The sequence below is a fragment of the Podarcis filfolensis genome (genome assembly GCF_964270895.1).
Source record: "Podarcis filfolensis genome assembly, chromosome: 13".
In the NCBI taxonomy this organism is placed as follows: domain Eukaryota; kingdom Metazoa; phylum Chordata; class Lepidosauria; order Squamata; family Lacertidae; genus Podarcis; species Podarcis filfolensis.
Window position 1 is genome coordinate 45,904,680 of NC_139615.1, and position 134,866 is coordinate 46,039,545.

General features: G+C 44.6%; 5 protein-coding genes across 15 annotated transcripts in view; 4 read left to right on the forward strand and 1 right to left on the reverse strand.

Moving 5' to 3' along the window:
- The window catches only part of LOC310747661 (uncharacterized protein), an 18,226-nt gene extending 14,491 nt beyond the window's left edge, over window positions 1-3,735 (forward strand). For 2 of the 3 annotated variants that reach the window (XM_083582324.1, XM_083582326.1), the window contains one exon: window positions 3,596-3,735. In XM_083582324.1, coding sequence (XP_083438450.1) covers window positions 3,596-3,689 — 94 coding nt within the window. In that variant the 3' untranslated portion in view covers window positions 3,690-3,735. Of the gene's footprint in view, window positions 1-1,351; window positions 1,409-3,595 lie in introns of all 3 variants that reach the window. The other variant, XM_083582325.1, reaches the window with a different exon arrangement.
- Window positions 3,736-11,328: 7,593 nt separating this feature from the next.
- On the forward strand, window positions 11,329-25,167 carry LOC310748147 (UDP-glucuronosyltransferase 2A2-like; the record flags this gene model as incomplete). Its single annotated transcript, XM_083583752.1, has 6 exons — window positions 11,329-12,088; window positions 13,504-13,652; window positions 16,601-16,732; window positions 18,666-18,753; window positions 21,286-21,505; window positions 24,722-25,167. The coding sequence occupies 6 exons, from the start codon at window positions 11,329-11,331 to the stop codon at window positions 24,999-25,001; spliced, it is 1,629 nt and encodes a 542-aa protein (XP_083439878.1). The 3' UTR covers window positions 25,002-25,167.
- Window positions 25,168-35,708: 10,541 nt separating this feature from the next.
- On the forward strand, window positions 35,709-51,094 carry LOC310747838 (UDP-glucuronosyltransferase 2A2-like). The gene is made up of 6 exons (XM_083583125.1): window positions 35,709-36,524; window positions 38,448-38,596; window positions 39,448-39,579; window positions 39,939-40,026; window positions 41,346-41,565; window positions 50,375-51,094. The coding sequence occupies exons 1-6, from the start codon at window positions 35,789-35,791 to the stop codon at window positions 50,661-50,663; spliced, it is 1,614 nt and encodes a 537-aa protein (XP_083439251.1). The 5' UTR covers window positions 35,709-35,788; the 3' UTR covers window positions 50,664-51,094.
- A 13,940-nt stretch (window positions 51,095-65,034) lies between these two features.
- Window positions 65,035-97,256, forward strand: LOC310747837 (UDP-glucuronosyltransferase 2A2-like). Of its 6 annotated transcripts, none has more exons than XM_083583124.1 (6): window positions 65,035-65,809; window positions 84,101-84,249; window positions 88,056-88,187; window positions 91,071-91,158; window positions 93,869-94,088; window positions 95,073-97,256. In XM_083583124.1, the coding sequence occupies exons 1-6, from the start codon at window positions 65,050-65,052 to the stop codon at window positions 95,350-95,352; spliced, it is 1,629 nt and encodes a 542-aa protein (XP_083439250.1). In that variant the 5' UTR covers window positions 65,035-65,049; the 3' UTR covers window positions 95,353-97,256. The 6 variants fall into 6 exon arrangements, with proteins under 6 accessions (XP_083439250.1, XP_083439247.1, XP_083439248.1 ...); XM_083583121.1 differs by lacking the exon at window positions 65,035-65,809 and adding an exon at window positions 71,292-72,246; XM_083583122.1 differs by lacking the exon at window positions 65,035-65,809 and adding an exon at window positions 71,812-75,943.
- On the reverse strand, window positions 96,958-121,443 carry YTHDC1 (YTH N6-methyladenosine RNA binding protein C1). Of its 4 annotated transcripts, none has more exons than XM_083582875.1 (17): window positions 121,024-121,443; window positions 115,100-115,201; window positions 113,817-114,148; window positions 113,333-113,705; window positions 109,217-109,306; window positions 108,691-108,744; window positions 107,953-108,047; window positions 107,281-107,389; window positions 107,077-107,194; window positions 105,534-105,618; window positions 104,495-104,661; window positions 102,193-102,275; window positions 101,559-101,595; window positions 101,436-101,475; window positions 101,284-101,346; window positions 99,023-99,157; window positions 96,958-97,970 (listed from the first exon to the last, which is right to left on the reverse strand). In XM_083582875.1, exons 1-17 carry the CDS (start codon window positions 121,049-121,051, stop codon window positions 97,752-97,754), a joined length of 2,130 nt encoding a protein of 709 aa, XP_083439001.1. In that variant the 5' UTR covers window positions 121,052-121,443; the 3' UTR covers window positions 96,958-97,751. The 4 variants fall into 4 exon arrangements, with proteins under 4 accessions (XP_083439001.1, XP_083439002.1, XP_083439003.1 ...); XM_083582876.1 differs by having other exon boundaries at window positions 115,112-115,201; window positions 121,024-121,427; XM_083582877.1 differs by lacking the exon at window positions 108,691-108,744 and having other exon boundaries at window positions 121,024-121,439.
- Window positions 121,444-134,866: the final 13,423 nt, after the last annotated feature.

Genomic DNA, 134,866 nt, shown 5'->3' on the forward strand with positions numbered 1-134,866 from the left:
TGCTCTGCTGTAGCTTTACTGTGCTGTGATGGTTTTCATTCCCATTCTGCGGTCTACCTCTGCTTCAGAGGTTGACAGCTAAAGCACATGAGTAGAAACCTGGAAGGTGGGCTCTCCGCGTTAATTGCTCCCTGTACAGTGGTACCTCGGGTTACATACGCTTCAGGTTACATACACTTCAGGTTACAGACTCCGCTAACCCAGAAATAGTACCGCAGGTTAAGAACTTTGCTTCAGGATGAGAACAGAAATCGTGCTCCGGTGGCGCGGCAGCAGCAGGAGGCCCCATTAGCTAAAGTGGTGCTTCGGGTTAAGAACAGTTTCAGGTTAAGAACGGACCTCCGGAACGAATTAAGTACTTAACCCGAGGTACCACTGTACATACAAAGCTGGAGCATTGGGGAGAGGTTTTAAAGCAAGCTTCAGTGGTGTAGCCAGAGGGGCTGTGGCCCCGGGCACAAATTCTGAGAGGGTGCAACCAGGTGTCCCCACGTAGGCGCCGGCTTCCATGGGGATCCCTGTCCCGGCAAAAGTGGCAGAGCAACCTAGCTCCACAGCAAGCAGGCACTGACAGGGAGGCAGGCAAGGCATAGCTCCTCTCCGTGGGCGCTGGAAGGATTTGCCCGCCAGCACATGGTTGCCTTCTTGCCTTATTAATTGCTGAGGGGGACTTGTGCACACAGGCAGGTCTGTCCCATATCACCGCCTGAGGCAAAACAGGGACGCGCCGCACTGTGCACATGTTGTGCGCCACTGCCCCCTTCCCTCCTTCCCCCTTTCTGGGGTCGCACATCAGCGGCTTCCAGGATCCGGCGAGATCTTGCAAGAGCCCTGCGAGATCGTGCAAGGCCTCTGTGTAATTTTGCGGGGCTCTCATGGGGATCCCGCCGAAAGCGTGGCCTTGCTCCTCTGGCCGTGGGGGCAATAGAGCACCCCGCCAAGAAATGTCAAAACTGACTCCAAAAACTTAAGAGTTCTGCTTTGAAATAGCAAAGTTTTCGCATCTCTGCTGGCTCTAGCAGGTCTGACCTGATCTTTTTTAAAAAATAAATAAATGCATTAACGGTGGATGAAAATTGGGAGTTGTACAACAGAAAGTTGTACAGATGCCCCAACAAAAATATGTGCCTGGGATACTGCAAATATGCTAACAGCTGGTGTGGAAGTGCCGCCCCCCCACTTTAGATAGGTTGTCCTGTGAGTAAACAGAAAGCAATGAAATCTGAACAGGAAACTTAAAGGCAAAGAGACCTGGGAAAGCTCAGGAGGACTTAGTAGGAATGCAATGAGTTGACAATGACACTGTCTGGATTCCCCATAAAAACTGAGTGTTTTATTATGTTCATTCCAGACTAAACTGCTAGTGTGGAAGTTTCCCTTGTAAGGCAATTGGATGGATCCAGATTAAGTGAGTCGCATTTAGTTCCCACTGAAATCAACAGGTTCTTAACTTCAGTTGGTGCAAAATTCAGCAGCTAGGTTGCTCACCGGGACAAGATGGTTTGGTCATATTACACAGGTCCTGGTCTGACCGCACTGGCTGCCAATTAGTTTCCAGGCCCAGTGCTGGTTCTGACCAACAAACCCTTAAATGGTTCAGGACCACAGTACCTCAAGGACCGCCTTTCCCCGTAGGAACCAAACTGGACCCTGAAATAATAATCGGAGGCCTTTCTTTGTGAGCCTCCTACATGAGAGGTCCAGAGGGTGGCAACATGAGAATGGGCCTTTTCTGTGGTGGCTCCCCATTTGTGGGATGCTCTCCCCAGGAAGACTCGCCTGTTGCCTTCATTACATATCTTTAAGTCCCAAGCAAAAGCATTCCCCCTTCTCCCAGGCCTTTGGCTTATTAAACAATCTACAGCCTTTTGAACTGTGTGCGGGTGGAGTAGGGGGTTGTTACTGTTTTGTTTGTTTGTATGCAATGCAGTTTTGTTTTTTGGTATAATAATAAATAAATCTTTATTGCAGTCCAAAGACCCATAGAACAATTTCAGAACAAAATACAGTTAAGACAGCCAACCACAAAAGAGAGAGAAACTGAGGCGGTCATTTTGTTTTGCTTCAAGCTCGATGGTCTTTGTTTCTTTTGACTTCCGAAAGAAACTTTGCCACAGCCAGTGTAATATCATTAGACCTGTCAGCCAAAAGATATTTAATAGGGGAGGCTTCAGATTTTCCCGGCAGATTTGCCAGTAGGGTTTGATCCCTTGCTTGCCCATAAAAGGTAAAGGTAAAGGGACCCCTGACCATAAGGTCCAGTCATGGCCGACTCTGGGGGTGCGGCGCTCATCTTGCTTTATTGGCCGAGGGAGCCGGCATACAGCTTCTGGGTCATGTGGCCAGCATGACTAAGCCGCTTCTGGCAAACCAGAGCTGCGCATGGAAACGCCGTTTACCTTCCCGCCGGAGCGGTACCTATTTATCTACTTGCACTTTGATGTGCTTTCGAACTGCTAGGTGGGCAGGAGCAGGGACCGAGCAACGGGAGTTCACTCCGTCGTGGGGATTCGAACTGCCGACCTTCTGATCGGCAAGTCCTAGGTTCTGTGGTTTAACCCACAGCGCCACCCATGCCCCTGCTTACCCATACTGCCCACAATTGCAGTAAGATATGCTTCATGCAATCGACGTCCTGAGAACATAAACAAAGCCTGTTCGGATAAGGGTTGCCTCTCAGCCTACCATTTAGCACTTCCAGAGGAAATACATTTAGCCTGGCTTTGGTAAATAAATGCTGATAGGTTGGTACAGAATTGTTTTTACCGTATTTTTCGCTCAATAAGACGCACCAGACCACAAGACGCACCTAGTTTTTGGAGGAGGAAAACAAGAAAAAAAAAAATCTGAATCTCAGAAGCCAGAACAGCAAGAGGGATCGCTGTGCAGCGAAAGCAGCAATCCCTCTTGCTCTTCTGGCTTCTGGGATAGCTGCGCAGCCTTCATTCGCTCCACATTTCCCCTTACTTTTTAGTAGGAAAAAAGTGAGTCTTATAGAGCAAAAAATACGGTATATTGTAAACTGCCCTGTGATCTTTGGATGACAGTATAGAAATGTAATAAATAAATAAAATCATTTCATTGGGACCAAAGTGTAGCTTCATGCGGATCCATCCCATTAGTCTCTCCCCAACCCCCACAACCACCAGAGAATTGAAGGTGAGAATTGAAAGAGAGATCACCGTTTATGCTGTGTTCATGTGTTCCATTCTTGTCTCTGAGAAATGAGCCTGGATAGCTCAGTTGGTTAGAACATGGTGCCGATAACGCCAAGGTTGCAGGTTCAATCCCTGTATGGGACAGCTGCATCTTCCTGCTTTGCAGTCGATTGGACCAGATGAGCCTCAGAGTCTCTTTCAACTCTACAGTTCTATGATTCTTTCCCCGACTATTTCAATACTCCATCCTGACATTCTGGTGCTAAATAGGTTTGGAGGGTCTTCATATTCTTTCAAAAACAAGCAAAGCCTGTTTGGGCCAGAAAGCAACAGTGGGCTGAATGAATTGTGACTGTTCACCACGCAAACGGGCTGCCCTCAAAATGGTTACCCGCATCCGAAAACCCTTCCTAATGTTCCCTTTCCTTGTGTTTCAGGGTACCAAGGGGACCAAAGCGAGCAGCACCAGTGTCCGTGCACTTACACGTAAAGATGTCTCCAAAGCGTCAAACTAGCAATGAAAAGAAATAGTGAATTCTTGAATTTAAAGAAATAAAAGATTGCAAAATACCAGAAACGTAACCAACGGCTATTTCTGTAGGTGGGTGAGCAAACACAGAAGGAGGCAGAGGCGTGCGAAGGGGCGTGAGCAAGGACAGGTGCAGCAAAGCCGTCATTAGGGGAAAATACAGGAACAACTGGTGCACATTTTAGTTGCAGAAAGGCTGTGGGATGGCACACTGTCCATGCGTGTGTGTGTTTTGTCTGTAATGCTACTGCACACAGTCAACACCCCTGTAATCCCACTTCAAATATTTTAGTCATGGATTCAACAGCATGGGGAAAGGCTAGTTAGTGACGGCAGATGTAGACTCTCAGGATGTACCCAGCGGTTTAGACCACAGCACCACCCGTGTCACTGCACATAGCATACTAGAGTGACTATAGTAAGCTGGGACCTATACAGGATTTGTTAATATGTGTGGTTTAGTGGTTCAGAGCGGTGGACTCATAATCTGGTGAACTGGGTTTGATTCCCCGCTCCTCCACATGCAGCTGTTAGGTGACCTTGGGCTTGTCACACTTCTCTGAAGTCTCTCAGCCTCACTCACCTCACAGAGTGTTTGTTGTGGGGGAGGAAGGGAAAGGAGATTGTTTGCCGCTTTGAGACACCTTTGGGTAGTGATAAAGCGGGATATCAAATCCAAACTCTTCTTCTTTTTTTTCTTCTTACTGAGCCAATGCATACGGACAATGCCTGTTTGAGAAAATGTGTGCAGGAAAATGAGGATTTGTTTGATTGACGGAGGGGAGGTCAGGCCTCTCTGAACAGCATATAATGCCACAATGGGAAACACATTTTACAATCTCACAACAGGAAATACCACATAGGAAACACAGGGTAAAAGGTAAAGGTAAAGGATTCCTGGACGGTTAAGTCCAGTCAAAGGCGACTATGGGGTTGCGACACTCATCTCGCTTTCAGGACGAGGGAGCTGGCATTTGTCCACAGACAGCTTTCCAGGTCATGTGGCCAGCAGGACTAAACCGCTTCTGGCACAACGGGACACTGTGACAGAAGCCAGAGCGCACGGAAACACTGTTTACCTCCCCACCTCAGTGGTACTTATTTATCTACTTGCACTGGCATGCTTTCAAACTGCTAGGTTGGCAGAAGCTGGGACAGAGCAACGGGAGCTCACCCCGTGGTGGGGATTCAAACCGCTGACCTTCCGATCGGCAAGCCCAAGAGGCTCAGTGGTTTAGACCACAACACCACCCGCTGTATGACCTACTAACTCTGGTGTATTATTCAGCATGAGATGTACTGGGATGAACTGGGTCATGGTATCTCTCACAGTATGTCATGATTGTAACCACTTGGGTCAAAATCGTATCTGAACATCCAACATATCTGATAGATCCCCTGAGAGAACTGGACTATGAAATAAGGCGATCTAAGGCTGCAATCCTCACCCCACTCACCTGGGAGTATGACCCATTGAATTCTGAGTAGGCATGGTTTGGATTACAGAGTAAGTAAGTATCACAGTGAAGAGATTCAGGGATGGCTACATGAATGCTTTGAACATGGTCGGGAAGACATCTAGAGTGGAAAGCAGAGAAGAAGGCTCTGCGAGAATAGCTGTCCAAAGTGTACAACTATTAGAGAGCTGGTCAAAATGGTTACTAATGACAGCCAGAGGAATGCTATTGATAATAATAGAAGGGACCAGGCAGATGTTGCCATCTAGATCAGCCATTAAATTGATGAACAAGAACAAAACTAGAAGTCTGTCAACCGCAGAGCACTAAGGGTACTGCTCTGATCTTTTCCTTTTGAAAATTTTTATTTTCAGAAAGAATTAACTCAGTATAATAAAACAACGGAGGAAAACAATGGAGAGGTAAAAGCTGATTGTAGAGAATTCTTTGATGGTGCTAATGGATTTTATGTGGTGGCTTGTGGAAGACTCACCTAGCACCTTTGTTACATTATCTTCAGGTGCCAGGAGAAAATATTCCTCTTCTCCCAAGCCTTTGGCTGATTAAACAATATATGGGCTTTTAAACTGTGTGGGTGGGCGGCCTTTTGCTTTTGTTTGTTATTTTTGTTTGTATTATTGTGTTTTTATATTGTAAACCACCCTTTGATCTTCAGATGAAGGGTGGTATAGAAAATTATTATTATTATTATTATTATTATTAGTAGTAGTAGTAGTAGTAGTAGTAATAATAATAATAATAATAATAATAATAATAATAATACAGTGGTACCTCGGGTTACATACGCTTTAGGTTACATACGCTTCAGGTTACAGACTCCGCTAACCCAGAAATAGTACCTCGGGTTAAGAACTTTCCTTCAGGGTGAGAACAGAAATCATGCAGCAGCAGCAGGAGGCCCCATTAGCTAAAGTGATGCTTTAGGTTAAGAACAGTTTCAGGTTAAGAACGGACCTCCGGAACGAATTAAGTACTTAACCCGAGGTACCACTGTAATAGTAATAATCATGTACCCAGGAAAAGGTTTGAAAGGTGCAAACAAATCCACAGAGAAGCTAAAAGGAAGTTCTGCTTCCTAATTTGTAGTGAAAACAAAACAAAAAAAAAAAAAAAAATTAGCTACCTTTCCAGTAACAAAAAGCATCATTCCCAAAACAGAAACCTATCAGAGGTCACTTCCAGATGACTGGCTTAATGTTTAATGAGCATTCAGCCAGAATTTTTTGCAGAGTGATTAGACAATGGCAGCTATTTAGTGAGCTTTCATTCTGATTTGTTTGCATGTATGGAGAGAGCAAAAAAGCAGAGACATCACCTTGCCAACAAAGGTCTGTATAGTTAAAGCTATGGTTTTCCGAGTAGTGATGTATGGAAGTGAGAGCTGAACCATAAAGAAGGCTGATCGCCGAAGAATTGATGCTTTTGAATTATGGTGCTGGAGGAGACTCTTGAGAGTCCCATGGACTGCAAGAAGATCAAACGTATCCATTCTGAAGGAAATCAGCCCTGAGTGCTCACTGGAAGGACAGATCCTGAAGCTGAGGCTCCCATACTTTGGCCACCTCATGAGAAGAGAAGACTCCCTGGAAAAGACCCTGATGTTGGGAAAGATGGAGGGCACAAGGAGAAGGGAACAACAGAGGATGAGATGGTTGGACAGTGTTCTCTAAGCTACCAACATGAGTTTGACCAAACTGCGGGAGGCAGTGGAAGACAGGAGTGCCTGGCGTGCTCTGGTCCAGGGGGTCACGAAGAGGCGGACACGACTAAACGACTAAACGACTAAACAACTAAACAACTAAACAACAACAACATGGAGAGAGTAGATGATATTGCATCAAGCAAGTGCCACACCATCCTTTTGAGTACACCTCCCCGTTGGGAGGATAATCATTGGGAAAGATGGACTTATTTTGCAAGAGCTCCAGATCAGCTTTAATTGTGCAACCTGAATATGCTGGGATGTGGACGAATTCCACCCAAAATAGTGACCATTTGGAAGTGTCCAGTTTCAGAGATTAGTACATTTTGTCAAGCAAGCTTCCTTCCTTGCTTGCTTGTTTGCAGTATCCACACAAACTCATTGACATCAAAAGGCCAACCCCCTCCCCACCTTATTTAACCCAAATTTACTCTTTCTCAGGAATATATAAGTCCTTGGTCCATGTCAAGTGACCCAGCGAATGGAAGGCTGGATTGCATGGCTGCCAGCTAATTGGCCAATGCCAGCAGAGTTTGGATGGGAGTTCCTTTGGTGGCCGGCCCAACCGAGAAAACACCTCTTGCCAATGTCCAATTAAGCGCCTGTCTGGAAGTGTCCTCAATCACAGTACAAAATGACCCAGCCAGCATACAGCTGATTCTGCAGGGGCAAAGTTGTTCATTAAGCAGAAACCTGCTAATCTTGTCAGGTCTTCCATTTAACAGAGCAAAGGTCCAAACATTCACAAGCGTAGCTGCTCTCCTGTATTTGCAAATAAAAAATGTCTCCAAGTATGATTTGATTTTTATTTGTTGTTTAAAAATAGTGGGCACTAATAGAGGGCTGGAAGTGAATGGGAAAAGGCGTTCCAGTTCAGTTCTAGCATGGTAAGGTCTATCAGAAGGCAGAAGGCCATCATCCCTGACCACAGGTCCTGTTAGCTAGGGATGATGGGAGTTGTAGTCCCAAAACATCTGGAGGGCTGAGTTTGCCTATGCCTGGTTTAGGTGAATGGATTCCATCCAAAGTACTCCAGAAATTAGGGCCAGTTTCATATCTTGTGGAAGGCAAGGATGGATTGGGTACTACCTTTAATGCACTCGGAGATTACGCTGAACTATATTGCCAGCACAGCCGCCACATGGCAAAGTTGAAATTCGCTTTGAGTGAAGTGCACCAGGACCTGAAATTTGCACAAACCATGACCAGTTCTACATTGGTCTATTACAGGGGTGTTCAAACTTTTTTCAAAGAGGGCCAGATTTGACGAAGTGAACATGCATGAGGACCGACCAAGGGGCTGACCAAAGATGTTGACCTTGTTTTAGGCTTGAAGTTGTTGAACTTTTTTTACGGTTTTATCCCAGAGTTGTTGAGCTTCTTTTAGGATTAAACTTGTTGGCCTTTTTGAGTGTTCAGACCCAGAGACCTCCCCCCCCCCCCCCGCAATTAAGCACACATTTGACTCAAATTTTAGTTTTGGTTTTTGGCAGAATTTAGGCCACAACTTTATTGATTACAGAAAGTGAGTGGTTGCTTAGGCTCTAGTTCGACTAGCCCCCTGCACCCTTGCAGGTAGTATTGACCCAGAGCTCTATCATAGGTCAGCCAAGGGTGAACACCTGAGGTAGGCGGAAAGACCGGGAACGGACTATGTCCACTCCCCAGATGCTCCCCTGGACTCAGGCATGGCCACAACCTCCTCTCGGGGGTTGACCAAACCAAGTTGAGTCCCTGGATTCCTTTAACGGAATACCCTTCACATACGGATGGCGAGACTGTTCTCCCATCCTTATCACATGAACGAGTGCCTATCCGCAACCTTACAAGTTGTGACAATTTGCTACGTGGCAGGCAAAACCCAAATGGCAACAGCCAATCAGTCAAGTGTGGAAAATTCCTGACATGCCCCTGTCCCAACGACAGATGACACACGGCGGCATAGCAAGGTCAAGCGCAAAATGCCTTAAATATAGGGAGAGGTGGGCGGGTGTTCCGATGCACGAGGTCTGGGTCACGTGCATATAGGTCCCTCGGCCCATTTAGACAGCTCCCCATTGGCCAGATTAAACCCAGTAACGAGGGACCTACCAATCGGGTGTTGTGGCTATCCAATAGACCCACCCACAACCAAGAGGTCAGTCTCCAGGTCTCACCGCAACACATGCCATCTTTTAGGGAGGACACACTTTTTAGGATTGAAGTTGTTGAGCTTTTTTTGGGGATTTTATCCCAGGAAATTTCCACAGGGACTGGATTAAACCGGATTAGGCCCCCAAAATGGACTTTGGACATGCCTGGTCCAAAGCAGAGAGGGGCCTCTGGACTTGAATTGTTTGAGATGAGTTAATAAATTGTTGGGAAGGAATGTGATAGAGTGTATTCAATGGTAATGAGAGAATGACAAGTTATTAATTGTAGGAGGGACCTTGTAGATGCCGCATGGTGATAAGAACCCCTGGTTCTTTCTTGCGTTATTGGTAGGCTGACTGGATGTAGTTAAAGGCTCTGGGCCTCACTTGTACCTTGGTCAAAAATAAACAGCCAAGTTCCCTTAGTGAGTAGCAGTGTTTGTTCTCCGTATAAGCCTGAGGACACGCCTGTTTCTCTACTACCAGTGACAGGAAGTGGAGGTCTCAGTGAACCCAGGTAAGTCAGGAGACTCTGAATATATTTTGTTTGGGAAGGCAAAGTGAATTTTTGGCCAGCATGACAGGGAAGGGAACAATATGGCCCGGGACTTGGTCAGAAGGTATGTGATGTCACAGTCTTCTGGATGCTAAAGAGGTCTGGACCTGGTCAGTTCCGGGATGGAATTTGACTGGGAACCCTGTGTACCCTGTCCTGAGTTCCATGAAAAAAAAAAAAAAAGAAAGTTGAGATATAAATGAAATGAATACCAAATTTAGCAAAAGAGGAACCACAAATATACACCAAAATACACCCAATATACCTGCCCTTACGACTCCATATTGAAGAGGAAGAACAAACGCTGTATGCAAATATCAGATATATTTGCCCACTTCTGATTTTCTCATTGAGGAACTACTGATAAGCTTCCATAAAATCTGGGTTTCCCACTTGGAAGCCCAGCTGTGTATGTGAACCATTTCACCCAGTATTTTGACAATGCATAGATAGAAATAGCCTCCACTTTTCAAACTTTGGTGCTTAATCGTTTAGACCAAGGGTTTGTTGCTGTATAGTCGTTTAGTTGTGTCCGACTCTTCGTGACCCCATGGACCAGAGCACGCCAGGCACTCCTGTCTTCCACTGCCTCCCGCAGTTTAGTCAAACTGATGCTGGTAGCTTCAAGCACACTGTCCAACCATCTCGTCCTCTGTCGTCCCCTTCTCCTTGTGCCCTCCATCTTTCCCAACATCAGGGTCTTTTCCATGGAGTCTTCTCTTCTCATGAGGTGGCCAAAGTACTGGAGTCTCAGCTTCAGGATCTGTCCTTCCAGTGAGCACTCAGGGCTGGTTTCCTTCAGAATGGATGCGTTTGATCTTCTTGCAGTCCATGGGACTCTCAAGAGTCTCCTCCAGCACCATAATTCAAAAGCACCAATTCTTTGGCGATCAGCCTTCTTTATGGTGCAGCTCTCACTTCCATACATCACTACTGGGAAAACCATGGCTTTAACGATACGGACCTTTGTCGGCAAGGTGATGTCTCTGCTTTTTAAGATGCTGTCTAGGTTTGTCATTGCTTTTCTCCCAAGAAGCAGGCGTCTTTTAATTTTGCGACTGCTGTCACCATCTGCAGTGATCATGGAGCCCAAGAAAGTAAAGTCTCTCACTGCCTCCATTTCTTCCCCTTCTATTTGCCAGGAGGTGATGGGACCAGTGGCCATGATCTTTGTTTTTTTTATGTTGAGCTGCTTCAGTGATGTGAGGCTTTTCACCGGTCTGTTTGATGTTCTTCTCTGTGCCTGGATTCCCCCACCTCAGCCTTTTTTTTCTTGCGGCGAGGGGTGCTGGGACTCCAAAAAGACACTGCTGAAGTTCCTTTGGCTTGAGCTTTCTTCCAAGCCCCTCACAGTACCGGTGTACGTCCCGACTTGCTTACTGCAATCGGAGCTCACACTGTTGCAGCTGTGGTAAAAGCGGAAGTCTTTCTTCAATAAGAAACTGAAGAAGAAATATAGTTAACCACATATTAACACAATGAGAAGGTTTGGGTGGGTTTGTAAGAAGAGCTAACCTTGTCTGGATCCGAAATGGTATGGGCAGGTTATGATTTTTGTCGGAAATAGTGACGGAGGAAAGCTGTGCCATTTGTCTTTTCATTTCAGAAATATTCAGTGACAGCGTTCTGCTTGCTTGGAGAGTTTATAAAAAACCTGACTCAACACACTTGGTAAAAAGTCTTCTGTGAAAGGAAAACTTGGGACGGGAGGTTTCTCACACAAACAAAACGCTGAATAATTTTCCTCTGTTGTGGAGTGATAGAAGAAGAAATATGGCTGCCTCAGAAAAGCGTCTTGCGTCCTCTCCCTCAGCAGCAGTGGTTGTGATTCAGCTGCTAATACTTCAGGTTGCCTTAATAGGAAACATTTCCTGTGGGAACGTGCTTATTTGGCCAGCAGAAGCCAGTCACTGGCTAAATGTTAAGGTCATCATTCAAGAACTGCTACACAGAGGTCACAACGTCAGCATTCTAGTTCCAACATCAGCACTCTTAATCAAACCCAGTGATGATATATCAGCGGCTAAGTTTGAGGTATTTCCAGTGTCCTATGGAAAGGATGAGGTCGATTCCATTTTCTCGAACGCCATATGGGCATGGGTGAACAACAAGCCAACCACCCTGACCTTCTACAGGTTTTACAAAGAGCTGGGGAAAGAGGTGGGGAAATTGGTTGACTTACAGATGGACATATCCGAAGCGGTTCTGGCCAATAAGGAACTCATGGCTCGCCTGGCAAAGAGCAAATATGATGTGCTTCTTTCAGACCCTCTGGTGTTCGGTGGCGACCTGATTGCCTTGAAATTGGGCATCCCATTTATGTACACCTTGAGGTATATGCCAGCCTCAACCATAGAAAGACACTGTGCGAAGATGCCTTCCCCTCCTTCATATGTTCCGGCTGTTTTGTCTGAGCTCACAGACAGAATGTCATTTGGAGAAAGGGTGAAAAACGTAATATCTTACCATCTGCAAGACCATGTTTTCCAGACTTGGTTTGGAGCGTGGGATTCTTATTACAGTCAGGTTTTAGGTAAGCTTGTTTTTGTTTCTTCTTCCCAAAGTATTATTATTTTGGTAGAGTAGATGCTGTAAAGAGGCCAAGGATTCCAACTTCAGTCCTTGGCATGACCAGTTAGAAAGGACCTCCTAGTAGCAGGATTGGAAAGGCCTCATCTTGAGGCTGTGTAGAGCCATGCTCAGGTGGAAATAGATACTACCAAACTTGACCACCTGTAAGGGGAGGAGCAGATCTCACCTGCCTTGCTCCCTTCTTGCTCCACCAAATTGCTCTCCCTTCTGGGCAACTCTCCTTGAATTGATCTTGAAGAACTTCTCTCTTTTTTAAACTCTTTTTATTAAGGATTTGCTATAAGCAACTAACTAGAAAATAACCCATACAAAAGAAATTAAAGGTAAAGGTAAAGAGACCCCTGACCATTTGGTCCAGTCGTGACTGACTCTGGGGTTGCGGCGCTCATCTCTCTTTATTGGCCAAGGGAGCCGGCGTACAGCTTCCGGGTCATGTGGCCAGCATGATTAAGCCACTTCTGGCGAACCAGAGCAGTGCACGGAAACGCCGTTTACCTTACCGCCGGGGCGGTACCTATTTATCTACTTGCACTTTGACGTGCTTTTGAACTGCTAGGTTGGCAGGAGCAGGGACCAAGCAATGGGAGCTCACCCCATCGCGGGGATTCGAACCGCCGACCTTCTGATCGGCAAGTCCTAGGCTCTGTGGTTTAACCCACAGCGCCACCCGCATCCCATAAGCAACTAACTAGAAAATAACCAATACAAAAGAAAGTATGAGACATTAAATGAAGCAGGCATGAGAATGCATACATCAGTGAAGAGACCTTATGAAAATGTATTATAATAGAGGAAGTTGCAAAACAACAACAACACGCAATAGGGAAGCTGCCACACAAAAATGTGTGTGTTAGAATAAAATATGCACTGAAATGCTGGTAATTTCTTTGCAGTAACTTTTAAAAATAAATCGCAAATTGAAAAATTCAGTCTAATGGAGCGTTTCAGCCTAAAACCTCCATACGCCCCAGCCAGCACCTGAAGGACATCAGATTGGGGAGACCGAGACTGGTACTGATGCACATTCAGCTACCAATTCTGACTTCAGAGGAAAGGATTATACTAAATACTGTAGAAGAGAAAATATGGATTTGGCACTGAAAGAATATCTCTGAAGGAGCCATAGCCAGTTCTGGCTTCCTAACAAATGTGTAGCATAACACATATTTCTGCATACTCAGTCCCCAGTTGCTGTTCATATTTCTTTTCTTCTTTTTTCAGGTGTACAGTATATAGTTAAAATGTAATGTGGAATCCAGCTTCCTGTATTTTGGCAAACAAGGTTGCTAAAGCCCTCATATCTGTAAAGAAAATACAAGCTGCATTTAAACTCATTCCCTTTCCCTCGTTCAACAGGGAGACCCACAACATTATGTGAAGCGATGGGGAAAGCAGAGATCTGGTTGGTCCGCACCTACTGGGACTTCGAATTTCCGCGGCCTTTCCTACCAAATTTTCAATTTGTGGGGGGTCTGCACTGCCAGCCAGCCAAGCCTTTGCCAGAGGTAATTCTCTCCTTTGCCCTTTGCCTGCTTGGTAACTATGCCTGGATCTTCTTCAAAGCACCTCCGGGAAAGGGGAGGGCGTGTGGTGGCACGGTAAAGAAGTGGCAAGGACAACTTGTTGTTGTTGTTTAGTCGTTTAGTCGTGTCCGACTCTTCATGACCCCATGGACCAGAGCACGCCAGGCACCTCACTGCCTCCTGCAGTTTGGTCAAACTCAGGTTGGTAGCTTTGAGAACACTGTCCAACCATCTCATCCTTCTCTTTGTGCCCTCCATCTTTCCCAACATCAGGGTCTTTTCCAGGGAGTCTTCTCTTCTCATGAGGTGGCCAAAGTATTGGAGCCTCAGCTTCAGGATCTGTCCTTTCAGTGAGCACTCAGGGCTGATTTCCTTCAGAATGGATACGTTTGATCTTCTTGCAGTCCACGGGGCTCTCAAGAGTCTCCTCCAGCACCATAATTCAAAAGCATCCATTCTTCGGCGATCAGCTTTCTTTATGGTCCAGCTCTCACTTCCATACATCACTACTGGGAAAACCATAGCTTAACAATATGGACCTTTGTCGACAAGGTGATGTCTCTGCTTTTTAAGATGCTGTCTTCGGAACTTTTAATTATACGTGGAGGAGGTATGGATTGATTTCCTAATCTTGCTCTAAATAAAGAGCAACCCTGACTCTAAGATGATTGGCAGCATCGTAGCATTCAAATCTGAAGACGCAGGCAGTCTTATCAAGGGGTGACGTCTGGTATGACATTCTGAGTGGCAGAATGAGGGAGGGATAGATCAAGGGGAGTTCGTCTGGCATCTTCATTATACACGTTTAGGTGCCAGGCAAAAAAATCCTCTTCAACCAGGCCTTTGATTGATTTGTTGGTATGTTAAACCGCACTGGGTTTCTTGAATCAACTTGGAAAATGCCAGGCAGCTGCGTTCTCCCCCACAAGCAACCCTCGGGATGATTCATCACTCTTCTTTCTGAAGTGCTTCTGTGACACATATCCGAAGATATATGCACACAATCCGATAGCAGCGTCCAAGCAGAAGCTAGGCATTTGAGGTGTGGAATCGAAGCTAATTTATTATATACAAGTGTTACAGAACAAAGAAAACATGGCTCCTCTCTCCTTCTTCTCCGAGAGAGAACAGACTAAAAGCAATAGTACGACATACATAACAAAACAGTGTAACTGAACTTCCGTTCTCATGTCTCCAATAGTATGGAATGTCAACACAGACATGTGGTGAAAACAATCACACATCCAGCAACGGAGGAATGAAATCCCAACATGATTAACATCCAATACTCTTTAAAATGTGTTTGTGGGAGCAGGGCGGTTATTGGGTTTTTTTGTTCTTGTTTCCATTATGTATTTTGTGTTGTTTTTTTATGATGCGAACCAACCTGAGATCTATGGATAAAGGGCGGTAATCAAATTTAATTAATGGGGGGGGGGGGGGGGAGATATTATTGTCTGCATGTCAACCCAGGAACACCGTTTCAGATTTCTCTAGAAGGGACATACATTCCTGAAACATTTCCCGGAGCACAGCTCTGCTTTTTCTGATAGCACAGAGACACCGGACTGATTGAGCACACAACATGTGACTCCTCAGTCCTAAAGGGCACTGAAACCTCCTTCTAAGATTCTGGAAACACAGTTTGGAAACTGGACCTTAAATACCACCTTCTCACTCAGAGGCCAGCACAACTTGAGGTGTTAAGATTAACATTTCTATTTTTTTAAAAAAATATTTTTTATTAACTGGCCAATCACATCAAATTAAATCACATCACATAAATTCCAAATTACAAAGCCAAATTTTTAAATTTTGTTGGGGGAACCCATACTTCAAGATCCAAAGGGGGATTCAGATCATCTTCTTATTACTGCGTTAATGTCCAAATCAGTCCCAATCAGTCCAAACAAAATTCATAATTCTATCCAGTCTTATCTTGGTGTTTCCACATCATATCTTGTTCATATAATTTCTATTTTTCCTTTACGATCTCTTCTGTTAGTCTCCTTAAGCCGATAAGCAAAATAATAATCCTGTGTGGATTTCCCGTTCCTCCACTAAGTCCAGATGGTTTCCATATATCTCCTTCGTAGATAACATCGCTCTTTCCATCATAAATTTGGCATTTGTCGCTCTTAAGTCCCACCGAGAAGTTGATCCACGATATGTAAACAACTCTATTTCTCTCTTTCTCCTCCCAGACCCAAGAGCTCCAACAATGCCTCCCAAAATAGCGATGGCATTTTTAACTGCGTCATTCCAAAACTCTTAGCTTTCCAGCTTCATCTTGAAACATTGCTTTGGTTCGAAAGTTTATCTCCACACAGCCTTAAATCCACAGCTTAAGTCCTTAGTTTCTGACTCATTAGGGGAGGGGATTCTTGTTAAATCACATAAGAAAAAGGAAGGCAGTTTTTTCCCCCCCTCCCCCCTCAGTCATACCGTATCTTGACGTATCTTCTCATATTTTATTCTTGTCTTGTTATCAGAGATCTCTTCTGTCAGCAGTCTTTACTCCCCTTTTTCCTTGAAGCATGTGCAATTTATCTCGTCCAAATTATTTCTTTTGAAGATGCTTGCAACTAGTGGCGCGAATCAGGAACGGCGTCCAGGAGTGCCGAAATCCCACAGGAGGGCTTTGTGCCTAGTGCCCCCACCCCCACAAATTCGGGGGTGGTATAGGGCACAGCAGGCAAGGGCCGCCCCCCCCCACAATCCTGGGGGGGTTAAGGAGGCTAATTACCCCCATCATAGCCTCCAAATTACCTCGTGTGGGTTGGAGAGATGTTATTGTCAGCCATCTTCCGATGCGCCACCTAGTGGCCCCTAAGATTAACATTTCTAATTCACGCAGCAGGTTCACATGGCAAAGACATGGAGGAAGGTGGTTTGTTGGTTTATAAAGAATGCTTTTAATCTTTTGACAGGAAATGGAAGAATTTGTCCAGAGTTCAGGGGAACACGGCATTGTGGTGTTTTCTCTGGGAACTTTTTTCCCAAACTTAACAGATGAAAAGAGTAACATGGTTGCATCGGCACTCGGCCAACTTCCACAGAAGGTCAGTGTTCATGTCATTTGGTTAAAAAATAATACACTTGTATAGTGGACTTGTGAAAATGCTTCCCTGATTTCCTTACCCTGGCTGTGAAATTGCATGCTTTTACAACAGACGTTTTAAAGACTTGCTTTTCTTTAAATCTACTCCTACTTAAATAAATGAGAGCAGGCTTAGATGATGAGGCTACTCCTAGCCTAATACTTGTTATGAGATGTAGAATAATGCAAAATAATTCAGAGAGGAGAAAATAGGCTCCCTAAGGTCTGCTTTGAGGAGCAGATGGAATTAGCTCTGGATAACTTTTAGTTTGAATCTTTTTTTCAGATTTACTCATACATTATGAATTCTCAGTGCTGGGGGAATATGGAGTCAGAACAGTCCAACATAGCCTGAAGTCAACATACTTGATTGTTTAAATGTAGCTTATATATTTTCTTAATATATAAATGCTTGTCTTCTGAATGTGTTTCTTAAGAAAGGGAATAAAATGTAAAACTGCTGTTGATGTAAAACAGAAGTCGGGTCTCCAAAAAGGTAGCACTCTAACATTTCTTCCTTTTAACAACAACAACAATCTTTATTACGGTCCAGAGACCCAACAAAACATTACAAATCAATACAGAGTTCATACAGCCTACCTCCAGGTTAATCAAGCACTTTGTTTGGCATATAGTGCTCGTTTGTTCTTGCAACCACCGATAAAAACTTTGCCACTGCCAACGTTCTAGCTTTTGTCCGGTCTTCCAGTAGGAACCTGGAATGATACTTACGTCATAGCTGCTGCCATTTGATTACAGAATACAGAGACATGACAACATTTCCAGTGGGGTTCCTTATGTTACCCTACTAGCAAAGTGATTGTTAGCATTTTGTAAGCGCAGCTATGACATAAGTATCATTATCACACAGCCAAACAAAATTAAGGGTTAGCACATGCACACCCTTCCAATGACAGGCTCTTTTGCAGTTAGCAGCTGCAAGATCAACAAAGATTCAGCAGATTTCTTTTTTCCAGCAAAAGGAATGTCTTCACTTTACTCTGCACACATTTAAAGGTGGAAAGCTGGCAAGCCTAATCTTTGCCAGGCTCAGATATATTTTAATTCATATAAATAAATATCCTCACTCTCTTTGTCGCTGAATAAACTGATGTCATATGAGAATGTGACTCCAATGTGAGACTCCCCCCCTCCCCGCTTGCGCCTTTCCTCCCTTCAACCCAGAAACTCTTTGAGTCTTTCCATGAAGCACATTTAATTGTGGAGATACTGTATATTCATTTATTTTATTCGTGTTGCAACTGAACCAAGTTATATTATTTATACTATATATTGTATGTGTGTCTACACGTATACAGCTGCACCCATATCTGTGTTAGTGACTGGATGTAACTTACAAATATATAAATGCTGTATTGCTCAGTTATCTACTAGGCAACTATATATCAGGAACACAGATGTGGTACAGAAATATGGTACATTACAGTGGTACCTTGGGTTAAGTACTTAATTCATTCCAGAGGTCCGTTCTTAAGCTGAAACTGTTCTTAACCTGAAGCACCACTTTAGCTAATGGGGCCTCCTGCTGCCACCGCACCGCCAGAGCACGGTTTCTGTTCTCATCCTGAAGCAAAGTTCTTAACCTGAAGCACTATTTCTGGGTTAGCGGAGTCTGTAACCTGAAGCATATGTAACCCGAGGTACCACTGTATTATTATACTGTCACTAAAGAAAGTGGCTAAGCAGCCAGTGTTGATGATTCATATTAGAAACCAGAAGGACAGCTCAAGTTGTTGGAGAAGCCTACAGATCAACGTGGTGCTGATTGAAAGCCAAGCAAGATGAGCAGCATGCCTGGGGGGGGGGGGTCATCCCAGTTTTCCTTGCAACCTGAGCTACAGAGAACAGTCTTTCCATTTCCCCTCCAAATCCAGGTTCTTTGGCGCCACAAAGGGAAACGACCAGAAACCTTAGGAGAAAACACCAGGATTTATGACTGGATCCCACAAAATGATCTTCTCGGTGAGAGAGACCTCATGCTTGTTGCAGTTATGGCTTCATTGCAGAGTTCTGCCAATTCCTAGGAAATATCTCTCCTCCATCCTCACTTTCCTCACTCACGTCATGACAGCCCTAGATAGTAGCAATGAACATCTTCCCCTTCGTTTATTCCATTCCTAATCAGTAGCTTCACCCTGCCCCTTAGAATCATAGAATCATAGAGTTGGAAGAGACCACAAGGGCCATCGAGTCCAACCCCCTGCCAAGCAGGAAACACCATCAGAGCACTCCTGGCATATGGATGTCAAGCCTCTGCTTAAACACCTCCAAAGAAGGAGACTCCACCACACTCCTTGGCAGCAAATTCCACTGTCAAACAGCTCTTACTGTCAGGAAGTTCTTCCTAATGTTTAGGTGGAATCTTCTTTCTTGTAGTTTGGATCCATTGCTCCGTGTCCGCTTCTCTGGAGCAGCAGAAAACAACCTTTCTCCCTCCTCTATGTGACATCCTTTTATATATTTGAACATGGCTATCATATCACCCCTTAACCTCCTCTTCTCCAGGCTAAACATGCCCAGCTCCCTTAGCCGTTCCTCATAAGGCATCGTTTCCAGGCCTTTGACCATTTTGGTTGCCCTCCTCTGGACACGTTCCAGTTTGTCAGTGTCCTTCTTGAACTGTGGTGCCCAGAACTGGACACAGTACTCCAGGTGAGGTCTGACCAGAGCAGAATACAGTGGCACTATTACTTCCCTTGATCTAGATGCTATACTCCTATTGATGCAGCCCAGAATTGCATTGGCTTTTTTAGCTGCCGTGTCACACTGTTGGCTCATGTCAAGTTTGTGGTCAACCAAGACTCCTAGATCCTTTTCACATGTACTGCTCTCAAGCCAGGTGTCACCCATCTTGTAATTGTGCCTCTCATTTTTTTTGCCCAAGTGCAATACTTTACATTTCTCCCTGTTAAAATTCATCTTGTTTGTTTTGGCCCTTGTATTCTGTTCTGCCTGTTTTATTGCTGAGCTTGGATCATTTAAAAAAATAATCTCAGAATTGGCAATGTGTATGTTGGGCAGGGAAGAGGGGAAGATGCAAACTGGAAAATGGTGAGCGCACACATGCTGTAGCCCAGGGGTTGGCAACCTAAGGCCTATGGGGGTCGTTTAACTGGCCCACAAGCCGCCCCTGAACCAAGCTGCCCACTCAGTGAGTCCCCATGCGCTAAACCTGCACAGCGCTGCGCGGGGACTCGCTTTCGCGGTGCCGGAAACTGCATCTGCACAGACATAGATTCCGGAAATCATGTCTGTGCAGACGCGGGCGCCGGAAATCGGGGCCCACAAAGGGATCTCCGCTGGAGTGAACTGGCCCAGGTAAGGTAAATCTTGCCGACCCCTGCTGTACTTGGAAACACTTGGATGGGGAGAATCCCGACTGAAGGCTTGTTTGTTTTTGTTTTTTTAAAGTGGGCAAGGATGCAATTTCTAGGCCTTTTCACATCCCCTGCTTGCTGGTGTGACCCCACTCCTTGTCTGGTGCAAGCAATTGGCACAAGCTCTTTGACTGAGCTTCCCCCATCCAAGAGTCGAATCAGACCATTGTCCACAAAGGGGCACGCCCCCCACCCCCTGCCTCCACACAAGGTGAGATGCAGGCTGTCCCTGCTATTATTAATTAATTAATTAATTTATTATTTATACCCCGCCCATCTGGCTGAGTTTCCCCAGCCACTCTGGGCAGCTCCCAATCAAGTGTTAAAAACAGTACAGTGTTAAATATTAAAAACTTCCCTGAACAGGGCCGCCTTCAGATGTCTTTTAAAGATAGGATAGCTGCTTATTTCCTTCACATCTGAAGGGAGGGTGTTCCACAGGGCGGGTGCCACTACCGAGAAGGCCCTCTGCCTGGTTCCCTGTAACCTCACTTCTCACAATGAGGGAACCGCCAGAAGGCCCTCCGCGCTGGATCTCAGTGTCCGGGCTGAACAATGGGGGTGGAGACGCTTCTTCAGGTATACTGGACCAAGGCCATTTAGGGCTTTAAAGGTCAGCACCAACACTTTGAATTGTGCTCAGAAATGTACTGGGAGCCAATGCAGATCTCTCAGAACCGGTGTTATGTGGTCCCGGCGGCCAGTCCCAGTCACCAGTCTAGCTGCCGCATTCTGGATTAATTGCAGTTTCCGGGCCACCTTCAAAGGTAGCCCCTGGTTATCATATTTCTTCACGCCTGTTTCTCACAGGTGTAACTTCTTGGGATCCTTGGCGGAAAGGGGAAAGAGGCAGGGAAAATACCTGGGTCCATCCCAAGGAAAACCAAGCCCTCAGACAGTGCTGTTTTTAAAATCTTGGCCCAAACCTGAGCAAGCTAGCCGAGCTCAAATATTTGGTGCTTTGTGTTTTCAGCTATTCAGGAGATCTGGAACTACAAATTCTCTCTGTTTTACGAAGCTGTTATGTGCTTGGACAGGGTCAGTTTTGAATTCTAGCAACTTTAATAACCTGCCTTTACCACCCCATAGTCAACAGATTCTCATCTTCCTCCTCCAGGACACCCCAAGACCAAAGCCTTCATAGCACATGGTGGGATCAATGGGATTTATGAAGCCATTTACCATGGCATCCCCATAGTGGGGATTCCCTTTTTTTCTGACCAGCACGACAATATTGTACACATGAAGGCAAAGGGGATGGCTGTGGAACTGGACCTTCAAACAATGAAAGCAGAAGATTTGTTGCAAGCTGTGAAGGCTGTGATTCACAATCCCACGTGAGTGGTTAACCCTCCTGTCAGAGCTACCCTAGGTCCCAGCTCACAAAGGACCAACGCTGCTTCGTTGTTAAGTATAAAAGTCTTTATTGAAGTTCAGTTTCATTTCCAGAGCCGCAGCGCGCAGCCCCACGTCTAAAGTGTCAGACCACTGATGCTCCGTCTGAGTCTCCTCCCCCTTGACACCAATTTAAGATTCTAGCCTTGCTCCACCTTCTCCGCTGCTCCTTCCTCCTCTGGGTCCGCCTGCCCGCTGGGGTTCCGCCCTTTCTAGCCTCTTCTCCCGCTGATTCCCCTGAGCCTTCTCCCTCCCTCCGGCGGGCTTTAGGAGCTGGTTCCCCATCCGGGTCTCCTGCTGTTCCGCGCGCCTGCACATTTGAACTTGGCGCGCGCGCCCAGCCAGCAGCTTTCCTCCTGACCGTTCCACTGCTGCTGTCACTGCTTCCCCCATCGGGGGGGGGGGCTAGCTGCAACTGACCTCCCCTCCGTTGGAGGCGTGGTCAGCCCTGACTCCCTCTCTGGAGGAGACACTGCTCCTGACACATGTGACTCCTCCCCCCCACTACGCTCTGGTGGGGAAACTGGTCCCGATCCTCCACTGCTGCTTTGGGGTTCCCCTCTGGCTCCTTGTTTCTGGTGCGTCCCCCCTGGGACCCCCCTTGCCCTGACCATCGGCGCCCCCTTCTGGGAATCTTCTGATTCGCTGGAGAAGCTCATGGAATCTCTCGGGCCACTGTCATACTCCCCTACGCTGCCCTCGGATTCTTCCCCTTCGCTCTCCCAATCCTCTCTCCCTAGTGCTCCTGCTCCTGATTCCCTGACACCTCCCATTTAAAATGTCAAGCAATTTTTAAAAGAAAACCTCTCTCCCAAATCTCAAAGCCCATTTGCACTAAGTCACTTTGGATTTTGAGTGAATGATGTCATACTCGTTTTTTAAATTGTTACTCCGCCCATCTGACTGGGTTACCCCAGCCACGCTAGGCAGCTTCCAACATATAAAAAAACATAATAAAACATTGAACATTTAAAAACTTCCCTAAACAGGGCTGCTTTCAGATGTCTTCTAAAGGTTGTATAGTTACTTATCTCCTTGGCTCGGGGGGTCACATAACTCCATACCCTCCAACAATTCTCCAATGAAAATAGGGACCTCCTAAGGTCTAAACCGGAGGGACACGGGGGGCGCTGTGGGTTAAACCACAGAGCATAGGACTTGCCGATCAGAAGGTCGGTGGATCGAAACCCCGCGACGGGGTGAGCTCCCATTGCTTGGTCCCTGCTCCTGCCAACCTAGCAGTTCGAAAGCACGTCAAAGTGCAAGTAGATAAATAGGTACCACTCTGGCGGGAAGGTAAACGGCGTTTCCGTGCGCTGTTCTGGTTCACCAGAAGCGGCTAAGTCATGCTGGCCACATGACCCGGAAGCTGTATGCCAGCTCCCTCAGCCAATAAAGCGAGATGAGCACCGCAACCCCAGAGTCGGTCACAACTGGATCTAATGGTCAGGGGTCCCTTTAACTTTACCTTTAAGGTCTAAACCACTGAGCCTAGGGCTTCCAAGTTGGAAGGTCAGTGGTTCGAATCCCTGTGACGGGGTGAGCTCCCATTGCTCGGACCCAGCTCCTGTCAACCTAGCAGTTCGAAAGCACGTCAAAGTGCAAGTAGATCAATAGGTCTACTTCCGGTGGGAAGGTAAACAGAGTTTCCATGTGCTGCTCTGGTTTCGCCAGAAGCGGCTTAGTCATGCTGGCCACATGACCTGGAAAAACTGTCTGCGGACAAATGTCGGCTCTCTCGGCCAGTAAAGCGAGATGAGCGCCACAATTCCAGAGTCATTCACGACTGGACTTAACTCTCTGGGGCCTTTACCTTTTTAAAGGAAAAGTGGGACATTCCAGGATCAAATCAGAAACTGGGAAGGCTTCTGCAAATCTGGCGCTGTCTCAGGAAAATAGGGACACTTGGAGGGTCTGCCTTCACTGTCGGATGAAGAACTCCAATGTGCAAAGGCTTTAATGCTCAAATCAGATTGGTACATAAGGTAAACTACAGATTCCAAGGTACATCAGAGGGAGGAGACACAAGCCTAAGACATTGACCCAAGAAGCAACACACCTCCTGCACCTTCCTTTTGAAGAGGGGGAGGCAAGTGGCTGGAGTCTCAAGGCACTCTGTCGAATGGGCTGACTCTGTAGAATTTTTGTACTGGTGCTGGCATCTCTGTGTCCATAAAAACGGAGGCAAAGTCAAGGGTGGCTCAGCATCATCTTTGCTTTCAGCTGCCTCTCCAGGTGAGGGACGCCCTTCACTGATAGGAAGACATGCCAGAGGCTGCTCACCATTGGGAGGTGTTGGGCTAGGGGGGTCCAATACCACGGAGGTGGGTGCTCCTCTGCAAACCCACTCAGCCTCTCTTTGCAAACCAGATCTAACCGCAGACCACTGAACCTCTTCCCAGGTTCAGACATTTCTTTCTTTCCCTTTGTTGTTCATTTCTATTGTTTTTATTATCAATCTTTATTGCATTTTTAAAATTTATAAAAAAAGAAAATAAATTAATCCTTACACCCACATATACCGAAAAGAAAAGAAAAGAAAATATGAAAATAAAAATAAAAATTAAGGAAAAGATATTTGTCAAATACACCAAATTATTTAAGGAGTAGAAACCATAGTTTGAATATTCTACATCCAAAATTCCTAGAAAGACATTACCTTCATATTCCATCTTTTCTTTTTCTTTCTTTACCGTCACATTCTTTCTATTCCACTCAACTGGATCGAGTCCCTTATATGTTAATTGACTTCCCTCTATCTCTTTGCGGTTTCCATATTTCTCTTACATTTAAGTAATCCGTATTCCATTATTAAAAAAGAAAATTCCCTTATATCTGTGAAGTTAGTCCAGGCACAGCCCAGTGTTGTTATTGGAACCATATTTTGTCAGATAATTTTTAAAGCAATCCCATTCAGGACCAGACATTTCATGGGGTGTCAATTCCACTTTCCCTGTCTCATGAGGACTCTACTGGTGTCCTTCAACACTCTTAAGTTCCTTTCCTTCTTCCTTGGGCTCCGAGCTCCACATCCATGACACCACAAACGGGACTTGTAACACCTGCTAAACTGCAATGGAAACGTGAGTTTGGGCCCTATTCCAATTTGTCCTTCCTTTTCTCTCTTTCCCCCTCCCCTTCTCGATCCAATCCTCCAGGTATAAGGAAAATGCAATGAGACTGTCGCAGATCTACCACGACCAACCGATAAAGCCGCTGGACCGGGCTGTCTTTTGGATTGAGTTTGTCATGCGCCACAAAGGCGCCAAGCACTTGAGAGTAGCTGCGCATCACTTGACCTGGTACCAGTATCATTCCCTGGACGTCTTCGTCTTCTTGATAAGTTGCATGGCAGTCTTCACATTTATTGCTGTTAAATGCTGTTTATTTTGTTGTCGGAAATGTGGCAGGGTCCTTAGGAAAACCAAAACAGAGTAGCTTCTCCTGGGACTCAGCCATCATTGTTTCACTTGCGTTATTTGGTACGCTCAGACTTTGTGTGCTGAAATGAAATCTACTTCCAAAAGCTGTAATCATTTGCAACAACTTTAAACTGAATTGAATGTACAATGAACCAACCTTTGCGTGTCAAGGCCCCCAGGACACCCCCAAATAAAGACACAGCTCACACAACATTGTTGTTTTGGTTTTTGGCATAATTTTGGCTACGACTTTATTGAATTACAGTATGTGAGTGGTTGCTTAGGCATTGGTTAGCGACTATCTGTTCCCACATAGAGGTAGGAACAGAACTGACAACCACAGCCTGCGGAAGTCAGTAAGGGTAAACATTTTTGGGGAGAGAATAGAGCTGGGTGCCAGACCCTCACCTCTCCCCAAATGCTCCCAGGGGCTCTTGCATGGCCCTAGCCCCTTGCCAGGGGTTCGGACAAAAGCATGGCAAGCCGCTGGATTCCTTTACCAGAATACACTTGCAGCAGCAGCATTGGAGGGGCATGCACAGCCAACCACATCCCCTCCACCAACCCAAATTAACCAATGCCTAACTGCAACCTTACAAGTTGTGACGATTTGCTACGCGGGTGGCCCTGCGGGTTAAACCACAGAGCCTAGGACTTGCCGATCAGAAGGTTGGCGGTTGGAATCCCCGTGACGGGGTGAGCTCCTGTTGCTCGGTCCCTGCTTCTGCCAACCTAGCAGTTCGAAAGCACGTCAAAGTGCAAGTAAATAAGTACCGCTCCGGCGGGAAGGTAAAGGGCATTTCCCTGCACTGCTCTGGTTCGCCAGAAGCAGCTTAGTCGTGCTGGCCACATGACCCAGAAGCTGTACGCCGGCTCCCTCGGCCAATAAAGCGAGATGAGCGCCGCAACCCCAGAGTCGGTCATGACTGGACCTAATGGTCAGGGGTCCCTTTACCTTTAACTTTAGGCAAAAAACCAAATGGCACCAGCTAATCAGCCAAATGGTAAAAATTCCTATCAGGCCCCTGCTCCAAAGCAGACAACCCCGTGACAGGCGTAGCAAGGTCAGCACGAACAAACCCTAAATAAAGAGGGTGGGCAGGTAATCTGATGTGTGCAGCGAAAAGAGGAAACTCAACGCTGCTCACAGGGAATAAATACCACCCCCATCAATCAAAACAGCAACAATTGGAGATGCCCAATCAAATTTGTGGCCATCCATACTAAGCTGCCCAGCATCAGGGGATGTGATGGTTGCCCCCACCGCAACATGTGCTCTCCATGAATGAGAACCTTCTTAAACACACTCCAGTCAGCAGCTAAGAGAGAGTTGTAGATATCAGTGATAGTTCATTGTAGGTATGAGCTTTCGTGTGCACGCACACTTCTTCAGATATCTGAAGAAGTGTGCATGCACACGAAAGCTCATACCAAGAACTAACTTAGTTGGTCTTTAAGGTGCTACTGGAAGGAAAAAAAATTTTTTGTTTTGACTATGGCAGACCAACACGGCTACCTATCTGTAACTAGTTCATTGTAGGGTTGCTTTCCCCTCTTTAAATGAGATTATTCTGTAATCCCCAAGGTTGGCTTTGTGGCTCAGTACCTGCTTATTTGGAAATGGTGCCCCCCCATACATTTCTTAAAATTGTGTATCATTGCCAGTGCCGGATTTACATACATATAAGCTAAATAAGCTATAGCTTAGGGCTCCACTCTCTTGAGGGCCCCCAAATTTTTTTAATGAAAAAAAGAACTGGATGTACATTTCCAAAATATAAGATAAAAAACAAATAAAATGAAACCTAAAATGTGTTTCCAAAGGAACTTTTGTTATTGCCAAATGCCAATGTGTTTGTTATGAATAAAAAATCATTTTAAGTTAGAGCTTACTAATTATTTCACTATTAATATACTTCTTCTTAATTGTATTTCACTATTAATATAAAGGTAAAGGGACCCCTGACCATTAGGTCCAGTCGTGACCGACTCTGGGGTTACGGTGCTCATCTCGCTTTACTGGCCGAGGGAGCCGGCGTACAGCTTCCGGGTCATGTGGCCAGCATGACTAAGCCGCTTCTGGCGAACCAGAGCAGCGAACGGAAACACCCTTTACCTTCCCGCTGGAGCGGTACCTATTTATCTACTGGCACTTTGACGTGCTTTCGAACTGCTAGGTTGGCAGGAGCAGGGACCGAGCAACGGGAGATCACCCCGTCGTGGGGATTCGAACCACCGACCTTCTGATCGGCAAGTCCTAGGCTCTGTGGTTTAACCCACAGCGCCACCCGTGCCCCTTTTCACTGTTGATATACTTTTTCTTAATTGTATTTCAGTTCAACGATTACTTTGAAAAAATACACATTTTGTTATGTCCAAATGGCTTTAGATACCTATTAGGTCCATAAATTACCATATACATTCAACACAAAAAACAGTGACAATTTGTTGTTGACAAAGGACAGCTGGACATATAAAGGGCCTCATTACCTTCAGTAGCTGAGGGCCTCATCAAACCTAAATCCGGCCCTGATCATTGCCCTAAAACAGTTACTTACTTGAAAATTATGTCACATAGTCCTTTGTGAAAGGAAGAACAAGTTTCTGAAAAACAGCAGTTAAGGTCGTTTGTGGAAATTTGTCACTTGGTGCTGTTGTAATACATACACAATGGATATGATCCATGAGACATCAGGCACACCAGAGTCTGCTTGTAGTAAATAATAATAATAATAATAATAATAATAATAATAATAATAATAATACTTGTACCTCACCCTTCTGACTCAGTTGTACCAGCCACTCTGTGCAGCTTCCATCAAATATAAAAGCATAATAAAACATTACACATTAATGGAATAAAAAAATGCAAAACTAAAGGCTTAAGTTCCACGTGCATGATCGTCTTCAGTACAGCTACTGCCTTCCAAAGTGATTCAAAAAAGGAGGAGCCAATGGCTGCCTCAGAGTCCAATTCTGCATCTGCTGAAGGTATAAACATTGTGTGGCGAGTTCCCACCTCCCACCATTGGCAATAAAGACACAAGACACCATAATTAAGGTTAATGGGCTAAAATTGGCCACAACTTTATTGTTTGCAGGTGATGAGCGGTATTGGCTTAGGCATTGGTCCTAATCGACTATCCGGCTTCAGTCTGTCTGCCTGAAGGCCGGGAAGGGTTAACACCAGCAGGGGGAGCCCTGATGATGCACATCAACTAGGGACTCCCCCGGGGTCACCGCTCGGGGGCGTGCCTTGGGCCCTGACCTCCATAGGCTTCGGACAGGGCCACGCCCCCCGGAATCCTTTACCGGACTACCCTTCAGTAAACCGGGGGAGGTGATGGTGCTCCTCCCCCCATTCATCTACATAACAATACCCCGACCAATGCCTAACTGCCAAACCGAGGAAGTTGTGATGATTTGCTACGAGGTAGGCGAAGAAACCAAATGGCTGGTGCCAATTTGCCAAGTGGAAAAATTCCTACCAGGCCCCTTAACGGTGACCAACCGAAGTCCATAGCAAGGTCAAAGGAGAAACCTTGAAGGGTGGGTGGGTGGGAAATTCCCCAGCTGATCGGCGGCAAAGAGGACGCTCCTCTGCCACACTTGCCTTAAATGCGGCAAGCCACACCCCCTGAGCCAGCCGATTGGCTGGCCAGGGGGATGACGCGGCAGAGGATTCCCCTGAATCCTCTGTGAGTCCACAACACCACCTCCTCCCGAGATCGGAAGTGACTTTGCAATTCTTAAGATGACTTACATTTTGCATTTTCATTTCTTGACAAGGCTGCATATATGCTTCAGTTCTCCAGGATGGGAATAAATGGTCCTGGGTCCAGGGTTCGGTTTCCTCGGAATACTTGCTCCCTCTTTTTAAAAGCAAGTGTGTCTCCAAGGGAAGCGTAGAAAATCACCTACCCTCATCTTACAGCCATGCTATGTGGAGACAGATCTGCTTAGCTCCTACCTCTTTTTTTTTTTTTTTTTTAAAAATCTTTATTAATATAAATTACACACTTATTCAAAGAATTTACAATCTCATATTACAAAAAGAAAATTAAAGAAAAAACAATTAAGAAAAAAGAAGAGAAGAAAATGCAGCAAAAAGAAAGAAGAAAAAGCAAATTTCCGTCCATAAAAAACCCCTTAATCTTCCTAATTAATGCTTAATTAAACACTTAAATAAAAAAGACTTCTGACAAAACGAGTCTTCCAATCATTCTCATTGTACTGTTTATATTGTCGTTGTTTTTTCCACATAGTTTTATATTCTTTCATATTGTTCCCGTCTACTCCACAAACTCTATTTGTTGTATTTACAAGGATCACTCAAGTTCTGCTAATATGATGTGATTGGTACAATATGATCTTATATAATCCTTAAATATTCTCCATTCTCCGAATATTTTCAGGTTCAATACTCCTCTAACTCTTCCCGTCAGTTTTGCTAGTTGTACATCTTCTAACATCAGTATGTGCCAGTCTGTAATTGTTGGTATTGTTTTGTTCTTCCATTTCCTAGCCGCAAGAATTCTTGGCAGAGGCGGAGCTAGCTGCTCCCGCACCCGGATTGGTGCACAGAAGGGGCGGGGCCATGGGGGCGGGGCGAGCGTCCCAGGGGGCGAGACAGCCAGGGGGGTGGAGTGAGCCGCCTATGGCGGGCCACTTCCTGGACGGGGGTGGGTGGGTGGGAGCCATGATGCTTTGCCTTCCTCCCTTCCCTCTTCCTTTCGGCAGCTCGGGGGAGGCTTGCCCCCCCCAGGAAGCAGCCCGGGAGTGGGGGGCAATGGCGTGCCACCCGCCCGCCACTCCCAAGCCTCTCCTGAGCTGTCAAAGCGAAGACGGGAGGGGGGAAGGCTGCCAGCAAGGCGACGCAGCTCTGCCCCTTCACCTGACGGCCAAATGTCACCCCCCCCCCCAGTGATGACACCTGGGGCGGATCGCCACCACCGCCCCCCTTCTTCCACCCCTGCCTCTTGGACAACAATTCACTTTGCCTCCCAATCTAAAGGAAAAATAGAAAAAAGAGTCCCCAGGCTTACCTGTTCAGGGAAGTTTTTTTTTTAAATTTTCAAAGTTCTTTATTGAAACTTTATTGAAACATTTATACATAATAAACAAAATTCCCAATGATTCCCTCACATAAAATATAATACCTAAATTACAACAGTTGCATAATTATACACTTAAGTATAAAAACCACCACCCACCCTCTACTTCCCTCCACAGCAATTTGACTTCTGTATATTTCTTTCTACCTTTCCCCCCTTGCATTCTATAATAAATTATTTTTGTTAAATTCTGATCTTTCTTTCTTTCTTTCTTTGTTTTGTTATTGCTTACATTTTTTATTCTAAGCCTATTAACATGTCATTTTTAGAACAATATTTTGACATATAGTCTTCGAAATACTTCCACTCCTTTCTTAACTTTTGATTTGATTGATATCTTATAACTGAAGTTAATTTTGCCAATTCTATATACTCACTTAATTTACAAATCCACTCTTCCTTTTTGGTATGGCCTGAGATTTCAGGGAAGTTTTTAATGTGTTGTCCTTTGGAAGCTGGTGACCCTTACACTTACTAACTTTTGACTCCCCAGCTACCGTTGCACACATTTGAGCACATTCGATCCCTCAGAGTTTATTTTGAACTTTCCCCCTGGGTGTGGCGCAAGCAACAAGCACCCTGTTCCCTCTGAAACTTCTCGTAACTGAATTGAAGAACGGGAAAGAGGAAACAGAAAATAAGAATTAGCAGAGAAAGGTATGGGAAGGAGGGCGGGGGGAAACACACATAAGAAAGGAGGGGGAGAAAGGATGGGGAATTTGGAGAAACGTAAAAGGCAGAGAGGAAGCAAAAAGAACAGAGGTGCCTTGAGAAGAATGGGGGAGTGCCCACAGTTATTTGGGGGAAAGAGATGATAAAAAGGTAAAGGGAACCCTGACCATTAGGTCCAGTCGTAAACACACCTTTTATTAATTCACTTAAACAAACAAACAAACAAAATCTGATAAAAGGTGTATGAGGAAGAGTGTGAACTGTAGATCTGAGAAATGCAGGATTCTTGTTCTATTCAGTATCTAGCAAAGGTAAAGGGACCCCTGACCATTAGGTCCAGTCGTGACTGACTCTGGGGTTGCGGTGCTCATCTCGCTTTAATGGCCGAGGGAGCCGGCGTACAGCTTCCAGGTCATGTGGCCAGCATGACTGAGGTGCTTCAGGCGAACCAGAGCAGCGCACGGAAACGCCGTTTACCTTCCCGCCGGAGCGGTACCTATTTATCTACTTTCACTTTGACGTGCTTTCGAACTGCTAGGTTGGCAGGAGCAGGGACCAAGCAATGGGAGCTCACCCCGTCGCGGGGATTCAAACCGCCGACCTTCTGATCAGCAAGTCCTAGGCTCTGTGGTTTAACCCACAGCGCCACCCATGTCCCAAGGCAAAATTCTTCCTGGCCCCCAAATATGGCGTCTGATTATCTCACATCAAGGTGCTCAGTATACACTGCCCACTTACTTTGAGGGCAATTCCAATTTGTAAGGTGGGCGGGTGGGCTTCTGACTGCGCTACAGACTCCCAATAACACAGCGATGGACTGGCGTCAAGCCCATTATTATCCACTCTGGGCAGCTGGGTTCCTTCCGTCTGCCACTGAAACCCTACAACACACCCAAGCTACCATTGGCTAATTTATATTTAGAATTTAGCGGGCTATCTTGTCCTCCCACGTGACTGGCTGAACCCAAGGCAAATGGCCAGGCATGAAAGACGAAGAGGCCGCCCCCTGTCCACCGAGGAGCTGTGATGGGCCACAACTGCCGCCTTCCTGGAAGGGAAGCAGTCCTTATAAACAGAATCTTCAACACATTTTACAGCGATAATAGCCATTTTGTGACAAATCCACATCACATGTTATAATTTTGGGTGGAGGCTCAGAGAAGGTTATAAGCACCCAACTATAGCTTAAGGAATGTAGATAACCTATTTTCCCCAAAATAATTGGGGGCATTCCCTTAACCCCCCATTTTTTTTATTGTGTATACAGTGGTACCTCGGGTTAAGTACTTAATTCGTTCTGGAGGTCCATTCTTAACCTGAAACTGTTCTTAACCTGAAGCACCACTTTAGCTAATGGGGCCTCCTGCTGCTGCCGTGCCGCCGGAGCACAATTTCTGTTCTCATCCTGAAGCAAAGTTCTTAACCTGAAGCACTATTTCTGGGTTAGCGGAGTCTGTAACCTGAAGCGTATGTAACCTGAAGCATATGTAACCCGAGGTACCACTGTATTGTGTTTTTATCTTGTAGTTCTTTTTTTAAAAAAGGTTGTTAATGTTACCGTTTTTTTTAAAGTTTTTCATTAGGAATTTCAACATAACATTTTATCAAAAGACATATCATCCTTAATCCCCCCCTATTTTTCCCCTCCCCAGAAAAAAACCCACCCTCCCCTCCCTGACTTCCCTCAGCTCCTCTCTCTGGTTTTTCAATACATATACTTCTCTGCATATTATAAAGTTATAAAGATCCTTAATTTATCTATGTGTTATTAATGAAGGGACGCGGGTGATGCTGTGGGTTAAACCACAGAGCCTAGGACTTGCTGATCAGAAGGTTGGCGGTTTGAATCCCCATGACGGAGTGAGCTCCCGTTGCTCGGTCCCTGCTCCTGCCAACCTAGTAGTTTGAAAGCATGCCAAAGTGCAAGTAGATAAATAGGTACCGCTCTAGCGGGAAGGTAAATGGCGTTTCCGTGTGCTGCTCTGGTTCACCAGAAGCGGCTTAGTTAATGCTGGCCACATGACCCAGAAGCTGTACACCAGCTCCCTCGGCCAGTAAAGCGAGATGAGCGCTGCAACCCCAGAGTCGGTCACGACTGGACCTAATGGTCAGGGGTTCCTTTACCTTTACTATGTGTTATTAATAATAAATTTGTGTATGTTTATTCAAAACCTGCCAAGGAGTTCCAATTCATTTTGTTGTTTCTTGAAATACTTTGTAAAAGGTTCCCATTCTTCTTTAAAGTCACAGTTGTCCTTGTCACGCAGTTTGCGTGTCAATTTCGCCAATTCCGCATAGTCCATCAGTTTCTCTTGCCACAGTCCTTTAGTCGGGGTTTCTTCATTCTTCCCTCCTTGTGCTATTAAGACTCTTGCCGCCGTTGTCGCATACATGAAAATGTTCTTAAATTTCCTTGTAGTTCTGAAGGGAAATATAAAATTTAATAAACAACAACAAAATTAATGCACCTGTTTTTTTTCTTGCTTCCTCTCGCCTTTTTCATTTCCCCAAATTTCCTGCCTTTCCACATTTCTCTGTTCTTTTTTTCTTCCTTCCCGTCTCTTTCTCTGATTTTTTGGAAGTGAACGGTGTGCTTTCTGCTTGTGCCATAGCAGGAAATGCTTTTAATACAACCTGAGGGAAGGAATGTTAAAATTTAGTAATTTTGGTGATCACCAGCTTTGCAAAAATATTACAGGAAAACCTTTAGGCTTTTTGTTTGTTACTGGTAAGGGTGTGGACTGTAATTGTTAGAGTTCATGGGGCTCAGTTGTGTTTTATGCTTAAATAGTCAATTTCCACCAGCAGTGTGCAGTCTTCCTGTGAGACTGAGGAAACCTCTGTTTCTCTACTACTGCACCAGGGAGTGGGGATCTCAGCAAATCCAGGTAAGTCAGGAGACACCTAAATTTTTTTGTATTGGTGGAAGGCAAAGTGAATTGTTGGCCAAGCTGAGGGTGAAGGGAATCATGTGACCCAAGGTACCGTATTTTTTCGTGTATAATATGCCCCCATGTATAAGATGCCCCGTATTTTGGGGGACTCAAAATTAGGAAAATGGGTGATGATTGCCCAGAGTTGTTGAGCTCTTTTGGGGGGAAGGATTGGTTATTGAGCTTTTTAAAGGGGGGATTGACGAAAATCGCTCACCCACCTGACCTACGCTGCCATTCACACACATCCCAAAAGCTGCCTTTTCATATGTCCCATCGCCGCCAGAAACTGCCAATTGCCCGCCCAATTGTCGCAGCGACAGCAAATCCACACCAGCCCTTGCCGCAGCCACCAATAACACCAAAAATCTTGTATTATACATGGAAAAGTACGGTTTATGATGCAGTCACCATGATGATGGTCAGTTCCTTCGTAATGATGAAGGGTCCCCAAATGTTGGAACTTTGAGGGGCCGAGGGCTGGGCTGGATGTGGAACTTTTATTTTCTGTTTCCTCTTTTTGTTTTCTTTCTTTTTCCTTCAATGCTCAATTTTACTGTAAAATAAAATAATGAAAGAGAAACAGTAATTACAGCGGTGTAGCCCTGCAAAGGAACTGGCCCCTAAGGCAGCTAAGGCTGCAATTCTGGGACACTTTCTTCTCTAAAACACTTAATCTGGCACTGCAAACACAGAACGCTGGCACTGTACCACTTCAGTCTGCATGTGGAAGTCGATTCTTCTTATTATCATTTTAATATATTTGCATCCTGCTTTCCTCCCAGATTGGGACTCATGTCCACATACAAGATAGCATGTCTATGCACTCCCTGCAGATGGTAAGGGAAAATGCCTGAGCCTGCTTTCTCCCCACTGACATGCGAGCTTTCAGTGTGCAGGGAGGAAATAGACAGGTAATCTCCCCCCTGTTCCCAGTGGAACATTCCCAGGAAGGTTGCTTCACATGTCTGCTCTGCTCTGCAAATATAATGGGCACGATGTCTGCATGTTTGAATGCCATGAACACAGTTAGTAGGAGGATCATCCAAGCTGGGGAAATAAAAGGTTAAGTTGTGCTTGGTAAAAGTAGTAGAACAATCCTATTTGCTGTTTAGTCGTTTAGTCGTGTCCGACTCTTTGTGACCCCATGGACCAGAGCACACCAGGCACTCCTGTCTTTCACTGCCTCCCGCAGTTTGGTCAAACTCATGTTCTTAGCTTCGAGAACACAGTCCAACCATCTCGTCCTCTGTCGTCCCCTTCTACTTGTGCCCTCCATCTTTCCCAACATCAGGGTCTTTTCCAGGCGGTCTTCTCTTCTCATGAGGTGGCCAAAGTCTTGGAGCCTCAGCTTCAGGATCTGTCCTTCCAGTGAGCACTCAGGGCTGATTTCCTTCAGAATGGATAGGTTTGATCTTCTTGCAGTCCATGGGACTCTCAAGAGTCTCCTCCAGCACCATAATTCAAAAGCATCAATTCTTCGGCGATCAGCCTTCTTTATGGTCCAGCTCTCACTTCCATACATCACTACTGGGAAAACCATGGCTTTAACTATACGGACCTTTGTCAGCAAGGTGATGTCTCTGATTTTTAAGATGCTGTCTAGGTTTGTCACCTGGAGCAGGAACCTGCAATCCACTCCAGTATCCCTGCCATGAAAACTCCATGAACAATCCTATACCCCCATATATATCGAGGCAGCTATGCCACTGGAACAGCTGCCATTAGCCTATACCCCAAGGACCTGATCGATATAGCCCAGGAGAAGATAGGTGTATCATCTATTTGAATAAAATGATATTCGAGTAATTTTATTGGTGTGGGTAGTAGATTTGTATTGGTTATGGTTATGTAAAAATATCATTCAGTTGAAATAGTGATGGAGATGGCTTGTGCCATTTGTCTTCTCATTCCAGAAATCTTCAAACAGTGTTCCACCTGGACAGTTAAAAATCAAGACTCAACACACTTGGTAAAAAGTCTTCTCTGGAGTAGGGTGTGGAATAGGAGTGCTATGCACTGAATGACATCTTTGTTGACAAGTGACAGAAGAAGAAACTTTGGCTTTCCCAGAAAAGCACATCATGGTCCCCACCTCAGCAAGAGCGGTTGCAATTCAATTGTTAATACTTCAGCTTGCCTTAGTAGGCAACATTTTCTGTGGGAATGTGCTTATCTGGCCAGAGGATGCCAGCCACTGGCTAAATATCAAGGTCATTATCCAGGAACTGCTGCATAGAGGTCACAAGGTCAGCATCCTAGCCCCGTCAGCGTCCATCTTAATCGAACCCAGTGATGATATATCAGCTGCCAAGTTTGAGGTGTTCCCTGTGCCCTATGGAAAGGCTGAGGCCCAGTCATTCTTTGAGGAATTCGTCACGTTGTTGCTGGACCACAAGCCAACTGCTCTGACCTTCTACAGGTTCTACCAAGAGATGCGAAAGATGATGAGGAAAGTACATGAGTTCCATAAGTTCAAGTGTGAAAATGTGCTGGCCGACCCGGAACTCATGGCCCGCCTGAAAAAGAGCAACTACGACGTGCTCCTTGCAGACCCTGCGACACCCTGTGGCGACCTGATTGCTGTGAAAATGGACATCCCGTTTGTGTACACCCTGCAGTTCACTCCAGGCTTAACGGTGGAGAGACACTGTGGCAAGATACCCGCCCCTCCTTCCTATGCCCCTGCTGTCTTGTCTGGGCTCACGGACAGAATGTCATTTGGAGAAAGGGTGAGGAATATAATATCTTACCTCGTGCAAGACCACGTTTTCCAGACCTGGTATGGCGATTGGGACTCTTATTACACTCAGGTTTTAGGTAAGCCTGCTTTTGTTTCTTCTTCCCAAAGTATTGTTATTATTTGGTAGAGTAGATGCTCTAAAGAGGTCAAGAATTCCAACTTCAATCCTTGGCATGGCCAGTTAGAAAGGACCTCCAAGTAGCAGGACTCTACTAAGCTTTAGAGCCTGATCATCTGTAATATAATAATAATAATAATAATAATAATAATAATAATAATAATAATAATACATTTTTATTTATACCCCGCCCTCCCCAGCCAAGACAGGGCGGCTAACAACCAATAATAAAAACAAGTTGATTAAAATACAATTTTAAAAAGATTAAGATACAGCATTAAAACAATTAGGGAGCAATCTCTTCATAGGAGGAGAAAGGAAAAAGAAAGAGGGGGAGGGAATCAAACTGATTCAGAGCCAAAGGCCAGGTGGAACAACTCTGTCTTACAGAGAGTAAGGGAGTGAGGAGTGAATCTTATCTGCTTTGTTCTTTTATGGCTTCACCCAGTTGCTCCGCCTTCTGTACAACTCCCCCTGAGCTCAAATTGAACTAGAATCATATCTAAAATTAGCTTTGGAGTTGAAGCACAGACATTATTCTGGGATTTTCTGCTCTTTTCCACCACTCAACAAATGATAAGCAAGCAACTTTTATGTAGTTCTATCTATTATTTCATCAGGATCCTTCTGTGTGGTATTTTACTGATGTGTTTTATTGCAATAGATGGTGGAGAAACTTGATCTGATATTGTAAAGCTATGTAAATTCCACTTCCCGGAGTGACAGACACACAACTATGCTTTGAAACTGGAGTTACCTGAATTTTGCAATGCAGTTCAATCGACCAAAAAAACTGTACAAAAATGTGTAAGTTTGTGAAGCATGCAGGGAAATGCATACATTTGTGAGAATAGCTTAGTATATTCGGGAAAACTGCTTGCAAAGATGTGTATAATATACAAAAGTGCATACAAAAATATGTCTGTTAGGAGTGACACTTTTTTGTGAAAACCTTTTAAATGAATGGCATTTTAATGCACTAATGTGGACAATTGAAATTGATTGGGGAAGAAAGAAACTGAGAGCAGCCACAATTGACCTTTCCTTAGCTCCTGCACATTGGGAAGATACCACATGAAGATAATCTTCATACAACTATATGTGTGATCACCACCACACTGTTGTTGCTGTTTTGAGGGGAAGATGTGTTATCAATGCATCGGTAATGTTGAGGGGGAAATAAAGTCAAGGAAGCTGAAGGAACCAAAAGCTGCAACAGATAGTATCTGCACATGGTTCTATGCAGAATTCAGTACAGTGGTACCTCGGGTTACATACGCTTCAGGTTACATACGCTTCAGGTTACATACGCTTCAGGTTACAGACTCCGCTAACCAGAAATAGTGCTTCAGGTTAAGAACTTTGCTTCAGGATGAGAACAGAAATCGTGCTCCGGCGGTGTGGCAGCAACAGGAGGCCCCATTAGCTAAAGTGGTGCTTCAGGTTAAGAACAGTTTCAGGTTAAGTACGGACCTCCGGAACAAATTAAGTACTTAACCCGAGGTACCACTGTAACAAGAACTGAACCAACGGCCTGGTGGCCTGGTGGTCAATAGATTGTCACTAGTTCTGGTGCACATTCAGCTACCAACGCTGACTTCAGGCCAATTGGTTCTTTCTAGCATTATGTAAGAGAAAACCTGGACTTCCCCCGAAAGAATATCCATCAAGGAGCCATAGCCAGTCCAGGCTTGCTAATGAATGAGTGCTCATAATACATGTATTTCTTTCTGTCCCCTGTTCCTGTTCACATCTCTTACTTTTTTTTAGGTGTCCAGTTGAAATGTAATGTGTGAACCAGCTTTCACTATTTGTGGAAATGTTGAAAACATGAAGGAGAGACAAGCTGAATGTAACCTCATTCCTCTTTCTCATTTGACAGGAAGACCCACAACTCAGTGTGAAGTGATGGGGAAAGCCGAAATCTGGTTGATCCGTACCTACTGGGACCTTGAATTCCCACGGCCTCTCCTACCAAATTTTGAGTTTGTAGGGGGTCTGCAGTGTCAGCCAGCCAAGCCTTTGCCAGAGGTAATTCTGAAACCAAATTTCAGTTAGGCGTGCTTCCTTGAGAGAGGGTCCCCTTGCTGGGTGAATTATACATTTTGAGAAGTGTAGCAAATGTAGTGAATGAGCAGGATGGAAGCTTATCATCACTGATATAGCTGTGTCAGGAAGAACTTGGCCTGCTTGATTTCTGCTTTTCAGGCTGATGTGAAAAACACAGGTAAAAAAGTGGAGAAAAGGTGTCTGCAGCTGGAGTGACCAGTGACTTTGTCTGTTGTCTACTCTGCTCTCTGGGTGGCGCTGTGGTCTAAACCACTGAGTCTCTTGGGCTTGCCGTTTGGAAGGTTGGCGGTTCGAATCCCCGCGGTGGAGTGAGCTCCCATTGCTCTGTCGCAGCTCCTGCCAACCTAGTAGTTTGAAAGCACAACGGTGCAAGTAGATAAATAGGTACCAATGTGGCAGGAAGGTAACCGGCATTTCTGTGCACTCTGGCACCTGTCACTTTGTTACGTTGTGCCAGAAGCGGTTTAGTCCTGCTGGCCACATGACCTGGAAAGCTCTCTGTGGACAAACACTGGCTCCCCTGGCCTGAAAGAGAGATGAGTGCCGCACCCCATAGTCGCCTTTGACTGGCCTTAACCATCCAGGGGTCCTTTACCTTTTACCTTTAGAACTCTAATAGGCTTCCATGGAGCCTAAAGCACAGTTTGGAAGCTGGAACTTAAAGATCATTTCCCAAACACTCCCTCACAACTTTAAATATCAAGTAAAATATTCACATTGCTACTCATGCATCAGGTTCAAACGGAAAAGACATGGAGGAATGTGACTTGTCAATATAGTTATTTTTAAAATGTGCTTTGAACTTTTGACAGGAAATGGAAGAATTTGTCCAGAGTTCAGGGGAACATGGCATTGTGGTGTTTTCTCTGGGCTCTCTTGTTGCAAACTTAACGGATGAAAAGAGCAACATCGTTGCTTCGGCACTTAGCCAGCTTCCACAGAAGGTCAGTATCCATGTTGTTTGGTAAAGAAAACAAAAACAAAAAGTTGTATAGTGGACTTGTGAAAATGCTGCGTCAATTCCCTTAACTGACCTGTGAAATTGCATCCCTTTACATCCCTTTACTTAAATGCATTAGAGTTGTGTTAGACGTTGAAGCTATCCTTGTCTAATACGTGTTATGAGAGTTAATTATTGGTGCAGAATAATTCATGGAGAAGAAGGTAGACTCCCCAAGGTCTGCTTTGAGAAGCAGATGGAATTTGCTCTGGATAACTTTTAGTTTGTTTGTTTTCTTAAATTTTACACCTACGTTATGGATGTAGGAGTCATGGAAGATTTCCTCTTTTTTTTCTAAACCAGGTTCTTTGGCGCCACAAAGGGAAAAGACCAGAAACTTTAGGCTCCAACACCAGGATTTATGACTGGATACCACAAAATGATCTTCTTGGTGAGAGAAGCCTCACGCTTGTTCTAGTTATGGCTTCATTGCTGTGTTCTGCCAGTCCCTTGGAAATATCTTTCCTCCATCCCCATATTCTTCACTCATGACAGCAATGAGCCTTCTCCCCTTGTTCTATTCTGCTCCATTCCTGATCACAGAATGGTAGTTGTTATGTATCCAGTGGTCTGTGTTTGCCTGAGCTTGAGTCCGGACTAGGGATTCTGAGCCCCTGTGTCCTGATTCGATACATGATAATCCAACCACAGAACATTTCAGGATTTGGGCCACTGCCATTGGCCCTGAAACTCTGAGTTATGATTCACAGCTTAGAGGTTTAGACAGCCAATCACGTTGGGCATGGCCCAGACATTCAGAAATGTACAGCGGTACCTCGGGTTAAGTACTTAATTTGTTCCAGAGGTCCGTTCTTAACCTGAAACTGTTCTTAACCTGAAGCACCAATTTAGCCAATGATGCCTCCTGCTGCTGCCGCGCTGCCGGAGCACAATTTCTGTTCTCATCCTGAAGCAAAGTTCTTAACCTGAGGTACTATTTCTGGGTTAGTGGAGTCTGTAACCTGATGCATATGTAACCCGAAGTACCACTGTATATAAGCAGTTGCTCTGCCCCTGTTGTCCAGTTCTGTTAGTTCAATAAAGGTTCCTGCAGTTATCACTTTGCCTTGCTTCATGGGAACCCTTCTATACTTCAGTAGTATCATAAAACTGTAGTGTTTTCTAGTCCAACAAGCAGGTTTACTTTGCTCCTGTGTTCTGTGCTGCCTGCTTTCTTGTTGAGGATATATCTATATGCAACATTTAGGGATAGCATGGCATGTGGACTAAGCTGGAATGCTATAGCTGAAGATCAATTATAATTTAACCATTTCATATTGAGTAAATTTTCCTCTTCCTTCTCCAGGACACCCCAGTACCAAAGCTTTTATAACACATGGTGGAACCAGTGGAATTTATGAACCTATTTATCATGGTATTCCTATAGTGGTGATTCCCATGTTTAGCAACCAAACAGGGGATACACCCCAGGGAAAACCAAGCCCCCAGACAGTGCTAAATTTTTGGTACTTTGAGTTTTCCACAATTCAGGATATCAGGGACTACAAGCTCTCTCTGTTTTACAAAGCTGTTGTTGTGTGCTTGGCAAGGGTCAGCACTGAGTTCTAGAAACATTAATATGTATAGTGAACTGCAATCTTCAGAGATTGCCTGACAGTTGGACTATGCTGGGCACTGCTGCTGAGAATCAATGCTAATAACCTACTTGTTTCATCCCATAGTCAACAGAGTCTCATCTTCTCCTTCCAGGACACCCCAAGACCAAAGCCTTCATAACACATGGTGGGATCAATGGGATTTATGAAGCTATTTACCATGGCGTTCCCACAGTGGGGATTCCCATGTTTGCCGACCAGCCTGACAATATTCAGCACATGAAGGCAAAGGGGATGGCTGTGGGGCTGGACATCCAGACAATGGAAGCCAAAGATTTAGTGGATGCTGTGAAGGCTGTCATTCTCAACGCCACGTGAGTCAGTCGCTAACTCTCCTCTGAAAGTGAGAGATGAATAGTGGTCTCCATTAGTCTGCAGAATGCATGTGAGATTGCTTCAGGGTCAGGTGTACGGCAGCTTTCCTGTGGAAATGGGCAGAAGCCATGCCAAGTGTCAAAAACTGATTGCATGGCGATTCCCGCCCCCCACCCCAGTTGGGACAAATAAAGACACAGGACACCAGAATTTTAGGTTAATGGGCGAAAAATGGCCACAACTTTATTGGTTACAGGTAAGAGCGGTATTGGCTTTAGGCAGTGGTCCTATCAGACTATCTGGCATAGAACCGGAAAGGGTTAACACCAACAGGGGGAGCCCCTGAGATGCACATCCCTAGGTGCTCCCCGAGGTGTCACCGCTCGGGGGCGTGCTTTAGGCCCTAGCCTCCATAGGTTTCGGACGAGGCAACGCCCCCCGGAATCCTTTATTGGACTACCCTTAAATATTTGGGGGAGGTGATGGCGCTCCCCCCAACTCATCTGCATAATAATACCCCTACCAATCCCTAACCGCCAAAACCAAAGGCGTTGTGACGTTTTGCTACGAGGTAAGCGAAAAAACCAAATGGCTTTCGAAAACAATGCCAATTAGCCAAGTGGAAAAACTCCTACCAGGCCCCTTGCGGCCACCATAGCAAAGTCCGAGGGGAAACCTAGAGGGTGGCTGGGTGGGTGGGAAACCGCAGCTGGAACGAGGCAGGAAAGGGGCGATCTTGGGCCGCGCTGTCCTTATGTGACCCTAGCCCCTCCCCTGCAGCCAGCCAATTGGCTGGCCCAGGGTATGACGCGGCCCAAGGATTCCCCTGATCGCGCGGGACCGCAGCCAGCCCCGCACGGATGATGGTGGGCGTGAGCCCGCAACCCCCCCTCCTTATGTCGGGAGTGGCTTTGTGGAAGAGTATTGCTCCTTAGAACTACGCCCGTTGTTTTGCTAGAATTGCAAAATTTCCTAGAATTGCACTGCAGTCTACTTTACAGGGTTGCTGTATGGATAAATTCAAAATGGTGGTTGATTCAAAATGCTACTGTAGAAAGTAGGATGGTTCAAATCAATGTCCATAGTATCAAGGCATGTATTGCACCCTGCTTGCACACCTCACCCGGGCAAGTATGCACCCACACACTGGATTTGCTGAAGATATGCATGTAAAGTCAGGTGCTCATATGCCTAAATATTGTGGTTCTGTCACAGATTTGCACCTCCTTTGATTTGTAGGTGTTTGCTTTTCATGACTCAAACCTGGTGACACACACAGTCCTCCCCCAGTTCAAAATCAGGGACAGACAGGCTGAAAATATACTTTTAATTATTATCATTCTTTATTTATCAATTCCCCTTCATGGATCACTGCCTTGCCGTGGCGAAGGGGCTTGAAGAACTCAGAGAAGCTATGAACTATGCCGAGCAGGGCACCCAAGATGAACAGGTCATAGTGGAGAGTTTTGACCAAACGTGATCCACCTGGAGGAGGAACCGGCAAGCCACTCCAGTATCCCTGCCAAGAAAACTCCATGGACAAAGACAACAGGCATATAAAAGTTATGACGCTGGAAGATGAGCCCCTCAGGTCGGAAGGCGTCCAACATGCTACTGGGGAAGAGCGGAGGACAAGTACAAGTAGATCCAGAGCTGATGAAACGGCTGGGCTAAAGCCGAAAGGACGTTCAGTTGCGGATATGCCTGGAAGTGAAAGGAAAGTCCAATGCTGTAAAGAAAAATATTGCATAGGAACCTGGAATGTAAGAACCATGAACCTAGGTAAGTTGGATGTGGTCAAAAATGAGATGGCAAGAATAAATATTGACATCCTGGGCATCAGTGAACTAAAATGGACAGGAATGGGCGAATTCAGTTCGGATGACCATCATATCTACTACTGTGGGCAAGAAACCCGGAAAAGAAATGGAGTGGCCCTCATAGTCAACAAAAGAGTGGCGAAAGCAGTACTGGGATGCAATCTCAAAAATGATAGAATGATCTCGATACGAATCCAAGGCAGACCTTTTAACATCACAGTAATCCAAGTTTATGCACCAACTACTGGTGCTGAAGAAACTGAAATTGACCAATTCTATGAAGACTTACAACACCTTATAGAAGCGACACCAAAGAAGGATGTTCTTCTCATTATAGGGGATTGGAATGCTAAAGTAGGGAATCAAGAGATAAAAGGAACAACGGGCAAGTTTGGCCTTGGAGAGCAAAATGAAGCAGGGCAAAGGCTAATAGAGTTCTGTCAAGAGAACAAGCTGGTCATCACAAACACGCTTTTCCAACAACACGAGAGACGACTCTACACGTGGACATCACCAGATGGGCAGCATCGAAATCAGATTGATTATATTCTCTGCAGCCAAAGATGGAGAAGCTCAATACAGTCAGCAAAAACAAGACCTGGAGCTGACTGTGGCTCGGATCATCAGCTTCTTATAGCAAAATTCAAGCTTAAACTGAAGAAAGTAGGAAAAACCACTGGGCCGGTAAGATACAATCTAAATCAAATCCCTTATGAATACACAGTGGAAGTGAGGAACAGGTTTAAGGATTTAGATTTGCTAGACAGAGTGCCTGAAGAACTATGGATGGAGGCTCGCAACATTATACAGGAGGCAGCAACGAAAACCATCCCAATGAAAAGGAAATGCAAGAAAGCAAAGTGGTTGTCCAATGAGGCCTTACAAATAGCGGGGGAGAGAAGGCAAGCAAAATGCGAGGGAGATAGAGAAAGATACAGGAAATTGAATGCAGATTTCCAAAAAATAGCAAGGAGAGATAAGAAGGCCTTCTTAAACGAGCAATGCAAAGAAATAGAGGAAAACAACAGAATGGGAAGAACCAGAGATCTGTTCAAGAAAATTGGAGATATGAAAGGAACATTTCGTTCAAAGATTGCCATAATAAAGGACAAAAGTGGTAAGGACCTAACAGAAGCAGAAGACATCAAGAAGAGGTGGCAAGAATACACAGAGGAATTATACCAGAAAGAAATGGATGCCTCGTACACCCCAGGTAGTGGGGTTGCTGACCTTGAGCCAGACATCCTGGAGAGTGAAGTCAAATGGGCCTTAGAAAGCACTGCAAATAACAAGGCCAGTGGAAGTGATGGTATTCCAGCTGAGCTATTTAAAATTTTAAAAGATGATGCTGTTAAGGTGCTACACTCAATATGCCAGCAAGTTTGGAAAACTCAGCAGTGGCCAGAGGATTGGAGAAGATCAGTCTACATCCCAATCCCAAAGAAGGGCAGTGCTAAAGAATGCTCCAACTACCGCACAATTGCACTCATTTCACACGCTAGCAAGGTTATGCTTAAAATTCTACAAGGAAGGCTCAAGCAGTATGTGGACCGAGAACTCCCAGAAGTGCAAGCTGGATTTAGAAGAGGCAGAGGAACCAGAGACCAAATTGCAAACATGCGCTGGATTATGGAGAAAGCCAGAGAGTTCCAGAAAGACATCTACTTCTGCTTCATTGACTATGCAAAAGCCTTTGACTGTGTCGACCACAGCAAACTATGGCAAGTTCTTAAAGAAATGGGAGTGCCTGATCACCTCATCTGTCTCCTGAGAAATCTCTATGTGGGACAAGAAGCTACAGTTAGAACTGGATATGGAACAACTGATTGGTTCAAAATTGGGAAAGGAGTACGGCAAGGCTGTATATTGTCTCCCTGGTTATTTAACTTATATGCAGAATTCATCATGCGAAAGGCTGGGCTGGATGAATCCCTAGCCGGAATTAAGATTGCTGGAAGAAATATCAACAACCTCAGATATGCAGATGACACAACCTTGATGGCAGAAAGTGAGGAGGAATTAAAGAGCCTTTTATTGAGGGTAAAAGAGGAGAGCGCAAAATATGGTCTGAAGCTCAACATCAAAAAAACGAAGATCATGGCCACTGGTCCCATCACCTCCTGGCAAATAGAAGGAGAAGAAATGGAGGCAGTGAGAGATTTTACTTTCTTGGGCTCCATGATCACTGCAGATGGTGACAGCAGCCACGAAATTAAGAGACGCCTGCTTCTTGGGAGGAAAGCAATGACCAACCTAGACAGCATCTTAAAAAGTAGAGACATCACCTTGCCAACAAAGGTCCGTATAGTAAAAGCTATGGTTTTCCCAGTAGTGATGTATGGAAGTGAGAGCTGGACCATAAAGAAGGCTGATCGTCGAAGAATTGATGCTTTTGAATTATGGTGCTGGAGGAGACTCTTGAGAGTCCCATGGACTGCAAGAAGATCAAACCTATCCATTCTGAAGGAAATCAGCCCTGAGTGCTCACTGGAAGGACAGATCCTGAAGCTGAGGCTCCAATACTTTGGCCACCTCATGAGAAGAGAAGACTCCCTGGAAAAGACCCTGATGTTGGGAAAGATGGAGGGCACAAGAAGAAGGGGACGACAGAGGACGAGATGGTTGGATAGTGTCTTCGAAGCTACAAACATGAGTCTGACCAAACTGCGGGAGGCAGTGGAAGACAGAAGTGCCTGGTGTGCTCTGGTCCATGGGGTCACGAAGAGTCGGACACGACTAAACGACTAAACAACAACAATTTATCAATTATTGAGTTTATAGCCATCCCATCTTTCCCCAAAGGAGCTCAAGGTGGCATTCATGGGTCTTCTTCCCCCCATGTGATTCTCACAACAACCCTGTGAGGGAGTTGAGGCTGAGAGAGACAGTAATTGGCCCATGATCACACAGGGAACTTCATGGCTCTGTGATGGTTTTGACTCTGATCTCCCAGCTCCTAGCCCAGTTAATATGCCTCCACTTTACTGCACATTCTGGAAAGAGGGGAATAATCTTTTCACACAGGTCTGGGAATTTATGGGGGGTGGGGCAACTTATTAACAGCCCTGTGTGGCTCCTTTAAGACTAAGCTATGCAGGCTGCCATGCAGTGCATATGTTATGTACTGAGTTGAATAGGATCCAAAAGGCAGCAGTTCAAGTTCAAGTTTTATTGCGGCAAAAGCCAGTAACACTAAACACCACAAGATCAAACGAAAAGAGATCAACAACAACATCAGAAAAGGAAAAAGAAAAAAAAAAGATTACACAAGGGAACTTCGCAGTGTGCCATTCAACAGAAGAGATTTACGCTTCCTGATTACTAAAGTGCAAAATTTGGCCACCTCATATGACATTGAGCTTGAGGAATCTTCCAGAAGGTATTTTCGTAGAATTTCGGGGGAGGATTCCAAATAATGTTGTAGGGGTATAAATTTTGATAAAAGCGGCAAAATAAGTTGAACTCGTTCTTCACTATAAAATTCGCAAAATAGAAGGATGTGTGTGACAGATTCTACCTTATTAGACATACAGGGGCAGAGACGTGCATGCATTGGTACCCGCGTGAATTTGCCGTACAGCACTGCTGAGGGCATTGTCTCAAAGCGGGCTCTAGAGAAAGCCCATCTATAAGCTTCGTTAGTGATGTTAGTTAAGTAAGGGGCAGCTGCAAAATTAGGCCAAGATTTTAAGCATCTATACGTCTCCGGGAGTAGGGCGACTTCTTGTTGTAATTCGACATCGTGAAGTCTCTGAGTGACAATTGCTTTTGCCTTGTTCGGAGTTTCAATAAAAAGATTTTCAGGGTTTAGGCCAATTTGTTTGATCTTATTAGTTATTTGCATAAGCCAAGGAGGATAGGGAGCTGCGGCCAGGAAGCAAGGTAACAGTCCCTTAGGATTGTAATGGATTTTCAGCCAGAGGGATATTGCTTGCTCCCAGACTTTTAATTCCACTCTGGGCAGTCCTGCCTCTTGCCTTAAGACTGCATTAGGTGTACACTTTGGGGTAGCAAATAATGATCTTAAGAATTTTGATTGTACTGTTTCAAGGGTCTTAAGGTTGGCAGAGGGGCTAATTTGAGAGCCATACAGGAGTTGGGCTAGAGATTTTGCCTGAAAAACTTTTAGGGCCATCGGGAGGAAGCCAGCTCCTTTCCTTCTGAATAATCTAAGGATGGCATTTGCACTTCTTCCTGCTGATATAGCTGATGTGGTCAGGTGTGTTGACAGTTTGGCATTATAAGAGAAAGTAATGCCTAAGTATTGGAAGGTCTTAGTCTGTTCAATGGCGTTTCCCTTTACGCTCCAATTATCTTTCCTGAAGGAGCGGTTAAAATGTACAATTTTGGTTTTGGCAAAGTTAATTGTTAACAGTTCAGTGTTACATTGGTCACTAAACTTTCCTAAGGCACGTTTCAGGCCCACTTTGGTTTGAGAGAGAAGAACAGCGTCATCCGCATACATTAAAACTGGTACTTTTCTGCCGTTAGAGAACACGGGGTGGTGGTGGTGGTGGGGTTTCGATTTCACGACAACATGTGACCAGGGATTTAACATAGATGTTAAATAAAAATGGGGCTAATAGGCATCCTTGTCTAACTCCCCTTTGGACTGGGATTTCTCTAGAGAGTCTGCCGTCCTGTGCGAGTCTTATCTGGAGGGTATTGTTTTCATGAAGCTTAATCATCAGAAGTAATAACCTTCTGTTAATACCCATATTGGTCAATTTGGCCCAGAGCCTACCCCTGGATACAGAATCAAATGCTGAAAGGCAGCAGTCTGATTGGTCCTAGAACAATAGGATTCAGAATGCAGCAGTCTGATTGGTCCACAGGAGCCACCCAATCTAGCTCCAGGTGGAAGGGAACCCGCAACCTGATTGGCCTACAGGAGAATCCCGGAATTAGCCAATCACGTGGGGCCCATTGTGTAAATAATGTATATAAGGCAGACATTTTGGGGGAACTTCCATTCCTCCTCACCGCTATGAGCTGAATAAAGAGCATGGAATCCACTTTCGACTCTGAGTATATTTCAGCATACATATGGGGAAGCAATCCCCATAGAATTCAGTGGGGCTGCACTAGCTGTAAAAGAAGAATCAGGAAAAAGGAGCTGGATAAAACCACTATAAAACTGTTTGATTTGAAATCAACCTGGCTTTCAGTTTGTTGATGTCTCTTTCTCTCACTTCTTGGGTGTTAGCTCATATTATAGATGTATGATCTGTATCGCTCTGTTTGTTCTGTTGCTGCAGATTTGTCATCGCCTTTGGCTATTTATATGGGTTGAGTAATGTACAGTTCCTTTGGCATGAATCCACCCTAGACATTGCGATACCAACTTTGAACCAAGCTATGGCACTCAGGGCTTATCCACACTTCCTCTTGTCTTGCTGCTTTCCCCCACCCAAGAGAAAGCTGCTCTTTAGTGCTCAGTTGGAGGAAACAGCAATTCCTTTTTGGCCCTGGATTGCCATTTGTTCTGATCTATCGCCAAAGAGTGAGTTTTCCCTTGAAAAGGTACGGGGCAAGGGGAAAACTGGTAGGACGCATGCTTTCTGGGCACGGCACAAGCAGAAGTGTGGATGAGCCCTTAGTTAGGTGCTAAGTATTTATACAGCTGCAGTGCTTAAATGCCCCGTTTCATTGCAAAGTAGGAGGATAGAGAGGGGGTCCTAAGAGGTGGTGGCCCCACAACTTTTCTCCCAGCAGTGAAGCAACTGGATAGCAGGGACACCTTCTGAACCAAAGTAAGACACATTTTCAGTTTAGTTAGATGCTAAGCATTGCGGAGGGACGCGGGTGGTGCTGTGGGTTAAACCACAGAGCCTAGGACTTGCCAATCAGAAGGTCGGCGGTTCGAATCCCCGTGACAGGTTGAGCTCCCATTGCCAGGGCCAGGGCCAGGGCCAGGGCAAATAACGAGACCCAGTCTTACAGCTGTGAAACATAGCAGATGCTGCTAGGTTGTGTTAATTAAGCTGTGTCAGCATTTGGGCATAGTATATAAGGAGCAGCACCTAGCTCTCTCATTACCCTGGAGGATAGGTTGGTGGTTGGGTCATGTTTGTTGTTATGTTTAGTGTAAAAGGAGTTTTGTTTTTGTTATTAAAACCTTGTTAAAGTTATTTTTGAGTTCCTTGTCATGCATGGTCTCCCCAGCAAGCTCTCTGCAGTGCTACTAAACTGCAAATAGCCAACATCTTTGGCTCCTGCCAACCTAGCAGTTCGAAAGCACGTCAACGTGCAAGTAGATAAATAGTTACCGCTCCGGCGGGAAGGTAAACAGCGTTTTCGTGCGCTGCTCTGGTTGGCCAGAAGCGGCTTAGTCATGCTGGCCACATGACCTGGAAGCTGACTCTGGGGTTGTGGTGCTCATCTCACTTTACTGCCCTACTAGAGCGGTTCATAAAAAACTTTTTTTTTAAAAAAAATGCCTGCTCCAAAGGTCTTATCTTACTACACTAGGGATTATATAGCTATATATGAAATTTCATGCATATCAGTTAATATCTTGACCCTCCTCCACGAAAATAGCTGTTTACTTGGCCGTTTTCCTATGTCGTGAAGGCTGAAATTTCAATTCAGTGGAGCACTTACTGTTCCCAACCCTAACCCTGCGGAAAGCCATCTAATTAGACTTTAATTGGATTTTGACATGCTTTTAGGAGGTAATTTAATTATTGTTTGATTTTATACCAGTGTTGTGTATCTGATGTTAGCTGCCCTGAGCCCGACTTCGGTCGGGGAGGGCGGGATATAAATAAAAGTTTATTATTATTATTATTATTATTATTATTATTATTATTATTATTCCTTTGTAATAAAATATGAAATAACATAAACCCATTTTTGCAGGCAAAAAAAAATAAAAATCAACGGGGGGGTGACAATAAATTTTATGCACTGGGTACCACCTGACCTTCCTACGCCTCTGCCTATCTGAATTTGTTTTTATTTCTCTCCCCCACTCCCTTCCCTCCAGATATAAGGAAAACGCGTTAAGGCTATCACAGATCCACCATGACCAACTGTTAAAGCCGCTGGACCGGGCTGTCTTTTGGATAGAGTTTGTCATGCGCCACAAAGGTGCCAAGCACTTGAGAGTAGCTGCCCATCACTTGACCTGGTACCAATATCACTCCCTGGATACCATTGCCTTCTTGATCGGTTGCATGGCACTCTTCACATTCATTGCTGTCAAATGCTGTTTGTGCTGTTTATTGTATTGTCGGAAACGTGTTAGGATCATTATGAAGACGAAAACAGAATAGTTTCTCTTGGGACTCAGCCATTGTTGTGTGCCCCTTTATGGAATCTGCTTCCAAAAGTGCTAAGCATTTTCAGCTGTTTAGAGAAGGTTTTTAATGTTTGGTGTTTTATCATGTTTTTAATATTCTGCTGGGAGCTGCCCAGAGTGGCTGGGGAAACCCAGCCAGATGGGCGGGGAATTAATAAGAATAATTTATTATTATAGCAATGCTCAGCTGAAGCCAGCCTTAACAACCCTCCATTCAGCAGTGGAGAGAGGAGAGTTGTAGGTAATCACAGTGCTTTTTTCTGCTACTCTCGATGGCAGCCTCATTTCCTGTCACGGTGTTTCCTGAGTCTCAGACAGAAGTGAGCGTTTAATGTGTGAAGTAGGAGTTGGAATCTAGCACGGTGATTGGTCAGTTTTGTTGTTACCACCTCCAATAGCGACTTCACTTCCTTTCCCAGTGTAATGCATGTTCTTTGTACTTTTGTCCATTTACTGTATTTATTTCCCCCGATTTGAACTATAAAATGGTGATTTTCAAAATGAGAGTACCCCTAAACTTTTTTTTAAAAAAAGCAAAAAAGCAGTGGGTATCCATAATGGTTTGCTTTAGGGTTACTCCCCCCACTTTAAGATTATTCTATAAAAATAAAGGTCCAGAAAATGCAACATAATAAGGTGGTAATGTAAAAGAAATGTAATAGTGATGCAGAAAAAGAATCCATGGCTGCAGCTTTTAAGCTGTAAATGGCTTGGCTGCACTGCTCAGAATACAGCCCAACTTTTTTATAAATTAAATAAAAGGATAAAGGCTCATTAACAAACTATCATATGGTTTTGCTATCTGAAAAAGACAAAATAAAGTTAAATCGCACCGTCTCAACATGGGCATAATACTCCTCCCTTCCACTACTGCAGCAAATACAATACACGGATAGTGAACTGAAGATTGCATCTCTATGGTAGAGCAATCTCCCAGGTTAAATCTGGTAGACCTGCGAGAGAACCAGTCTCAAAGCCAAGCCAGCAGCCCACGCAGGCAATACCGAGCTCTCTTCTTCCATATAAGACAGTATTTGACATTCCTTTAATGCTCCTTTTGTGATTATCCCCGTGAGATACGGTGTCAAAATACTGCTCTGCATTCCGTGTTTGGTACAAGCCAATAAGGAATCAGGGCAGGGCATTTTCAGTGGTGGCCCCAATGCTTTGGAATTCTTTGTCTCAGGAGAACTTGACAGGTCTATCGTCCTTGCTTGCAGAAACACAGAGATTCAGGCACGCAGTAAAGCAGCAAGATCCATCTCATTCATTTACTGCTCCACTCCCACTCCCCAGTGCAGACACTAGCCAGTGCTAGTTTTACGTATAAGCTAAACAAGCTACAGCTTAGGGCCCCACTCTCTTGCCCCCCCCAAATTGCACTATTAATATACTTCTTCTTAATTGTATTTCAGTTCAACGATTACTTTGATAAAATACATATTTTGTTACGTGCAAATGGCTTTAGATACCTATTACGTCCATAAATCACCGTATAGCATATATTCAACACAAAAAACAGTGACAATTTGTTGTTGACAAAGGACAGCTGGACATATAAAGGGCCCCATTACCTTCAGGAGCTTAGGGCCTCATCAAACCTAAATCTGGCCCTGACACTAGTCTTAAAAGGCACACTGGCATTATTCTATCTTTTGGATAAGATTGGGTGGATGTTAGACACATAAAAGGGAAAATAGTTTGCTGTGCTGCATGAGCTAAGGCACTCGGTAGTGGGCAAACATGGGACATTCACACAGCAACACACACACACACACACACACACCAAGCCGATACACATCCCTCATGGTATCTTTCCTCTGAAATCAAATTTGACTGGTCTGGTAGTTGTTGCACGCAGGGCCAGCCCAAGACCTTTCGGCACCTGAAGCAAACCACAAAATGGCAAAGCCCCAAACGAGAGATTGCCCATATTTATTCTGTAATGTTTGCTGTTGGGATCAGTGTGTGTATGCACACATGTTAGGAAGCTGGATTTCTGTTAAGCATTGTTGGCAGGGACATCCGGAATGCCTATAGGGAGGTATTTTTATATGCAACGGCTGCAGCTCGGACTTTGGTGGCAAAGGGGTGGAAGGAACAAGAAGCCCCGACGATAACAGACTGGCATAACAAGCTACAAGAATTTGCTGAAATGGCGCAGTTGACAAATACCCTGAGAGGCAATTCAAAACAAAAAATTTCCCTCCCTGGAAGAGTGGCAGATGAAGGTGATGGACTATATGGAATTGGCGGAAATGACTGGCAGAATCCGAGACCTGGGAGAAGAGTTGGTGGAAGAAGACTGGAAGAAATTTAAAGACTATCTGCAGAAACACTGTAAAATTAACGAATGTTAAAATGATGTTGGCATTAGCAACAAAGTTAACAAGAGTATGCAAAACTGAACTGAAAATGGATGAAAATATAGAGTTATAATATGTTAAGATATAGAGTTAAGATAAACGAAAGAGGGTAAGGATTTGCTGATTTGATTATTTAAATGGGGATACAAAAAGGGGAGGTGTGAGGAGGCCAAGGAAATAAGATAATGAGTTAGGGTTACAAAAATGGATTTGTTTTTATTCGTTTTTTTCTTATTTTATGTATTTTTCTATGTTTCTTTTATTGTATTTCTTTCTTTTTATATGATCTTTTAAATTTATGTTTTTGTAAAACTCCAATAAATATCTTTTAAAAACAAAACAAAACAAAACAAAAATCTATGGAAAAGTGGGATAGACATCAGATATACATTCAAAAATACAGTAAAGGTTCGCTATCTACGCCAGCACTTGATTGACATTGGAGAGAGACTGAGTTGAGAAATAAGACCAAGGGTACATATTGATATAGGAATGTATTAGATAATATGTAAAGAAATATACAATAATAAGAGTACATTCATTTGGAAAAAAGGAATCTGCAACGGGATAGACAGGAAGTCCAAAGTGATGGTACATATATAATTTTGGAATAGTTTTTTGTCCTTGTTTCTTTTCTTTAGGTATATAAACTTTGTATACATGTTGAAAATTATATTATAATAAGCCTTGTGATATGATGTAATAATATGATAATATTTACCAATGTAACATAAGAATGTTGATAAATAAATACTGTAAAACTCAAAAAAAAAAAAGGAAGCTGGATTTGTCTGAGGGTCAAACAATTGTCTTGTTTGTTGCTGCCACTTGGTAATTCAATGTACACTGTGCAAGTGTATTAACAGTCCACACACATACCATCAAGTTCCAAAAACAAATATTTTATTCTCACGGCAGAGCGAGAGAAATCAAAAGATACAAGTCAGCTGCTTTGCTTCTCAATATTCTCTGGTTGGCCTCTGTTGTTTTCTCCTACCAATAGGGAACCCAAGAAGGACTCTATACGGGCTCTTGGATACCCCATAAGGGAAAAAGGGCAGATTTTGTTTACAACACCTGAAACTTATTGATGAACTTTTGGACTTTCACCTGTACGTGAGACAAAGCCGTAGGCTTACAGCAGAGCACTCTCTGCCTCATACAAACCTTTATCCAATTATATAGAGGAAAAAATTCAGATGGCCTTTCCTAATGTGGAAGCAATTTTGCGGCTTATTTCTTAGCTTTATGGTCACTAACTGCTCAGGAGAGAGGAGTTTGTCGAGACTCCAAAGAATTAAAAATGAATTAAGGGTCACGATGTCTCAAGAGAGGTTGTCCGCACTGAGCATTCTGTACGCTGAAAATGACAAACAAATTTGGATGAAGTTTTTCTGTTGTCCTTTAGAGGAGAAATGGTGAATTTCAGAATTTTTTTTTTAATAAGATATTTATTAAGATTTTTTAAAGTATTGCAATAAAGTGAAAAAGAAGAGAAAACAGATAAATAACAAAAATACAAAATAAAAATAATTAAAAACACATAAATTTTCCATTGCTTATTTTCCTTTAACTTGTTTCCCGGACCTCCTCATACCTCCCTTTTTTGTATTCCACCACAAATTGTTGGTTCAGCAAATCCTTATTACCTATTTATAATCCTTTTTTCATATTCTCTTAAAGCATTACCACTGGAAACCACTTAATTTCTATCCAACATCATTCTAACATTCATTAATTTTGCAATATTTCTGTAAATAGTCTTTAAATTTCTTCCAATCTTCTTCCACCAACTCTTCTCCCTGGTCTCGGATTCTGCCAGTCATTTCTGCCAATCCCATATAGTCCATCACCTTCATCTGCCATTCTTCCAAAGTGGGTAGATCTTGTGTCTTCCAATACTTTGCAATAAGTATTCTTGCTGCTGTTGTAGCGTAAAAAAAGTTCTGTCCTTCTTTGGCACCAATTGGCCGACAATGCCCAGAAGAAAGGCCTCTGGTTTCTTCGGTGAATTTCAGAATTTTAAATACCCGTCATCATCCTTGGCTTCACTCAGTTTTGTCTATAACGCTCTTCCATTTTCTTCTAGTCGTGAGGGTGGGGGTTTGGGAGGGCCTCACAAGTGGAATAGCTTAGGGCCTCTCTTCATCTAAATCTGACCCACACTAAGTTAATAAATGGAGGGAGGAGGTGGGGGAAGAAATAATATATCTATTCTTTTTTCCAATTCTTTTTTATTAATTTCCCAAATTTATAACAAACAAAATAAAAAAAATTATAACAAACAAATAAAAAGATTACAATATAAAGAACGAACAAACAAACATTTATCCTCACTGTTAAAATCCCAATTTTGTTATCATTGTTAAATGATTCCTCAAATCCCCCTAGCTGAGTTTCCATATAGGTCATTGTAGCAGTTTTCCAATACTACTTTTAAATAAAATTAACTTAATCGATTAACATCTGTCTTTATTTTCAAATTATCTTCTGTCCATAATGTTATACAATTTAACATGTTTATTTTTTATTTTTTAAAAAAGATTTTTATTAAGGTTTTACAAAAAGAAAAAAGTTACAGAATAAAAAAGAAAAAAGGAAAAATACAAAAAGTACAAAAATACATAGAAAAAAAGATACAAAATACAAATAAATAAATAAATAGAAAATAGTTAAAAACAAATCAATCTTTTCATATCTTAAATTTCGTTTACTTATTTCCCCGACCTCCTCACACCTCCCTTTTTTGTATTCCCGTTCACATGGTTAATTCAGCAAATCCTTACCCTCTTTCTTTTTATCTTAATTCTATATCTCAACATATTATAACTTTATATTTTCATCCGTTATCAATCCATTTTTACATATTCTTGTTAACCTTGTTGCTAAGGCCGCTTGATTTCATAGAATCATAGAATCATAGAATCATAGAGTTGGAAGAGACCACAAGGGCCATCGAGTCCAACCCCCTGCCAAGCAGGAAACACCATCAGAGCACTCCTGACATATGGTTGTCAAGCCTCTGCTTAAAGACCTCCAAAGAAGGAGACTCCACCACACTCCTTGGCAGCAAATTCCACTGTCGAACAGCTCTTACTGTCAGGAAGTTCTTCCTAATGTTTAGGTGGAATCTTCTTTCTTGTAGTTTGGATCCATTGCTCCGTGTCCGTTTCTCTGGAGCAGCAGAAAACAACCTTTCTCCCTCCTCTATGTGACATCCTTTTATATATTTGAACATGGCTATCATATCACCCCTTAACCTCCTCTTCTCCAGGCTAAACATGCCCAGCTCCCTTAGCCGTTCCTCATAAGGCATCGTTTCCAGGCCTTTGACCATTTTGGTTGCCCTCCTCTGGACATGTTCCAGTTTGTCAGTGTCCTTCTTGAACTGTGGTGCCCAGAACTGGACACAGTACTCCAGGTGAGGTCTGACCAGAGCAGAATACAGTGGCACTATTACTTCCCTTGATCTAGATGCTATACTCCTATTGATGCAGCCCAGAATTACATTGGCTTTTTTAGCTGCCGCGTCACACTGTTGGCTCATGTCAAGTTTGTGGTCAACCAAGACTCCTAGATCCTTTTCACATGTACTGCTCTCAAGCCAGGTGTCACCCATCTTGTATTTGTGCCTCTCATTTTTTTTGCCCAAGTGCAATACTTTACATTTCTCCCTGTTAAAATTCATCTTGTTTGTTTTGGCCCAGTTCTCTAATCTGTCAAGGTCGTTTTGAAGTGTGATCCTGTCCTCTGGGGTGTTAGCCACCCCTCCCAGTTTGGTGTCATCTGCAAATTTGATCAGGATGCCCTTGAGTCCATCATCCAAGTCGTTGATAAAGATGTTGAATAAGACCGGGCCCAAGACAGAACCCTGTGGCACCCCACTAGTCACTCTTCTCCAGGATGAAGAGGAACCATTGATGAGCACCCTTTGGGTTCGGTCAGTCAGCCAGTTACAAATCCACTGAGTGGTAGCATAGTCAAGACCGCATTTTACCAGCTTCTTTACAAGAATATCATGGGGCACCTTGTCAAATGCCTTGCTGAAATCAAGGTAGGCTACATCCACTGCGTTCCCTTCATCTACCAGGCTTGTAATTCTGTCAAAAAACGAGATCAGGTTCGTCTGACATGACTTATTTTTCAGAAATCCATGCTGACTATTGGTGATCACAGCATTCCTTTCTAGGTGCTCACAGACTGTTTGCTTAATGATCTGCTCCAGAATCTTCCCTGGTATTGATGTCAGACTGACTGGGCGGTAATTATTTGGGTCCTCTCTTTTCCCCTTTTTGAAAATAGGGACAACATTTGCCCTCCTCCAGTCTGCCGGGACTTCGCCTGTTCTCCAGGAATTCTCAAAGATGACTGCCAGTGGTTCTGAAATCACATCTGCCAGTTCTTTTAATACTCTTGGATGCAGTTCATCTGGCCCTGGAGACTTGAATCCATCTAGACTAGCCAAGTATTCTTGTACTATCTCCTTAGTTATTCTGGGCTGTGTTTCCTCTGCTGAATCATTTGCTCCAAATTCTTCAGGTCGGGCATTGTTTTCTTTATCGGAGAAGACTGAGGCAAAGAAGGCATTGAGGAGTTCAGCCCTTTCTGTGTCCCCTGTTTGCATTTCACCATCTTCTCCTCTGAGTGACCCCACTGTTTCTTTGTTCTTCCTTTTGCTACGAACATACCCATAAAAGCCTTTTTTGTTGCTTTTAACCTCTCTAGCAAGCCTGAGTTCATTCTGTGCTTTAGCTTTTCTGACTTTGTGTCTACACGTGCTGGCTATTTGTTTGAATTCCTCTTTGGTGGTTTCCCCCCTTTTCCATTTTTTGTACACATCCTTTTTTAGTCTTAACTCAGTTAAAAGTTCTTTAGATAGCCACCCTGGCTTCTTTAGGCACCTTCCATGTTTCCGTCTCATTGGTATTGTCTGAAGTTGTGCTTTTACTATCTCCCTCTTAACAAACTCCCAGCCATCATGAACTCCCTTTCCTTTTAGTATTACTGTCCATGGGATCTCACCCAGCACTTCCCTAAGTTTTATGAAGTCGGCTTTCTTAAAGTCGAGAAATTGTGTCCTAGTATGCTTGGCTGCTCCTTTCCGCTGTATAGTAAACTTCAGAAGAGCATGATCACTCGCGCCTAATGATCCTTCCACTTCTACCCCACTAACCAGGTCATCAACATTGGTTAGGACCAGATCTAAAATGGCTGTTCCTCTTGTTGCTTCTCCCACTTTCTGGACAATGAAGTTGTCTGCAAGGCCAGTGAGGAATCTGTTTGACCTTATGCTCTTGGCTGAGTTTGACATCCAACAAATATCCGGGTAATTGAAGTCCCCCATTACTACTATCTCCCTTCCTTTTGCATGCTTGGCCATCTGTTCCAGGAAGGCATCATCTATGTCCTCCGTTTGGCTTGGGGATCTATAGTAAACTCCCACAATGAGGTCACTGTTATTCTTCTCTCCCTTAATTTTGACCCAAATGCTCTCACTTTGGCTTTGAGGTTCTAAATCTTGGATCTCTTCACAGGTATACACATCCCTGACATATAATGCCACTCCTCCTCCTTTCTTGTCTGGTCTGTTTCTCTGAAATAGATTGTATCCCTCCATTATTACATTCCAATCGTGGGACTTATCCCACCAGGTTTCAGTGATTCCTATTATGTCATATTTAGTTTGCTGCACCAAGAGCTCAAGCTCATCTTGTTTATTTCCCATGCTTTGCGCATTAGTGTACAGACATTGAAGTCCATTAATCATTCCCCCGTGTCTCTTATTTAAGGATTTTTTCCTCCCACCACTAGGTCTGCGTGCTGTTTGCTCCATTCGGTCTATGACATTTGGATGATCATCTTCATCAATTGATAGACTCCTACCTTCAGGACCACTGTCTCAGTGGTCCAACATCATTTTAACATTCATTAATTTTACAATGTTTCTGCAAATAGTCTTTAAATTTCTTCCAATCTTCTTCCACCGACTCTTCTCCCTGGTCTCGGATTCTGCCCGTCATTTCCGCCAGTTCCATATAGTCTATCACTTTCATCTGCCATTCTTCGAGGGTGGGTAAATCTTGTGTCTTCCAATACTTTGCGATGAGTATTCTTGCTGCTGTTGTAGCGTACATAAAGAAAGTTCTATCCTTCTTTGACACCAATTGGCCGACCATGGCCAGGAGAAAGGCCTCTGGTTTCTTCAGGAAGGTATATTTAAATACCTTTTTCATTTCATTATATATCATCTCCCAGAATGTCTTAATCCTTGGGCACGTCCACCAAAGGTGAAAGAATGTACCTTCATTTTCTTTACATTTCCAACATTTATTATCGGGCAAATGATATATTTTTGCAAGCTTGACTGGTGTCATGTACCACTTGTAAATCATTTTCATAATATTCTCTCTTAAGGCATTGCATGCCGTAAACTTCATACCTGTGGTCCATAACTGTTCCCAGTCAGCCATCATGATGTTGTGTCCAACATCTTGTGCCCATTTAATCATAGCAGATTTAACAGTTTCATCCTGAGTGTTCCATTTGCAGAAGCTTTCGATTCCTCCATCTTCCTTGCATCTCTTTCTCTTTCTACGTTACTGATCCGCAAGTGTGCGATGCACATACACATATTTTTTACAAATTATTTGGTTGGTTGAATGGCATCGCAAAATTCAGGAAGCTGCAAGCTTGTGTCTCCGTGTGTGCGCTATTTAAGGAAATAACTTAAGGAAATAGCTATTTAAGGAAATAATAAGGGCTTTTTCAGTGACGGCTCCGACCTGCTGGAATGCTCCGTCCCATGAGACTAGGGCCCTGCAGGACTTGATCTCCTTCCGCAGGGCCTGTAAGACAGCACTATTACGCCTGGCCTTCAATTTGAATTAACCTGATCCTTTTTTCCCTTTTCCCTTTTCTCTTCTATGAAGAAACCCTTTCTGGGACCCCACATTTAAATTCCCAAATTGCAAAAAAAAACAAAATATATTTTTTTTGTAACAGAAAGAAAGAACATGAAAAAGGGAAGAGAAAATAATAATGAACAGAGAAAGAGATGGAAGGACAGACAGATGGACAGAAGGAACACACACCCTCCAAGTGTCTTGGTTTTACCATCTCATACAAGCCTACATTTTTGCTACTGTTCCACATTTGGGAGATAATCTTGACTATCCACTAGGTGGTGTTATGTGTTTGTGTTCCTCAGTAAAGTAAAAAATATACCCTTCCCCTTGCTTCGCAACCTGCCAGCCAATACAAAAGAAAAGGAAAGAAAAACAATTTATTAGGTATTATGCTTTCTGTAAAAATGTGTGGACAAGTGCTGCCTTGTCTAATTCACTCAAGGGAAGGAAAATAGGTGAGCTACTATTCTAAGTGCCAGCTTCTACTCCTACTCCAGTTGTTGTTGTTGTTTAGTCGTTTAGTCGTGTCCGACTCTTCGTGACCCCCTGGACCAGAGCACGCCAGGCACTCCTGTCTTCCACTGCCTCCCACAGTTTGGTCAAACACATGCTGGTAGCTTCGAGAACACTGTCCAACCATCTCGTCCTCTGTCGTCCCCTTCTCCTTGTGCCCTCCATCTTCCCCAACATCAGGGTCTTTTCCAGGGAGTCTTCTCTTCCCATGAGGTGGCCAAAGTATTGGAGCCTTAGCTTCAGGATCTGTCCTTCCAGTGAGCACTCAGGGCTGATTTCCTTCAGAATGGATAGGTTTGATCTTCTTGCAGTCCATGGGACTCTCAAGAGTCTCCTCCAGCATCATAATTCAAAAGCATCAATTCATCGGCGATCAGCCTTCTTTATGGTCCAGCTTTCACTTCCATACATCACTACTGGGAAAACCATAGCTTTTACTATACGGACCTTTATTGGCAAGGTGATGTCTCTACTTTTTAAAATGCTGTCTAGGGAATCATATTTTTCCACTAACTGAAAACCTCAGGATTGTGCATTTGACTGCACATCAACCAATCAATTTAATTCAGTCTACAGCCCTAAATTGCTCATGGTAGTGTAGTTTATTCTGCATGACTTTAACCCTTTCTCCTCAAGTCTGTGGGGCAGCACATGCACCTTCATTCTCACCCACTTCACAAAGACACTGCCCCAGATGTTGCATCCTCCAACCTAAGACTATTCTATCCAGTTTATTCCTTCTAGCAGTGACCTGCTTTCCCCCACCCTTTCCTCTTTGCTGTGCTCTTTTCTCAAGAAGCTCTCTCTGGTGTTAACGGAGAAATCCAAGGGCTCCCTTGGACAAAAAGCAAAGACACCAACCAGGACAAAACAGCATCCAGTAGGCTTGGTCTTTATTGAGACTGTCGCGACAGGACTCCAACTCACTACAGGATGAAGCAAGATGGAAGCCCTGAACAAAAGAAGACCCCAACTTTTATCAGCTACTAATCCCCCATGCTACACCCCTAAGACTACATCATGACTACATCATTGACACATCACAAAGAGGAGGGGTTCAGGGAGGAGTTGTGGTGGTAACCTGAGTGTCTTGTCACCTGTCCGGTTCCTCCTTTCCCCCTCCCCATGATTACATTCCTGAGGACAAAGAGGAGTTCACTGTTTCCTGCCCCCAGAGGGAAGGGCTGGTCACTGTCCTTTGTTTCAGTCCTTACTGAATCCACTTCCATATGCATGTCCTTTGTGAGTGTAATGATCTTCTGTCTAGGACCATCAAGGTTGGCATGCCAACTGGGTAGGGCTCGATGAGGACGTATTGGCATGCTTTGGGAATTATGGCTGTCTTGTGTCAAGTCTCCCTCCTTTGATAGTCCTTCCTTCATGGTGTAAAATAAAAGTGGAATGGTACAGATCTGATGTACGGCTGATTTTCTGTGAATTTATAACAGAAGCGTCACGTATGACGTGTGTGAGAGTGTGTGTCGTGTTTGTACAAACTGAATGACGGGTGTGTGTGTGTCCTGCAACACTGGCATATCCAAAATCTCACGCTGCTACAACACAGCAACTCAGTAAACTCTCCCCCCTCCACGTCCAGTCCATCCACCACACTCCCCATTAAACCCACTAACTCTATTGTGGTGCCAGTTCCTAAATGTGCTGAGGGGTCTCAGCATTAAAAGAGCCCAAACACTGGTGCCCAGGTACATGTGAAAAATTTAGGCTGGGCACTTAGTAAATCTGGGTTGGATTTTAACAGACCGAGAGGAGTAAAGTGGGACCTGTTTGTTTTCCAGTTTGAACTTGGGCAATTAAATCAGTAATTTCATCAGCAGTTACTGGTTACCACTCTGGGGCATTAATAGATCAAATGAGTGTTAATAGGTGAAAAACATGACTGGCACCACTCAGGTATTTACCCCCAATATTCCTATTCATACCAAGGGGTGGTGATCTCAGTTCTGATGGGGTGAAAAGTGAAGCGGTAAGGCTCCCATTCCCAAGCACTGCTTCCACCGAAAAACAAACAAAAACAAACCAGCCAGTAATTTTTTAAAAGAAATTTCACTAATGGCTAGTTTGGCTCCCCTTAGATTGTAGGTTTGTTTTTGAAACATGGTGCATCACATTGTCAAATCTCATGGGCTTTTTAGCAACTGCAGGCCGCTGGATCCATCCCCAAGAAAATCCTGTTACAAGAAAGTTGGAATGGGGGTGTTATGTACTGAGTTGAATAGGATCCAAAAGGCAGCAGTCTGATTGGTCCTAGAACAATAGGATTCAGAATGCAGCAGTCTGATTGGTCCTAGAACAATAGGGTCCAGAATGCAGCAGTCTGATTGGTCCACAGGAGCCACCCAATCCAGCTCCAGGTGGAAGGGAATCCGCAACCTGATTGGCCTACAGGTGAATCCTGGAATTAGCCAATCATGTGGGGCCCATTGTGTAAATAATGCATATTAAAGCAGACATTCTGGGGGAACTTCCATTCCTCCTCACCACTCTGAGCTGAATAAAGAGCATGAAATCCACTCTCGACTCCAAGTATATTTCAAGGTGATATGGGAAGTTGTTCAGGTTTTTGTCATCCATGCACTTCAGATTGCCAAGATGCTTTCAGTCATTGCAGCTGCCACACCATTTCCAAAATAAACCCATCCAAATGCTCTACTCAAGAACATCTCACATACTGTGTTGTGGTGAAGATACAAGTTTGATCAGGACTTATTAACTGAGACAGCTCCTGTCTATTAAACCAGTTTGTATTCAGTGCAGATACGTCCTTTAACATTCAGGGTACTGCAGGAGTTAATTCTGGACCTTCCTATGTGAAAAGTTTTGACTACATGCTTTCAGTTCTGGGCATCAAAGACCTGTCGGATTAACCTTTGTTTATCTGGTAAGTTTTATGTGAAATCAAATAGCACTGCTACCACCCTCTCCATCGGTTCCTACATTATTCCCCTGAACATGCCAGGGGAATGTCCTGTCCGATTCTCACATTTCTCTCTTTCCATTTAATACCTCTATTCAAAACAAATCTTATTTAAGCTTCTTTTCCTTTACTCCATGCAGAAGACTGCTGAATCTGGAAAGGAGAAGACCAGGTAGGTGTCAATGGGGCAACATTGATCTGGTTTATCATTATTATCACCATGATGGTAATTTATTACTTAGGCACTCAGTATATTTTTTTAAAAAATAATAACAACAAAACACCAGACATTAAAAGCTCCCCATGAAGTCCTAACAGATGCTGTAAGACATGATGGTTAATTTCCTGTCGTATTGATAATAACTCCTGTTTAGCAACTTTCCTAATCTTGCATGGGCATCTTGAAAGACTCGCTTATTGTCTTCTTAGCAGAATAATGCCTACAAATTCAATCCAGCATTTCTCACGCACATGATCACGTTCACCTGGCAACATACATTGGTATCCTGGCTACATAAAAACAGCTCCTGAAACTGGAATGGTCGCGACAGCCCACACGCCTCTGCATCTGTGAGTCTGGGAGGGAAAGAGGTAACTGGATGCTGATTGATGCAAACCGCTGAAGGTGGTCTGAGAGTTGCTGCCAGAGTAGAATGTTGTGGCTCACTTCTTCACAGGGACACGTTGTCAGATGGATTTCCAGCTCAGCTCAGCTCAGTTTCCAATTAGCATCAGAGCCCATTTCCAAGTGTTGGGAATGAACATCAAAACCATACATGAAAGGCCGAAGCCTTGGGGAGCCTCTCTTCCCATCTGTGCTTCCTGAGATCCACAGGGAAAAGCTTTCTTGTATGTCCCATGATGCTGTAGATGTGAGGATGCAGTTACTGTGGTAACACCTGCGCCTGCATTAGTTGGTTCGTATTATAAAGCAAAATAGCCGCTGCTCTTCATCTCCTTCCTTAGATTTTTATCTGGTTACATTTTTGTTTCAACTGTCAATTTGTGTTTGTTTTACGGGTTTTTGGTTCTTTAATGGTGGACTGAACAGCTGTTTGCTCGGGGGCCTGAAATCACTTTCCCCCTTCACTAAAAATTGCCAAAAATTAAATGTTGGTGGTTTCTGGGCCACCCATATACAGTCATACCTCGGGTTGAATATACTTCATGTTGAGTGCATTCGAGTTGCGCTCTGCGGCAACCCGAAAGTAATGTAGTGCGTTACTTCTGGGTTTCGCCGCTCACGCATGCGCAGACACTCAAAATGACGTCACGCGCATGCGCAGAAGCGTCGAAAAGCGACGCGCACATGCGCAGATGTGCCGTCGCTGGTTACGTTTGCTTCTGGATGCGAACAGGGCTCCGGAACGGATCCCGTTCGCATCCCGAGATACCACTGTATATATTAAGATGGGTGAAATACGCATTGGTTTTAGTTGTGCAGAATAGGTGAAAAAATGACCCTTCTGCCTTTTTTCATTTTAGCTTCTTCTTCAACAACAGCAGCATTCCTGTTAGAAACTTTATAAACATTAAACACCTTTGGCCAAAAGTAAAGGAGAGTATGAGACAGAAGTTTTTCCCAGAGAAGTGAAATGCTAAATAACGCTCCTCTGTTGGGGAATTATTGAAGAAGAAAACATGGCTATGCAAAAAAACCACATCATGACCTCCATCTCAGCAAGAGTGGTTGTAATCCAGCTGGTGATACTTCAGGTCACCCTAGTAGGAAACGTCTTCTGTGGGAATGTGCTTATTTGGCCAACAGAAGCCAGCCATTGGCTCAACGTTAAGGTCATCATTCAAGAACTGCTGCACAGAGGTCACAATGTCAGCATCTTAGTTCCTACAAGTACCATCTCCATCAAACCTAGTGATGATGTATCAGGTGCCACATTTGAGGTTTACCCTGTGCCCTTCGTAACGAGCGACTTCGAAGCCCTTATCAGGGACGTCATAATGCTGTGGTTCAACCATATGCCCACCACGCTGACCTTCCACACGTTCTACCAAGAGCTGGGGAAACTGATGGAGAGAGTAGTCATGCTCAACAGGCAAATGTGCGAAGGGGTGTTGGCCAATCAGGAACTCATGGCCCGGCTGGCAAAGAGCCGATACGACGTACTCCTTGTGGACCCTGTGACAATCTGTGGTGACCTGATTGCTGTGAAATTGGACGTCCCATTTGTGTACACCCTGCGCTTCACTCCGGCCTCAACGGTGGAGAGACACTGTGGGAAAATACCCTCCCCTCCTTCATACGCTCCTGCTACTCTGTCTGAGCTCACGGACAGATTGTCGTTTGGGGAAAGGGTGAAAAATTTGATATCCTACCACCTGCAGGATTATGTTTTCCAGACCTACTGGGGAGAATGGGACTCTTATTACAGTCAGGTTTTAGGTAAGCCTGTTTTTGTCCCTCCACCTCCTCCTCCTCCTCCTCCTCCTCCTCCTCCTCCTCCTCCGAGTACTATTATTTGGTAGAGTAGCTGCTCCGAAAATGCAGAGGGTTTTTGGAGCAGTCCTTGGCATAGCCAATAAAAAGGGGGACCCAGGTTGCAGGACTGGAAAGGCCTCATCCTGAGGTTTCGTGGAGCCACTCTCAGTTGGAGGTAGACACTACCAAGCCAGGTAGCCTGGCCACCTGCAATGGAAGGAGTAGCAGATCTCGCCTACTTTGCTCTTTTATTGCTTCACTGAGTTGCTCTGCCTTCTGTTCTACTTCTGTTCCTCCTTAATACCTTAGGAGGGATTCCAGATATTGCAGCATCTCTAGCAGGGCTTGTTCCCCACAGCAGTGCAGCATTGGAGTCAATTGGATCTCTCCCAGCCAGTCTTCAGACAGAGGCGTAGGAAGGTCAGGTGGTACTCGGTGTGGAAAATTTCTTGTCGTCCCCCCCATTGATTTATTATTATTATATTTTGCCTGCAAAAATGGTTTTATGATATTTCATATTTTCTTCCAAAGGAATGTGGATTCTGGGCCTCTGATAACGAGTAGGTGACTGTGGACATATACTTAAATCTACAGGATGGATTCTGTTTTGGCTTGTGCTATTTTATTTATATTTATTGCTTCTTCTTTTTAAAAATTTTTTTTTTAAAAAAAACCTGCAAAGTGGTTTACCAAAACAAAAAAAATATCAGTTAATATCTTGACCCTGCCCCACTGAATTGAAATTTCAGCCTTCACGACATAGGAAAACGGCCAAATAAACAGCTATTTTCGTGGAGGAGGGTCAAGATATTAACTGATATGCATGACATTTCATATATAGCTATATAATCCCTAGTGTAGTAAGATAAGACCTTTGGAGCAGGCATTTTTTTAAAAAAAAAAAGTTTTTTATGAACCACCCTAGCAGGGAAGTAACTGTTCCTTGATAATTTGTCACCCCCCTCCATGATGGCACTGGGGCAACCCGCCCCCTTCCTACGCCCCTTCCTTCAGAGAGCCTTCCTAAGATGGAGCCCAGCCTTTGATCTTTCCCTTTCTTCTTTTCCCCAGCACACCTCGCTAAAGCCACTCTTTTCCTATCACCCCACACCCTGACTACCTTCCAAATCCCTTGTCTCTATACAGTATATATCTTTTCAAATTCCGCAGCAACCCTCACTCCACCTAAGGTAAAGGTAAAGGGACCCCTGACCATTAAGTCCAGTCGTGGCCGACTCGGGTTGCGGCGCTCATCTCGCTTTACTGGCCGAGGGAGCCGGCATACTGCTTCCGGGTCATGTGGCCAGCATGACTTAGCTGCTTCTGGCGAACCAGAGCAGTGCACGGAAACAGCGTTTACCTTCCCGCCGGAATGGTACCTATTTATCTACTTGCACTCTGATGTGCTTTCGAACTGCTAGGTTGGCAGGAGCAGGGACAGAGCAACGGGAGCTCACCCCGTCGCGGGGATTCGAACCGCTGACCTTCTGATCGGCAAGTCCTAGGCTCTGTGGTTTAACCCACAGCGCCACCTGCGTCCCCTTCACTCTACCTGCCTGATCATAAACCCCCTTGAATCCAGTAGAGCTTACTTCTGAGAAGAAATGTTTAAGATTGTGCTGTTGCTTTGCTTTCAAGGGATTCAAAGAGCCCAAGGTGTGAGGAGTAGCTCTAGCGTGCAGAGTGGGGTGGATCTGTGGAGTCCAAAAGTTGCTGGATTGCAAGTCGCATCAGCCCTTACCTAGCCAGCATGCCCAATGGTCAGTGGTGATAGGAGCTGCAAGTCAGCAGCTTCTGGAAGACCACCCTTCCCTCACTCCAACCCTAGAAGCTGCAGATTCCTCATAGCTCTGCAGGCTTCCCTACTTCCCTTGAAGTTCTTCCTGATATCTTAGGTGGTGCCAGGAGTTGCTGCTTGCAGCTGATCGAGAAGAGGTGCAGATTATTAAAACTAGAAATCACACACACATGTTTCAGGGCCTTTTCTCCTTGATCATAAAGGTTAGGAAAGAAGGTGGGGAGTTAGGACGCTAAACCGTCTAGAGGGGCTGGGAGCTGGGGGCACTGTTATACGGTGGTTCCGCTCCTTTCTCCTGGGCCGTGTCCAGAAAGTGGTGTTGGGGGATGAGTGTTCAGACCCCTGTGCTCTCACGTGTGGGGTACCTCAGGGTTCCATCCTCCCCCCCATGCTTTTTAATATCTATATGAAGCCACTGGGAGAGATCATCAGGGGGTTTGGGCTGGGTGTTCATCAGTATGCAGATGACACCCAGCTCTACCTCTCCTTTAAATCAGAACCAGTGAAGGTGGTGAAGGTCCTGTGTGAGTGCCTGGAGGCGGTTGGAGGATGGATGGCGGCTAACAGATTGAGGTTGAATCCTGACAAGACAGAAGTACTGTTTTGGGGGGACAGGGGGCGGGCAGGTGAGGGGGATTCCCTGGTCCTGAATGGGGTAACTGTGCCCCTGAAGGACCAGGTGCGCAGCCTGGGAGTCATTTTGGACTCACAGCTGTCCATGGAGGCGCAGGTCAATTCTGTGTCCAGGGCAGCTGTCTACCAGCTCCATCTGGTACGCAGGCTGAGACCCTACCTGCCCGCAGACTGTCTCGCCAGAGTGGTGCATGCTCTAGTTATCTCCCGCTTGGACTACTGCAATGCGCTCTACGTGGGGCTACCTTTGAAGGTGACCTGGAAACTGCAATTAATCCAGAATGCGGCAGATAGACTGGTGACTGGGACTGGCCGTCGGGACCACATAACACCAGTTCTGAGAGATCTGCATTGGCTCCCAGTACATTTCTGAGCACAATTCAAAGTTTTGGTGCTGACCTTTAAAGCCCTAAACGGCCTCAGTCCTGTATACCTGAAGGAGCATCTCCACCCCCATCGTTCAGCCCGGACACTGAGATCCAGCGCCGAGGGCCTTCTGGTGGTTCCCTCATTGCGAGAAGTGAGGTTACAGGGAACCAGATAGAGGGCCTTCTCGGTAGTGGCGCCCACCCTGTGGAACACCCTCCCTTCAGATGTGAAGGAAATAAGCAGCTATCCTATCTTTAAAAGACATCTGAAGGCAGCCCTGTTCAGGGAAGTTTTTAATATTTAATGCTGTATTGTTTTTAACATTTGATTGGGAGCCGCCCAGAGTGGCTGGGGAAACTAAGCCAGATGGGCGGGGTATAAATAAATTATTATTATTAACATAACCATGATAGCATGCTCACATGATGATTCCTCAGAGTCACGTTTTGGTCTTCTGGGGGGCACCCCATAGGCCAGTTTAAGACGATATATATCCCTCCTGTCTTAACTCAGCCCCCTTTTTTGTATTTTGTGGGGTGGGGGTTTGTAGATTATTATTTCCACCTCCCCAGCAATGTGAGGATAGATGCACATGTTCTGGTTCTTATACAAAACCAACAGACTGGAGTGGCATTTATTTCCTTGCCAAGGCTACTCAGTTTGCTTCATGTGTGAATGAGGATTTGGAACCGAGACTTGCTGGCAAGAGGTCAACACTTTATCCATTCAGCATCTGTCAGGGAAATTCTTTTGCCAGATCTCAACACCTTGGCTTCATTTCTTCTTTGCAAATCTGCAACAACAGAGGGAGGACTAAATGAAAATGCCCCTAAACTGTATGTTCTATTATGTTCTGAACACACTTCATATGGCAGACTTACCTAACAGCTTTTTTAAAAAAGGGAATAAAAGACAGTATGAGTCATCTCAATATCTCAGCAGGTACAAAGATTTCTTTGTGCCTGGAGATTTGCTTACATCACAACCCCCTTGACCCCCATGCTTTCTGGTAATTAGATTATTTTTACAAATAGCCGAAGCTTAGGTTCCGTAAGCAAAATACACACACAGGAATTTGACACTGCAGTTCACATGCAGGCTTTGTTTCAAATGGTCTGGTGTTTACTTGATCTGCTTTGCAGTGGGGACAATGGTTTATATAACCATTCCTGATGGCTTGTGAACAGGCTTCCAAAAAGTTGGGTGTGTGTATCTTGGGTTCCATCCTGCACTTTGCAGGGCCTCTTCAACTCCCCTTGGCTCCTGTGCAAATCTGAAGATTGTTATCTTATCAGCTGAAATATACTCAGAAGTGATTTCATGCTCTTTATTCAGCTCATAGTGGTGAGGAGGAATGAATGAATGTCCCCTCAAAGTATCTGCTTTATATACATTATTTACACAATGGGCTGCACATGATTGGCTAATTCCGGAATTCTACTGTAAGCCAATCAGGTTGTGGATTCACTTCTATCTGGAGCATGATTGGATGGTTCCTGCCAACCAATCATACTGCTGCATTGTTCTAGGACCAATCAGACTGCTGCATTCTGAATCCTATTGTTCTAGGACCAATCAGACTGCTGCCTTTTGGATCCTATTGTTCTAGGCAGTGGCGTAGCGTGGGTTGTCAGCACCCGGGGCAAGGCAAGTAATTTGCGCCCCCTAACCCGTGGATTTGCGCCCCCTAACCCATAGATTTGCCCTAACCCCAGATGTTGCGCCCGGTGCGGCCCGCCCCCCCTGCACCCCCCACGCTACACCACTGGTTCTAGGACCAATCAGACTGCTGCAGTTTGGATCCTATTCAACTCAGTACATAACATCAGCAGAATTAATTCCTGTTGCAGTTGGCATAATACGTTGTATGGCCCCTTGACCCCACATTCCCTGAGCTTCTTATCACTATTCTGCTGCAGTCAGCTATTTATTTTCTAGTTCTAACAACACAGTGATGGAATGAAAAAAGAGATGATACAATTATCCCGCTGCTGTGATCAGTGGTGCAGCGGGGGCCTGACCCAACCCACAGAGCTTTCTCCCACGAGCAGTGGATGTTGAGATAGCATGGACATGCCAGGACCTCTCCTAGGCTGACCATTGTGATAGGAATGTGCAATTTTTGTTTACAACACCATGGTTGCTCAGAAGTGGATTTGGGGCTGGGTGCGGAGCCTCAGGAGCGCTGCAGGGGGCGCTACAACTATGACGTAAAATTGTGTATCATTGTGTATCATTTCCCAAAAGCCTGTTGCTTTTTTACAAGTCCACCACGTATGAAAAAAATAACCCTTTGGACTGTTTGCTTTTCCAACATTTATTTGATACAGTCTTGTACATCTCAGCCTGTTTATTAGGTGTTAAATACCATCTGTATATCATTTCCAAATAGTTTTCCTTTAGTGTGTAACGGGCAGTAAATTTCATATCTACTTCCCACAACTTTCCCCTTGCCGCCATGTCAATATTATGTCCTAAATATTGCGGTTTCTCCACTCCTGAGTTACAGGCAAACAATTTCATATGCTTCGAGCTCTAGGTGTGAATATTATGGGCCATATGGAGAGTTTAGCTGAAGTCATTGGATGACTCATTCAGAGTTATTCCTGGAGAAATAAACAAACTTGTCCACTGAGCAGAGAACCTGTTTTGTTACTTGCTGTAGGAGGAGTCCGGATTTCGAAAGAACTATGCTATGTTATCCCCAGCAGGATTTTCCTGCGGCAGAGAACCTTGCTTTCTTGGAAAGTCTCTGTGCCAAAGAACGGCAAAGTTTAAGCAGGGGGGAGAGCAGTGAAATTCAGGAGTGCTCTGAACAAGCCCAGCCTGTCACAGTAACCTTTGATCACCCTGAATCTAGTGGAGGAAAGCCAGGACACAATGGCAGCAAAATGGCTGCTGGTCTTTTCCGTGGTTTGGGTGTTCTTTTGGGGCTCAGCCTCCAGTGGGAATGTCCTCATCTGGCCGGCAGACGACAGCCACTGGATCAATTTGAAATTCATCATGAATGAGCTCACAGCCAGAGGCCACCGAGTGACTGTGCTCCTGCCTTCATTCTTCCGGATAATTGACCCCAGTGAACCTTCCCCTTTCCCGATAGAAGTGATTTCTGCTCCATTCTCAAAGGCAGAGATGGAAGGTCTCCTGCAGGACTACATACATCTATGCACTTATGGGATCCGAGAACTTTCTTCCTGGGAATTTTTCAGCAAGTTGAATGCCTTAGTAACACACGTGATGGGTCGATACAAAACGGTCTGTCATATAGCTGTGACAAATGAGAAACTGCTGGAGAAGATGGAATCAGCTGGTTTTGACGTTCTGCTTGCAGATCCACTCATTCCTTGTGCAGAACTGTTGGCTCAGAAGCTCCGGATACCATTTATATACACCTATCGATTCTCTTTTGGAAACACAGTGGAGCGTCTATGTGGATGTATGCCTGCTCCTTCATCCTATGTGCCTGCAAGCACAGGGGAACTAACAGACAGGATGACCTTCATAGAGCGGGTCCGAAACTTGCTCTTTTACCTCTTCCAAGATTTCTTATTCCAGCATGTTCAATATAAAGGCTGGGATGAGTTCTATAGTGATGTTCTAGGTAAGAGCTCGCTCCTCGTTCGGGTCATTGTATTTTTGACATCAACATCAAAAAGTGTTGTTTCACATACACATTTCTGTGCTGTGGTTTTCCTCATTTTTGCCTGGTCCATCACCCAGTCCAGCTCCAGTGTTGAGGTGGGAGATGGCAGGGAAAGCAGAATTTAGGCAACTGAGCATGAGGTATGAATCTAGTGCAAGGGTAAGAGGTGTTTCAGCTCCCCTTACCTGTACATCTCTTTCTGATGCTACGATTGAACTCTGCATCCCCACTTTGTAGAAGAACAGTACAGAAATGTAAGTTATTCTTTTTTGCTAATTTGTGAATATATCACACTAAAATGCAAGCAGAGATGCACACTGTTACCATATTTCATATAACGTCTGCTTATATTTCCTGTATCCGTTGCCCACGCTTTGGGCTACGATTTAAAAACAAGTAGTTTATGCCTTGCTGGAGCCAAAAACTACATGATGAAATTCTGAGAGGTGTGATATCTGACTCTAGCTGTTCTGTTCCATTCTGTGCGGTGGTTTGTGAAAGTGTGAGTTGGTTTTGGTCCACATGGACCAAATGAGACTGTCAAGCCTCCCCACCTGTAACCCCCTACGGTGATCCTGCCTAGCTCATAGCTGTCAATCTTCCCTTTTTTTGTGGGAAATTCCCTTATTCCGGCGCCATTTCCCGCTGCTTCCCGCTGCTATCCCGGATTGTTAGATACCCCGTAGACTGTCCCTGGGACAGGTGAGGCTGCTGATCCCTTATTTTCAAGGCTGCTGATCCCTTATTTTCAAGGCTGCTGATCCCTTATTTTCAAATCTGAAAGTTGACAGCTATGGCCTAGCTGCTGGCTGGATCCAGAAAGCACTCTGATGGGGTGAGGGGCATGGTAGGCTGGTTAAGTCAGGACCATTTTCAGTGGTCTGATGAGGCACAGGAGGTGGAGCGTAAAAGAACGCAGGAGGTGGGAAAGACACCCGGCCTGAGTTGGAAGGTGCTAGGCTCAGGACAAGGTAGAGAGAGGCGTGCTCTTATGAGCCAGCCAGGATTTTCCTGTACTTGACAGCCCAGCAGTGAGCAACCTCCCATTGCCTGAGGACCTGCTCATCTTTACAGGTCCAGGGGCGCAGCCTGCCACTGCTGCTTCCTTCTCTGGCAGAGGCGTCACCCCAGGTGAGGGAGGCTTAGGGGTTCTCTGAGAGCAGGAGTGAATTCTTACCCTTGACATTTCTTCACCCAAGACTATCCCTAGCCCTAACTCTTAAGGAGGTCAGCCTTGAGTGCTCACTGGAAGGACAGATCCTGAAGCTGAGGCTCTAATACTTTGGCCACCTCATGAGAAGAGAAGACTCCCTGGAAAAGACCCTGATGTTGGGAAAGATGGAGGGCACAAGGAGAAGGGGACAACAGAGGACAAGATGGTTGGACCGTGTTCTCGAAGCTACCAGCATGAGTTTGACCAAACTGCGGGAGGCAGTGGAAGACAGGAGTGCCTGGCGTGCTCTGGTCCAGGGGGTCACGAAGGGTCGGAGACAACTAAATGACTAAACAACAACAACAACCCCTAGTCCTATTGATGTAACTAACTGGAGACAATACAAGACTTGCCTTGTGAAACCGACTACCCACATAATCTTGTTCCTTGCACAGCATCCCTTAGCAGTTGACACTGATTCATTTAACCACCAGCACCACAGAGAATGCATCCTCATCTGCTGCACGAAACTGCAGGAGAATGTCATCTTGGCCAATAGCCATCTTTACTCTGTCTTGGCATGCATCTCCCCACCTGTGTATGCTAGAAACACTATGTGTCCAATTGTAGGCTTTAGAGGTCATCAGAGCCACTGGGAATGGCCCTAGCACCTCAGCAACAAGAGATTTTTAGACCTAGCTCTACTCAGAGTAGACCTATTGATCTTAATGGATGTGACGGACTACCTTAGATTCTTTAATATCAGTGAGTCTGCTCTGGGCAGGACTTTGTTAAATATCAACCATTTTCTTTGAAAACGGCAGGTGCCTCTGCATTCGAGGCTGATGTTTACGGTAGGTGTGGACTTTGGTCTTTCAAATTTCAGCGGAGTCCTGCGAGAGACCAAAATCCATCACAACCTCCACCCTTCCATTCTGTATGTGCACTACGCCATAGCTGCAAAGCCCTGCGATGCCCCCCATGGCATGGTGACCAGTGCTGGGAAATTGGTCACGCTGCCCTCAATCGGCCACTGTTCACAGTCGACCAGAAGAAACTATGGTCCCACAAGCAAAAAAAGGTTTCTCCAGTCCTGTGCTTATAGGAAAACCATTTCATTTGCTTCAAGTTTTGTGTGCGAATATTATGGACCACATAGAGAGGTTAAGGTAAAGGACCCCTGACCATTAGGTCCAGTCGTGGCCGACTCTGGGGTTGCGGCGCTCATCTCGCTTTATTGGTCGAGGGAGCCGGCGTACAGCTTCCGGGTCATGTGGCCAGCATGACAAAGCCACTTCTGGTGAACCAGAGCAGCGCATGGAAACACTGTTTACCTTCCCGCCAGAGCGGTACCTATTTATCTACTTGCACTTTGACATGCTTTCGAACTGCTAGGTTGGCAGGAGCAGGGACTGAGCAACAGGAGCTCACCCCGTCACGGGGATTCGAACCACCGACCTTCTGATCAGCAAACCCTAGAGGTTACCTGAGAGCAATTCCTAGTAAGACAAACAAAAGTGTATATTGAACAGAGAGGCAGTTTTGTAACTAGGCGGAGTGACAATCATGAACCCACCTTTCGACAGGATCATGCTGTGCCATCTGTAACAGGATTTTGCTGTAGCAGAAAACCACCTTTGCTTTGATGAACTCTGTGCCAAAGTTGGGCAACGGTGAAACAGGGAGGAGAGGCACAGATTAGAGGAGTGCCCTGCATAAGCCCAAGCCTGTCAGAACCACCTTGGAGCTCTCTGAATCAAGCGTGGGAAAGCCAGGACACAATGGCTGCAAAATGGCTGCTGGTGTTTTCCGTGGTTTGGGTGTTCTTTTGGGGCTCAGCCTCCAGTGGGAATGTCCTCATCTGGCCGGCAGACGACAGCCACTGGATCAATATGGAATTCATCACGAATGAGCTCACAGCCAGAGGCCACCGAGTGACTGTGCTCCTGCCTTCATTCTTCCGGATAATTGACCCCAGTGAACCTTCCCCTTTCCAGGTAGAAGTGATATCTGCTCCATTCTCAAAGGCAGAGATGGAAGATCTCCTGCAGAACTTAATATATTTTATGACGTATGATGTTCATGAACTTTCTTACTGGGAGTTTTTCAACAAGTTGTCTGACATCGTAACTGTGACGATGCATCGGCAGAAAACTTTCTGTCAGATGGCTGTGACGAATGAGAAACTGCTGGAGAAGATGGAATTAGCTGGTTTCGATGTTCTCCTCGCAGACCCACTCTATCCTTGTGCAGAACTGTTGGCTCAGAAACTCCGGATTCCATTTATATACACCTATCGATTCTCTGTGGCAAACACAGTGGAGCGTCTTTGTGGAGGATTGCCAGCCCCTTCATCCTATGTGCCTGCAAGCATGAAGGCGCTAACAGACAGGATGTCCTTCATGGAGCGACTCCAAAACATGCTCTTCTACCTCTCAAATGATTTCCTCTACCATCAAGTTCTCTATAAAGACTGGCATCAGTTCTATAGCGATGTTCTAGGTAAGATCCTGCTCTGAGTTTTGGTTACTGTATTTTTGACATCCGCACCTGTAAGTTCTGATGCATGGAGACATGTCTGTTGTATTGCTTCGCTCTCTATTTTGCCTGGTCCTTCACCCAGTCTAGCTCCAGTACTGGAGTGGAAGGGGGAGATGGAATGGGGATGGAATGGGGAACAACATGATGGTGTTAGGCTTGCCTTCCTGGGCAGGTAAAGGTAAAGGGACCCCTGACCATTTGGTCCAGTTGTGACCGACTCTTGGGTTGCGGCGCTCATCTCGCTTTATTGGCCGAGGGAGCCGGCATACAGCTTCCGGGTCATGTGGCCAGCATGACTAAGCCGCTTCTGGCAAACCAGAGCTGCGCATGGAAACGCCGTTTACCTTCCCGCCGGAGTGGTACCTATTTATCTACTTGCACTTTGACGTGCTTTCGAACTGCTAGGTTGGCAGGAGCAGGGACCGAGCAACGGGAGCTCACCCCGTCACGGGGATTCGAACCACCAACCTTCTGATTGTCAAGTCCTAGGCTCTGTGGTTTAACCCACAGCGCTACTTTCTGGGCAGAGTATTCCACAATTACCGCTCCCCACATTAAAGGAGGGCACACTTTGCGTGGTCGTGCGCATCCCCCTGGACCCTATATGCCACCATTAGCACAGGCTTGGCTTTGCCTTCCCCAGGTGGGATACCTGGAGGTCTCCGCCTACCTCAGTCAGTTGCCCAATGGGGAGGCGTTGCCAAGGTGATCGAGCCAGGTAGGGGGAGGGACCACCTGCCCACACAATAGGGGGAAGACCTTACCTGGGAATCGTCAGTTGGCTCCATAGCTTCTCCCACCCTACCCACCCTCAGTTAAGACTTCTTTTGCAGGTTAACCTTTTCTCCGCTGGTATGCGGGTGCTGCTACGTCAAGGTCGCTGTTGAAGGGCCAGAAAGGAATTCTCCTGCATTGGCAGGTTTGCCTTTCCCGTAGCAAAACATCACAACTTTGGCGGTATCAGGCCTTGGGTGGAACCCTTTAGTCTATTCCCTGATATATTTAGCTGTGTCTTATTGTATCGGTTCAGTTTTAAGTATTGTTCCCCACTCTGAGACTGCCTGCAGCAGTGCAGCAATGGGACCGCCTCTCCTGGTATGCCCCACAGAGGAGCTTAAGGTCCATGAATAATCATAGTTTAGAGGTCCCGGGCCCTAAGGAAGTCAGACTATCCTCCACCAGGGCCAGGGCCTTCTCAGTGATGGCTCCGACCTGGTGGAATGCTCTGTCCCATGAGACCAGGGCCCTGCAGGATTTAACTTCCTTCTGCAGGGCCTGTAAGACAGAGCTATTCTGCCTGGTTTTCAATTTGAACTTAGCCTGATCTTTTATTCCCCTTCCTTCCCTCCCCCTCTCCTTTTTATGAAGATTACCCGCTCTGGGATCCCACAGCTAATTCTCCCCTGGTCTCCTCGCTAGCCCAAATAGGACTAAAATAGCCAGCTAGCCCTGGTGATCATCTAATGTTTATTGCATGGATTTCCCCCCTAAATTGATTTTTGAATTCTGAATTTTATTGTTGTTCACGTTTTATACTGTATTTTATGCTGTTTTTTGTTGCATCAATTAAGCATTTTAAATTTGTTGTTAGCTGCTCTGCGCCTGGTTTTCTGAACCGGGAAGGGCGGGGTATAAATAAAAAAATATTATTATTATTTATTAATGAAGACCCGGTGACAAATGTTTTAGACGGATGAACAAATCGCACAATGCCATGCATTTCATTTCATAGAATCGTAAGAGTTAGAAGGGACCCTAAGGATCATCTGGTCCACTCCCCTGACATTCAGAAATCTTTTGCCCAACATGGAGCTCAAACCCACAACCTTGAGATGAAGAATCTCATGCTCTACCAGCTGACCTATCACAATTAACTCAATCAGTTATGGAGTTTCCATTCTATTTCCTGCCTTTTGTGAATGGGAGCCTAGTTTCAGAAACGAGCGGTATATTACATGAAGAATCTAGTAGAAGGAGTGACTTGACGTTATCTTTTTGAATAGCCTATACAGTGGTACCTCGGGTTACATATGCTTCAGGTTACATATGCTTCAGGATGAGAACAGAAATTGTGCTCTGGCGGCGCGGCAGCAGCAGGAGGCCCCATTAGCTAAAGTGGTGCTTCAGGTTAAGAACAGTTTCAGGTTAAGTACGGCCCTCCGGAACGAATTAAGTACTTAACCCGAGGTACCACTGTACAGTAGAACCTCAGAAGTTGAATGCCTTTAAACTCAAACGTTTTGGCTCCTGAACGATTGAAAACCTAAAGTGACTGTTCTGATTTTCGAATGTTTTTCGGGAGCTGAATGTCCAGTGTGGTTTCCATGGCTCCTGCGGCCAATCGGAAGCCGTGCCTTGGTTCTGGAACCATTTCGGGAGTCGAATGGACTCCCGGAATGGATTAAATTCGAGAACCAAGGTATTAAATTCGAGAACCAAGGTACTGTATTGAAGCAGTCCATTCCGGGATTTGTTACATGCCATTGATACTCACCACATAAAGGATCTTTGCTCCGCTTAGGGCTGGGCAAATAGACTCATTATTTAATTGTGCAATCATCAGCTGGGGTCATTGTCACTCTGCTGGGGAAACGTTTCTGTTTGCCGCTATGCAGGGGAAGAAGCTTCTCATCCTCTTCTGGCTACAGGTGTGCTGTTGGGGTACCAGTTCTGGTGGGAAAGTTCTTGTCTGGCCCACAGATGGCAGCCACTGGATTAATATAAAGATGATGCTCAATGAGCTGGCCTTGAGGGGCCACTCAGTGACGGTGTTGATACCCTCAGCCTCTTACTTGATCGATCCGAAAGAGGCATCGTCTTCCTCTTACCACATTGAGGTCCTGCCCGTGACCTTCACCAAAGAGGAGGTGTCAGCTGTTCTGCAGAAATTCCTGGATGTAGCGACGTACGAGTTGCCCACGCTCCCTTTTTGGAAAGCTATGCAGAAGATGAGAGAATTAATTGCTTCCTTCGAAGAAGTGTACAAACAGGCCTGCGACAGCATTTTCCACAATGAGACGCGGGTCGCGAGGCTGAGGAAGGAGGACTTTAATGTCCTCATCTCAGACCCAGTGACACCTTGTGGCGACCTGCTGGCCGAGTTGCTCGGAATCCCCTTTCTGTACACTTTGCGGTTCTCAAATGGCAACAGCATGGAGAGACTCTGTGGACAACTCCCAGCTCCTCCTTCCTACGTTGGTGCCAGCACTAGAGGGATGAGTGACAGGATGAGCTTTGTTGAGAGGATGAAAAATGTCCTCTTCTATGCTTTCAGCGATGGATTTTTCCTGTATTCCTTGGCAAGTGAGTGGGATCGATATTACAGCGAGATTTTAGGTAAGTGTAGGCAAAATTTACGGAACGCGGGTGGCGCTGTAGGTTAAACCACAGAGCCTAGGACTTGCCGATCACAAGGTCAGCGGTTTGAATCCCCACGACGGGGTGAGCTCCCGTTGCTCGGTCGCTGCTCCTGCCAACCTAGCAGTTCGAAAGCACATCAGAGTGCAAGTAGATAAATAGGTACCACTCCGGCGGGAAGGTAAACGGCGTTTCCATGCGCTGCTCTGGTTCTCCAGGAGCGGCTTAGTCATGCTGGCCACATGACCTGGAAGCTGTACGCCAGCTCCCTCGGCCAATAAAGCGAGATGAGTGCCGCAACCCCAGAGTTGCTCATGACTGGACCTAATGGTCAGGGGTCCCTTTACCTTTACCTTAGGCAAACTTTAGGGTTTTTGTTCTTCAGAGGTGCCAGGGTTTTATTTATCCAAAGTTACAGTCAGATGCTCTGGGGCAGAACATCAGGTTTGCATGCAGAAAGTTCTCAGCATCTCCAGGTAGCTGTGAGAGAGACCCCTGGACAGCCCTTGCCAGTCAGTGTGGACAGAATTGAGTTAGATGGACCAAGGCAGTATAAGGCAGCTTCCTATCTTCTGATGCTTCCACCCCAAAAAGTTGAAAATGGTATCATCTTTGGCCAACAGGGTGCTGCTGTTGTTTGCTGTTGATTTGTGGGGCTTTGAAGTACGCGGAAAAAGATTGCAAAACCTGTTTGAGCACAGATGATAACGGGACAGAGAAATATGCACGGCATCAGCAACAGAGGCTCATCTCATTTTACTTTTAATGTCCAAGCCAGGGGTCTTGATTTGTTTGGCCTCAAGCAGCCAGAAGTCATAAAACCAGTAACAAGCAGCAGTTAGAGGCTGGCTTGTGATCCCAGTAGCACTGAGCCATCCCCATCGGTTTTTTGGAAGCCGAATGTCCAGTGTGGCTTCCATGGCTCCTGCAGCCAATTGGAAGCCGTGCCTTGGTTCTGGAACCATTCTGGACTCGCAGAATGGATTAAATTGGAGAACCAAGGTACAACTGTATTGAAGCAGTCCATTCCGGGATTTGTTACATGCCATTGATACTCGCCACATAAAGGATCTTTGCTCCGCTTAGGGCTGGGCAAATAGACTCATTATTTAATTGTGCAATCATCAGCTGGGGTCATTGTCACTCTGCTGGGGAAACGTTTCTGTTTGCCGCTATGCAGGGGAAGAAGCTTCTCATCCTCTTCTGGCTACAGGTGTGCTGTTGGGGCACCAGTTCTGGTGGGAAAGTTCTTGTCTGGCCCACAGATGGCAGCCACTGGATTAATATAAAGATGATGCTCAATGAGCTGGCCTTGAGGGGCCACTCAGTGACGGTGTTGATACCCTCAGCCTCTTACTTGATCGATCCCAAAGAGGCATCGTCTTCCTCTTACCACATTGAGGTCCTGCCCGTGACCTTCACCAAAGAGGAGGTGTCAGCTGTTCTGCAGAAATTCCTGGATGTAGCGACGTACGAGTTGCCCACGCTCTCTTTTTGGAAAGCTATGCAGAAGATGAGAGAATTAGTTGCTTCCTTCGAAGAAGTGTTCAAACAGGTCTGCGACAGCATTTTCCACAATGAGACGCGGGTAGCGAGGCTGAGGAAGGAGGACTTTAGTGTCCTCATCTCAGACCCACTGACACCTTGTGGTGACCTGCTGGCCGAGTTGCTCGGAATCCCCTTTCTGTACACTTTGCGGTTCTCAGATGGCAACAGCATGGAGAGACTCTGTGGACAACTCCCAGCTCCTCCTTCCTACGTTGGTGCCAGCACTGGAGGGATGAGTGACAGGATGAGTTTTGTTGAGAGGATGAAAAATGTCCTCTTCTATGCTTTCAGCGATGGATTTTTCCTGTATTCCTTGGCAAATGAGTGGGATCGATATTACAGCGAGATTTTAGGTAAGTGTAGGCAAACTTTACGGAACGCGGGTGGCGCTGTAGGTTAAACCACAGAGCCTAGGACTTGCCGATCACAAGGTCGGCGGTTCGAATCCCCACGATGGGGTGAGCTCCCGTTGCTCGGTCGCTGCTCCTGCAAACCTAGCAGTTCGAAAGCACATCAAAGTGCAAGTAGATAAATAGGTACCACTCCGGCGGGAAGGTAAACGGCGTTTGCATGCGCTGCTCTGGTTCTCCAGGAGCGGCTTAGTCATGCTGGCCACATGACCTGGAAGCTGTACGCCAGCTCCCTCGGCCAATAAAGCGAGATGAGCGCCGCAACCCCAGAGTTGGTCATGACTGGACCTAATGGTCAGGGGTCCCTTTACCTTTACCCTAGGCAAACTTTAGGGTTTTTGTTCTTCAGAGGTGCCAGGGTTTTATTTATCCAAAGTTACAGTCAGATGCTCTGGGGCAGAACATCAGGTTTGCATGCAGAAAGTTCTCAGCATCTCCAGGTAGCTGTGAGAGAGACCCCTGGACAGCCCTTGCCAGTCAGTGTGGACAGAATTGAGTTAGATGGACCAAGGCAGTATAAGGCAGCTTCCTATCTTCTGATGCTTCCACCCCAAAAAGTTGAACATGTTATCATCTTTGGCCAACAGGGTCTGCTGTTGTTTGCTGTTGATTTGTGGGGCTTTGAAGTACGCGGAAAAAGATTGCAAAACCTGTTTGAGCACAGATGATAACGGGACAGAGAAATATGCATGGCATGAGCAACAGTGGCTCATCTCATTTTACTTTAAACAAGCCAGGAGTCATAAAACCACTAACAAGCAGCAGTTTGAGGCTGGCTTGTGATCCTAGTAGCACTGAGCCATCCCCTTCTGGGTTTGTTTGCTTGCTGGCAGCAGCAGGGGAGGAGCCAAGTGGCAGCAAGTGGGCTGTGCACCCAGCATAGTTCTGGGTTTCCTGTTAATGTGATAAAGTGGATGCTGAGGCTGGTGTCATGGACTGGCTGGATGCAGAGAAGCGGTGGGAGGCACCAGCTGGGGAACCCCCAAAGGAAGAAGGCTCAGAGCCCAGGGGGTGGGATGGGAAGACAATGAGTGGTTAGAGGGAGAAGAGGGAGCAGACCGGGAGGAGGAGGTGTTGGAAGCTGAAGAGGTAACCGGGTTTAGTGAGCAGGAAGAGGCTGTGGAAGAGAGCAGTTCAGACTCAGAGGCAGAAGTGGAGGCTGGAGAAGAGATGAGGCAGGCTGCTGAATAAACCAGGGGGTCTCCCCCTCCTGCTGTGACCAGCTCCCCTCCCGTCTGGTCACCCAGAACCAGAAGACGTATGAAGAGGATGGGGCAAAGATAGGCATGCTGGTGGATGCTCAGATTGCTTGGAAAGTACCCAGGGGAGGAGGAGACTTAGGGAGCTGTTGGGAAGGTGAGGACACACAGAAGGGAACAAGATCTACCGGGAAGAGTTGCTGTGCTCAGTAGGCCTGGCCTCCTGAGCCAACCATGTTTCCTTGAATAAAGAGTTAACTTTACTGACACTGTGTGATTTATTGCCGACCGGCTCCTGACACCTGCCAACCGAGATACTGGACTCTTGAGGGGTGCATTTTAAAAAGTGTAACCAAAGAGATGTGAAGGCTAACTCAGCCCTCCTCAACGAACAACCAGATGTTTGAAGGTGGTACAGTATTTATCCCTGAGCACCAGGTGCTGGGAAAGGAGAGAGGGAAGCAAAGAGGCATTGCCTTCAAGCCCAGCTTGGAAACTTGCTAGAAGCAGATCTGCCCAACCACTGCTGCAAACACCAGGCTGGGCTAAATGGACTTTGGTCTGATCCTGCATTGCTCCTCTTTTGCTTTCATCGTAAGCACAGGAGGGCACTGGGAATGTTTTTGGCAGCGGAAGAATGGGAGAAATATGACAGAATTGGGGCAGTGGAAGACAACAATTATGTGAGATATATAGGAATGACCTGTGAGCAGGAAGTGAACCTTCCTGAAAAATAAACGTTGTGTTTCCTTTTCAATACAGTGGTACCTCGGCTTAAGTACTTAATTTGTTCCGGAGGTCCGTTCTTAACCTGAAACTGTTCTTAACCTGAAGCACCACTTTAGCTAATGGGGTCTCCTGCTGCTGCCGCGCCACCGGAGCACGATTCTGTTCTCATCCTGAAGCAAAGTTCTTAACCCGAGGTTAGCGGAGGTTAGCGGAGACTGTAACCTGAAGCGTATGTAACCCGAGGTACCACTGTATTAGGTGTTTCTTATTCCTCCCTTTTCTTTAAAAAAATATTCAAGATGGTTCATTCCAAACTCTTTCCTAGTGGGTCACTGAGAATTTGCCCATAAGGTCTCAAAAACCCTGAGAAATGAAGCTTCAGCCAGCCTCCCTCAGCCTGGTTCCCTCCAGAGGTTTTGGACTACAATTCCCATCAGTCCCAGTCAGTGCAGACATGCTGACCGAGGCTGATGGTCTCTGTAGTCCAAAACTTCAGGAAGGAGCCAAGTTGGGGAAAGCTGATCTAAGCAGATTGGAAGCAACAGTGATGCACCTTCAGCTATCAACACTGACTTTGAAGCAGTGAGTTCTTTGCACTATTACGCAACAGTGAGCTTGGGTGTGCCGCTGAAATAGTATCCACCAAGGAGCCATAGCCAATCCTAACAAGCAAGCATGTGCAGTACATGCATTTCTGCAAGCTCAGTCCCCTTTTGTGGTTCACATTTATTTTCTTCTTTTTTCAGGTGCACCGTACACAGCTGAAATGTAATGTCTGAACCACAGTGTTTCTGGAAGCAAGTTTGCCAAAGCAGTTGAATCTGGGAAGAAGAGTGGAGCTGAACTTAACCCCCTTCCTTTTTCTCACTCAACAGGGAGACCCACAACATTATGTGAAGTGATGGGGAAAGCAGAGATCTGGTTGATTCGCACCTACTGGGACTTTGAATTCCCACGACCTTTCCTACCCAATTTTGAATTTGTGGGGGGTCTGCACTGCCAGCCAGCCAAGCCTTTGCCAGAGGTAATTCCTTCCTTTGCCCGTCAACTGGTAATGGTAATCGTGCCTGGTTCTCCTACAAAACACCACCAGGAAAGGGGAGGACGTGTGGTGGCGAGGACAAGTTGTTGTTGTTTAGTTGTTTAGTTGTGTCCGACTCTTCGTGACCCCATGGACCAGAGCACACCAGGCACTCCTGTCGTCCACTGCCTCCCGCAGTTGGGTCAAACTCATGTTTGTAGCTTCGAGAACACTGTCCAACCACCTCGTCCTCTGTCGTCCCCTTCTCCTTGTGCCCTCCATCTTTCCCAACATCAGGGTCTTTTCCAGGGAGTCTTCTCTTCTCATGAGGTGGCCAAAGTATTGGAGTCTCAGCTTCAGGATCTGTCCTTCCAGTGAGCACCCAGGGTTGATTTTCTTAAGAATGGATAAGTTAGATCTTCTTGCAGTCCATGGGACTCTCAAGAGTTTCCTCCAGCACCATAATTTGGGCTCGCCTGCAGCGGCTGATGGACCCTGATAGATTCCGCCAAGCCTTGCGGGACCTTGCTCCCCCTGGCGACTCATTGACTGAGCTTGTTGAGGGCTGGAATATCCAGCTCCTGGCAGCCATCGATGAGATCGCACTTAAGCGCCCTCTGCGACCCCGCAGAAATTGGGCTCCCTGGTTTACCGAGGAGCTTCGGAAAATGAAGCGGGACCTCAGACGGCTAGAGCGAGTATGGCGGGGTGCCCGTGACGGAGCCTCAAGAACATCTTATAGGGTTTTTATGAAAACCTTTGAGATGGCAGTGAAGGCCGCTAAGAAGTCTTACTTCTCGGCCTCCATTGCATCCGCTAGCTCTCGCCCGCCACAATTATTTAGTATAATTAGGTCTTTAACGTCTCTTGAAGGACAGCCAAATTTAAATAACAATTTGACACACAGCTGTGAGGCATTTGCGAGCTTTTTTGCGGAGAAGGTCCTGTTGCTCCGCCATGACCTCCCTGCCAATTTGGACACAATAAAGGAACTGGAGGCACAGTCCTTCAATGGCACCGTCCGTTAAGAGTTTGGGTGTAATCTTCGATACCTCCCTCTCTATGGAGGCGCAGATTACAGCTATAACAAAGGCGGCATTTTTTCATCTCCGCCAAGCTAAGCAGTTGGCTCCTTATCTCTCTCGCCCTGACCTAGCCACTGTGATCCACGCGACGGTCACCTCCAGACTGGATTATTGTAACTCGCTCTACGTGGGGCTGCCTTTGAGACTGACCCAGAAACTCCAGCGGGTGCAGAATGCCACGACGAGACTCCTTATGGGGTCTTCGCTGCGAGATCACATTCATCCAGTACTATACCAGCTGCACTGGCTCCCGGTGGAGTACAGGATCAGGTTTAAGGTGCTGGTTTTAACCTTTAAAGCCCTAAACGGCCTAGGACCCTCGTACCTACGGGACCGCCTCTCCTGGTATGTCCCACAGAGGAACCTACGGTCTGCAAATAAAAACATCCTGAAGATCCCAGGCCACAGAGAGGTTAGGCTGGCCTCAACTAGAGCCAGGGCTTTCTCGGCTGCGGCTCCAATCTGGTGGAACGCTCTGTCACAAGAGACTAGGGCCCTGCGGCACCTGACATCTTTCTGCAGGGCCTGCAAGACAGAGCTGTTCCACCAGGCCTTTGGTCAGGGCGCAGCCTGACTCCCTCCTCTGGCAATCTGCACAGAATTTTGCTTAACGGTTGCCATCAATTTGATTTTAATTAACTTTTATAATGAAATGTTTTTAGAATGTTGGATTATTTGATTGTTGTTAGCCGCCCTGAGCCCGGCTTTGGCTGGGGAGGGCGGGATATAAATAAAATTTATTATTATTATTTTTATTAATTCAAAAGCATCAATTCTTCGATGATCAGCCTTCTTTATGGTCCAGCTCTCGCTTCTATACATCACTACTGGGAAAACCATAGCTTTAACTATACGGACCTTTGTTGGCAAGGTGATGTCTCTACTTTTTAAGATGCTGTCTAGGTTTGTCATTGCTTTTCTCCCAAGAAGCAGGCGTCTTTTAATTTCGTGGCTGCTGTCACCATCTGCAGCGATCATGGAGCCCAAGAAAGTAAAATCTCTCACTGCCTCCATTTCTTCCCCTTAATTACATATATGTGGAGGCTTTCTTTCATGGGCTTGCTCTGAATATCAGCTCCAAATCTGAGGTAGCTGGTGGTTTCACAGCATCCATATCTGAAGGTTTATTCAGGGGTGATATTCAGAGTGGAAGCCTGGAAGATGGACAGATCTGACACGGAGGACACATTGTGTTCATCCCAGTGGAGCTTGTGCAGAGACATGGATTGTGTCCCATGTTTATGTGGGGATGGATTCTGGTCTGGGTTTCAATCCATTTCAGATTTCTCTAGAAGCGGCAAAGAGATTGCAGTTGGGGGCTGCAGATGATTAACCTGCCAGCATCACGTTCGCTTCCGAAAGTGGAGTGGCCAAATATGTCGGTCCCACTCAAGCCCCAGACATATTTAAGCGCAAGGTGGGGTGCAGCAAAAGGCTGGGAATAGGGCTCAGGAGCCATCAGAGTGCTAGGAGGGAACTGAAGTCAGCAGCTCAGCAGCTAAAGAGAGACAGTGTGGAGAGACAGTGTGGTATAGTGGTTAAGAGCGGTAGACTCGTAATCTGGTGAACTGGGTTCGATTCCCTGCTCCTCCACCTGCAGCTGATGGGTGACCTTGGGCTAGTCACACTTCTCTGAAGTCTCTCAGCCTCACTCACCTCACAGGGTGTTTGTTGTGGGGGAGGAAGGAAAAGGAGATTGTTAGCCGCTTTGAGACTCTTTTGGGTAGTGAGATATCAAATCCAAAGCGAGATATCAAATCCAAACTCCTCCTCCTCTTCTTCTTCCTCTTATTCTAAAGGGCCACTCTTACCACACAGCCCAAGACCATGGGCCAAGAATGGCTCTGTGAAACAACAGTCCATTGTAGACAACTCCAGGAAAGACCTTAGTCATCATTTCCCCTTTAGGACTTTAGAACTGATAAAGTTAGACTAGGCCAGGTGTTAATATCGATCTTGTTGTCATTATTATATTCAGGGTCCTTAGTAGCCAACCAGTTTACCGGGATTTAATTCCCTCCCCAATCTCTCTCTCTCTCACTCTCTCTCATACACACACACACACAATGTGGATTAGATTCAACTTGTCAAATAAGGTAAGTTGACAAAGGCAGAGTAAAACTATATATGAACTGCAATTCATAAAGCTATAAAATATGTTCCCAAGATTTAATACTTCGATTGACAACCATAACAGGAAGGAGAAGCAGTTTTTGCCCTTGTTATCATCATAAATACCATAGGCTTAGTACTACAAAACACTTCATTAACTGAAGCCTGATATTTATTATCGGTAGTTGTAGTATATCTCTCAAGGTAATTCTCAAAAACTGGAAGATGAATTTCATGTACCGGTATTGCTGGGGGACACTGCCACCTTATGATGAATGATGGAATTCCACTGATGTTAAACAAAAATGTATCTTTCTCACAAATTAAATTCCTCACTACTGTTGTCTTCTGCATTTTAGTTATTTTTTTCCCCTCTCTCTCAGAAGTTGGGGACCTGTGGCCCTCCAGACGTTGGTGTGCTCCAAATGTTAGACACTCTGATTTGCTTAGAAGATCTCTCCCATTTCCCAGTCAGCACGGCCAATGTTAAGGATGTTATTACAGCACAACTTATAAAACAAGCCAAGAAAAAATGGATTACCACAGCTAGTCATGTATGCATTTCAAGCAGCAGAGGGAACGTTACTTTTAATTGCTTTTGCCTTTTAATAGGAAATGGAAAAATTTGTCCAGAGTTCAGGAGAACACGGCATTGTGGTCTTCTCCCTGGGCTCAATGATTAAAAACTTAACAGAGGAAAAGGGGAACATGATCGCATTGGCCCTTAGCCAGCTTCCACAGAAGGTATGTTTTCTTGGATGCCTGCTTCATGCTGTTTGGTGTGTGTGTGTGTGTGTGTGTGTGTGTGTGTGTGTATATATATATATATATATATATATATATATATATATGTTGTATACTGGACTTTGGAAAAGTGAACACAATGCTTCAGTTGGGAAGAAAGTGGGAGATGCTAGGGTGTTCCTACCAATAAAATACAGGGGTCAGTAAACTTTTTCAGCAAGGGGCCGGTCCACTGTCCCTCAGACCTTGTGGGGAGCTGGACTATATTTTGAAGGGGAAAAAATGAACGAATTCCTATGCCCCACAAATAACCCAGAGATGCATTTTAAATAAAAGGGCACATTCTACTCATGTAAAAACACACTGCTTCTCGGACCGTCCACAGGCCGGATTTAGAAGGCGATTGGGCCAGATCTGGCCCCCAGGCCTTAGGTTGCCTAAAGGTAAAGGTAAAGGGACCCCTGACCATTAGGTTCAGTCGTGACCGACTCTGGGGTTGCGGCGCTCATCTTGCTTTACTGGCCGAGGGAGCCGGCATACAGCTTCCGGGACATGTGGCCAGCATGACTAAGCCGCTTCTGGCGAACCAGAGCAGCGCATGGAAACGCCGTTTACCTTCCCGCCGGAGCGGTACCTATTTATCTACTTGCACTTTGACGTGCTTTTGAACTGCGAGGTTGGCAGGAGTTGCCTACCCATGGATAAAAACATGCTTGCATATTGGGTGTGGGGGAAATGGCTCTGTAGAATCCATGGCCAGGTTGCTCACCAAGGCAAGATGGCTTGAGCATATAACACCAATTCTGGTCCAACCTCATGGACTGCCAGTTAGCTTAAAGGCCCAATTAAAAGTGTTGGGTTTTGACCTATAAAGCCTTAAACACCTCAAGACCACAATACTGAAAGAAGCGCCTCTCTCCATATGTACCAACCATCAGGGGTTGGCAAAGTTTTTGTGGCTTGGGCCGGTTCATGGTCCCGCAGATGCCGCAGTGGGCTGGAGTGCGCGTGCACATGCAAACACTATTTCCGGCGCTCCTTCTGGCGTGGAGGAGGCACGCGCAACTTCCCATTGGCTGCAGGAGGCTCCTGCAGCCAATGGGAAGCCAGCCAGCATCATGGAAGGCGGACCGCCAGTTTAGCGCAGTGCACGGGAGCCAACCGAGTGGGCGGCGGGGGTCCATGGGCCAGTTAAACGACCCCCATTGTCCGCTTGTGGCCCATGAGCCTTAAGTTGCCGACCCCTGAATGAGATCATCATCTGTGGCCATTCTCCATGCGTACCCTCTATGAGAAGTTTGGAACGTGGCAACATAAGAACAGGTCTCTTCTATGGCGGCGGATGCCCTTTAACCAACTGTGGACTTTTAGAAATGGGTGGGATGATTCTAAAGCTTTAGTTTTCTATGTGAGGTTTTGCTTTGTTTGTAGGTTGCTTTGGGTTGTCTTGGGCAAGATAAAATGACTAACAAATTTAATAAATAGTAGTTGTCGTTATGGTCCTCTTATGTCATTTCAGTTTATGGTGATGTCCGAGAGGATATCGTATGCAATTGCTATCTACGCTGCTATCAAATGTGGAATTTTAACCTTATTTTTGCATTTGACTTTTATTTGTGATATTTTCAGGATGCTATACTTCTCTGAAATATGAAGCCGTTTATATATATTTATATATTTGAAGTTATTTGTGTACACACACACACACACACACACACACACACACACACACACTTCCCTTTAACATAGTGGGTGAGAGGCAAAAGTTACTTTGCAAATGATGTACTAATTCTTCTGGGAAAGTATTGTTGTTGTTTAGTTGTTTAGTTGTTTAGTCGTGTCCGACTCTTTGTGACCCCATGGACCAGAGCACGCCAGGCACTCCTGTCTTCCACTGCCTCCCGCAGTTTGGTCAAACTCATGCTGGTAGCTTTGAGAACACTATCCAACCATCTCGTCCTCTGTCGTCCCCTTCTCCTTGTGCCCTCCATCTTTCCCAAAATCAGGGTCTTTTCCAGGGAGTCTTCTCTTCTCATGAGGTGGCCAAAGTATTGGAGCCTCAGCTTCAGGATCTGTCCTTCCAGTGAGCACTCAGGGCTGATTTCCTTCAGAATGGATAGGTTTGATCTTCTTGCAGTCCATGGGACTCTCAAGAGTCTCCTCCAGCACCAAAATTCAAAAGCATCAATTCATCGGCGATCAGCCTTCTTTATGGTCCAGCTTTCACTTCCATACATCACTACTGGGAAAACCACAGCTTGAACTATATGGACCTTTGTCGGCAAGGTGATGTCTCTGCTTTTTAAGATGCTGTCTAGGTTTGTCATTGCTTTTCTCTCAAGAAGCAGGAGTCTTTTAATTTCGTGACTGCTGCCATCATGGGAGTAAATGTCCATTGAATACCAATATGGGACATAAAATAACACTGGAGAAAGTTTAGCTAAATAATATATAAGGCATAATATAATTATACTCCTCACATTTTAATTAAACATCATTATGTCAGGACGGGGTACAATCTCAACCAGGGCTCCACATATTAATAGATCAATGAACAGAATAGAACTGAAGTCTTGTGGCCATTTAAAATAGGCACATATTTGAACTTTTCAAAAAGAAAACTGGTTCTGTTTTTCGTGTAAAGACAAAAAAAACCCCACAACTGCTGAAGTGCTGGTTTTTATAGAGAGCATTTAAGCATATACTTAAGCAATGTGCTTTAAAAAATCTTCGGCTTTAGCTGTATTCATGCTCAATGTTTTAACTTTTAATCTTTTTCCTTTGTGTTGATAAAAGGTCAATATAACTTGTGGGCCAGCATCAAGCTTAATCATCTTTGCCATTATTCTTTCATTTCTCCCCGCCCCCCCCCCCCAATCCCAGGTTCTCTGGCGCTACAAAGGAAAAAGGCCAGACACATTAGGAGCCAACACCAGACTTTATGACTGGATCCCACAAAATGACCTTCTTGGTGAGAGATCTTATGCTGCAAACATTGGCTTCATTGCTCCATTCTGACAATTGCTAGGAAATACAACCTCTGCATTTCCATGTTGGAAACTACACGCGCAAAGCACTGTGGAACCCACAAAATGTATTTGAAAACCAGAGTCTCCAACTATTCATAATTTGGGTCACTGCAAAATACATCCATTTTAGAAAGCGCTATTTTGTGCTTGAGCACTGAAAATTCTTGGGTTCTAGAAACACATTTTTTTGTGTGTGTGAATGGCAATATTAAGGGATTGCATGTCAAATGGACTAAGCCTGAATGCTGTAACCAATAATCAGTTGCAATAATCTGCTTTTATCAGATGGAGTCCAGATCTTAAAGCATTGTCATCTTTGGATAGCTCTGATGGTTAGAGCGTGGTGCTGGTTAACACCAAAGTTGCAGGTTTTAGCCTTGTATGGGACAGCTGCACAGGTCAAGACACTCATAACTTACAACATTAACTATAGTCAAAACAAAAAAAAAAATTTCCTTCCAGTAGCACCTTAAAGACCAACTAAGTTAGTTCTTGGTATGAGCTTTCGTGTGCATGCACACTTCTTCAGATACACTGAAACAGAAGTTGCCAGATAATAATAATAATAATAATAATTTATTATTTATACCCCGCCCATCTGGCTGGGCCTCCCCAGCCACTCTGGGCGGCTTCCATAAAAACCAAAAATACAATAAAATATCACAGATTAAAAACTTCCCTGAACAGGGCTGCCTTAAGATGTCTTCTGAATGTCACATAATTGTTTATCGCTTTGACATCTGCTGGAAGGGCGTTCCACAGGGCGGGTGCCACTACCGAGAAGGCCCTCTGCCTTCTATATAGTGAGAAGGTGAGCCTGTTGACGACTCTTAACGACTGCAATAGGTCTTACAGGAAAAAGCAAGGGGTGAGAAGGTGAAAAATGGCTTTGTCATGTATAATGAGATAAGAATCCAATGTCTTTGTTCAGACCAGGTCTCTCCATGGAATTAAGTTTGGTAATGAGTTGCAATTCAGCAGCTTCTCTTTCCAGTCTATTTCTGAAATTCAACAGGCTCATCACAGCTATCTGCCAATCACCCATTCCCACCACCCTTCTGAGTAATACCCCTCCCCACCTTCTCACTATATAGAAGGATCTGGCAACTTCTGTTTCAGTGTATTTGAAGAAGTGTGCATGCACACGAAAGCTCATACCAAGAACTAACTTAGTTGGTCTTTAAGGTGCTACTGAAAGGAAAAAAAAATTTTTGTTTTAACATTAACTATATTGCTCTGTTTTCCTTTGAACCACATCCGTGAGGCTGAGCCCAGGACCTCCACACACACTGCCCAGGCTTGCACCCCAGAGAAGTCACTTCAGTGCTGCTAATGCAGACGTTGGGAGGCAGCAGTTACAAGTCACAGTAGTACCTCGGGTTACATACGCTTCAGGTTACAGACTCTGCTAACCCAGAAATAGTACCTCAGGTTAAGAACTTTGCTTCAGGATGAGAACAGAAATCGTGCTCCGGCGGTGTGGCAGCAGGAGGCCCCATTAGCTAAAGTGTTGCTTCAGGTTAAGAACAGTTTCAGGTTAAGAACAGACCTCCGGAACGAATTAAGTACTTAACCTGAGGTACCACTGTACTGGTCTTCTACTGCGCTTTGACTTCACTCCCAGGGGTGCACTCCATTGTTTCTTGAGACAGACAGATGCCAACAAGTTACTATTCTGGTCTCATGTTATCAGCAGCTGGAGTTGTAATAGTTTGGAGGTCTCGGCAGGAATCAACTGACTACTAAAAGGTAAAGGTACCCCTGACCATTAGGTCCAGTCCTGGACTCCGGGGTTGCACGTTCATCTCGGTCTATAGGCCGAGGGAGCTGGCGTTTGTCCGCAGACAGCTTCCAGGTCATGTGGCCAACATGACTTAAGCCGCTTCTGGCGAATCAGAGCAGCGCACAGAAACACTGTTTACCTTCCCGCTGGAGTGGTACCTATTTATCTACTTGCACTTGACGTGCTTTTGAACTGCTAGGTGGGCAGGAGCCGAGACTAAACAACAGGAACTCACCCCTGTCGCAGGAATTCGAACTGCTGACCTTTCGATCAGCAAGCCCTAGGCGCTGTGGTTTAGACCACAGCACCACCCGTGTCCCCAACTGACTACTAGTGGTTTATACCTTTTAATTACCATGATCGCCCATATTTTTCTCAACTGAGTACTAGTTGAGAAAAATATGGGCAAACATGGTAATCAAAAGATATAAACCACTATAGTCGTACCTTGGAAGTTGAACAGAATCCATTCCAGAAGTCTGTTTGACTTCCAAAACGTTCTCAAACCAAAGCACGGCTTCTGATTGGCTGCAGGCAGCTCCTGCAGCCAATCGAAAGCCGTGGAAGCCCCGTCGGATGTTCGGCTTCCAGAAATAGTTCACAAACCGGACAGTCACTACTGGGTTTGCGGTGTTCGGGAACAAAAACATTTGAGAACTAAGCTGTTCGAAAACCAAGGTACGACTGTATAGGATGGGGAAATTTAAACAGATATTTCAATGAAATTAGGTATTTTGGGGTCTTGGAACTAGTGAAAAAACAGCATGCCATACACACAGTATGCAGTATCAAAAAAAATTTGGGGGGTACATATATGGGAAAATTTATGAATGATTCCTTATCACATTTTACCCATTTTCCCATTCCAGGACACCCCAAGACGAAAGCCTTTATAACACACGGTGGAACCAATGGGATTTATGAAGCTATTTACCATGGTGTTCCCATGGTTGGGATCCCCATGTTTGCTGACCAACCCGATAACGTTGTGCACATGAAGGCAAAGGGGATGGCTGTACAGCTGGACATTCATACAATGAAGACGGAAGACTTAGTGGATGCCGTGAACACTGTCATTCACAATGCCACGTGAGACACAGATCGCCTTCTCTATACAATGCCTAGAGCAAGCTAGGTCCTTCAGCAATAGGTTTTGGAAAAGAAAAATGTAGCCGAGAAATCGTTAGCACATATTATTAATATTCTATAGCCAAGCCCATTCCCACCTGACTCCATTTCCTCCTGCCCTGCTGTGGTCGTCTTCTTGCCACAAGTGTTTGCTTCCACCACATTGGGATACATTTTCTCTTGCCAAACCACATTTGAATCTAGCGCCTTCTGACTTTTGTCCTACTACGGAACTCAAAGGCTTTTGCCCCCAAACACCTCTTGCCCTCAGTCTGAGGTGCAGACGACCCCGAAAGGCAAGAACCGTATTTTTTGCTCTGCAAGACTCACTTTTTCCCTCCTAAAAAGGGGAAATGTGTGTGCGTCTTATGGAGCGAATACAGGCTGCACAGCTATCCCAGAAGCCAGAACAGCAAGAGGGATTGCTGCTTTCGCTGCACAGTGATGCCTCTTGCTGTTCTGACTTCTGGGATTCAAATTTTTTTCTTGTTTTCCTCCTCCAAAAACTAGGTGTGTCTTATGGTCTGGTGCGTCTTATAGGGCGAAAAATACGGTATATCTCGTTTCCTTCTATTCAGTCCCCCATATGGTTATGGAGCCAAAAGTAACACTGCGACAGTAGTCAATCTCTTCAGTCTATGTTTTTCTGGTGCCTGTCAGTCACTCATTCAGATTTTTTGCCACAAATGACACTACCAGTCTACAAAATGCACATAGCATGTTTCTGGAACATTCACAAGGCGACTTGCTTAAGAAAACTAGCAGAAGTTAAAGGCAAATCAGAGCATTGTTTTCCCTTAATTTCCTTGTGTTACTTGCCATAATACATTAGTTAGTAGGCTGCCACAACAGTCTTGTTTTTCAATCCAGGGAGCAATTAAAGACTGCAGTTCTCTGAGTTCTGGCTCTATACTAATTTGTTCTTGTTTCTCTATCTTCCTCCAGATATAAGGAAAATGCAATGAGACTGTCACAGATCCACCATGACCAACCGATAAAGCCACTGGACCGGGCTGTCTTTTGGATTGAGTTTGTCATGCGCCACAAAGGTGCCAAGCACTTGAGAGCAGCTGCCCATCACTTGACCTGGTACCAATATCACTCCCTGGACGTCATTGCCTTCTTGATCGGTTGCATGGCAGTTTTCATATTCATTGCTGTTAAATGCTGCTCATTTTTTTGTCGGAAATGTGGCAGGGTCCTTAGGAAAACAAAAACAGAGTAACTTACCCCTGGGACTCGGTCATCATTGTGTGGCCTGCATAATTCAGCATGCTCATGACTTGGTGTGCTAATACCCCCCTTTATGAAAACTGCACCTAAAACTTCTAATTTTTTTGCCACACTTTTCAACTCAAACGGATGTTCAAGCAAGTCAATCTTAACTGTGCTTCATTCAGCACCTGAGTGAGTATTGTACGTATCAATGGTGGTTCACACTTCGAGATCACTCGTTTTTGTTTTGAACTGAGCTTATTCTGTAAACTCCACAACTGGCAACGTAGCACAGAACCTTTTTATTTGGAGGCAGTGACACTCACTATGAATCTCTCAAAATATACATCTAAGTGTTGCTAAAGTGGGAAATCGCATAAACAACGTGGTCCTTTTCAAGATTGAGAACCGTTTAGTTCTGAAACACAGCAGTTAAGGTTTCCTGTGGACATTTGTCACCTGCTGCTGGAGTACAGCACACGCACAATCGATACGATCCAACAGACACTAGCCATGCCTGAATCTGCTTGGAATCAATGGACTAATAAATGCAAAATTTAATGTTTAAGTCCCACATGCTGGATAGTCTGCATCGAAGCCATTCCAATAATGACACAGTGATCCAGGAAAAAATGTGTCTAATTGCACATCTGCTGAAATTATTAATATTGTAATTCTTGAGAATAATTATGGTTTTTTCCATTGTGCTAGAGCTGCATGCATACTTCAATTCAGGACTGGAATAAATGATATTGGTGTAGAATTCAGTTTCCTCAGGATCATGGGGAATATATGTATATTAAAGCAACTTTTGCCTTTATGTCAGCAACAATATACTTGGAAATGTCTAGTAAAACTTCAGAAGATTTGCAATGCTTGCAGTTCAGGTTTTGGTGCCTGATTAGCTGCTTGACACTTACCATGACTAGAAAAATAGGAGCGAGGCCAAAGGTGGATGTACATATAATTCAGCTTTTCATGGCACAGAATTCCATCACAACACCTTTGTCATTGCCACTAGATCATCCTAGCTTTTGCTTTGCAGAAATAGGACAGCTCTCTGTCCCAGCCATCATCTCCCCGTGATGCTGCCCCTCTGGCCAGAACTCTAAACCCAAACCCTGCTCTGACCACAGTGGACTTCTTGTTCCCCAGGAGGAGGTTTTCCTACCTCTGAAACTTTGCCCCTGTCCAGCTTTTGTATTATGAACACATTTATTAGTCACGCGTAACACCTCACTCTCACACACCCGCATCTCTTCTTCCACAATGAATTTTATCCATTTTCCTAAGTTAATGTGTCTCAAGCTTTCTACTTTCTAGGAACTCTTTTGTCCATCACAGAAACATAGTATATTGAAGATGCTCAGAGAGTGCAAATTCAGTCCGTGTGAGGCACATTGTCAGGTCAGGGGAGGGAGAGATGCGGCTCACCACTGCCCCATCTGGAGTTAGGATGCAAATTTAAACATACTAAAACCGCTTTTTGCCGCACCAGTAATAGGTAAGGGATCTATTGAGCCAGAAGTGACCTTTCCGGATTGAGGCTTTTTTGCTCCACCCCCCCCCCCCTCAAAAACAAAACAAAGCAACTCATCAGAAACATGCACATCCATGAAAGTTGACTGTTACCAATTTATTATAAAAAAAAAAATGGTAGCAATGTAGAATACAGCAAGATTTTGTGCTCACACACACACACACATGGTGGACATTCCAAACAATATGGACATTTTTTTCGGGGGGGGGTGTAATATGGAAGTGGGAGAGGCGAACAAACAATAGCATTAACCAAAATGCCAGCAGAACACAGGAAAGCTGTTTAAAAGGTTAAAAATTAGATATCAATATTGTCATCTTAATATTGCTTTCATTATTGAACAAGCTTGACTCTTACAGAGGTTTTTTTTCCCCCCATAAAAAAAGGAACAACCAGAAAAACCAAGACGTGGCTGTTTCAACACGGACATACAGCCAAACCATCACACCCAGTATTTGCATACCTGATAGCAGCATTTTGCCCCACAGAATCATGTAAAAAACTACATGGAAGGTAACAAAAGCAAAAATATTATGGCAGTTGTCAACTGGTATTCAAACAAACGGATGATTAAATTACAGTTAAGATAAACACATAGGGATCATTAATCTACCTTCTTTAAAATTTTTCGAAACTGCTCAAATGAAAGTCACCAACTCAAGGGTCAAGTTTGCAGGTTTTTTGTTTTTTTTTGTTTAGCCGATGGGGATTTTCCAGTTCACAGCTTACTGCATGCTTAGAACAAAGAGGGTCAATTATAAATCCTTCTACACAATAAAGTAGGTAGACAGAGGAAAATAGAAGTTTACTACCTGTAAACACACAAATATACAAGCCTTTGCTTTAAGTGACTGCAGTTCCGCAATGCATTATCTTCTATATCTTCCTCTTTCTCCTCTGTCTCTGTCCCGATCGCATATCCTCTCCCTCTCCCTCTCCCTCCCCCGATCCCGATCTCTGTCCCTTCTGGTATCCCGGGGCCGATCCCTCTCACGATCCCGCTCCCGTTCTCGGGGTCTGCTTCTTCGGCCGCTGACAACTGCTTGTGTCCGACGTAGAAAGTCATCTACCCTCATGTCATAATCATGCTGTAGGAGACAGAGATGTTTATATAGATCACCTAATTTTAAAAAGCTGCAAAGCACAGGTAAGGCTGCTAGTCACTATAGCTTTATGCTGCTACCAGATCAGGGGTGGTATGCCTCTTGAATGCCAGTCACTAGGTAATGCTGCAGGACAGGATATTGCCCTCAAATGAGGCTTAAGGGCTTCTCATGGGTATCTGGTTGGCCACTGTGGTAAGCAGGATGCTGGCCTAGACAGACCTTTGGACTGACCCACCAGCAGTGGTGTAGCGTGGGTTGTCAGCACCTGGGGCAAGGCAAGTAATTTGCGCCCCCTAACCCGTGGATTTGCGCCCCCTAACCCATGGATTTGCCCTAACCCCAAATGTTGCGCCCGGTGCGGCCCGCCCCCCCTGCACCCCCCACGCTACGCCACTGCCCACCAGTGCTCTTATGTTATTATGGACCTGGAGGCCTCAACCCTCCAACATTCCTTATGCTAATCTTTAAAAGAAGGATCAAAACAAATCGCAAGTGTAAACGGGCTTTGCGTTCAAATACAGTGGCCCTTCGGTTCTCCAATGGTAATCCGTTATGGAAGATCGTTTGAGTTCCGAAACGTTTGTCAACGGAGACGTTCAAGAACCTAGGTACCGCTGTATCTGGATTCAACATGCACCTGGAGTGTAGTTTCTCTTTTGAAAGGGTAAACTCAAACCACATACAAATACTTCTTGCAAATCTTCAACAACTGAGACTCTCAAGGCTCAAACTAACTTGGGAGCATTTGCAAAAATATGCAAAGGGGTCCTGATGGGCATGTGCAAAAGCAACAACTTTGCAAAACAACAACATAGGTTTTGCTCTTCAGACTCGTGTGCCTGCATTCTACTATTCATTTTGGCACAAGTGACAGCTTTAAAATGTGCTCTTTGAAGGCTGGGACAGAACACGCACTGAACGTTTCAATGAACGTAGAGGCCTGACACTTAAGACTGTATAAAGGTCTCTTGACAGCGTAAGATCTGCCCATGATCCTTAACTGGCATGATACCAGCCCTTCTGGGCATACTTACCACCCGCTTATCCCTGTATCGTGCATCGTGTGGCATGGGATGGTGCCCTGAGTAAGGAGGGTGAGCTTGTGGTGGTGGAGCGTGGTGCTGGTAATAAGGATGGTGGGGAGGCTGTTCCATACCCGGGTAAGGAGGCTAAAAAGAAAATGGTGTTATTCGCTTAAATTTCTCCTCCTTAGAGCACAATCGGCATCAATGAACACACAAATGCAACTGTAATAAGAAAGTGCTTCAAAGATTCAATGGCACTTTGAGTGTGGCACGCTAAAATGCCGTATTTTTCGCTCTATAAGACGCACCTAGTTTTTGGAGGAGGAAAACAAGAAAAAAAATATTCTGAATCTCAAGAAGCCAGAACAGCAAGAGGGATCGCTGTGCAGTGAAAGCAGCAATCCCTCTTGCTGTTCTGGCTTCTGGGATAGCTGCGCAGCCTGCATTCGCTCCATAAGACACACACACATTTCCCCTTACTTTTTAGGAGGGAAAAAGTGAGTCTTGTAGAGCAAAAAATACGGTACCTTATAGTGGTTAAAAACTAGCCCAAACTGTACACTTAACCCCACATTTCCACAACCAGACACAGGAGGAGCCTGCAGCGACTGAACACTGTAATTTATATAGGTACAAACATACTATGCACACGATTCTCCGTGTGCAAGGGGTGCCCGTACCTTGTGCAGAATTAAACTGGCAGTGGGGATATTCACCATGGCACTGTGGGCCATGTTCTGCAAGGTAAAATAAAAGGCTCCCAGAATGCTAGGGAGGGTGAATGGGGTGAGGATTATGGCAATGCCAAAAACATGCTCTCAATGTTACAGTCAAAATCAATATGCATACATTTGCTTTGAACTGATTGCAAAAGCAGGTGGGAGGCTGGAGCCGAACAGATATCGTAGTTTGACACAAGTGTCTTGATACCAAACCCACCCAGAACATTGAGATTCAGTGTTATTACATAGATCAGTAGTTTACAAACTCTCCTGTCGTGGACCACTTGAAAATCGCTGAGGGTTTTAGCGACCAATTGATGATTTTTCTGCCTGTTGTAGCCACTGTAACATAGCTGTCAACTTTCCCCCTTTTTTAAAGGGAAATCTTATTTGGAATAAGGGAATTTCCCTTTTGAAAAAAGGGAAACGTTGACAGCTATGCACTGTATCCCTGTGCTAGATGTTGTATGGTTGCGCTGTCTTCCATCTCCAACCACAAATCCGGACACACTGCAACAGTTTGGGAACTTCTGAGATCGAATGGTTCATTTACCTGGATACTATCTAAGTGTACTTTACAAGTGGGGCCTGCTGTGGTATACCCTCCTTCCTAAAGAAATCCTGCCTGCCCTGGGTTCCATGCACCCCAAACAGACCGCTCCAGTCTGCATTCTAGGTGCAGCTTCCCCACAAGATTCAATTTTCCTTTTGAAGAGGTCAGCTACTGGGTATGCCAAGTCATCTTTTAGCCTCCTTTGGTTTGTGCCCCCTCCAATTGCAAGTAAAGGTAAAGGGACCCCTGACCATTAGGTCCAGTCATGATTGACTCTGGGGTTGCGGCGCTCATCTTGCTTTATTGGCTGAGGCAGCCAGCATACAGCTTCCAGGTCATGTGGCCAGCATGAATAAGCCGCTTCTGGCGAACCAGAGCAGCGCACGGAAACGCCGTTTACCTTCCCGCTGGAGTGGTACCTATTTATCTACTTGCACTTTGATGTGCTTTTGAACTGCTAGGTTGGCAGGAGCAGGGACCAAGCAACGGGAGCTCACCCCGTCACAGGGATTCAAACCGCCGACCTTCTGATCGGTAAGCCCTAGACTCTGTGGTTTAACCCACAGCGCCATCCGTGTCCCTCCCCCCAATTGTACTTCAACAGTATAAGGCTTGCAGATTTCCTTCTTTTTTTCTGTGGCTTTGTTTCGCTACAACTTTGGTAGCCCCCCGACATCATTCTTTCATATTGCCTGCTCTTTTCCACCTGTGCTTCTTTTATACGTAGCAAATCTTTCTTGCATGTATTTAAGAGCACGACTCTACGCTTATATCCTGGCTTGCAGGATTTCCTAGTGGCATGCAGTTGAACGCCATGAGAACAGAATGCTGGACTAGATAGGGTTTGGTCTGATTCAGCAGGAATCGCTTGTCATTTTTAGATCCCTAAGGAAGTTCATTAAAAAAAAAATGAAACTACCCTTATCATCGTTACTCTAAGGAATGCATTCAATCAAATGCATGGTCAAAAGTAAAGTGCGTTTAAAAATACAAACCATTCCTTGCCAGGGTGGCGGCGGACCCATGCTGTGGAATTCTCTCACATAATCATTGTAGGACTGGAAAATAAACACATACAGGGAACGTCAAAAACACTGGCAGCATTAAAGCACCTGCAGCTACAGCACACGAAAAGGCAGACACTTACCCCATTTAAAAAGACATCTCTCCGCACTCCTGAAAATCGTCTGTTGGGAATGAGATTTGTGAATTTAAACACAGTGCTAAGTTACCAAAGCATAAAATAAACAAAGACTAAAGCATCTCTTACCTGTCTGCATCTTGGTATCTGGGATCCTTTATATAGCCTGTTTAAAATCAAGTAGCATTATGTATCATATTTACTGCTATAGCAATATATAAACAGAAATTAGCATCTTTCCCACAAGCATGCACCTGCCTTGGCAAAGAGAACAAGGAAAGGTAATTCTGCTGTTCCCAATGGTGGCTTCAACAATTTGTGTAAGGAGCTTTAAAATGTACCGAGTTTTTCTTTATAGCAGAATAGAGCAGACTCCAGTAATTATCTAGCTATTGGATAAAGAATGTTGAATCTGGTCATTTTAGCTTGATGCCAAGATTTAATCTAAACATCAACAAAAGTACAATGTAGCTTGTTTTGAGGAGATTAAGACATACCTACATATTCACTCATATAATAGAAGTAAGGACATTTATAACATTTTTGTCTCTGCTCTAAGCTAGGTCCCCCTACCATGTTCCAAGAAGGGCACCACGATCCCACGCATTCCGTTAAGTCTTCCTATTCAAAATGAGCTTTAACTAGAGCCCTGATGCACCCCCTCAAAGCTTTATTTCAAACTTCACATTCTACACAAATTCAAGATTGTTAATACACAAATCTGTACGTTTGTGCAAATGTATTTGCATAACGAGATATTAACCTTGTCTTTGGTGAAACTCAGGGGGATAATCAATCCTTGGTTTCTTTCTGCTGTTATGAATATCATAATCCTCTGGTCGACGCCTACATAAATTAGACAATAATTAAACAATTGTTTGGAGCAACCTTAAAGTAAATACCTTCAGAAGGAACAGGAGGTAACCCAGGACGACTTTCTGGGAGGTTTCTGAAGTCCCAGGCAGCTTACCAAATTCACCGCTCAATCCTTTCTTGTGTTGATGTACATATGCTTAACTGGCATTTTATGGTTGCAAAGAACCTGAAATCCTTGACTCAGCCATACCTCTTAATTCCAACCTATTTCTTTAGGGCTTACTCCCCGTTACACACAGAACTGTAGCCATAAACCTAATTTAACCCTACTTGTAACTTGTGCAATTGCTATACTGATGCTCGCCCTACAAGCACAGAGCCACACAATTTGGATGCATCTTACGGACGTGTTCCAAACCTCTAAATACTCTGCCTCACTTGGGACTGATATCATTCGGACCCATCTCTCTCTCTTTCCCCCCGCCCCCACTTTACATACGAAGATTACTAGCCAGGAAGGACCTTTTACAATACGGCCTATTCCTATGTTCTCGAGATTAGAGCTAAGAGAATTTTCAAAATTCATATTACTAGCTGAAATGGTTGTGCTTTCCGAAGAAGGTATCTTCCAGCTGCCAGCCTGGGTTTCTCCTTCGCTCACCACCAGCAGGTCACCGAATGCCCCCCCCCAACCCTTCAAATACACCATCAAAATGTGAAACAATTATACATGCCATAGGCAATTACCCCTCCCTCCTCCCCAACTACCATTAAAGTATATTGCATTACCATTTTAAAAGCAAGTATCACAATTCTGAGCAAACAAAGCAACTGTATGCACAGCAGAAATAGATTTAGAAAATAAGAGCTGGTGTAAAGAATAAACATACCGCTTTCTTGTAGTTTGAGTGTGCACTTACGACCGGTATAATATATGATAGTAACAGTTCATATAGTAGTCCAACTACTGACTTTAAGCTGAAAGCCACATACATAAATGGAGGCCCTGGCAGGCTTGAGAAGGTGTGGTGGTGTTATAATGTATAGTTTGCAGTCCATTGCAAAACCTTCACTCGTAAATACTTTATTGCACTGGAAACCTCTTAGGCTTAACTTCAAAAGCCATCGCTGCTCAGTCCTCTTATGCCCAAAGAAAGGGGGATGCTGCCAGGATTCCACCTACCTACAGGTTACGGTGTCCTTTTTTTTAAAAAAAAAACAGCAAGGATATGGGGACTCGGTGGATATCTGTTACCTACCACAGGACGTTTCCACAAACAGGAAACTGCAACCGAGAAAGGTTTCAGCCCAAACTACGCAGTCTTTAGCGGAAAGGCTTTAGATTTATCAGAAAGCAAAGTGGCTACACAGGGGGTCAGGGAAACGTGATGGATATAGAAGGGCTTATATCAGTCCTTTGCAAAGACTTCTCCAATTCTGTAACAAGATATACCCCTCTTTTCTGGGGAATGTTGGCAAGTTCATAGAGCAGTGATCAATAATCGTGGCGATCCTCTAAAACCACTCTTAAGTCCACAGGTGCTGCCAGCATCTGGAAAGGTTGTGTATACAGACACAGCAACAGCCATTCTTTTTGGTTTGTTGCCGGGTCTCCAAGGCCACTTCCTCCCCCTTTGGAGAGAACCTACGGCTTCCAGAAGCTCAGCAAGATGTGAGAGAATATTTGGTAATGGGCTTAACCACAGCACGGTGATACAATTTGAGACAGTCCCAAACACGCTCTTCTTGAACAGCAAAATAACACAAATATTTTTATCCTCAAAATGAGGCGATCATCTTCTGCAAAATTATAAGTGATCCTGATAAAAGTCCCATATTTTGACAAGGCTTATCCAGAGATTTACCTGAAAGAAAAGGCTTTTACAAGATATTAACACATTTTTGAACACACAGACTTGCTCTTCCTCCACCTAGCCTGCTCATGGTAAATCCGCTTACCTACACGAACAGATTATCTGCATTATCTGACCAAAGATCTAGTCTAAGCTAGGTTTACAAGAACGTATTTTCTGCATGAGCCAAAGGTCCCCGTTTTCCTCTTGAAAGTGACAAACTGGGGGAGGGGGGACAGTGTGAAATCCTCAATGAAGCCACAAACCCGTCCATGCAGCTTGATGTGAGGATTTTCTCTCTTCTTGATTGCAGGGAAAGCTTTTTGATGAATCACATTCCTCCATCACGTAATTCTGACACATGTGCCTATTATCAGTCCAAAGAACGTTTCTAACCTTCCCACATCTCGGAGTGGCTCTCGGCGGGATGGCCGTCCTCTTGACCGGGGCTGAGAATGCATTCTTCTCTTGTGCCGCATTTTATGAATGACTTGATACAAGTCAATACTTTCATCGGGAGGGAATAGGAGACAAAGCTGGGTTCCGCATTCAGGCTCAATTTCCTGGAACAGTTAAATGCTCGTTTTACAAGATGAACTCTGAATGAATCCAAATTTCCCAAAGACAGCTTCTGCAGCCAACCAGACGGACACAACGAAGTATAATGCTCAATGACATGTTTTTGCTGATTTCTACGAGAAAGGTATACTAGAGACAGCTATAAATACCAACAGAGGGATTTCTAGAAAAATGTTACCGCGTAAGTAAGAAAGAGATGTATCACATACCTTGTGCAACCAACATGTGTAGCCCAGAATCATGGATCAAAAGCTCACCGGCACAAACAAATAGATTAGGTAAATTTGTTTTTACGGAATTTTAGGATGTATGCTGCCCATGAAGCAACAAAGAGTGCATATCTTTATTTTGTTAGCTATCAAAAATTGTATTTGCAGCATGCCAAAGAGTGTTACAGCTATCTTTTTAAAAAGCACACTGAGATTGCAAATACCCATGCAAGGTGAAGGAAGTCATAAGTTTATGTGGGCTGCTTTTCCACAAGACCCTACCTCCCAGTTAGTATAGCAGGAGAACAAGCCCATATTTCTCCCTCAAAATGAACCCATTTTAGAGACTTGAGAATGGTGGGAGTCACAGTTCATCCAGATTCAAGGCTGCTTTTGGCAGAAAGTAGCCTAACAGTAGCTTTAATAAAGAATGGACTACACTTCAAGATACTTCAAAAGAAGATATTTTGTTGTGACTTTTTTTCTAGGTTACTATCATTGGTCTAGGATCTCTTTGTGCTTGGATTAATGGTGGCTTTCAAATGTGGACAACTATCAAATAAAATAAAATAAGAGCAAATGCATCCCAAAATTTTAACTACTGGCCTTAAGATACTGAAGAGGAATAATTAACACAAATGACAAACCTGTCCATCACGTCCAATCTTTACTGGCTTGTGTTCATTCCAAGGATTGGTCAGGTGAGCAGATTTCGTGAATGGCAACTCACGCCTAAATGTATAAGTGACATGTAATACATTTTGTGTATTTGGCATTTAAATTAAATCTTATACAAGGATGCTTTTATGGACTATAACTTGAACATTAAAAAGAAAACAGAAAACCAGGAAGATGAGCATTCTGAACTGGCAGATATAAGTATTATCAAAGTGCAGCTTGGAAGACCAACTGAGTTAGGTTCATAATGCTCACCCTAGTATGAAGCAAGTATGACAACCCTGAAAGTTCTCTTCCAGAAGAAAACTTAAGCCTTGCCCTTGCATCCTACCCACCACACTGTTTTGACATTCTGGCAGCGTTCTTAACACCTAGCATGCTGCTATTACTTTCTGGGAAGTAAATAAACTATGAAAAAATGTAGACTTCCAGCACTACTGGAAAAAATGTGGACTTCTAGTATAGTAGTAATACTGGAAAAATGTTCAAAAGGATTAAGTTATCTTCCCAGATTGAGAAACTCTCTCTCTCTCTCTTGATTTAAATTAAGACTTGGGGAAACTCACCCATCACTATTCTGAACATTTCAGGTAAGTGATGACAAAAACCAAGCCTGACATTCATAATACAGAATATGTGTTTCATGAGAAATTTGATTATTTTCAAGGACAAGAGAAAACCAATGCAAAACATTGAAAAAGCTAGACTTCAATGACATGGTTGGGGATGTGAAGAATGCATCTTTTGCAGCTCAACCTCTGGTTTCCCAACTTCATAGACTACTAGTCTGAAAGTCAATATCTTGAGTGTCAATTTCTGACGACATCCTACTGCAGCAGATAGAGGCTCCCTATTCCCATCCTATACTTCAATGTCTCAAAATCCATGCATTAGAGGCAGCTATCAAGAGCCTTACATAATCAGTTGGGGGAGCACAGAATGCTAATAATGGCAGGTCTGTGTATGTGTTCTTTCTTTCTTTCTTTCTTTCTTTCTTTCTTTCTTTCTTTCTTTCTCTCTCTCTCTCTCTCTCTCTCTCTCTCACACACACACACACACACACTTGCAAGACCATGGGACTGAATTTAAGACAATAATTTGCCACCTATGAAGATGATGGTTAATAACAAAAATCTCTGAAGCATGGCAAAAATAAAAGACAAAAGATATGTACCCTATTCATGGTAGGGCAAAAATAATCCTTCCACTAAGACCAAAGTCTTTTAGAATCATAGTGTTGGAAGGGACTGTGAGGATAATCTAGTTCAATGCTCTGCAATGCAGGAAACTTTTGCCCAACGTGGGGATCAAACCCACAACCCTGAGATTAAGAGTCTCATGCTCTACCAACTGAGATATCTGTGAACTATCTCCAGACTATGCAAATGGGTGGTAAACCTATTGTTCCAGCAAATGAATCATGTCTATTTTGAGGATACACTTTGTGAACCTACTCAGAATATCCGAAAGTAAACATTACAAACCAGAATTTTCACATTTTAACCCTTTTACCTGCATATCCAATCTATCTTAAATACGCCTCCCAGCATTTTTGCACTCATTCCTGCAGGTAGCACCCAGTGTATGGGAGATCCCCCATGATGGGATTCTGAAGCCAGCCTTGCAAATCCTGCAAGAATCAGAACACTGCAATGAGACGACATAACCTAAACAACTTTGGGTTAATGTTGAGTGCAGGCATTCCCTCTTCTTTACCTTGGAATTTCCCACTCTCTCTCACAGAAAATATCAAGATAACACTCCTTGCTTGTCTGAAGGCAGCATTGAGCTTCTTCTCATTGACTGGGAGGGTTGACCAGACACCCTGCAGAGAGATGAACAGACATGTAAATTATAAAACCAAAACTGTTCAGTGGATGCACCAGGGACACCTTGCACTTAGCTCAGTGCTAGAACACATGCTTGACATGCACCAGGTCCCAAGTTCAGTCCTTGTAATCTCCAGTTAAAAGATGTGACAGCTGAGAAAGACCTCTAACTGAGGTACTACCACTACAGGCAAGCCAGTATGACTGATACAGCTTCGTATTTCATAAACGCTCACATATCCAACAAAAGCTTGGGGAGGACCAGGAAAATCATAACCCATTAAGTTCAAAGCGTTATGGAAAGCATTAAACAGTAAAAACAAAGCATTAAACCAGAATTTGTTCCTCCCCTTTCTTTCTGCAAGGCTCCCAGCAGATTCAAAGTAACAGAGATACAGCTGGTGAGATGCTAACTAATTCTATTTCTTTGTGACAGGGTTGAGGTAAGAGAACTAATTAAAGGCTTGATAATTAAAAGAACAATTGCCCCTATTCCGTATTCTGCAATCAGAGCTTTATCTTCATAATAAAAGTAGTCTGAAAGTGCAATGTGGCATACCTTAGCTTTGGCAAGTGAGACGTTTTCATGGTTGTTACTTTTGATAAGAAAAAATCTTGCATCTTGGAGAATGTATTTAAGTTTGCTAGTTTGGTCTGGGGGTGGAAACAAAGCAAAATGTAATTTTATTGGCATTTCCCTCTGCACCTCCTAAGTAAACACACAACACATATTTATAGCCCCTTTGTGGGACAAGCCCTTTTATATTGTGGTACAACTATTCTTCACTTCAGAGGAGCTTATATTGGTCTCCTGCACAAATTCCATTTTAATATATTGAAGCTACGTGACCAAATTTTGAGGAATTGTGCTGCAAGTCAGTAGCCGAATACCACATATTTCAGACTTGAAATCTGTGTCACAGCATGCAATGCTAAGCGTAGAAAGCAAAATAAGCTATTTCAAGTAAAAAGCCAATGCAACATCAGTAATGTTCCGATATGTTCACTTCCTGGTTATTGGAGTAAAATACATTCTTGGATGAGGAACCTATGAAAATTTATCTTTCAAACAGCACCATTTCATTACTTCTTTGCTTGCCAATTCAGCAATAAGATATATATATTTGCCTTTATGAAGATGCATGCAAGAAGTAATTTGAGAGGCAATACAATTTGCTCACTTGAGTTAGTTCCACTATACATCGGAACATTACCACATTTGATGTATGTTAACAAAGACTTGACACAACAGCTTGCAATGGGAGCATGCATTAAAAAATTCGAATTTAAATTATACCTTTTTGGACAGCACGAACGGAAGATGATAATTTCTCATGCTTCTTTTCTGAACCTGTGTTTAGCCAAAGTACATTTGTTCAGATTGAGCCTTAATAGAGATACGATATAAATTCTACAGCCTTTTCACATACTATTTTCATTCATGACAAATTATTCCTCCTGACGCGCACCCACACACACACAAAGAATGCTGCTCAATGTGCACGAGGGTTTGTTTTGGATTTTTGGGTTGTTTCATTTTGTTTGTTTGTTTTGGTGGACCAGTTTTCTCTTCAGAAAACTAGTCAATGAATCATCATCTTCCAAGTTTTAAAAAGTGAAAATTCCACTTAAGCAACAAAATAGCATTAACATAACAAGAAAACCTACTTCCCCAAATTATTCACACAGAACATGCCAAAATACCAATTTTCACTATTTAGCTACATGTCCAAGAGGTTTCTATGGCCCACTATTTTGGAAAATGCAGTTCAAGGGTTTTGCTACAGATCATTTCAGTAAGATAAGCAATAACATAATAATACCTGCATATGACTCTGATGCAGAGCTTCCACTTCTATCAAAAACAATCGGAGAGATGCCTCTAGCTCTTTTTCTCGCCTTCTTTTTCTCATCTAAGACCATCAAAACAAGCAACAGCAGTACTTTTAAGGCCAACACCAAAAACTTTATCAGGAATGATTGCAAAGAAGGTCAATACAGTTTACATTAGCTAAATGCATATTTGGCTCTCAACACTCAGAACTATCATCTCATTAGCCCTTCATTCTTTAGTCAGGATCCAAAGATCCATGGAGCTCAAGGGAGCTTTAAACTTTTTTGCCTTGAACAGTAATATTGCACATTACATGGAAAGCTGCTTTTGAAACACAAAAATTTCAAAAGCAGTTTCTGATACAGTATGGTGTGCGCACGTGTGTATGAGTGTGAGGTCTTCACAAAGTCAAGAAATTGACTGGCATAGATCAAGCCTCCTGTTGGAGCCCCAGCATGCCCTTGGACCACAACGTTTATGCACATTATTAGAAATACAGCAAACACATCGCCCTAAAGCCTGATTTATACATTGCCAGGTATGTAAGCTTGCCTCTTTTGCACACCATGGATTACAACCTACTTCTGGATAACAGATTCGCTTAAGGAGTCTGTGCCAGACACCCAATGAGGTGCAATGCTGATTGGGGTGTTTGCCATGTTATTCAAATGATCTAGCCATGTGACACAACAACCACACCACATTGATAACACTATTCCAAAGCTTCTGAAATGGAACTGTCCCTGTCACGATACTTGGGACAATTAGGGACACCAAAAAATAAAATGAGGAAGGCGGAGTTGGGAGGGACATCGCTTAAATAAAATGTGAACGATAATATCCAAATTATAGGCCTCTCTTATTTGATAATAATGAAGCCAGTCTCGCACTTTATCTTTTAATTTCTCAAAACTCTGCAATTTCAATTTGTCTCCTTCTTGTTCCAAAATTTCCCAATATTTCGGCCATTTGGCCTCCATATTGAGCTTTTTCTGAGCCTTTGCTTCCATTGGTGACAACCACCTTGGGGTTTTATTTTCCAATAAGTCTTTGTATCTTATCCAGACATTGAACAATGCTTTCCTGACAATATGGTTTTTCAATGCTTTATGTGCTTTAACCTTGTCGTACCACAAATATGCATGCCACCCAAAAACATTATTAAAACCTTCCAAATCCAAAATGTCTGTGTTCTCAAGAAGCAGCCAGTCTTTCAACCAGCAGAATGCTGCTGATTCATAGTAAAGTTTAAGGTCTGGCAGGGCAAATCCGCCTCTTTCCTTTGCATCAGTTTATATTTCAAATTTTATTCTGGGCTTCTTGCCCTGCCAGACAAATCTAGAAATGTCTCTCTGCCACTTCTTGAAACAGTCCATCTTGTCCAAAATTTGCAATGATTGAAACAGAAATAACATTTTTGGCAATACATTCATCTTTATAGCTGCAATTCGACCCAACAAGGAAAGCTTCAAATTTGACCATATTTCTAAGTCTTTTTTCACTTCTGTCCAACATTTCTCATAGTTATCTTTAAATAAATTTAAGTTCTTAGCAGTCATATTAACCCCCAGATATTTTACTTTCTTGACTAATGTTAAACCTGTCTCCTTCTGAAACCTCTCTTTCTCAATCGGTGTTAAATTTTTCTCAAGAACCTTAGTTTTTGACTTGTTCAGCTTAAATCCTGCCACATGACCAAATTCTTGAATCAGTTCTAATACTCTTTTTGTACTAGATTCTGGCTCCTGTAACGTCAAAAGTAGGTCATCTGCAAAAGCTTTCAATTTGTATTGTTTGGCTCCGACCTGGATACCTTTAATCAGACGGTCCCTTCTAATCATATTTAGCAAAACCTCCAGGACCGAAATAAAAAGCAATGGGGAAATTGGGCCGCCTTGTCGTGTACCTTTCTCTATCTTAAATTCCTCTGTCATCACATTATTGACTATTAGCTTGGCCTTTTGTTCTGAGTAAATTGCACTTATACCATTTTCAAACCCTTGACCCACCCCCATCCCCTGGAGATTTTTCTTCATAAAATTCCAAGAAATATTATCAAAGGCTTTCTCCACATCTATGAAAATTAAAGCTGCTTTAGTATTAATATTCACTTGCAACTTCTCCAAAATGTTGATTATATTCCTCGTGTTGTCAGACAAGTGCCTACCTGGCTTCCAGGTGGAAAAATCAAAATTGGAAACAGAACTGTTAGATCCCAAAACTAAGATACTTTCAAGAATGTATAACTTGCTGTTAAAATGGAACACGCAGGATGAAACGGTTAAATCTGCAATGATTAAATGGGCACAAGATATTGGTCATAACATTATGTTTGCTGACTGGGAACAGTTGTGGACCACCGGTATGAAATTTACGGCATGTAATGCCTTAAGAGAGAATATTATGAAAATGATATATAGGTGGTACATGACACCAGTCAAGCTTGCAAAAATATATCATTTGCCTGATAATAAGTGTTGGAAATGTAAAGAAAATGAAGGTACATTCTTTGACCTTTGGTGGACATGCCCAAAGATTAAGGCTTTCTGGGAGATGATCTATAATGAAATGAAAAAGGTATTTAAATATACCTTCCTGAAGAAACCAGAGGCCTTTCTTTTGGGCATAGTCGGCCAATTGGTGCCAAAGAAGGACAGAACTTTCTTTATGTACGCAACAACAGCAGCAAGAATACTGATTGCAAAGTATTGGAAGACACAAGATTTACCCACCCTGGAAGAGTGGCAGATGAAGGTGATGAACTATATGGAACTGGCGGAAATGACTGGCAGAATCCGAGACCAGGGAGAAGAGTTGGTGGAAGAAGATTGGAAGAAATTTAAAGACTATCTACAGAAACACTGTAAAATTAATGAATGTTAAAATGATGATTGGATTGAATAGGGGGTATTAGCAACAAAGTTAATAAGAATATGCAAAAATGGATTGATAATGGATGAAAATATAGAGTTATAATATGTTAAGATATAGAGTTATGATAGATGAAAGAGGGTAAGGATTTGCTGATTTGATTATGTAAATGGGAATACAAAAAGGGGAGGTGTGAGGAGGTCAAGGAAACAAGCCAATGAGTTTAAAGATACAAAAAAATGGATTTGTTTTTATTTTTTTCTTACCTATTTGCTTTTTGTATTTTGTATTTTTATTTTTTATGTATTTTTGTATGCTTTTTCTTATTTCTTTCTTTTTATATGTTTTCTTTTTATTCTGTAAACTTTTGTTTTTTGTAAAATCTCAATAAATATTTTATTAAAAAAAAGGTGAACGATAATAAATTAATAGATCATAATTATTTGGCTAGAAGTTTGAAATTCAGCTAAAACTCAGCAGCTTTGCTCTGATTTCTTTCCAGGTTTTTTTAAACCAGAATGTGCCAACTAGCTTTATATACTGCTGGAAACACAGTTTCTTCAGTTATAATCTACTCTTTAAAAAAAATGTTTTTAAAAAATCAATTCTTTCACCACAGAATACACCCAGACCAGCCCTTCTCAACTTTGGGTTCCTGGATGTTGTAGGACTACTACTCCCATCATCCCTTGCTGGCTATGGGTTATGAGAGTTGTAGTACAACAACATCTTGGGACCCAAGACTGAGAAAGCCTAACCTAGACTGGTATTACAAACACTGGTACATAGAATTATTCACGTTGAAATGTAAGTTGAACCTGTGAGACACACTGGTTTGAAGATCTTTTGTCATCCCCATGAAAGAGGCCCCTAAATGAATGTAGCGTAAAGTACACTGCCAGAATACTCATCTTATGTTTCCACTTTCATTCCTCACAGCCTCTGGCCAAGAGACCAGCACTATGAAGGAAACTGCTTAGTGAGACACTAATGAGCACCAGAGCATAGGAAAAGCCCTGCCGGATGAGACCAAGGACCCATCTAGTCCAGCACTGTTCTCAGCGGCCAACCAGATGCCCATAGGAAGCCCTTTGGACAAAAATGAACACTTTGCTGCTGTGCTATCCTTACTGGTGGTGCTCTCTCACACCAGAGCCAATCATCTGTGGTACGATTTAGAAATAAATAACTGAATATGACAAGACCCAGAGCAGAAAGAAATGATATCAGCTACCTGATATATCCGAGCCCGAACCAGATCGGACTGACCCATCAGTAAAGGATGCAGATTCAGATTCAGAATCACTAGCTTCGCTTCGTGTGTCGTAATCATTTCCCTCCTTCTGATCCCTTTCATCTTGATCATAATCCTCTTCTTCATCATCTCCCTCTTCTTCCACTTCTTCCTCCTCCTCCTCCCCGTCATCGTCTTCCTCCTCTTCTTCTTCCTCCATCCCCTCCTCCTCCTCCTCATTCTCTGTGTTTCCTTGGTCAGAGGATCCGCTACTGCCTGTTTCATGATCCGACCCGTACTCCTCGGAGTTCACCTCTTCTTTTGAGGAGTGACTGGACCTGCTTGGCTGTCTGTCCACCTCATGCCTTAGCCTCTGTTTAAATGAGAATAAAACAAACGCCTTACATGTCAGGATGCACAGAGAGTTCGGAGCAAGCACCTTAAAGAACTGGTGCATTTAATGACTGCAAAAGCCGCTGCTTACCCCAGAGGTATCTGGAGTGGAAGACTTTGCCCTTCTGTCAGCATCTCTTTTCCTCAGGCACGCCTTCTCAGGTTGCCCTTTGTAGGTGTCTCTCGAGCTGCTGCTTGTCATACGCATCTTTCTGTCACCTTCTGGACGCTTGCTCCTATCAGACCTTTGATACTCCTCATTCTTATATTCCAATACTGGCTTTCCTTTTGTGCTCACTATTCGCTTGTTGTTGCTAACGGATGAGCTTGGAGGTTTGGGTAGCAACTGCCTCGAGGAATGCACAGAAGGCTTCTGCTTTTTGCTCTCAGCTGTCTCCATCCTCTCACTTTTCCTTTTGGATCCTGAAATATTTTTTTTAGAAAAGCACCAACAAATTTTGAAATCAGCATTTCATAGTTACTTGATAGCATTAACAAAACGCTGCTAAAGTTATCTTCAGAAAACACGACGAGCAAACTTTTTTCACATTTAGCATGAGACAAAGCACATAAAGCTATTAGGTTTAAAACCGGGATGTTGTGTTAACTAAACTGCCTCCTTGGAAATCCCTAGTATCTCTCACTATTTAAAGATGAGAAAACTGATGACCAATGGCTGGAATGACTTAAAAGACCAAAACGCAACTTAGGACAGCCCTTCCAAACCCTAGTGTAGTATCATTCCAAATGTTATTGGACTCACAACTCCAACTGGGCCCAGCCAGTATGGCCAATGGTCAGTGATGATGGGAGTTGATTTCCATGTGAAGGGTGCCAGGTTGTGGAAAGTTGACTTGAGAAATAAGCTGAAATAGAACCTTGCTTCTGGCTTCCTGAGGGGAAAGACAGCTCCCTATGTATTTCTATAGCCAAAGAGCCAAGATTACATGCTTGAGGAAGGAAAACTATTTCAACTTGTTAATATTTTATAAGCAAGGACAGTACTTGCTTTTTAGCAAACTGTACTGTTTTGTTTGGCATGCCATATTCCACAAAGAATCTTAAAGCCTTTAAAAACATTCAGATAGAAAGGCTACAACCAAGGTATCGGCACAGCAAGTTCATTGCACATATGTGACATGTCAATATTTTACTAACAGTTTACATTGCCTTTGAAAAAAATCAAACGTGGCAGGGAGATAAGGATACTTCAAAAGGAATTTGTAATGCAGAGCAAAGAACTCTTAGGAAAAAGAGGGGCTGCCTAGTGGGCACGCACAAGTCTCTGTGCACCCTGGCAGCAGCCCTCAAGCTGGTTGGCTGATCTTGCTGTCCACCTTTTCAAAAGGGCACCCAACTAATAAAGAAGCATACCCTTTTTCTCACTTTTATCTTGCTCACTGTCAGGGTTATACAGTTCATCATCATGATCAGGTGCATCAGTCAATATATCATCCAGAACATTCAGTTCGCCATCTGTAAACAAAACACAAGGTTAAGAAATGGCATTCAGAAAAAGCTGCACCGTTTGCTTTAATGGTATTAGAATAGTGGAATTAGAACCACAAAGTTCTAGAGTTGGAAGGGACCACAAGGATCATCTAGTCCAACCCGCTGCAATGCTCTTACCAAATGAGCTCTTAAAATGGTTTAAAGTGATACTAAAATCCAATACCCACACATTTTCTTTCAGCACTTACATCTGCCCACCCATTTCAAGCTTTTCTAAAATTAAGAGTGAAAACTGATTAGCAAGTCAGTTTTTCACAAGACTAATTTGGATAACTGCCAAACAAAACTGTTTAAATTGGGGAGAAGCAAGATATGGATGAACTCCCTACTACAGGTTTAACCAAATTCGCTGACAAACCTCTCATCTATCTTTCAGTTGCTTTAATCCCTAAACTACATAAGGGACAATTGACCTGGTAAATCTTATAGGCTTGCTTTAGACCAGGGGTTGGCAACCCAAGGCCCATGGGCCACAAGCGGCCCACTGGGCTCGTTTAACCGACCCAGGAGGCGCCCTCGAACTGAACTGCCTGCTTGGTGAGTCTCCGTGTGCTGCGCTAAACCAGCGCACCAGCGCAAACTAAATGGGGACTCGCTTCTGTGACAATGGAAATTGCTTCTCTACAGACGCCAGAAATCACAGGCATGCAATCTGGCCCACGGTAGGATCTCTGCTGGAGTGAACCGGCCCAGGCGAGGTAAACCTTGCCGACCCCTGCTTTAGACCCTAATCAGGACATTAAAATGTTTAATGCAATTATGGCAATTAGATTAATATGTTAACTGCAACCTTTATTCACACCAGTCAGTTGAGATTTAATCCTGACCACAGACTGGGCCATAATTAAACAAACATGGACTATCAAAGAAGGCATAGAGGATAGGATGAGTCTGCACTGATTTTACTCTCATGAAATTTTATAGGTAAGGAACAGCCTCCTCAAAAAAAAACTGTGATCCTTCACAGGTTTGCAGAGCCATTCATCCTAGAGCTGTGATTTATATTAAAGAGCTAGATTTTATATCAATCATTCACTAAAGTAATAATATTTTGGGGAAATGAGACAGCGATGCCCCATACTTCTTGTAATATTTGCTATATTAGTCAGAGAGCAGTGATTCCAATAAGTGCAGACTATATGGTACCTAGGCCACCTTTCCTGAAAATACAGCCAAGTGGAATAGTTCTTGAAGAACAAGTTCTCTAAAGGGAGGAGTCAAACAGTTGAGGGCACCTCCCCCTTCTGGCTAACCTCTTCTTCTCAGGCAGCCAAGTGTAATTAAAGCTTGCAAAAATATGGACTAGGATCCCAACAACTGGTGCACATAGATTTTTACCTTTCCATTTTTAGAATTATAATCATAATTATTTTATTTATACCCCACCAACCTGGCTGGGTTTCCCCAGCCACTCTGGGCGGCTTACAGCATATCTAAAAACAATAAAAAACATAATCAGACCCCTACTGTCATATCATGAACACCTTTTCAAACTTCCTTCAATGTTGAAAGTGGTTCGGCATGCAACAGGAGGGACTGCAATTCCTGAAATTTCCATTTCAGGCAATCATTTTACTTTAAGATGAACCACAGCAAGAATTTGTTTCATAATTCTATCTCCTTGAGCAGTTTTGATTTGTTTTAACAAATCATGTGTAGACTAGTACAAAGCCATTACTAACTACAGACAAACATTATTAAATTTAATTATCTACAATCAAATTCAAAGAGCTTTCCAAAGATTCAACTACAGTTAATGTGGTGTACAAAACTCCATTAAAAATGGAGCTGCCTTGAAAAATCAGTTAAATTTCTCTTTTTTATTTTGTCTGGCTTCTCTGGACTCTTTGGTTTTCAAGAGCTTCTCAATTATTTCTCAATGATACAGGTATACAGACTAAAACCTAATCCGGACAATATTCTACTAATGGCAACTGTTGGGGGTGGGGTATGGCTAGGGACCTCAATCCAATGGTCTCTTGAAACTCAGATCTATGGGGGGGTATTTTCATATTGAAAATAATTCATTGCCTTGAGGCATTCTTGGTTTACTCACCACATCTAAGTGCCAACAATCTTAAATTTGGACCTAACTTAACACCACTTCTATTTTAATGTTCTTCACAGGAATTTGTTTTTGATGATGACTTTGGAAGGTTCAGCTAGTGCCAGAGACCTGCAGCCTTCTGGATATGAGACATCAGGAGCAAATTGCATTTGTCTTCCATTATCTGCACTTGCCCTATCTTGACTTCTGCACAAAACACCCCTAAAGTGTTGGAGTCCTGAATGACCAGAGCTCCATTTATCTCCCACTACCACTGTGTTTCATTAACAATGCATTTGACATTTGACATAGGACTGCAAGGAAGCACAATCTCTTATTGGAAGACTGCCCAAGCCCAATAATCTTTTGGAGGTGACTTCGTTAATTAAACCACCAAACATCTTGTAGTATACAGCTCTAGTTTTTGTGTTTGTAAACATTCTTCTTCTTCTTCTTAAAACACCCTAATGCTTTTAGGATGACAGGGCATCCCAAACAATTTTTCTGAGCACTGGTTCTGTTCTTGAACAGTGTACAGTGGTACCTCGAGTTACATACGCTTCAGGTTACAGACTCCGCTAACCCAGAAATAGTACCTCGGGTTAAGAACTTTGCTTCAGGATGAGAACAGAAATCGTGCTCTGGCGGCACAGCAGCAGCAGGAGGCCCCATTAGCTAAAGTGGTGCTTCAGGTTAAAAACGGACCTCCGGAACGAATTAAGTACTTAACCCGAGGTACCACTGTATTTTACTGGTGTGCCATTTAGATAAAAAAATCTGTAGCAGTTTATCTTAAACAAGCAACTGTTCTGTACTAGAGTAATTGCCAATAAAATTAATTACTGCATACAATACCATAAACTATATTTTGGAAAAGGCCCAAAGTAGAATGGCTTATGACCAGCTCAGGACCTTTGCTTGTCGTGCTTACAGGAGCCTCTTAGATACAACTGCAAAGACATAACAACAGAGCTATGGAAATGTGGTAGACCTCAAATACCTGAAGGCCAACATAAATTTTTGGTGGCTCGTCCATGATACTACATGATACTTACTACTACTCTAAATACATAGTGCCCCAGTATGCAGCTGGTAGATATACTATCGCTCCATTTGCTTCGTACTCATCAATATATTTCTACATAAACCAGGCCATGCAAGATAAAATTCCCTTCAGCACACACAATGCAGAACTGCTGCATTCACTGCTCTGCAGTCATATTGCTCCTATTAGATGCAAAAAGCAAGCTTTTAATAGAAGCTGTCCCTCTTGTTTTAACAGGATTTCTAAAGCTAATCTATTTAGGAAACAAGTATGTACATAAACAATACATAATTATGCCAGTGGTCAAGCTGCATAGTTAAACATGGTCAAAAGAATGTAATAACCGGCTGGATCAGGCAAAAGTCCCACCTAGCCCAACACAGCTCAGTCAGTAGAGCTAGAGATTCTCAGGGTTGTGGCCTGAAGACAAGCATTGAGCAAAAGACTCCTGCATTGCAGTGGGTTGGACTAAATGACCCTTGTGGTCCCTTCCAACTCTATGATTCTATGAAAATCCCATTATCACAGTGTTTAAAGAAATGGCCCTACAAAGCCCATAAGCAGAACTCACAACAGTACTCTCCTCACTTGTTATTCCAAGCAACTGATATTCAGAGGCACATAGACTCCAAAAATGGATGTAGAACATAGCCTTATCCTCTATTAATTTGTCTAATCCTCTTTTAAAACCATCCAAGTATTAGTTCAGCCTTCTTCTAAGGTAAGCCTGCTTCACCATATTATTGTCCACCCTGTCTTCTATATTTGTAACCAGCTCAATGGTACCCAGATTTACTAAGAGGTCCTGTCACACTTTACATCATCTAAATCAAATCTTGTATGCTTCAAATTGCAGCCTTCACCTCTAACCTCAGATACCTTCTTGCTTGCCACATTTCCTCCACTGTTTTATCTTATTCTGTAATGCAGTTTGAATAAATGCTGAATAGCACAGTAACATGAACATAATCTCTAACACAGGCAAACAAAAAGCTTCAAGCGCTGCAGAGCTGTAGGGAAACACACAAATCTAGTCAGCATCAGCTGAATCAGTGGAGGGAATCACTAGTATAATATCCCTGCCTAAGAGCTGCGTGTGTGTGTGTGTGTGTGTGTGTGTGTGTATATATATATATATATATGTGTGTGTGTGTGTGTGTGAGAGAGAGAGAGAGAGAGAGAGAGAGAGAGGGAGAGAGAACAGAAAGCTAGTTTAATAGCAGCCAAGTGTGTGAACTTTATAATATAGCCAAGATACTTTTGGCTCAAATTTAAGGCCAACCAAGAACTTACTGGCTGGTCTTAGGTACACTACTATCCTCTCATCCTCAGAATCTCATCTGCATTAGGAAAACGGAAGTGGACCATCTCACAAGGCAGTTATAAGTCTTACTGAGATGATATCGGAACACAGCAGCATTTTAACTTTAATTTCCAGCATTACTAGCTAATATTCACGGAATGTGAGGGAGGAGGATGAAAGCAATCAGCCAAAACTCACTAGGAGACTGTTTTTTAAAAAAGTTGCTTTTTTAAATAAAAAAATCATTATTTTAAAGCACAAACAGCTTGCGGACATTTTTTTCCTGAAACCAAAGGCTAGACTGCACCATTGCTCAGGATGTTTCACTGGAGGGGTTTGTTGCTGTTATTAACATCAATTCTAATTTTTAGATATTAGTATGATTTACGCAGAAACTGTTCAGTTTGGCTGCGTACTTTTTATATGTTTTATCTATTTTAACAACTTTTAAAAGGAAAGCTTAAAATGTTTCCTACTTGAGACCAATGGCTTTTTGTTGCGGGTTTGTTGCTGTAATGATCCAACAGCTTGACCTCAACCCCAAATGTGCCCTCCTCCATTGTCTTCTGAGACAGACAGATGCCAACAACCACTGATATAACTTTTTCCCTATTTTTTTTTTTTAATATCTTGTTAGAATTTATGTGGCAACTGTTCCAATTCGGTTGTGTACGCAAAATTTTCCATCGTGTAAGCTGCCTCCAGGCTAGTTTTAACTATGGAAAGGCAGTGTAAGGGTTTGTGTGTGTGTTTGTGATATTGGGTTGCTTTTACTTTGATTATATACATTGCTGTTTTATATTTTGAATTTGTTCTGCAAACCAGTATATAAATTCAGTAAACAAATAAAATACCCCCGAAATGACGATGGTGGTGAGCAAGATCTCATCTGGGCCCCTTTAAAGGGCCAGCCCCCACCCTACGCCTCCCCCTTGCTTTCCCAAGCCTGGCAACCAACAACGTTGCCTTTCCATTCAGCCCCCAACCTATGCCCCCCCTTTCCCAACGTGACCCCCAAAGGTTGAGAACCAATATTTCAAGGCCTATTAAACGGCCATCCCTTACCTTGGTGCCCCCCCCCGCCCCACTTTCCCAAACGCGTGACCCCCCCCCGAAGGCTGATGGCGAGTAACATTTCATTTCAAGGCAATTAAACCGCCGCCCCCTGCCCACTTTTCCCGGGGGGGGGGTCGTGAAAGGCAGCGGTAAGTCTTCCGAAGGCCCCTCGCCCTCCTTCGTCAAGCCCCTCAGGCCCCTCTCTCTCTCTCTCCCCCTCCCCACATCCCCTGGGCCTTGGCCGCCCCCTCCCGCTACAGGCCCGTCGCCTCCCCCCCAGCCCCGGTTGCCATGGCAACGAGCGGCCTAGGGAAACGGGAAACACCCGGCGGTACCTTTTTCCTCCCGGCTCTCGGCCGCCATCGTCCCCCCGGCGGAGGAAGAAGGAGGAGAAGAACCGGCGGCGTCGGCGGCTTTCTCTGGAGGCGGAGGAGTATCGGGAGACGAGCCGGGAGGGGCGCAGCCGAAGGACGCGAGGGAGGCGACGGGGAGGGGGGATGGAGCCCCTTCAGGAGCTGCTCCCTTCAGGACGCCGAGCAAAATGGAGGCTCTTCCCCCCTCGCGGCCCCGCCTCCTCCTCCTCCTCCCGAAAGCCCCGCCCCCTCCTTCCCGGCTTTATACTTCCTACGCGACAATTCCCACAAGGCCCTACGGAGCCCCTTCGGCGCGTGACGTCACAGGCGCGTGGCGTCACGGCGTACGCTCTCTTCTCTCTCGCGTCACAGGGCGCGGCGCCGTTACCTCACGGCGTACGCGCTCTTCTCTCTCGCGAGGGTGGGGTAAATGAAAAGATCACCATAGAGATCACCATAGAGACGCGAGTTGCAAGGTTCGAGGCGAGGTTCGAAGTCGCGTTCCGCCCTCGCTTCCCCCAGGTGCGTCCCGGGGCTCGGCGCCGTTACCTCATGGCGTACGAAAAACAACAACAACCCGAACACACCGTAGAGCTACGAAATGGTAGAGTGTGCCTACGGCTAGAGAAGTGACGAAGAGATCCGATAGATAGATATATGGATATCACCATAGAGCTAGAAAGTGTAGAGCGTGCGCGACCAGAAAGGAGTTTCAAGAGGACTGGAGGAAATTTAAGGACTATTTGAATAAATATTGTAATATAAAAAAATTAGAAATTACTTGAAAGAAACAAATAGGATTAAACTAAGTTATAATTAAATAAATGGGATTTAGAATGTTAAGAAAAGTGAATAAGATGGATTATAATTGGAAATTGTTTTAGTTTGATAATGATATTGGAAAGCTGTTACTTTTAACTACAAGGAAACTCAGAAGGGAGGGACTTGAGGAAGTCAACCAAGATGTTTAAAAGGTTGGATCTGTGAATGATTAAGTTTGTTGTTATTGTTTATCTGTTTATTGTTCCTTTTTTTCTTTTTCTGTTTTTGTGTATTATTCTGCTTTGTGGTTTCTATTATCATTGTGGAAAATCTAATAATTTTTTTTTAAAAAAGAAAAAGTGTGGAGCGTGTATATAGAGCGATGGATAGCCTGGGAGTCAACTCCCCCAATAAAATATTTGAGGGGGCCGCTCCCCACCCTCAGGTGAGGCACATTGGCATTCACATAGTGTGCGCACGCTGTGTCATGTGGTTGATGTGGGGCGGGGCTTACCTGAGGCCCCACCCCAATATTTTAATTCACGTTGCCACCCCTGAGAGATCTTGGGAGAAAAGCAATGACAAACCTAGACAGCATCTTAAAAAGCAGAGACATCACCTTGCCAACAAAGGTCCGTATAGTTAAAGCTATGGTTTTCCCAGTAGTGATGTATGGAAGTGAGAGCTGGACCATAAAGAAGGCTGAACGCCAAAGAATTGATGCTTTTGAATTCTGGTGCTGGAGGAGACTCTTGAGAGTCCCATGGACTGCAAGAAGATCAAACGTATCCATTCTGAAGGAAATCAGTCCTGAGTGCTCCCTGGAAGGACAGATCCTGAAGCTGAGGCTCCAATACTTTGGCCAAAATACTTTATATTTGTAGGAAGTTGCTCAGAGTTCTAGCTCTATGGTTCTAGCTCTCCATCTCTCTCAGGGGTTGTTGTTGTTTGGTCATTTAGTCGTGTCCGACTCTTCGTGACCCCATGGACCAGAGCACGCCAGGGACTCCTGTCTTCCACTGCCTCCCGCAGTTTGGTCAAACTCATATTTGTAGCTTTGAGAACACTGTCCAACCATCTCGTCCTCTGTCATCCCCTTCTCCTTGTGCCCTCAGTCTTTCTCAGCATCAGGGTCTTTTCCAAGGAGTCTTCTCTTCTCATGAGGTGGCCAAAGTATTGGAGCCTCAGCTTCAGGATCTGCCCTTCCAGTGAGCGCTCAGGGCTAATTTCCTTCAGAATGGATAGGTTGGATCTTCTTGCAGTCCATGGGACTCTCAAGAGTCTCCTCCAGCACCATAATTCAAAAGCATCAATTCTTCGGCGTTCAGCCTTCTTTATGGTCCAGCTTTCACTTCCATACATCACTACTGGGAAAACCATAGCTTTTACTATACGGACCTTTTAGCTACACCCAAGAGCTGTTGCTGCCTAGGAAATTCGCACAGTGCAGAATTCGGCGCTAGGTGGTGCTACAGCCACAGGCCCCAGTATAATGCGTCACAGTCGCTCTGGGAGGTCGACCTAAGTGAATGAGAAGCAACAGAAATGAGGAATGCAGGAAAAGGCGACTTTGGCTGCTCTGTCCCTACTTAACCCTTGCAATATCTTGCCCCTTGCAAAGTCTACCCATGCTTTCTCTACACCTGAAATCAACTATATATACAGCACAACCATTCTCCAGATATCCTGCCCCTTTCACTACCTTTTGGTAAACTTTTTTTTCCGGTTATAAGGCAGTTTGACACAGTAAAAAAATGCAGTACCACTGTGATCCCAGCTGCTCGCCATCTTTTTTTGCCCAGAGGAAGCTATCCACATAAATGAGCACATGCAAACTTTATGCAAGTTCCTGTCCCAGAGCAGTGCCCTGAGTGCTTTAAGTAGCTAGCAAGCGCCCAGCAAGCGCTAGATTTAATATTCCCTGGTTGGATGAAAAGGATTGGGAGAGCTGGCTGTGGGCGGTTGTATGCTGTTTGCTCTCACACAAAATCTCCCTGTGCTCTTTCCCATAACATAGCAAAAATGCAGTCTGCACAGGAGTGCCAGGCCTAAGGAGCACAGTCCCCTCCTCATCAGGGTGTCCCCCCCCCAAACAACTGGAGACTATCCCCGGATGCCTCTTTTGCTCCTCCCATTTCACACCTCTTCTGGTTCTGGGGGACAAACAGGGAGGAGAGACACCCATGACTCTTCATCAGCCTGACTCATCTCTGCCCCTTGTCCTCTCTCCTCCTACCCTCCTGCTTCAACTTCTGCCTCTGATTCTGTACTTCGCACCACGGCCACCGCATGTGGAGGATCCTCCGTTCGCTGTACGTAATGCCGCCGCACATGCGCTGTACATAGCGGTTTGCCACCGGCGCTGCTCGAGCGCTGTACAAACGGTGATGGGATCCCTCCATCGCCGCTACAGCCAAAAACGGAGGATCCTCCGTTTGCGGCTGCAGCTGTGAGCAGAGGATCCCGCCACTGTCCGTACGGTGCTGGAGCAGTGCTGCTAGCAAACCGCTATGTGCGGCACACGATGCCTTTGTCCGCCCCTGCTTCTGTGCCCGTAGACCTCTTTACTAAGAACTACAAGGGCAATGCTGAGACTATCTAAGAAGGACGATAGCCAGGCAGGCAGGGTCTGGCTATGGGCAGAGTGAGGTTGGAATAATATAATTGTCGTGCCGCAAGGGGCCACGAGGGTCATCTAGTCCAACCCCCTACAATGCAAGAATATTTTTGCCCAATGTGCAGCTTCAACACACGACCCTGAGATTAAGAGTTTCATGCTCTACCAGCCTCCAGTGCTTAACAATGGACTATTTGAGAACAAATGGTAATTATATGGGTGGGTGGGTGTGTCTTGAATACAGAACACATTACTGCCTCCCTTAGAACAGCTGGAACATGACCCTCTGTCACCAAGGTAGCAATTACATCTGTTGTCCAGACAGTCCCAGTTTAGCAGATTTAATCAGCCAGGATGAAGGGGGGGGTAAAGATTGAGCAGGCACCTGGTCTGCTGCACCTCTTCAAGAATCCTGCCCAAATTCTCAAGCAGAACAATAAACAAGAGCCATAGGCATCTGCAGCACACGCTTTGAATTACTGGAACCCAAACCAGACTATACCAGTGATTGTATCCTGTCGCTTTCATGCCTGGCTTGTGTTCTGATAGGCAAGCTGGCTGCAAGCAGGCTGGGCCTGCCTCATTCCTTTGGGGCTGCTTCGTTTGCATCCAACGAGAGACAGACCCACAGAAGCGGGCAGGGGGCACCCAGGGATCGGTCAGACTCAAGGGATTCTCTCCTCCCCGGGTAGCGTCCAGGATCAAAGAAGAAACAAGGAAGTTCGTTTTTTAATGATTTTATTCAGCAGTCGAGGAGCAGAACAACAAATCTAGACTTGGATGCCATTATGACGAGACATCACCTTGCCAACAAAGGTCCGTATAGTTAAAGCTATGGTTTCCCCAGTAGCGATTTATGGACGTGAAAGCTGGACCATAAAGAAGGCTGATCGCTGAAGAATTGATGCTTTTGAATTATGGTGCTGGAGGAGACTCTTGAGAGTCCCATGGACTGCAAGAAGATCAAACCTATCCATTCTGAAGGAAATCAGCCCTGAGTGCTCACTGGAAGGACAGATCGTGAAGCTGAGGCTCCAGTACTTTGGCCACCTCATGAGAAGAGAAGACTCCCTGGAAAAGACCCTGATGTTGGGAAAGATGGAGGGCGCAAGGAGAAGGGGATGACAGAGGATGAGATGGTTGGACAGTGTTCTCGAAGCTACGAACATGAGTTTGACCAAACTGCAGGAGGCAGTGGAAGACAGGCATGCCTGGCGTGCTCTGGTCCAGGGGGTCACGAAGAGGTGGACACGACTGAACGACTAAACAACAACAACAACATGACGTTGCTCACTCTGAGCCCCTCCTTTTCCTTCCCCAACAACATCCTGTGCCCTTTGGAAAATCTCACATGTCTCTGCATTCTTTGCTCTTGACTCCTGATGAACCGGCGTGTCCTTGGAGAAATGGGGGGGGGGGGAGTTTCCCAGGCTCTCTAAGGATGTGTCTTCTATCTGTTCTCCATCTCCCCCTCCTTCTCTCAATACCTCAAAACTTGGCAGTTCTCTGTCCTGTCGTAAATCAGTCCTGTCTCTGTTGCTTCTTGCAGCTACTGGAGAACGGGGGCGGTGGGGGTGTGTGGACTTTCCCCTCCCCCTCCAAAAGTGGGAGAGGGCATTTCACAGCCCCCCTCTTCAGACCAGTCCCTGACAGGACCAAAATATGGCTTCTCAGTCTCCTTACATATGTACACCAGGGAGTAGCTAGTTAAAATGTGTACGACAGGCAGGTGATAATTAGCCATAGTCTGCCTTGATAATTTGCAGAAGTTTTGTTCCTTCGTCTCTTGTGCAATTCCACTGTCACACATCCAAGCATTTACCTTGCTTACCCCCATCAACACCATTCATCTTCAGGTACGAGTTACCAAGCTGGAAGTTTAAGAGGGGAAGAAAGCGAGAGCCTTTGGTCACAATTGTTGCAAGCTCCCTTGTATGAGCCAACAGAGGTGTGAAGGATCTGTAAAAGATAGTCATATTCTTCTATGCACACACATTCATTTTGATGAGATTTGTGAGGTAAATCTTTTGGCTTGATTAGGACTTCTGCGAAGGAATAGGGGAGAAATGCTTCTTTGTTTGCATTTTGGTGGGAAACTATTTCAATGTTCACTCCTTGAACCAATAGTTTTCCTTCAAAATGTGCACATTTTAAGATTTTGTCATGCAGCCCTCCAACCAAATCACTGTACAGTGGTACCTCGGGTTACATACACTTCAGGTTACATATGCTTCAGGTTACAGACTCCGCTAACTCAGAAATAGTACCTCGGGTTAAGAACTTTACCTCACGAAGAGAACAGAAATCGCACGGCGGCAGCGGGAGGCCCCATTAGCTGAAGTGGTACCTCAGGTTAAGCACAGTTTCAGGTTAAGAACGGACCTCTGGAACGAATTAAGTACCTAACCTGAGGTACCACTGTACAACAGTGCATACATTAGAGGAGAGGGTGCAGAAAGTAGGTATATTGGTGAAAACAGCATACTGAAATGCATTCACTTGCAAACTCTGTTAAGCAAAACTGTACACAAAACATGTTTATTAGGAGAAATCAGTACTACAATGCTGACAAGGATTTTTTTTTTTTCTTAATGCAAATTGCTTCAGAAATGTGGAGAACTGAATTGTAGGCTACTTAATTCCTAATCTCTTTTGTGGTGCAGAAATGTAGTTTCTCAATGTGGATTCGTTCAGGCTCTTCCTCTTCATGCTGCTTTCAATCTAGGGACTCGGCTACACAGCTGCAAATAAAACGTTTTAAATGCGTTGTAAAGTGCAAAATACAAGTGTGACACTAGATGGCGAAAGTGAGCTGTGCAAAATTCAATGTGTTTTTCAAAACGTTTTTTTAGAAAAGCATTTTCATAGCGTTTTTTTAATATGTATGTAGATTCCACCTAGATTGCTTCTAGATGTGGTTACTTGACACGTTTGAAAATCCTTCCCTTGATCAGGTTATCTCTGCCTTTTCCTCCCTGCGTGTGCCCCAGGTGAATGAACACATGGTGACTGAGATCTTGGTATACATCCATCCACTGGGGGAGTAATGCAACAGTGTAATTCGGTATCTGAATCAGTGGGAGCTGACAGACAGAAAGGCAACCAGTTCTCCCATCTCACCGATTCATTATCTTTTAGTAACATCTTGTTGGTGAAGGCGATTACTTCCTTTCAGCCTTTACTTCCTTCCTTCTTCTTCTCCAGTTTCAGCCAGCATTCAGTATGAGCTGGCATCTGTTAGCATTCACATCTTGGATCCATCTTTGCTGCATCTAAAATCTACCCTTAGAATGGCTTTGTTTGCCACGAGAAATAAACCTTGGGTTTTCTCCATCCTTTCAACCAGCAGCCTCACCTAATTATGTCTCTCTGCACATAGCTGTGGTATATTTACTAAACTCCAACAGCGTTGTGGACTGCAGCGACAGGCGGGTGGCACTTTTTCCTCTCACGCTGTTGGGCCCGCTCTCACTTAGACAAATTGCCCCCACCCCACTGAACAACCCTTTAACTGAAGGTCTCTCTACCTTTCCCCTTAAATTTTAATCCAGAATGCCCTGCAGGGGACCTTTGTGAGGGAGTAACTAGTAGGTTGGAGTCTCTGACAGGCTTTCTTTAAATTAACAATAAAGATTTATTTAAGGCAAGATACAGTGGTACCTCGGGTTAAGTACTTAATTCTTTCTGGAGGTCCGTACTTAACCTGAAACTGTACTTAACCTGAAGCATCACTTTGGCTAATGGGGCCTCCTGCTGCTGCCCGAAGCACGATTTCTGTTCTCATCCTGAAGCAAAGTTCTTAACCTGAAGCACTGTTTCTGGGTTAGCGGAGTCTGTAACCTGAAGCGTATGTAACCTGAAGCGTATGTAACCCAAGGTACCACTGTAGTAAATAACACAAATGGATTAAACTTAGGTTACTTCAGGAATGCAGTGCAATTTCACTTTAATTTGCTCTCAGCTGTTTTTGGCATTATAGGTTTGGTTCGTTTGTACAGTGGTACTTTCAGTTATCCACCCCCTTTAACAATCCCACTCCTGAGGTACTTTAAGTAACAGACCAAAGGGCTCTCCACACTCCCGCCCTTCACTGGGTTTGGGGAGTTTCTTCTTTTGCTTGGGAGAATCTCTCCCCTCCAGACTAGATTTGAGTCCCAAGTAGGCTGTTCCTTTCCAGCTCCTACTTCTCCTGGCTCAACCTCTGTCTCCCAGTGAAATTCCGGTCTATTCCTCCTACAGGACACCACACTCTGCCCTTCACAATATGCTCAGAGTGGAAATTGGTTTCCCCCAGTGATGCACATAGAGACTTATAAGCTCAGCTAACTAGCCACAGTGTGGTGTAGTGGTTACATTACTTTCTATGGGAAAAAGCACACCTTGGTTTTGGAATGCTTCGGTTTTGGAACGGACTCCGGGAATGGATTGTTTGAGAACCAAGGTACCACTGTACTGAATGGTATATATAGTATTTATAAAATATGCAGGGATTCATGATATATAAAATGAACCATGGAAAGAGAAGAAGGGAAGTCACTGATATTATAAGGATGTAAAATGAGTATTTTAAATTGTAAAACAGGAAGTTTAATCAATATATATATATATATATATATATATATATATATATATATACACACAGCGGAGTAGCTCCCCCCTTTTGTGTTTCATGTTGCATTTGCACACTCCTTTACACACCGGTGTGTGTGTTTTCTTCATCCGATGCTCACTACCTGCTTGGTTTCCCTGCCCCTGCAAGCACCCCAAAACCTCTATATATGAAGCTGTCCTCTGCTTCTCACATCATTCTGTCCTTCTGACATGATTCTATATCTCCTTGCAGACATTGATAAGTATGTGGCCTGGTGTGTAGCACTTTTTGCAACTGCCACCAGGAAAGTTAGAAAAAAATATATAGCCGAGATAGCTATCAACTGTAAAGGAGATGAATTTATTTGACCCCATCTAGACCAAGCTGTATCTTTCTTACTAAACTTTGTACATAATTGTCTATTGTATTATTTAATATTACTTTTAATATATTAGTGGCCCCGCAGTGATTTTAGCTTATAAATTTTATTGTCTAATGTTTCAATTTGTATATTAAGGGGTTTCTATAGTTTTGTGCAGATTAGGTTATGTTTTGACAATGTAAATGTTTTAAGTTTTTGTATCAAACTAGTATGTATTTTATTGAATGATATTGTATACATTGCAGCAGCCTTTGGCTATAAGCAATAAACTTGACTGACTGACTGACTGACTGACTGGCATGTGCAATGGCTAAATCAAAAGTACACACTGCAGTGTACAATAACTGCGAAGTGAATGTGGCTTACATTTTAAAACCAGATGGAAGTTGGTTTGAAGAAAAACGCACCAAAGAGCTGAAACTCCATGTCACGGTCCGGTTTACGGGCGGTCGAAGTCCTGGCAAGGACATTGGGACCGCGGGCAAGACGGTGGGGTAGGAGCAGGAATGAGAGTCCGGAAGCCAAGGGTCAGAGAGCTGGGAGCCAAGAAGCCAAGAAGCCAAGTGTCCGAGGATCAGGAAGCAAGGAGCCAAGAAGCCAAACATAGCAAGGGAGGAAGCATGATACTGTGGCAAAGAGCCAAAGGGAAATGCTGACCTTATATCCCTTCCCGCACAGGTGAGACCTTCCTACGTTGAGAGATTCTAAGCATGCTTGAATGAGCCTGTCTAGAATCCTCCCTGTGATCAGGAATCCTGCTTGATCAGAGGGCTGAATTTACTCCAGAATGCAGGTCACACACTAAATTTAGGCTGATGAATCTATCGCTATGTCAAAACTGAAAAATTCAAAGTACACCTAACTTCTTTTTGGAAGGCAGGAAAAACAACAACCTGGTGGAGGTGAAAGAACAAGATCAACAACAATTGTTAACCTCAGGGATGAGCACATTCTGTAATGACCGCTCCCCACACCAAATGGGGGGCGTACTTCTCGTGGTCGCACGCAGCACCCCTGATCCTACACGGTTCCTAGCAGTATTTGCCTGGCATTGCCCCCACCCCAGGCTGGATACCTGGAGGTTCCCGCCCAACCTCGGACAGTCAACCAATCCCAGTGGGGAAGGCGTTGCCAGGGGAGTTGGCCAGGTAGGGGGTGGGACTTCCCTACTCACACAATAGAGGGTGGAAATTACCTGGGAGATCACAGTCGGCTCCAGAGCTTCTCCCACCCTCCCCTCCCTCAGTTAAGCTTTCTTTTGCAGGTTAACTACTTCTTCACAGGTATGCTGGCGCTGCTACGTATTGGTCGCTGTTGAAGGGCCGGAAAGGAATTCGCAGGTTTTGCCTTCCCCGTAGCAAAACGTCACAACTTTGGCAGTTTCAGGCCTTGGGCGGAATCTTTTAGTCTTTCTTCCCTAAAATGGGGGGGAGGGGCATGAAGCGGTGATCCATGCCCCCCCCCCGCGGTGGCGATCCCAGGGTTCCCCATTAAAGGGGTTGTTCTGAGGGGAGGCATTGGCCATACGCTGAGAGGTTGTCATTGGTCTCTCCCGTGTTGTGGTGAACTGAGGGGCGGATTCTCTGCTTGAACAGATGTTCTCCAGAGTCGGCCGAATCCCCACTCAATCTGGATAACCTTGATGTTCCCCAGATCCCCGGCTGGGGACTGGGAGGAATAAACGCCCAAGGCCTAAGCCAAGAAGATGAAGAAGAGTTTGGATTTGATATCCCGCTTTATCACGACCCGAAGGAGTCTCAAAGTGGCCAACAATCTCCTTTCCCTTCCTCCCCCACAACAAACACTCTGTGAGGTGAGTGAGGCTGAGAGACTTCAGAGAAGTGTGACTAGTCCAAGGTCACCCAGCAGCTGCATGTGGAGGAGTAGGGAAGCAAACCTGGTTCACCAGATTACGAGTCTACTGCTCTTAACCACTTCACCATAATGTCTCCCTACATCTGAATCTTAAATAAAGTTGTGGCCAATTTTAATCCCATAAGACAGTGTCGTGTGTCTTTATTCCACGTGGGAGCCAATCTGGGGTTAGGGGGAGGGGTCTCTGCCTGTCCGCGCAAAACAAAAAGCCAGTTAACGTAAGAGATTTGCCAATGCAAACAGACAAGACCTACAAACAGTCAAGGTAGGTCCTTACTGGCAACACAAGCCTATGCACACAGGAACAAGAACTTATTACCGTATTTTTTGCCCTATAGGACGCACTTTTTCCCCTTCAAAAATGAAGGGGAAATGTGTGTGCGTCCTATGGGGCGAATGCAGGCTTTTGCTGAAACCTGGAGAGTGAGAGGCGTCGGTGCGCACTGACCCCTCTCCCTCTCCAGGCTTCAGGAAGCTATCCGCAAGCCTTGCGAGCCCGGCGGGAGTTCCAGCGGGCTTGCAAGGCTTGCGGGCAACAGCCTGTTCTGGGGGCTGGGGACGAGGGAAGCTCGGGCTTCCCCCGCCCCCAGCCCCGCAATCAAGCTCCGGGAGCAATGGCGAGGTTGCACAACCTCGCCATCGCTCCCGGACCCATTCTGGGGGCTGGGGATGGGGGAAGCTCAGGCTTCCCCCACCCCCAGCCCTGCAAGCTCCGGGAGCGGTGGTGAGGTTGCACAACCTCGCCTTCGCTCCTGGACCCCCAGCCCCGAGGCTAAAAACGAAGCCAGGACAGCGAGCGGGATCCATCCCGCTCGCTGTTATGGCTTCTTTGCTCTTTGGGGCTCGGGGGGGAAATAATTTTTTTCCCCTTTATTTCCCCCCCCCCAAAAAAGTGCGTCCTATGGGCCGGTGCGTCCTATAGGGCGAAAAATACGGTAATAACCTAGGAGAATGTATATCTTTGGAGTAACAGTGGTTGGCTTCCATTATGTTGTTGTTGTTTAGTCGTTTAGTCGTGTCCGACTCTTCGTGACCCCATGGACCAGAGCATGCCAGGCACTCCTGTCTTCCACTGCCTACCGCAGTTTGGTCAAACTCATGCTGGTAGCTTCGAGAACACTGTCCAACCATCTCATCCTCTGTCGTCCCCTTCTCCTTGTGCCCTCCATCTTTCCCAACAGCAGGGTCTTTTCCAGGGAGTCTTCTCTTCTCATGACGTGGCCAAAGTATTGAAGCCTCAGCTTCAGGATCTGTCCTTCCAGTGAGCACTCAGGGCTGATTTCCTTCAGAGTGGAGAGGTTTGATCTTCTTGCAGTCCATGGGATTCTCAAGAGTCTCCTCCAGCACCATAATTCAAAAGCATCAATTCTTCAGCGATCAGCCTTCTTTATGGTCCAGCTCTGTAGGCATGTCATTATCTAAAGTAGTAGGTAGAGAACCAGGACTTTTTTCCCATTTCCCATTTTGTTTCGCAGATGTGTTCTGCAACATGTCGTTGGGAGCCTCTAAGTGACCCATTTGTCAAGCATTTGACCTGATTTATTTGCAGGGAGATGCGCAGATTAGGAGGAACTTGCACTAAAATGATGACTGTTTTCATGAGTTAAAACAACAACAACAACGAAAAACAAGTTGATGCAGAAATATGGAGAGCTGAAGAGTGGAAAAACAAGAAACTGAGAGGAGCCCAAAATGACTGATTTGTCTGTCCCTTAAAAACAAACAAACAATAGACTTTTCCAACAGGAAGCCTGTTGGAACCTATATTGCGAAGGAGACAAATTTCTTACTCTCTGCCTTTTAAAGTGTCTCTATGTAAAGGCAGCTACTCCCTCTTATTTCATCCTGTCACCTGAAAACAATGAAACCTGTTGATTTTCTTTTGTCCATTTCTGCTTCTGGCAGATGACTAACAAACCACAAAGGGCAACACCTAAATTTCAGCAAGACAAGCTAACGAAACACAAAATGACAAAAAGAGTTACACGGAGGGTGTTCCCAGGACTTCTTCATCACAGTAATGCAATCTATATTCTATAGGTCTATTAGTTCTTTTCAGAAAGAGGGGGGGGGGAACCCAGTGATGCCAAGGTAATTTATTATGATGGAGGTGGTTTCTGATGGCCTGTTTTGTGCTTTTGTTCTTTTACAATAGGAAGGAATAGTTGACTCGTTTCAGCTGGCTGTCCTGCCTTCCTCTGATCCTGGCTTGGTACCCAAATAAAGGATTTGAACCCAAGTCTCCCCAATGAAAGCCAAGCACTTATGTGACTGCACCACACTAGGGATGTCATAATAATGCAACTGAGGAAGGGTGGGAGGAGAAATAGATCCAGCTTCTTCTTGCCTCATTAAGTCTATATCTGGTTTTATTCTTTTCCCCCCTGCTTCTATTTTTTTTAAGGCGCAAAGTTTTAAGGCAGCATTTACTATACATAATAAAACAAAAACAAACATATTTAAAAAGCCATAGAATGTCAATCAACTATTCTATGGGAGAGATCATTCTCTGTGTTTGCACCCAAGTACTATTACTGTTACCCAAGTAAAGTAGAGACATCACCTTGCCAACAAAGGTCCATGTAGTAAAAGCTATGGTTTTCCCAGTAGTGATGTATGGAAGTGAGAGCTGGACCATAAAGAAGGCTGATCGCCGAAGAACTGATGCTTTTGAATTATGGTGCTGGAGGAGACTCTTGAGAGTCCCATGGACTGCAAGAAGATCAAACCTATCCATTCTGAAGGAAATCAGCCCTGAGTGCTCACGGGAAGGACAGATCCTGAAGCTGAGGCTCCAATACTTTGGCCACCTCATGAGAAGAGAAGACTCCCTGGAAAAGACCCTGATGTTGGGAAAGATGGAGGGTACAAGGAGAAGGGGACGACAGAGGACGAGATGGTTGGACAGTGTTCTCTAAGCTACCAACATGAGTTTGACCAAACTGCGGGAGGCAGTGGAAGACAGGAGTGCCTGGCGTGCTCTGGTCCATGGGGTCACGAAGAGTCGGACACGACTAAATGACTAAACAACAACAACAACAACTATTACTCTGCCCAGGTAGATTCATTCAGGACTGAGTGCAGCTTTCATACTCTATACTGGTTAAGTCTTCCCCAACCTGGTGCCCTCTAGATGTCATGAGATTACAGATCTCATCATCTCTATTGGTCATGCACAAGATTGGGGAAGTATGGATCCAATTGGCTGATTCACATGGTGCAGCTTTCCTGTTTGAATGCACTCCCGTACAGAAATGCCCTTCATAAAGAGAATTACCACGTCAGGGAGAGATCTCAGAACTAGTTTTCTGCCCGCCGTTTTTCACAGGCATGCAACTTCCTCTGTCTAGATGACTAAAGTGGTGTAGTCCAGGAAAAGCTTTAAGCTACATTCTGCTGATTGCATAACCTGGTTCTAAACCTCTGAGGTTTTAAAATTACCGATGTGTGGATGTGTGAATCAGACTAAATGTACAAAGGCAGGAATCAATTATGAGCGTCAATGAGGACACTGACCCAGTGATTGATGTTATGCTTTCTGCATCTTCATATTTTGTTCTCCCCTCTTCTACCCAGCATTCAGTACCATTTGCCCAAC

Excerpts from the sequence above, each read along its gene's own strand:
- LOC310747838 (XM_083583125.1), top strand. The coding sequence starts at position 35,789 with ATGGTCCCCACCTCAGCAAGAGCGGTTGCAATTCAATTGTTAATACTT. Across the intron at positions 39,580-39,938 it reads TTAGCCAGCTTCCACAGAAG|GTTCTTTGGCGCCACAAAGG; the intron begins GTCAGTATCCAT and ends TTTCTAAACCAG. Across the intron at positions 41,566-50,374 it reads GCTGTCATTCTCAACGCCAC|ATATAAGGAAAACGCGTTAA; the intron begins GTGAGTCAGTCG and ends CCTTCCCTCCAG.
- LOC310747837 (XM_083583124.1), top strand. The coding sequence starts at position 65,050 with ATGGCTATGCAAAAAAACCACATCATGACCTCCATCTCAGCAAGAGTG. Across the intron at positions 65,810-84,100 it reads TTATTACAGTCAGGTTTTAG|GGAGACCCACAACATTATGT; the intron begins GTAAGCCTGTTT and ends CTCACTCAACAG. Across the intron at positions 91,159-93,868 it reads CCCACAAAATGACCTTCTTG|GACACCCCAAGACGAAAGCC; the intron begins GTGAGAGATCTT and ends TTCCCATTCCAG.
- YTHDC1 (XM_083582875.1), bottom strand. The coding sequence starts at position 121,051 with ATGGCGGCCGAGAGCCGGGAGGAAAAAG. Across the intron at positions 114,149-115,099 it reads AGATAAAAGTGAGAAAAAGG|GATCCAAAAGGAAAAGTGAG; the intron begins GTATGCTTCTTT and ends AAAATATTTCAG. Across the intron at positions 97,971-99,022 it reads GATACAGGGATAAGCGGGTG|CATGATTATGACATGAGGGT; the intron begins GTAAGTATGCCC and ends TGTCTCCTACAG.